The sequence below is a fragment of the Protomyctophum bolini genome, assembly GCF_963924005.1.
Source record: "Protomyctophum bolini genome assembly, chromosome: 13".
In the NCBI taxonomy this organism is placed as follows: domain Eukaryota; kingdom Metazoa; phylum Chordata; class Actinopteri; order Myctophiformes; family Myctophidae; genus Protomyctophum; species Protomyctophum bolini.
This window is the reverse complement of record NC_137874.1, coordinates 4,332,680-4,476,858: the sequence shown is the minus strand read 5'-3', so window position 1 is coordinate 4,476,858 and position 144,179 is coordinate 4,332,680. Positions and strand designations below refer to the sequence as shown.

The window sequence follows — 144,179 nt, the reverse complement described above, 5'->3', positions numbered from 1 at the left end:
GTAAAGACACGTCAGAGCTCTCCAGGACAGACGACCCCGATCTGGCCCTATGCGCTTCAAGGGGCGCCTCGACCAACGGACTGATATGAGATCCAATGGTTTGATTTTTGATGTATAACAGGTCGTATATCTGCTTTCATCCGTGTTCATTTGCTGTTCATATTCATATCACGTGGACCCGTTCATTTTGGGATATGTATTCCCCGGCGCTAATCACTAATTTATATGCCATTCCTTGGACTTTAGATACTTTTGAACTCAATCTACATGCATGTCAGGGATGTCGTCACTCTTACCTGACGTCACTCTTACCTGATGTCATCCCCTCCATATATAAGGCATTCACGCCAGAAACAATCTCTGTCCGACTATTGAATATCAACGTGGTCAGTATTGAGATTCTAAACCTGCAATTTAATCATTCTTAACTTGCTCCCAAAACCGAAGAATATCAAGACCAACTATCGAACTCCAAGATAACAACTTGTTAAGTTGTTAAGGTCAGCACTTTCCGCGCTTGCGACCAAGACCTCCATCCTTACAGAATAGTCGGACCATTATTTGGCCGCAGCGGAAAAGATGTCTGCTGTTCCTCCTAAAGCCACCCAAACCGGGGTCAAAGACGAACCACAAGCTGAAGGGTATGTTCCCCCTCTCTCGGATAAAACTCCTGGAGAAGTCAAGACTGAAACCCAAGCTGAAGATTCCGTTTTCCTTCCCTTGGTGAAGCCTCCTGGAGAAGTCAAGATTGAACCCCAAGCAGCTAATTTCCCCTTCATTGGAAATGCTGATTGTGCCCCCTTTTTCCCTGACTCCTTTGGTGGCGCGCTCAACCACATCAATGACGCCAGTGGTCTGATGGATCTTGCAGAACTCCAACGCAGGGAGCGCGGTTTGCAACTAGAGCTTGAGACTCTCAGATGCCGACTCGCGAATGCTGGACTAGCCACTGGACTTTCTGAACCCCCCTTGGCAACTCCAACCTCCCTTACCAGGCCCCTACCAATCCCTCTCCTACCATACCCTTCCTTCCAACCCAATCCGATCCATGTACCACCCAACCCATCCAACCCAACCCAACCCATCCAATTTAATCCAATCCAATCCTATCCACGTCCTCCTGCCGAGCACCCGGACCCACCTCCAGCAAGGAGATCGTTCGGTCTCCTCACACCGCCCTTCAACATAGTTTTCGACGGGAAGTCGGGGAGTTTCTCCCATTTTCTCACCAAATTCAATCTGTTGTTGGACGTCGAAGGCGTGCCTGACCCAACGAAGCGTGCATACCTCTTCATGAGTCTGTCCGGAAGACCCGAGGAGTTCGCGGTCAAGCTCGTCCAGGTTTATCCGAACATTTCCTACCAGGATTTGTGCTCTCAGCTCTCGAAGCTGTACGGCAAACCCCGAGCTTCGCTGTCGGACTTTTCGCACGAATCTCTCACCGTTTGTCAGGGCAATCGTTCAGTCAGTGAATTCGCTGCTGAGTTTCGGTACCTGAACGCCCTCGCCCCGCACAATGAAGAAACTAAGATTGGCTGTTTCAAACAGGGCCTGAGCCAGGACATGAAGAAGTTCGTCGCCTCTCAGGGCCGAGAGTTCGTGAATCTCGACGATCTGATTCAGGCTGCGACGACGTACGACGACAAACTAAGGGCCCTGAACTCGGATCAGTCCTCCTACCAGGCCCCTGCAACCTTTCAAACTCGAAATCCCCAGGCCGAAAGACCTCAACAGGGCCCCTTCACTCGGACTTTCCGTGAGAGGCTCCCAGAGGACGAGAAAGCACGCCGAAGACAGGAAAATCTCTGTCTTTATTGTGGCGGGAACGACCACCAGCTCGACTCCTGCAAGAGGCGACCCGGTGATCCACCCAGGCGGAACTTCCTTCTGTCGGACACCAGCGGCGATTCCCCTCAACGGCCTCCCCTTGAGGCCACGGTCTCATGGCTTGGCCGGGAGATTACCCTTCCGCTCCTCTTCGATACTGGGGCGCATGGTGATTTTATTCCCCAATCGGCGGTCTCCGACCTAGGCATCGGCACCAGGGCCCTCCCATCCACCCTTAGTTTCCTCTGTGCCAATGGCTCTTTCTTGTTCTGCAGCCGCGTGACCCTTCCGGTCGGACTGGTTCTCTCCGGCAACCACCGCGAACAAATCTGCCTATTGGTACCCGATGGAGACTGCCCGCTTCCCCTGATCTTGGGTCGGCCTTGGCTGGATCTCCACGAGCCCCTCCTCCACCATTCGGGCCGGATCAATTCCTGGAGCCTTGCATGCCATTCCACCTGCCTCGGGGTCGCCACCACTCCTCCACCCCTTGAACCCAACCACTCCCCTCCTGAACTCATCGACCTCTCTGCGGTTCCTGCCCCTTACCATGGCCTGTCGGAAGTTTTCAGCAAGGAACGTGCCCTCTCTTTGCCCCCTTACCGTAATCATAAGGACTGCTCCATCGAACTCATTGAGGGCGCCCCCCTGCCTAGCTCCAGGCTCTACAATCTCTCTTTGCCCGAGAGGGCGTCCATGGAGAAGTACATCAGAGATTCGATCGCTGCAGGGATAATCCGCACCTCTTCCTCCCCGGTCGCTGCCGGCGCCTTCTTTGTTGGCAAAAAGGACGGCTCCTTGCGCCCTTGCATCGATTTCAGGGCCCTAAACGGCATCACTGTCAAAAATAAGTACCCCTTGCCTCTCATCGATTCCGCTTTCACCCCCTTGCATATACCCCCTCCATATATAAGGCATTCACGCCAGAAACAATCTCTGTCCGACTATTGAATATCAACGTGGTCAGTATTGAGATTCTAATTCTAAACCTGCAATTTAATCATTCTTAACTTGCTCCCAAAACCGAAGAATATCAAGACCAACTATCGAACTCCAAGATAACAACTTGTTAAGTTGTTAAGGTCAGCACTTTCCGCGCTTGCGACCAAGACCTCCATCCTTACATCATTAAATCGTTTAACGATCATTAAATCGTTAAATCACACATTACGCTATACAGCAGCAGCGCTCTCACAAATGCCTCCCGGTAATTAGATCAGGAATATTAACTCTCCTCTCTTCCCCTCCTCCTCGCAGACCGGCGCGCGGCCTGATCAAAACACCTTAATGGCGGTGTCAGTGCCACAGGCAGCACACACAGGGGGGAGGACATCTATACCGTACGAGTGTGGAATAGGAAAAGAAAGCAGTCTTTTCAGGCACACTTAAACCTATAAGCTAAACTCCACTGGACTCCATTCTGCTCGCCACGAACGAAGCACAGCAACAGCCAGATATTTTATAGACTATGGTGCTCGGTTTATGTCCATGCTATAAACCTCTTATCCCTGAACTATACTTTGCATTTTTGAATAGTTCAAAATGAATATATAGACAATAAGAAAGTAGACCTTTAAAGCAGTTAAAAGCTCAAGCAAGGTCACAGAGAGAGAGAAAGACTTCAATATAGGAGTCTGGAAAAGTAAAGACACGTCAGAGCTCTCCAGGACAGACGACCCCGATCTGGCCCTATGCGCTTCAAGGGGCGCCTCGACCAACGGACTGATATGAGATCCAATGGTTTGATTTTTGATGTATAACAGGTCGTATATCTGCTTTCATCCGTGTTCATTTGCTGTTCATATTCATATCACGTGGACCCGTTCATTTTGGGATATGTATTCCCCGGCGCTAATCACTAATTTATATGCCATTCCTTGGACTTTAGATACTTTTGAACTCAATCTACATGCAAGCTCACAACGTGTCGATGTTGAACTATTCAAAAATGTAAAAAAAATAGTAAAAGAAAGAGAAACAAAAAAGGCAAAGAAGTTTAGGGATTTAAGGGGTTTAGCATGGACAAACATAGAGCCCGTACGTAGATGTTTATTTCCACAGTATGTAGAATGGCCACATTTCAAACGAAAGCACAAGTCAATACAACAAAAAGTGCTACTTTGAGGACGGAACCATGAAAAGCACTAAGACCGGTTTACACCCGGGTCAGGATATGAATGCACTGTTGAAAACAATCTTTATATTAACCCCCGTTGGTCAATTCATTTTGCCATCTTTTTTTTTTTTTAAATGGGTGAGTCTGGGTTATGATTTCATGACACACAGTTTGCTTGGATACGCGTTGCGTTGCGTGCACACACTACAGTCACGTGTGTGTGTGTAGTTGTGGAAGAAGCTATCATCATTCATCATTTTCCGAGCGCGGTCGAGATCATGGATTTCACAACGCCACGTCAGACTTTCCGGTCCTTCATTGCCATCCCCCAGTTCCATGCTTACTGATGCATGTGTCCCCTATATAGCGATGGCATATCAGGGAACGACAGTTTTCTACCTCTGGTCTGCTCTGAGGCAGGACTCCAGAGAAGAAGGGAAGATACAGTATAACCTCATTGTCAGCTCTGTAGCAGTGGCCGGCAAACTGTGTTCTTCTGGATGGGACCATAGTGAAGAAACACAGGGTTGGGAGAAGCTATAGTTTGACTGACTATACAAGCTATTTCTGCAAGCCACTCAATCCCTTCCTCTGGGAATAGTGTTCTCCTCAAAGGTGAGCTACTGCACCAGTGTTGCGAACTCTTGTGAGAGAAATAAGCCAAATCTTCCCTCGAAAAACAAGCCAAAACGAGCCCAATAATATTGCCATTATCATATAATACTAATGAATACAAATGGCATGCATGTCTAATAGTTATAAATCACACCCGTGTGAAGTGAGTGGTGCAACTCCGTGTGGGGTGTCCCCGGAAGTTCCAGACCCACAGGAACGCGGCCAGGGTGCCGGCCCAGTTACCGTGTGGGGGGTCTCTGTACTGTACTGTACTGTACTGTACTGTACTGTACTGTACTGTACTGTACTGTACTGTACTGTACTGTACTGTACTGTACTGTACTGTACTGCCCCAAATCATCATATATACAGTTAATATGTGTGTGCGTATTAGGCTGCGCAACAGTGACACAGACCCAGTGAACAGACCCAGGGACACACATATAGCTGTCTATAGGAGTGGTTGCACCACTCAAAAAAACAAGAACAACGTTGGCGGGAAACAAGCAGACTTGGCAACCCTGAACCCTGTGAACTATACTAAGCTAGCCTAGGTAGATCGTATAAGCACCTGGTCCCACGTTAGGGCTGTTAGCCAATAATGACACAGACGCACCATGCATGTCACTGTGTAAACCCTTTGCGGTGCATCGCAGGGAACTAAAAGTCAGCTATATGGCAACACTAATGCTTCTGTGGCTGAACTATAATGCCTGGCCAGTGGCCACCCATCCATGCTCCTATATGTCTGGCCAGTGGCCACCCACCCATCGTCCTATATGTCTGGCCAGTGGCCACCCATCCATCCTCCTATATGTCTGGCCAGTGGCCACCCACCCATCGTCCTATATGTCTGGCCAGTGGCCACCCACCCATCGTCCTATATGTCTGGCCAGTGGCCACCCACCCATCGTCCTATATGTCTGGCCAGTGGCCACCCATCCATCCTCCTATATGTCTGGCCAGTGGCCACCCACCCATCGTCCTATATGTCTGGCCAGTGGCCACCCACCCATCCTCCTATATGTCTGGCCAGTGGCCACCCATCCATCCTCCTATATGTCTGGCCAGTGGCCACCCACCCATCGTCCTGTATGTCAGGCCAGTGGCCACCCATCCATCGTCCTATATGTCAGGCCAGTGGCCACCCACCCATCGTCCTATATGTCTGGCCAGTGGCCACCCATCCATCGTCCTATATGTCAGGCCAGTGGCCACCCACCCATCGTCCTATATGTCTGGCCAGTGTCCACCCATCCTTTCTCTTATATGTCTGGCCAGTGGCCACCCATCGTCCTATATGTCTGGCCAGTAGCCACCCATCCATCCTCCTATATGTCTGGTCAGTGGCCACCCACCCATCCTCTTATATGTCTGGCCAGTGGCCACCCACCCATCGTCCGCCTAGGCTACGTATATGGCCCCCCCATCTTGTCTTCATGGCAATCACATTCTGTGGCTCTCGTCACGGCGCTTCAGGGCACACACACATAGCCTCGAGTAACACATAAAGGTTGTGCGCTATCGTGACACAATTTGACATTTAGCTCGACTAATTCAATGCTTTTCTTTTGTAAACAACCCCCTTTTCACACAAGCACGCAGTACGCACGCAGTCACACGCACGCACACACGCGCGCACACGCACACACACACACACACACACACACGCACGCACAGTCGCACACACAATGCACATAATGGACAATTTCATCATTTTCTCATGAGCTCAGCATGAGGCGCAAACAAAGGAGGGAAATGGCAACAGATATGCCAATCACTTGATTGCTGAAAGATGTCTGATGAAAGAGTCCCGACAAGAACAGATAGCTTTTCTTTCCTGTGGTGCGTTCCCATGTCTGCCGCTGATGACAGCACAAGCAACTTGTGTGTATGAACAATATATTATTATAGATCCTTGTGAGAGGGCTATAAGAGCCAGACCTTATGGCCTTGTGGTTAGAGTGTCCGCGCTGAAACTGCAGGTCGGGGTTCGATTCCCCGGCCCGGGTCATATAGCTAAACTAAAATGGGACCCAATGCCTCCCTGCTTGGCACTCAAGTCTTCTCTTACATGGAGGGGGTCCTTGGCATATATTTTAAAACGGGGGGTCCGCAGGCTAATGAGTATCAGTTTGGGGGTCCTTGACATGAAAACGTTTGGGAACCACTGCTGTATAGTGTCTCTCACACACACACACACACACACACACACACACACACACGCATCCCCCACCACCCCGTTTGGAATAACGACTCAGATCCGTAGCTAGTAAAGGAGAGCTCCTGGCTCCTTTGAGTTCCAATAAAAAAACTAACAGCTGACTGTCTTTGACTTCACGCTGCATGCTTGTGCCAACAACGCCTGCAGAAGGAAGTTGCTGCTGCTGCGCTCCACTCACTCACTGTACGTCGCTATCAGCCATGGTGGTGGTGGTGAGGCGGGGGGGGGGGTGGGGGGGGGGGTGGTGGGGAGGAAAGAAAAGCCTGGGATTTGCTTCAAACGGCCTAACTGAATGACATGCCAGAGATTAGACTCTGAAGGTCACATAGCCTTCGCCGCCCTATATCCTTTCAAGCGCTTTTCACGCGCGCGCACACACACACACACACACACACACACACACACACGCACACGCACACGCACACGCACACACGCGCACACACACAACCCTGGGCTCTTTTTTCTTATAACCAGAAGAATGTCATCTGGTTACTTTTCAAGGCACGGAGTGGAGAGATAGCATTCACTCTGCGGCCAACAATGAGCTATAGCGCCAACAAACAGGAGGTTATGAGAAGCCCCCCCCCCCCGTTCTAACTCGCTCTCCCAAGCACACAAAAAACAGCACACCCACACACACACACACACTGAGGCCTTGAGAAGTGGCACACAGGGCAGGCCACAGGGCGGGCACAAACACGCACACACACACACACACACACAGGCCCCTGAGAAGTGGCACACCACAGGGCACACGCATGCACGCACGCACGCACTCACTCACACTCACACACAGGGCAGGCCATGATAAACCCAAGCGGGTCGCTCACCATGTGCACCTCTTTGGCTTCCTCCGTCGCCAATATAGAATGAAGAAAACACCTGCAGCACTCAATGCAGAATACATGTCCTCTTTCACGTGATCTTAAGTTATATTGACCTCCGTTACACCCGTGTCTGCTCGTCAGAGGTAAAACACAAGATCGCGTGGAAAAAGGACATGTATTAAGAGTGAGTGTTTTCTTCATTCTATATTGTGCATCGTCGAGCCTTGCACCTATATAGAAGGATGTTTTTCTATAACCTCTCTTCTCTTCTCTTTCCTCCATCCATCCCTCCCTCCCTGCGCGGTACAGCACAGCACACACCATACCGTGTAGGTATACCCACCCCAGCTTCCTCCATCCCTTCCCGGTAGAGAACACACCGTACCATGGGTATACCCACCCCAGCTTCCTCCATCCCTTCCCGGTAGGGTATAGAGCACACACCGTGACCGTACCCACCCCAGCAGCTTGCATGCCCCCCTGGGACTACTATACACTGCTCAAGCAGGGCCTGTATACTCACTATACTCAGGGACATTAAGCTCAGTGGCAGTCGGATCAGATCCGATGCAGGCCACTTTGTGTGTGTGTGTGTTTTGTGTGTGTTTGTGTGTGTCTGTGTGTGTGTGTGTGTGTGTGTGCGTGTGTGTTTGTGTGTGTCTGTGTGTGTGTGTGTGTGGTTTTTAACCCATTTAGACCTGAGGACGATTCTAGAAATGCCTTCTAAATCCTGACAGTTTCCTGCAAAACCCATGGGGCGGCGGTGGCTCAGGGCGTACCAGATGGAAACCGAAAGGTTCCACAGTTCGATCCCTGTGGGCTCCCCCCCCCCCCCCCAGAGTTATATAGTGTCGAAGTGTCCTTGAGCAAAGATACTGAACCTCCTAATCGCTCTGGATGTTGTGCTGCTGGTTGGTGCCTTGCATGGTTTCCCCCCTCATGCCGTGAATGGGTGAATGTGATGCACAATCTATATACGTAAAGCGCCTTGGATAAAGGCGCTATATGAATGCACCGTTCTATGGGGGGGGGGTCCCATGGAGTCTATGGGCTCGCGCGAGCACATGAACCACGTGACTGTGCGGCGTTTTCTGCCCCCCCTCGATGTCGCAACTCCTTCTATTAGATGGCTCTGAGGTGTTCAACGTATACGGACACACTTAACAACTTCCACTCTATGATTCTGGGGTGAACATTCAGTGAAAATATAGCAGATCTACAAGCTCACAACGTGTCACAATCTGTGTAAAGGGAAAAACTGGGGAGGCTTGCAATGTATGTTGATTTTGTCGACTAATATACTATGACAAAAAGATGTTCGTCGACTACCTTTTTTCACTGACGAAAACTAAATGGAAACCAAGCGATGGTGACTACAACTATTAGTCATCATCAATGTTTTCGTCAACAAATAAAAACTAGACTAAAATGTCAGGAAGGGACTATAGTGGACAAGGGATCCAGTATGTATATGTCATTTTACACTTGGTTACGTGCTGAGAATAGCAGATCTACAAGCTCACAACGCGTCGCAGCGTGACGCATTGTGAGCTTGTGGATCTGCTATTAAGTGTAAAATCTGTACAATACATTGTAGTCGACCTAAATCAACTGTAGATTTAGTCCACTGAAATCTTATGTTATTTAAGTCCTATGACTAAAAAAAAGTGTGCCGCGGGTTCGACTCCCGATCCCGACGGCCTTTACTGCATGTCTCCCCCCCCCCCCCCCCCCCCCCCATCTCTCTCCCCACGTCCTGTCAGCCTACTGTCTGTCCCTCCATTAAAAAGAAAAAAAAAGAAAAAATTGAAACGCAATGTCGATGCCTTTTTTATTTTTATTTTTCAGTCTTTTCTTTTCTTTGTATGTTTGTGGTGTTGTTGTGTACTGTAAGGTTTTTGTCTGTCCTGTCTTGAAAACCAATATTTTTTTATTTTTTTTTTTTTTTTTTTAATAACCCATTTTGGGCAGGAAGCCCTTTTGGTGTTTTAAGCATTATGTTATACTTTAGCTATTGAAAAATAGTAGACCTACAAGCACCGAGTGCCGCGCTACGAGCTTGTAGGTCTGCTATAATTCTGAAAAACCGTGAAAATGTAGTGCAAATCTTTGAATATTATATTCTCTCAGAGCCGGCGTTTTTAACTCAAATATTTGCTTCTGCAGGGGGGGGGACGGGGGGGGGGAGGGGACGGGGGGACAACATCTTTTCAGATGGGGGGTCGGCGGCCAATTACATATAATCTTACGGTGGTCCTTGACATGGAAATGTTTCAGAGCGACTGACATACAGAAACATAAGAGGGTTTTCAGAAAACTGTCCTCGGGTCTATAAATGGGTTTTAACTGCTATTGGCATGGGAACCAAACAGAGAGCCACCAGTGGCCAGTATAGGTATAACGCCGGCAGTTGGCATGGATGTCGGGAAAAAAAACGAGCAGCAGCAATAATAATAATGGGTAGACTTGCTAATAGCGCCTATTAGGATTGCTGGGAACGATATGTGACTCTCGCTTGGCAACCACTACATGGAGCGGAGGGTGGTGAGGGAGGGAGGGAGGGAGGGAGGGAGGGAAGGGGGGTGTTTGAACCAACCGGGGCTATAGCCTTATCGCATGCCATAACCCATTTATACCCGAGTGGCGATTCGTTCTATACAAATGTCTTCGGAAGTCATGACGGTTTTCTGGAGAAAAAACCCCTATGTTTCTGTGCGTGTGTGTGTGTGTCAGTGGTTCCTCAAACTATTTCATGTCCAGGACCCCCCGAAAATGTAATGCAATTTGGCCACCGCATCGGAAAATATGTTGTTGCATGAGGGACTCATCCAGAAGCAAATATTTGAGTTAAAAACGTTCGCTCTGGAAGAATATACAGTACATATTCAAAGATTCGCGCCACATTTTCACGATTTAAAAAAAAAAATAGCAGATCTACAAGCTCGTGTATAGCGCGGCACCGAGTGCCGCGCTATACACGAGCTTGTAGATCTGCTATTTTTCAATAGCTAAAATTAAACAAAACACCAAGCGGGGTTCCCGTCCAGAATGCGATAAACAGATAACAGTATCTCCTCTCCTCTCTCTGCTCTGTTCCTGTGAGATCATTCATGGGGGCGCTGCGTAAACACAGCCTCTCCTCCTCATCCGTCCCCAGTGGCCCCGCATGAGGAGTCCACGACTACCCTGATGAAGATCAGACGCAGCGTCGTATAACCAGACCAAGCCCCAGACCGTCGAACGGAGTCACTATAGGGAAGCTTAACCCATTCTGACCTGAGATCAGATTCTGAAAAAATGTATTCTATGTCAGTCGCTAAAGCATAACGTAATGCTATAAATCCTGACTGTTTTCTTGAAAAAGCTATAGGTTTTTTCTATGTCAGTCGTTCTCAAACACACTCGTGTCACTCTTCACGATTCTTGAAAAATAGCAGATCTACAAGCTCATAGCGCGCCACCGAGTGGCGCGCTATGAGCTTGTAGATCTGCTATTTTTCAATAGCTAAAGCATTTACATAATGCTAACACCAAAAGGGGTTCCTGCCCAGAATGGGTTAAGATTCCTCTATGATTTGCCTCGAGCCGAAGACAAAACAATTGCATAAGGCCCTGTGGTCTTCTTGGCATTTAGAACACTCCCAAGCCTGGAGGACTGTATAGTTTGGCTGATTATGCACCACCCCGCTCCACAGCAGCAGGAGCATGCCTTTTTTTGCCCTAATTGGAGCTGCCAGCAAGTCAGCTACTGTGCAAGAAAGAGAAAAAAAAGAAAGAAATCAGCAGAACATAACAGCAAACCAACAAATACCGAGTTCAAATTAGGCTAATTCTCCTGCACTCCAGGCGCCATGTGAAGAAGCACTAAACTAAATAGCTTAATGGCAAACCCACAGTCACAGACTATATAGCTGTTCTGCAAGCCGTATAAGGTATTCGGAAAGCTGCCCCCTTGTTTCACGCCAAGGACCCCCACATTCACACTAATTAGCCCACGGACCCCCATTTGAAAAGATATGCCGGCGGGGACCCCCATAAGAGAAGATTTTTTTACGGCTCTAGCAGTGATTCTCATATACCATTTTAATTTCAAGGAATGCATTAGTCTACGGACCGCCATTTAATGGCATTTATATCTCTCTGAGACCCTAATTGATATTTTAAAATCAATGTTAATTTAACTCTGAGAGTGAGCAAATGGAACCAAATGGACCCGTCAGGGAGTCCCCCTGGAACTTTGGGAACCACTGCTTTAGCCCCATCCATATTACCCGAGGCCCACCCGACCCCTGCTCCTGAACCTCGACGGTGTGAGTCATCGTGACACATGAAGTCCAGTCGGTCCAGTCACACAACAAGGGCTTATACCGAACAACACCTGAACGCCCCCGTCTCTGAACAACACCTGAACGCCTCGTCTCTGAACAACACCTGACTGCCCAGTCTCTGAACAACACATACCAACGTGTTCAGCTGAGGAGACACAGCGCGGCCTGACAGCTATATAGTCTCTCCCTGAGTGCATACTGGCCTGGCTAGAGCTGCGTGTGTGTGTGTGTGTGTGTGTGTGTGTGTGCGTGTGTGTGTGTGTGTGTGTGTGTGTGTGTGTGTGTGTGTGTGTGTGTGTGTGTACAGCTGCTCTGGTGACTGTGAAGCTGAAAGGTAGGGATGGCAGACAGATCCCTATCCTGTAGTCCAGCCCAGGGCCAGGAAGGGGGGTGGTGGGGGAAGCGAAATTCAGCACATGGGTGAAATTCCAAAAATGCGAGTCATGTTAAAAGAAAAAAAGGAAAAAAGGAAGAGGCAAATAACCTCTTCCCTGCACAACACCTGCAAGAAATGTAAAAAAAGAACTACAAGCACCCTCTCTAGAATCTCATAGAATGCTATACGCATTGCAAAGAGCACGTACCAAATTACCAATTCAAGTGGTAAAAAAAAAAAAAAGCAACATCAAATGCATGCCTTGGCTTTTGAATAAAACACAACATGAGCGACAGCCAAGTGCATGGCTCCTCTTTCCAGTTTCCAGCACTGACAATTATTGCATCAAAAACACGCCATTCGATTCGGGCCAAGTTATATTTCGCAGTAAAAAAAAATAAGAAACAATCACCGAATCGTAATTGTGACTAATCAGTGCATTCTAAATGAGCTCTCAGTGAATCCCTGCAGCGAGAACTGCAACGTATAACAAAAGGAGTAGAAAAAATAAAGAATAAAGCTGCCCCAACAGTTCCCCCTTATATTCATGCTTTGTACCTTCATGTGATCATAGTTATTCATAGCCATGGTGTCTCTGATGTCTCCAAGAAATACTAGTCTGCAGCTTTCCTTTGATGTCTCATCCTCGTTTTATTACTGCCGTTTGAAACAGGCCTAATATTGGGATCCGGTATATGATTCGGACCTTATGTGCAGTCAGAATGCCCTAGGCTTGGAACACAAAACATATGGGCAGCAAATAATGCGATGTGTGGCCTGCAGGGCCGTGGCTCAGCGGTCCAGGCACCGTGGCCTGGGCAATCCAGTCTGGCAGCAGTGTGCCGCGTAGGGCTCGACTCCCGATCTCTCCCCCCATTGAAATGGGGAGAGAAATGTAGTCCCTCCATAAAAAAATGTTAAAATAAAAAGGCGAAAGCCACAACAAAACAAAAAAAATCACACCTGTGTGAATCGAGTGGTGCAACTCCCCTCTCTCCCCCCCTCCTCTCTCTCTCTCTCTCTCTCTCTTTCTGCTCCGTCAGATTAGCTTTATTATGGATATCAATCCGCGTCACTGAGAACTATTTTTTCATTATTATTTTGGCTCGGCCTTTCCTTCTTTAGCGAACCTAGACAGTCAGAAGTTGGATTTGCGTCCAGCAGGTGGCAGCCATGTCACATACTTCCGTCGTTCCAATTTCACGCATGCACAACACTCGTGCTCATTCACGTACACAAACAGGTACACGGACATTGCTGGTTGTAGGAGTGGTTGCTGCACCACTCAAAAAAACATTTACAGCAATGCGATGTGTTCTGGTTCCGACCAGTCATCACCCAGCCAGCCCTATGTGTTATAATTATGCCATATTCTTACAATGAATATTCCATATTGATGCGCAGGGATTAAAACAGGGTGCATTTTCTAAATATGACTCCTAAACGTTACGTCCGTGAAATGTCTCTCGGGGACTCGTCTGAAAGACCATCCCTGCATCCCGGGACTCATCACGACTGAAAACCTATTTGCATCACTTGTGATGGCATCTGACCAGTCATCACCCAGCCAAGCCCGGCCTATGTGTTATGCCATATTTAATACTCTGAATATATCATATTTATGCCGGACTCACTACTTATGGCTTTCATATCTCCACTCAAAACCAGCCTATAAATAATCACGTATAGGCATACAATGTCTTCATATACTGCTGGGCATTTCGTCACTGAAACGTACTTTGGGAAACTGATTTAAAAGGGCATTATGCTGTAAAAAGCCAAATAGACTTCTGCTCATTCACCCTTTTAATGAAAACGATCCTCCCTTTCCCAAATTTCCGAATCAATGCAGTCCAATATATGAGGCACAAGTTGGCTGGAAAACCATTATAAACCAGTGGTTCCCAAAGTGGGGTCCGGACCGGAGACCCCCAGGGGTCCTTGAGGAAGTTCCAGGGGGTCCCCATCAGCTAAATGATAGTTTGTATAACCAAATGGACACTTATGGGTCTGTAACTCTGAGAATGACATTAAATGGTGGGTCCATAGACTAATGCATTGTAATCCCCATAGGGGGGATTTTAGATCGCTTCATATAAGAACTGTGTTTGAAAAATAAACATGTCATCCCGGCCGCTTCACTCATAATGGATATGAAGAATCAACTGACTGAGAGAAAACGCTATGTCACTGCTGCTGAATTAGTTAGATTTTCGCTAGAAGCAGACTGTATCATATATGAGTGACTGACTGTTGCAAACGATACAGAGACACCTCCCTGACAATAACGCCGAGACAGCTTGTTTATTTTTGGACCACAACGCTTATAGTAGACGATATTAAGATCACCCCATGTTATTCTCCATTGAGAAATTACTTCCGCGAACCAGGGGAATCGAAGGGATGAGCGAGTTACGTCAGGACTTCGGTTCTCTATAGGGCTGTATTTTGCGTGTACCAGGTCTTATTCCCTAACTTGAGTAAACTAAAGACCTGGAGGCGTGATCAATGCTCTTTGGCCACTCAGAATAGCCAAATGGCATTGATCACGCCTCCAGGTCTTTAGTTTACTCAAGTTATAGGGAATAAGACCTGGTACTTATAAGACACGCAAAATACAGCCCATAGCATTAAAGTGGTTTAATTGGGTTGAACGTTTCCATTCTCCCTTTATGCTGACATTCCACGAAGAATGAAGACTCCAACTCCAATATTATCTGTGTACCTCGACCACAACATAGCATTCAGCCATTTTTCCTATAGCTCTTTATCAATAACTGCAACAACAACAGAAAGACAAATGATTTAAATTTTCAAAAGGAACAAGTCAAAGCAAAAGGAATTGATTTATGTCCAACATAACTGTCTGTTATTTTATTGGACGTCACATGGATTTGTTGAGCAGTGCACTGTGAGCACTTAACCCATTCTGACCTGAGATCAGATTCATACGAGGTTTCCACTGGACACACACTGGTCTGATTAACCCATTCTGACCTGAGATCAGATTCTAAAAATGTCAGTCGTTCCTTAGATTTTTCAGAAATAGCAGACCTACAAGCTCGTAGCGCGCCACTCGGTGGCGCGCTATGAGCTTGTAGATCTGCTATTTTTCAATAGCTAAAGCATAACATGATGCCGACACCAAAATGGGTTCCCGTTCAGAATGGGTTAACTGAGAGACGGTTTATCGAGTAATGAATGACTCATTAGGGCCTTTGACGACGTAAACAAACTTACACTGATTAAGCGACTGCTAATTTTTTACATCTCATGCTTCTTGGACATCTGACAGATTAATCTTTAAAAGGGCATTTGGACCCTTTTTTTGGCATCAAGAGAGAACAGATTGCTTCATTTGGTTGTGGGAGAAATAATATAGCACCCAGAAGCGAAAAGGGATCCCCGAGTCCTTTATGATAACCGCAGAGTCTCTGGGAACGCAGGTCTGTAATTGAATTATCCACCCTTTGGAAATGTAGGGCATTCACGGCTACACATGCAAAACTGCACTTTTGGGGGACTAATGTTGAGCTCAAGATGAGAATAAAAGCATTCATAAAACACACACAAAACAGCTGGAACCCATCCCAGCTGTTGTGCTCCCGCACAAACGACCTAAATTAAATAAACTCCCATGAGAAGGGAAATATATATATATATATATAAACTGCACAAACTGCAGTTTATATATCTGCACAAAAATATCTGCATAAACTGCACAAAACAGTCTTATAAATAGTCACACTTATATGCATTTTTGTGTACTTTATGTCTTTCATTATTATCCCCCCCCCCCCCCCCCCCCCAATTATCGTACTTCGCGACGTCATCATTAGCCAATAGTCCAGTCTAGTGAAGACATTGACACATAGGATGTGCTTCCAAGACTCTTATCTACAATCGACTACTGTACTATATCACACCGTTCAGCCTGGAATAGACCCACCACCACCATGCAGCCAGACTCACACTATCCTTCAACACAACACAGAACACTTAACCTATTTAGACCTGAGGACGATTCTACAAATGCCTTCTAAATCCTGACAGTTTTCTGGAGAAAAAAAAAACATGTTTCTATGTGTCAGTCGTTCTCAAACATTTCCATGTCAAGGACCCCCAAAGATATATGTAATTGGCCGCCGACCCCCCCCCCCCCCCCCATCTGAAAATGTGTTGTTCCAGGGACCCTCCCAGCATACCGTAGCAAAGATTTGAGTTAAAAACGCTCTGAAAGAAGATATTCAAAGATTTTCACTACATCTTCATGATTTTTCAAAAATAGCTAAAGTAGAACATAATGCTTAAAACACCAACAGGGGCTCCCGCCCCAAAATGGGTTAAACTGTAAACATTAGGTTTGGAGCGAGAGACCGTATACTGTATATCAATAAGAAGAAGACCCCACCATTAGTTATAAGTGCACGGCTGTCCCGGGTTGGGATTCCTGAAATGTGACCGGTCACAATTTCAAAACCTTTTTGCTTTCATAAGACCAAAGAGAGCCCATTAAACGTTATTATTATGCCCAAACCTTTTTATAATGGACAAGAGCTTTTATAGCAAAACCTAATATTCCCATGAGGGAATATTCCCATTTAGCCAGCTAAAACTATAGACTAAACACTAAAACATTCCGGGGGACTAAAATATGACAAAAACAAAATGAAAGCTATTCAAGAGACTACAGTCATCATCACAATCAGTTTGTTCTTTCTGTCCTCAACTGTAAAGGCATGTTATTATATTACCAATACAATAAAAGCTGTGAGTGTTAGGCTACAATGAAAAAGCCCTGTGTGTGAATGACATCAAATGCAACCAAGACTCACCAACTCAACTTTACAACCCAACTTGCTTATTCATATTAATAGTCAACCTATATCTTATGCTTTGTCTGGAGGATGGATGGTGTCATGGTGATCATGTTAGATTGGAAGCTGGGGGAGTGAGAAGGGGGGGGGCACCTGCATTACTAGTACAGAATACAGGCTAACACAAATCATACAAATCAAAGCCGCATGTCACGATTAGGTGACCAAAACGCGTATACTTTTTCCAATTGGAATGAATGAGGGTACCATTTTATCCTATCTATACCACTTGCTTGCTGGTTGGTTGTGATTCACTATAGCGGTCTAAAAACACATTTAGCCAGCTATTAGAGACAGCTTATTAGAAAACACCTATAGCCTATACTCCTAGGAGACACGCGCGCGCGCACGCACGCACACACGCACGCACACACACACACACACACACACACACACACACACCAGGCGTTTATGCTTCTCGCTCTCGCTAGCTTGTAGACCTGTTCTTTTTTGGCAAGCGACACCCACCCACCCGGCTTGAGCGATGGAGTACACATTAAAAGCTTCAGTTCAGACATCACACACACACACACACACACACACACACACACACACACACAGAGAGAGAGAGAGAGAGAGAGAGAGAGAGAGAGAGAGAGAGAGAGAGCTGAGCCATTGTTACCGTCTGAGCAATATTTGTGTGGCATAAATAATGGAATAAAAATGTCGCGGATATAAAATAGCATACAGGACTAGACTAGGATGCTGTTATACGTTTTCAAAGAAACGGCTATACTTACTCTCCGTTCAGCTCCATCGCTCAGTGCGTCGCCATCGCTTAATACAAAAAAATAAATAACTGTACAGATCTCTTTTTTGTAGTAATGTAGTGTAGTGTTGTTGCCCTGCCTGCCCTGCCGCCTGCGCTGCGCTGCCGAATCACTGCTGCGCTGCGCTGCGCTGCCTGCCTGCTGTCTGCGGCGGCTAACCTCCCCGGAGCATGCGCACGGACTGGTGGGTGCGTTCCAGCGCCGTTCACATGAGAGAGTTCAGACCGGTTGTGACAACTGCGTTCGCTTCATGGGGTCAGAAAAATAAATGGATCAGTTTATACTTTATAGCCTATTATATCCAGATTTCTGTTGTGGGCTAGAACATTGGGGAAAATTTTGAACCCAATAGTTTCTGAAACAAACATCACAAAAAAGAAAAATGTAAATGTTTTTTTTCCCCATTCCTGTTGATCACTCGATCAAATTATAAGATCCCGCGACTCAGTGACAAAGTCCTTGCACTCATAGGCAACAGCCCAGCTTTAATAATCTTAAAATCCCTTTATTTTAGATCGTGTTTTAGTAATAGTACAAAACAAACATTACAGAGACTTTATAGTTGTCACTGTGCAATACTTTAAAACAGTTGTCATGTAAGTTGCACACATTGCCTAAAATTGCTGATATTTGCGCCGCCCTCGTTGAAAACAATGCATTTCAAACCCCAGCTTATGTCACTCTCCAGGGCTGCATGAACAGCGCTCGAGCACAGTTTTCTGCCCCCTCAATGACGCCGCTCTCCTTCAGTGGCTCTGGTCCTGCGCACAATACCGCTGCCCCCCTTAAAGGTACAGGTGAAATTCAGCAGGGTTTATAAGGCTTGTCCTGTTGTCCGGATAAGTAATACATCTTTCCATTGTACTTGTCCGGTTGGACACGTGACTCTTCACTCTTGGTTTCACTTTGTCTGTGACAAACGCTATAAGTCTGCCATTATTATTGTCTGGCTGGCTTTGGACTAATAATAACCTTTCCAATATTCTTAATCAGGGCCAGCCGGGGGGGCAGACGGAACAGCCTGCCCCTATAGGGCAACCGGTCACTAGGGGCGCTGTGTAGCCCTCAAAATATCCATCCATCCATCTTCAACCGCTTATCCGTAGTCGGGTCGCGGGGGCAATAGCTCCACCAGACTGCTCCAGAATTCCCTCTCCATGCAGAGCAACATTAGTGACTTCCTCCTGGGGGATCCCGAGACGTTCCAAGGCCAGTGAGTCGATGTGTTTCCTCCAACTGTATACCTTGGTCTGCCTATACAGACGCCCGAGAGGCATCCTAACCAGATGCCCCAACCTGGCTCAAAATACCTCTACTAATCTCGCATTGGGCGCCGAGATCGAGGCATGGAACTGGCCCTGTTCTAAATACCCCTAGAATGTCTGTGATCTTACACAATACACAGCCATGTCCAGTCCGCGCACGGTTAGCAGACTGACCTGACCACGTTGGCATTTAAACGTGTAGCACTGTCTGCGTGTACTAACGCAGTAATTCATTCTAAAGACTTGGAGTCAGATATTGTCCTCTAGTTTCATATCCATTTGAATGTTCTGGCAGAAAACGAGTGTTATAAGTAAAATATCTGCACTTTTCCATGAGGAAAAGCTGGACTGAAAATGCCCGATTGGCAGGGCTGCCCCCCGGCCAAGACCAGCAACAGCCCTGCCAATCGGGCTCAGCCCTATTGGCATGACAGGTTGTGCGTTGGTCTGGCGAGCGGGAGGCCCGGGTTCAATCCCCGCTTTCCGCGCAATGCTATACACAGGGATACCCTGACACGGAACCTCTTCTCTGAGTGAGGTTCCAAACGGAGCTAACACACACGAAGCTGTGAATAGGCGCTCCTGTCTGCAAAAAGGGAAATAAGTAACGGGACGTGTACAGTAGACGGGTGTGTAGGAGCCAAAACTGACAAGCACATTCAGTGATTTATGAGACGTAGCTTGCGGAGTTTGTTAATTCAGACATACTCGAGGGGGTTCATGCCATGCTCAAAGGCGCATACTATACTCAAGGGGGTTAACATGCTGCATTACTATGTGGGCGTATAAGTGTGTGCAAGTCCCACACGTCATTCGCCGACCAATTGGCTGGGCTACGTAAGCTCACTAGACTGCGTGCTCTTCCTGCCTTCCTCTGCACATGGTTCCTGGTTGTATGTGATGTTTTCTCTCACCAGCACCACCGGTGGGGCTCTGCTATTTATGCTCCCCATGGGGTTTTTTATTGTATCTCCCTGCTCTTAATGTTTTATGTTGGTGCTTAATCGTGTTGAGCAGGGAGAAATCCAGCAGAGCCCGAATGCCAAGTCAAATATCATATGCACACTTACTGTGTGTGTATATGATATAAATAAATATTATATTGTAATAAATATTGGTAAATCTATTCGTGAGTTGTCTGACTGAAACAATATTATTGCATTTTTGTTTATTATTATTGTATTATAACAAGGTGATAGTGTTGTTATTATTATCAGTATTTGCATATTGTTGTTGTTGTGGTTTGTTTACTAATATTAGGTGTTTGTTGCAATATTTTATGATACATTTCTAAATATACTGTGTTATTTTGAGTGATATAACAGCTACTGCGCATGTGAAATTGGCCAGCGACGTCAGATAAAAGCGAAAGTGAGTTCAGAGTTGAGCTGATGCAACAGTGGAACGACACAAGTTTTTGACCGTAAACTTTGTAACCGTAAACTAGTAAAGGAATCGTGTTTTCATTATTTTTCTTTGATGTTGTTAAGCCAGCCAATTATTTTCAAGTGGACCCTTTTTGAGAGAAGCTCAGGAGGAATTCTGTTTGTGGATGGAAATAAGGGATTGGACTTTTCAATAAATTCCCATAAAAGTACACGAGTCACGAGGACGATCTCCGCCATTCCTTGGATGTTGTGAGTTGTATAACAAATAAGTTGGAGAATTATTCAATGATACGAGTCAATACTGTTATGATATGAGAATGACTGAACCCAATATGCAAGCCACCAAAACAGGAAGGTTCAAAATCAAAGTATTTATTTATATCCAAGGCAGATGAGGGACACAAACAAACAGGTAGCTGTAAGCTAGCTCAGGAAAAACTCAGGAGAAAACATTTCAAAAGTACAAAGAAAACTAGGAATCCAAAAAGGGCAAAACTCTAGAGTTCAAGGCAGTAAACAAAAAGGCTACATAGTACAAGGCAGTAAAACATAGTATAAAAATCAAACCTTTCGAGAAGACAAAAACCAGGAAGAAAGACAATGTTCTGACAGTGAGTGTTTGTACAGAGTCCAGTTATATAGTGAGCAGGTAAAATGTCAAAGTGTTCGCAGGTGGGCTGACGAGGCAGTTGGAGACAGGTGAGTGAAGGGACTGAGTGAGTGAGTGGAAAGGAAAGTGGGAGTGGCCAGGGCTGACATGGTCTGTGGGGAGACAGACCCTAACGAATACTAAAAGTTCCGCTTGGATATTACTGTGACTAGTGAAATCGCCATTATACTGTGGATGCGTTTTGCATTGTCCTGTTGTAGGCCTACTGTAAATCAAGTTGTTGAGCGAAATGGCTTGCTCTTGATTAATTTAATGTGGAAATATGATCATGAGCTATTTTGTGTGTATACGAAGTTGATATAGTTGGTCTGAGGGAGGACAAGGAGCTGCAGGCCTGAGGATAGATCAAATGGTTATGGTCCATCCTCTGGGAGCATCGATGTTCTCAGCAAGCCTCGAGGTAATCCACCCATTAATCCACCCATCCACCCACCACATGTTGAGATCTTCTGTAGTGAAACATTGAGGAAAGGCCATAGCAATCTGCCTATTTTGTTTATGAGATATACCTGCAACATTGACATTGTGGCCATTTTCAGATGTTGCAAGTGGGACTGGTATCTCGTTTTTTTTTCTTTTTATATCTTGAACACAAGAAGTACAAATAATAATCAACACAATGACAATTCACAACTATTCTTTTGTTCAAGAAGGGCAGAGAGAAGCAATGCTTATATTGACCGGCCCCCTTCTTACCTTTATTGTAAAACAATATATTATAATACAAAAATGAAAAGTTTATATAATGATAATAATAAAAATAATAAATCCCAGGAGGTCGGCCAGCTCCTCTTGGAACAGCAGGACGAACGCCACTCCGGCCGCCTGCGCCACGATGGCCGTCAACGCCGCGACGGAGAACAGGAGGCGGAGACACCCGCTGTCTTTGACAGCGGCACAGCAGCCCAGGAGGCCGACGAGGACCAGGGCCGGCCCCGCGGCCATCAGCAGGTAGCTCAGGAACTGCTCCAGTTGCACATCCGCGATTTGACCTCCCAGGATGGGGACGGAGGATGGAGATACCTTCATCCAGACACCTGCTACAAGGCCGGCAGCGCCTGCCACAAGGAGGATGGAACTGGAGACAATCATGAAGAATCTGGGGAGGAACTTCAAACATTCCATCTTGGCTTTGCTTGCTTTCTCTATACTGAGGAGATGTTTTCAATGTGTATACACAGCTTTTATCCCGTTGCTCTTGTCGTCATGATGTCACGATTAGTCATCCAGCCATGTCCAAATATGGAGTCCATGTATTGTGTCAACAATGGCAACCGTGACAACGTGGACTCCATGTATTGTGTCAACAATGGTAACCATGACAACGTGGACTCACCGACACACTGAGTAACCATGGCAACCCGGATGTCATCAATGTGACGTGATATTACTGACATCATACAGTGACCTATAGACACATTTGGACACATGTTGCCTGACAGAACTGGGCTTTCTCATGCCCATATATGGAGTTGTCTTTAGGCTATATGTCTACCTTGTGTCTCTTGTATGCCCATATATGGGGATCCATGTCAGGCATGGTCAAATGGAGCCAATGGAGTCTATGCCAGTATCAGGATTGTCCCGTACATATATGGGGATAAAATGTCAAAGTGTTCGCAGGTGGGCTGACGAGGCAGTTGGAGACAGGTGAGTGAAGGGACTGAGTGAGTGCAAAGGAAAGTGGGAGTGGCCAGGGCTGACATGGTCTGTGGGGAGACAGACCCTAACAAATACTAAAAGTTCCGCTTGGATATTACTGTGACTAGTGAAATCGCCATTATACTGTGGATGCGTTTTGCATTGTCCTGTTGTAGGCCTACTGTAAATCAAGTTGTTGAGCGAAATGGCTTGCTCTTGATTAATTTAATGTGGAAATCTGATCATGAGCTATTTTGTGTGTATACGAAGTTGATATAGTTGGTCTGAGGGAGGACAAGGAGCAGGCCTGAGGATAGATCAAATGGTTATGGTCCATCCTCTGGGAGCATCGATGTTCTCAGCAAGCCTCGAGGTAATCCACCCATTAATCCACCCATCCACCCACCACATGTTGAGATCTTCTGTAGTGAAACATTGAGGAAAGGCCATAGGATTCCTCCTGCAATCTGCCTATTTTGTTTATGAGATATACCTGCAACATTGACACTGTGGCCATTTTCAGATGTTGCAACAAGTGGGACTTCTGGACTGGTATCTCGTTTTTTTTTCTTTTTATATCTTGAACATAAAAAGTACAAATAACATCAACACAATGACAATTCACAACTATTCTTTTGTTCAAGAAGGGCAGAGAGAAGCAATGCTTATATTGACCGGCCCCCTTCTTACCTTTATTGTAAAACAATATATTATAATACAAAAATGAAAAGTTTATATAATGATAATAATAAAAATAATAAATCCATATTGAAAGTATACTGTTCATAATTTTGCAGGAGTTGGTCGACTGCTTATAGCATATTTTTTGCATATTTTTGCACACTTTAATGTTTATATCAAGATTATTCCAGAGTGTAACACCATATATTGAAATGCAGTTTTTTCCAGTGTTTCAGCTGTTCAGTGTTTGGGACCAAAGTGGTGGATCATGGATGGACGGATGTAGAGCGCTCAATTAGAGCACCCGATACCTATAGAATTACCTAGAAATCATCCCATTACCACCCGTCCTGATCATAGACTGTAAAAAATATGGACAAAGCGTTCCGCGGGTCTAAGGTGAACGTAAAATGAAGCCTGTCAGTCCTTGCAATGGAAGTCGCCATCTTTCTAGATCCGTTTTGGCCCAGCTCAGGCCAGCTGGCCCATTGGCTTGCCCAGACAACGAGGCGGGACTTCCCCCTTCTTCTTCGTTGGTTTTTATTTTGACTCGAGTGGGTGGGGGATCCCGTTCATAGACTGTAACGGTAGCCACGCCCCTCAGAACATGCGCAACTTTATGGTCATTTTTTTTATAAATGGGACCATAATTTTCCAAAAATAATATTATGATCATTAGAAATGAGACTTTAAACTAGTGACTGGAAGCAAAAAGTATTCATGACCATGTTTATTAAGGTAATACAGTCTAGGTGAAGTTGGGCCAAAATACATGGACTTCTATGGGGCTATGGGTTTTTCTGGGTCCAATGACAGCGCCACAACATGCCATTATATGAACTTTCATTTCCTTAGTGGCTTCACAAAATATCCGTCTGACTGCCCCCCTGGTCCTGATACAGAACTATCAGTTCTGAGGGGGGGCGCGTCTGAAGCCTGTCCTGGACGCAAACAAACCACCCAAGTACATTTTTAATACAGGATTTTTACTTGTAATATTTCAACATTGTGGTGTACAAAAACGTGTGTGAAGCGAGGGGCGCTCTTATCATCATACATCACATTCCGTGCTCAGCCAATCAAATCATCACAAATGTCATTCCGGCCAATCACTTTTGGCGCCTTCACTTTTCTCTTAAACTAGAGCCGTGTGCCCGTTGGGCACTGGCCTAGCTTGGAACGATGCAAGTTGGAAATGAATGCCCCCCACCTAGGATATTATGCCTGTGTCCCTTTTATGCCCATATATGGAGTTCTGTGTCAGGCATGCCCAAATATGGAGTCTATGCCGATGTCAGAACAGGCCATCTCCATATATGGAGATATAGGGGTGATCAGGTCCAGGCGAACAGTTCTTGGATTACAGACGTACGTACATTGGTGCATTTATTGCGAACGCTGTGAGCACTTACTATGAGACCTAGCAGATCATGTCTGTCTGTGTGTCTGTCTGTGTGTGTGTGTTCCGCTATACGTCTGTTGCATCAATCACAAACAAAGCTCCATATATGGGCACAAAGGGGGGACACACGGACACACACACAGACAGACAGACAGACATGATCTGCTAGGTCTCCTAGTAAGTGCTCAGTGCATTCGCAATTAATCAATTATTTATACATTTTTAAGATTTCTAATCTAGTCTAAATGGGGATCCCCTGGTAGAAGATATTTTCAGAATCATTGGGTGCTGTGACCCAGATCGTTATTTGTTCTCTCTCTCGTCAACATTGTTGTCTATCCTCTATGTTTCATACATGGGGCCCTGTAGAGGTTGCTGAGGTCTTGTTGTTTTCATACAAGGGGCCCTGTAGAGGTCGCTGAGGTCTTGTTGTTTTCAGACATGGGGCCCTTTAGAGGTTGCTGAGGTCTTGTTGTTTTCATACATGGGGCCCTTTAGAGGTTGCTGAGGTCTTGTTGTTTTCATACAAGGGGCCCTGTAGAGGTTGCTGAGGTCTTGTTGTTTTCATACAAGGGGCCCTTTAGAGGTCGCTGAGGTCTTGTTGTTTTCATACATGGGGCCCTGTAGAGGTCGCTGAGGTCTTGTTGTTTTCATACAAGGGGCCCTTTAGAGGTCGCTGAGGTCTTGTTGTTTTCATACATGGGGCCCTTTAGAGGTCGCTGAGGTCTTGTTGTTTTCATACATGGGGCCCTTTAGAGGTCGCTGAGGTCTTGTTGTTTTCATACAAGGGGCCCTGTAGAGGTCGCTGAGGTCTTGTTGTTTTCATACATGGGGCCCTGTAGAGGTCGCTGAGGTCTTGTTGTTTTCAGACATGGGGCCCTGTAGAGGTCGCTGAGGTCTTGTTGTTTTCATACATGGGGCCCTTTAGAGGTTGCTGAGGTCTTGTTGTTTTCATACATGGGGCCCTGTAGAGGTCACTGAGGTCTTGTTGTTTTCATACATGGGGCCCTGTAGAGGTCGCTGAGGTCTTGTTGTTTTCAGACATGGGGCCCTGTAGAGGTCGCTGAGGTCTTGTTGTTTTCATACATGGGGCCCTTTAGAGGTTGCTCTTGAGAGAGTTCCTCCTCTTTGAGATGCAGCAGAGTGTCACGGCGGAAGCCACGGACAACACCTCCAGAGCCGTGACGCCACCGATCACCGACAGAGTCAAAAACATGTCCTCCTCAATCAGTTCCACCGCTCTGGGTCCCAGGAGGTCGGCCAGCTCCTCTGGGAACAGCAGGACGAACGCCACTCCGGCCGCCTGCGCCACGATGGCCGTCAACGCCGCGACGGAGAACAGGAGGCGCAGACACCTGCTGTCTTTGACAGCGGCACAGCAGCCCAGGAGGCCGACGAGGACCAGGGCCGGCCCCGCGGCCATCAGCAGGTAGCTCAGGAACTGCTCCAGTTGCACATCCGCGATTTGACCTCCCAGGATGGGGACGGAGGATGGAGATACCTTCATCCAGACACCTGCTACAAGGCCGGCAGCGCCTGCCACAAGGAGGATGGAACTGGAGACAATCATGAAGAATCTGGGGAGGAACTTCAAACATTCCATCTTGGCTTTGCTTGCTTTCTCTATACTGAGGAGATGTTTTCAATGTGTATACACAGCTTTTATCCCGTTGCTCTTGTCGTCATGATGTCACGATTAGTCATCCAGCCATGTCCAAATATGGAGTCCATGTATTGTGTCAACAATGGCAACCGTGACAACGTGGACTCCATGTATTGTGTCAACAATGGTAACCATGACAACGTGGACTCACCGACACACTGAGTAACCATGGCAACCCGGATGTCATCAATGTGACGTGATATTACTGACATCATACAGTGACCTATAGACACATTTGGACACATGTTGCCTGACAGAACTGGGCTTTCTCATGCCCATATATGGAGTTGTCTTTAGGCTATATGTCTACCTTGTGTCTCTTGTATATATGCCCATATATGGGGATCCATGTCAGGCATGGTCAAATGGAGCCAATGGAGTCTATGCCTGCAGTATCAGGATTGTCCTGTACATATATGGGGATTTGCAGGTTTATGGTTTAGTATCCTTTCCCTTTCATGCCCATATATAGAGATATCTATATGACTGGCTTCCGAAGTTAGTGGGAGGGGCCTATTTTACAAAAAAATGGCTCAAATCATGAACCAAACCAATCCACCCCAAATTTGAATCACATGTCGTGGGTGATGGCATCAACACAGAGCCACAAGCAATTCCATTTCCATCCATAGGGGGCGCCGCAAATGCAAAAAAAAAAAAACTGTTTGTTGCAAAAACATTATTTTTGGGGGATAAATCCCCTCCAAATTACTTTATACATGATCACAAGGGTGGCTTGACATTGTAATTGGCTAGCCAAATCAGTGGGAGGTACTGTATAACTACAATTATAATGCATACACAGACAATAAAATGAATTCTAGTATAATATATAGTATAATATAACAAGTAAGACGCGCAAACGCGGGAAGCGAACGCAACGTAGTTATACTTGTTCGTGGGCATGTTCCAGCTTGTTCGTGCATTCGAAGCAGGGCCTTGTCCACGTTCCTGCGTTCATCATGGCCCTTGGCTATACGTCCAAATATGGAGTGTGTTGCATCAATCACAAACAAATCACTCAGCTCCATATATGGGCACAAAAGCGTGACACACAGACAGACAGACAGACATGATCTGCTAGGTCTCATAGTTAGTGCTCACTGCGTTCGCAAGATATTTTCAGAATCATTGGATGACCCAGAGCGTTCTTTTTTCCTTCTTTTTCCTCTCTCTCGTCAACATTGTTGTCTATCCTCTATGTTTCATACAAGGGGCCCTTTAGAGGTCGCTGAGGCCTTGTTGTTCTTGTAAATCTCATGTCTACGTGTCTCTTTCATGGCCCATATATGGGGTTCCATGTCAGGCATGGTCAAATGAAGCCAATGGAGTCCATGCCAGTATCAGGATTGTCCTGTCCATATATGGGGTTTTGCAGGTTTATTGTGACATGATCTGCAGGGTCTCGTTCGCTGCGTTCGCTTCCCGCGTTTGCGCGTCTTACTGGTAGATAACTATACGGAGCCCAGGGGGGGGCCAGTGCCCGTGGGAGACTGGGCAGGGGGCCCTATATACCCAGAGCCCGGGCAGGGGCCTTTTGTGGCGGTTCTGGACAACCGTGGGGTCTTACCGACTCGACACCGGGCACTTATATCGTGATGTCAGAAGTGATGTCAGCGGTATATCCCCGTTTATGCCCATAAATAGAGGTCTTTGTCAGGCATGCCCAAATAATATGGAGTTTAATCAGTCTGTGTCAGAATGATGTCAGAAGTCGGTTTGGGGCATGCCCAAATAATATGGAGTCTGGCCCCGGGCAGAGACCTTGTGATGTCATGCTGTGGCCGCGGGCCCGAAGCCTTTTGTGGTGGTTCTGGACTATATACCGTATGGGTCTGACCGAGTCGATACCTGCACCCCCTGCACTCCCTGTGGGGGGTGTGGAACGCGTGTGTCGAATTTGAAGTGGGTGCGGGTGAACGGTTCCTGTTGAGTTACGTGGATTACAGATGTACAGACAGACGTACACACACACACACACACACACACACACACACACACACAGAGAGAGAGACTTGGTCCATTTATAGATATAGATGTATACTTTGCTCAGCCAGGAAAGCTGGGCTTCGGAGGGGCTATAGCGCCTCTCAAAATGCACACACATACTTCTTCCGTCACCGCTCAATTGACGACGTCAATTTCACAGTGGTCAGCGACTAAGAAGAGCTCATTTAGAAAGATTTCACCAGACCTCTGCATTCATTCGTCGCGGTTGAATCTTTGAAGCTTAAATAATAAGCCTTTATACTGAAGAATGTCCCGTAAAACCACGATAAGGAATAAGTATTATGTCTAAGTGTGTTGCTAAAAAGAAAAAAGGCCCCCCACCGCACCTTCTCCGTGCCACATCATGTCCTGCACAGCCTGTGCTTGAGGTAGTAATTGCACCAATTTATTTGCTTTCGTGCCATCGATCCCGAGCCTCTGTCTTAATAGAAGCGAGACGTTATACAGTAGACGGCGCAAGCTGTGAAATCTGCATGAGGGCGGCTGCGATAGATTCAGTCCTGTCTGGCGCCGGTGAAAATGGGAATTCTATAAAGGGCACACAGTGGGGGGGCCAGGCACAACGCTTTCATCAGCACACTCACTCAAGATTATTTATTGTTTTTTTTTGCAAAAGCAGGGAACAATATAGCCTGGAACTCACCTATATGCTTTCTATGACATAGGCAAACTATGCGCAGCTCTGCGCGACATGAGACTAATTACTTAGAGTGACAGAGAGAGAGTGTGTGTGTGTGTGTACATGTGTGCCAATTTAACAAAGGTGCAGACGATCAGAAATCAGCAGAGAGTGAGCGATGTTTGCGCTGCTACTCTATGCCGAATTGAAGTGGACTCGTCTCGGACCCAGACTTTTTTTTTTTTCGCTCCGTGGAAATAAAAACGTCTGGGTTTCCGACCGAGGCTATAGGAACAATAGTAATAGCAAATAAAGATGGCTTTTCTTCTGACAATACGGGTGACGGAAGCACACTAAGAGATTTCGAAAGCCTGAACACCCCTAAAGTCCATTGACGTGTTATCCTGGCATTTCAACAGCAGCGCCCCCAGATATCTCTCTATAATTATTATATATAGGGAACACGTACTTGTTGTCAGTGTGTCAGCAGCACTGCAGTAATACTGTAACAATAATAACAGTATATACAGTCATTTCCTCACCACCAATTTGGCAGTATTATTAAAGTAGGTCGGTCTCATCTGGGACATAACGAAGAATGGCAGCCAGGACAGTCACAGACTAGACGTAGCACATCCTATCATTTGTGTTCCGCGGAGAGCTGAACACAATAATTATAATAATAATCAAAATGAAATAGAAAAAAATCACACCCGTGTGTCAAGTGAGGGGCGCTCGAACTTCGCCATCATCGTACATCATCATACATCATCTCATTCCGGCACAATCACAATTTGCGTCCTCACCTTCGTCATCATCAAATGTTTGCGTTTACACAATGTGCATGCGTTTTGTATACAAACGCTCAAAGATGGCCATTCATCGTCATTCATTGTCATTCAATGTTTGTGTTGTATGTACTGTATAGCGCCACCTCAAACATCTGGTTGAAATGTGTCCCCGTGAAACTGTCAAGGATGCAGACAGAGAGTTGAACCCAGATGCAAAGTCACAACAAACAAGTAGTAGATAAGTAGAATAGAAAGTATTTAATAAAGAAAGGCAGAATCTTACACTGAAATATGCAGGTAAGGAACCAGGCAATCAAGAATGACATAACAGTCAAAACAGGAACAGGTAGCAGGACATCAATGACACCAGGTTATGAACTGACAATGAGTGTTTGTACCGAGTCCAGTTTATATAGTAGTGAGCAGGTTGATTGGAGAAGTGTTCACTGCTGGGCTGATGAGGTAGTTGAAGACAGGTGTGTAAATGGAACTGGGTGAACTGGGTGTGCTGGAATGGGATATGGGAGTGGCCAGTGTGGAGTCACAGACTGAGGGAGAGACAGAATGTGACAGAAACGGTGCACGTTCTCTGCGGTCTCGTTTAGACCAGTTGTTTCTCAAGCTTTTTCATGTCAAGGACCCCCAAATGGGACACTCATTTATTAGCCCGCGGACCCCCATTAGAAACGATATGCCAAGGACCCCCATAAGAGAAGCTTTTTATGGCTCTATAGCAGTGACTCTCAACCATTTTTCATTTCAAGGACCCCCATGCAGGTTTGACCTGAATTAGGCTATACGGTCCCCCGTTTAATGGTATTATTTCTATATCTCTGGGACCCCCAATTGTAAAATCAATGTTAATTTAACTCTGCGAGAGTTACAGACCCATATAAGGGTCCATTTGGTTCCTATAACTATCACTTAGCTGGGGACCCCGTGGAACTCCCTCAGGGACCCCTGGGGGGGCGGGGTCCCCGGACCCCACTTTGGGAGCCACTGCTTCAGACCGGACTGGAGGACAAAGGGCTCATCTCTGTGGTTTGTTGTTGTGTCTGTTGTTGTGTCTGTCGGCCATGATGTCTTTGCCGAGTGTAGCGGCTGGCTTCCCTGAAGACTCCTCTCCAGCTCCTCCCTGTGGACAAACGGGGAATTGCAGAGCATGAACCGGTCACATCCATAATAACTCTATGGTCACATCACGCCTACCCAAAACTAAAGTTCACTCCACGAGCTATTTCAGCTCAATTGAGTCTCTCCACTCTCGATGGAACTCCCATTGAGTGGATGGCAACGATACAAATACCTTGGCTTTTGGTTGGATAAACACCTTAATTTCAAATTTCATATTGATTCTTTGTGCAAAAAAAGCTTAAATTCACTCTGGGTTAGCTTCTACAGATTGAAGGCTTGTTTTGCTTGCTCAGCTCGTAAAAAAACTTGTCATTGGTCTCTTTCTGTCCCAATTGGATTATGGTGATACCATTTATAGGTTTGCCTGCTCCTCATCCTTGACCAAATTGGATCCCCTATTATACCATGCTGCATTGAGATTCATAACAAATGCACCTTTCAGAACACATCACTGCACGGTGTATGCTGCAGTCGGTTGGTTCTCATTGGCAGCTCGCAGGCTTCGGCATTGGCATATTTTCATTTATAAAGCCATTCTGGGTGACCTGCCGTCTTACATTTCATCCAAATTCGATCTGGTCCAAAACGGCCTAAACCTCAGGTCAAATGCTTGGCGTGTAGTACCAGCATTCAAATCTGAGGGGGGTAAAAAATGTCTGGCCTTCTTTGGCCCTTGGTCGTGGAATGATCTACAGTCCAGACTAAAATTGGCTTTGAAAGTTCCCTTGAGAGCTTTCAAAAGGATCATCTTTGATGTACAATCCAACACTTGCACATGTTTGGATATGTACTATAGCCTATGTTCATGCCTATAAATCTATTATATCGGCTCAGATCGTGGAGATTGTGTATTATGGTGTATTTTGCCCTGCTACTAAAAAAAAAACAGGTGACTTGTTGTATTTATGCATATAGGTACTTTAAGGTGTATTATGGATGTTGTATTTGCTGGTTCAAAATGTAACATTGATGATGGCCAAGAGGCAGAAATAAAATTACACTTCAATACCAATTGAAGTGTAATTTTATTTCTGCCTCTTGGCCAGTTCCCACTTGTAAAAGAGACACAGTCTCAATGTGATTTTACTGGTTAAATAAAGGTTAAGATTTAGTCGAAAAATGGGTGTCGACTACATTTCTTCCACTCAGGAAAACTCAATTAAAGCTACAATGACTATAACTACAAGACTGAATATACTGACAATTTTGTCAACGAATACAAACCAGACTAAAAGGGTCAGGACTATAGTGGAGAAGAGATCCAGTATACATAAGTCATTTTATGTTTGGCTGCGCTCTGAAAATAGCAGATCCACACGCTCACAACGCGTCGCAGCGTGACCCGTTGTGGGCTTGTAGATCTGTTATTTTCAGCACGTAAACCAAGTGTAAAATCAGCCATTATGACGACATCAAGGCCCGCCGAAGTACATTTTAGCCGACTGAATCGACTGCAGATTTAGTCGACTAAAATCCGATGCTATTCAGTCGACTAAAACTAGACTATAACTAACGGCTAAAATGTGACTAAAACTAAATTAAGTTTTATTCAAAAGACTATATGACTAAACTAAAATCTAAAGACTGACTAAAGTCAAAATCTAAATTTGCTGTCAAAATCAACACTATAGTGTACATACAGTACGTTATGGCAGTGGTCCCCAAACTTTTTCATGTCAAGGACCCCCAGATTGACACTAATTAGCCCCGCGGACCCCCGTTTGAAAATATATGCCAGGGGCCCCCTTATTAAGAGAACATTTTTACGGCTCTAGCAGTGATGCTCAACCCGTTTAATTTCAAGGACCCCCCCCCCCCCCAGTTTGACATGCATTAGTCTACGGACCCCCCATTTAATGGCATTTCTATCTCTGGGACCCCCAATTTATATTGTAAAATCAATGTTAATTTAACTCTGAGAGTGTATACATTTGTACACTCTCAGAGTTACCGACCCATTAAAAGAGTCCATTTGGTTCCATTTGTACACACTCTCAGAGTTACCGACCCATTAAAAGAGTCCATTTGGTTCCATTTGTACACACTCTCAGAGTTACCGACCCATTAAAAGAGTCCATTTGGTTCCATTTGTACACACTCTCAGAGTTACCGACCCATTAAAAGAGTCCATTTGGTTCCATTTGTACACACTCTCAGAGTTACCACCCATTAAAAGAGTCCATTTGGTTCCATTTGTACACACTCTCAGAGTTACCGACCCATTAAAAGAGTCCATTTGGTTCCATTTGTACACACTCTCAGAGTTACCGACCCATTAAAAGAGTCCATTTGGTTCCATTTGTACACACTCTCAGAGTTACCGACCCATTAAAAGAGTCCATTTGGTTCCATTTGTACACACTCTCAGAGTTACCGACCCATTAAAAGAGTCCATTTGGTTCCATTTGTACACACTCTCAGAGTTACCGACCCATTAAAAGAGTCCATTTGGTTCCATTTGTACACACTCTCAGAGCTACCGACCCATTAAAAGAGTCCATTTGGTTCCATTTGTACACACTCTCAGAGTTACCGACCCATTAAAAGAGTCCATTTGGTTCCATTTGTACACACTCTCAGAGTTACCGACCCATTAAAAGAGTCCATTTGGTTCCATTTGTACACACTCTCAGAGTTACCGACCCATTAAAAGAGTCCATTTGGTTCCATTTGTACACACTCTCAGAGTTACAGACCCATTAACCCATTTTGAACGGGAACCCATTTCGGTGTTATAGCATCATGTTATGCTTTAGCTATTGAAAAATAGCAGACCTACAAGCTCATAGCGCGCCACCGAGTGGCGCGCTACGAGCTTGTATAGGTCTGCTATTTTTTGAAAAATCGAAGAACGACTGACATTTTTTTAGAATCTGATCTCAGGTCAGAATGGGTTCATCAGACCAGTGTGTGTCCTAGTGGAAACCTCGTATGAATCTGATCTCAGGTCATCCATACCTCTGATGCCGTCGGCCGGGCTGTGCGCTGTGGGAGACGGGACGGCCCGCTCGCGGTCCCCCGGCTCCTCGTTGATTATGCCCAGGTTTATGTTCCATCTGTTCCAGTTGACTTCCTCCACCCTGGAGGAGAGACACGGGAGGAAAACACACGTGCACCAATTATAGCGCGCCGTGCGACACGTCAGTCAGCTGTCATGGAGACACGGAGACGGCTCACCACCGAGGAGGAGGAGGAGGAGTGCGCGGAGCTCGTCCACTTCAATACCCTCGCAGGAGCAGCGTCTGATATGGTTCACGTTGAGTAAGTTAATAATAATAATAATAATAATAATAATAATAAAACTTTATTTGTATAGCACCTTTCATGACATGAAATGCAGCTCCAAAGTGCTTTACAGAAAAATGGAGGATAAAAGAAAAGCAAGGCAACAACATTAAAAACAAGCAGTAGTGCAATACAGTGAGGACATGAATAACAAAAATAAAAGATCAATTAAAAGCAATGTTGTAGAAGTGGGTCTTGAGCTGTGCTTTAAAAATGTCTACAGAGGCATGCCTGACGAAGATACAGTGGGAGCTTGTTCCATGCCGACGGCCCGTAGAAGCAAAAAGCTGCTTCCCCGTATTTTTTTGTTGCCATTTTTTTTGGCAAAGCGAGCAGGCCAGCAGTGGAAGACCTTAGGGGGGCGGTTTGGGACATATTTAGGCAGGCAGTCATGTAGGTAGGAAGGTGCGAGACCATTGAGAGCTTTATAGACAAGTAAAATAATTTTAAAATCAATCCTAAAAACAACCGGAAGCCAGTGCAGTGATGCCAAAAAAACTGGAGTAATATGTTCTCTCATCTTAGTTCTAGTTAAAACTCTGGGCTGCTGCATTTTGGACAAGTTGTAATCTGTCAGTTGTTTTCTTAGGCAGTCCTGAAAAAAGTGCATTGCAGTAGTCAAGCCGAGAAAAAACAAAGGCGTGGATTAGCGTTTTTGCATCGTCCAAGGACAAATAGGCTCTGATTCGTGCGTTTTCGAGAGAAAAAACACCTTCGTCTCTGGTTCGTTGTTATTAGAGTCTAAACCCCGCCCCCTTTGTTGCACTACTATAGGTTGTTATTATGAAATGGATGGAAAGCGATCAATGTTAAAATTACAAATATTTTTCAAAGTTGATTTCTTGCACACAATGTATCCTATACCCTATATCCTAAGGCCAAGATACTGACCATGATACTGACATAATACTCACCTGGATTTTTTAAAGATATATATGTGTATGTAAAAATGGTAAATGCATTTATACAGTATATATAGCGCCTTTATCCAAGGCGCTTTACATAGACTCAATTCACGCACGCACATTCACACACACATTCACACACCGATGGCAGTGGAAACCATGCAAGGCAACCAACCAGCACATCAGGAGCAATTTAGGGGTTTTTTCAAAAGAAAAAAAAAGAATTCAGGTTTTCAATTCAACAAGCTCAAAATCTACAAGCTCAAAACACGCCGCACTGCGACGCGTTTTTGAACTTGTAGATCTGCCATTTTTTCTACGACAGTATACGCAACAACGTGGCCCCTCTGGAGCGAGTGTGGAACTACACGTTGGCCCTCTCCGTCTTCAATGTTTGCCCACCCACCCCTAAACTTAACCCATTCTGAACGGGAACCCATTTTGGTGTTAGCATCATGTTATGCTTTAGCTATTGAAAAATAGCGCCTACGAGCTTGTAGGTCGGCTATTCTTGAAAAATCGAAGAACGACTGTGACATTTTGTAGAATCTGATCTCAGGTCAGAATGGGTTAATCAGACCAGTAGTGTGTGTCCAGTGGAAACCTCGTATATGAATCTGATCTCAGGTCAGAATGTGTTATAAGACAAACCTGAAGCACCGTCGGCGGTCACGGTCCCCTCCAGCCGTGGTGCTGAGATCCTTCTCCACCCCAGAGCGGAACTTGTCCCTCAGACAGCGAGGCAGGCCCTTCTCCAGGTCCAGGATGGTGATGGCCCTCTGAAGCACATAGAAAAATAGATGCGCCATTATTGGCCGCTGCAGTTCGTTGTGTTGAAGATGGGGCGGAAGAATTTACACTGGGGGAAGAAAGTATACGCAGCGGGAAGTGTGGAAGGCTACGTTACGTCACGCTGCCACTCAAGTGACAGCTGGCCAATCACAACGCATCCTTTCCGGGACTTATAAGTCCCGGGAACATGCGCTCTGTGACGCGCGCTCATGCTTCCGCGGCGCTTCGCAAGGAATCGCGAGGAAAACGTTTCCCTCCCCTGAGCACATATATACGCTCACATGTTTTTTACTATAGTATATTACGTTGCTGTCGGGAGGAAACCTCCTAACTCCATTTGTGAGGTTTTAGATTTTTTTTTTTTTTGTGGCATAAATCAGTGCTATTGAACACCCTTTACGTCTGTGTGTTGTTTCGAAAATATTGAACCAATGAAAAGTATAGTACAAAAAAAACCCGCTTGGGACAAAACCTCTTAACTCCATTGGACCCTCAAACTCATGTCTGCTAAAATAACTAACTCCACCACCTCTCCCCCTCTCATGCAAGTAATTGACAATAATATAAAGTCACAACACCAACTTTGATGAGAACGTATTGCTTTGTTTTAAAAAATATGAGGTTTTCTTAATTTCCTGAAAATTTGCATTTTCTTTTGCATAATCTGCATCTACTGTACCTGCCGGTGCTCTAGGTATAGGGCACGGGTTCTCAACGTTTTTGGCTTGGGACCCCCGGAAATTTGTGAGACATGGCCAAAGCATTTCCGGGGGTCCCCAGCCAAAGACGTTGAGAACCCCTATAGGGGCTGATCTTCCAGATGCCCATGTTCTCTAGAGGGTAACCTGCTCACCTGTAGCTTCGAGTTACCCATGCTCTCTAGAGGGTAACCTGCTCACCTGTAGCTTCGAGTTACCCATGCTCTCTAGAGGGTAACCTGCTCACCTGTAGCTTCGAGTTACCCATGCTCTAGTCTAGAGGGTAACCTGCTCACCTGTAGCTTCGAGTTACCCATGCTCTAGTCTAGAGGGTAACCTGCTCACCTGTAGCTTCGAGTTACCCATGCTCTCTAGAGGGTAACCTGCTCACCTGGAGTTACCCATGCTCTAGTCTAGAGGGTAACCTGCTCACCTGTAGCTTCGAGTTACCCATGCTCTCTAGAGGGTAACCTGCTCACCTGGAGTTACCCATGCTCTAGTCTAGAGGGTAACCTGCTCACCTGTAGCTTCGAGTTACCCATGCTCTCTAGAGGGTAACCTGCTCACCTGTAGCTTCGAGTTACCCATGCTCTCTAGAGGGTAACCTGCTCACCTGTAGCTTCCAGATGCTCATGCTCTCGGCGGTGATCTGCTCCACGGTGCGGCTCATGAGGGCGATGAGCATGTTGAGCAGCAGGATGTAGGTGAGGATGATGTAGGAGATGAGCAGCACGTAGAACACCTCCTTGTACTCGTACCTGTATATATAGGGATGGAAGCTCGTTATATATAGTCTTTGTGGATCATCAGGCTTATCGAGCCGGGTTCTTAATATAATATAATATTTTTTTGTGGAAAGACGGGAGACGCCGATGCTGCATCCTGAACAGAACCAGTATCTTTTACCAACTACTTTTCTAACGGACAGGAAGGCAATTGACCTTTTTTTTGCTTTTGGAAAATAAGAAACTGTTTAGCTGGTTGCGCGTACCGTCATGTTCAAAGCATCAATTTTGTTTTACCCGGGCAGCGCTGGTTGGCAGGTATATATACACTTTTAGACGGACATGTTTGTGCCAGCGTGATTACATTTTATTAAGCCCAAAGCTTATTGATACCGGGTATACTCAATAAGCTTGTTATCAGGTTTTCTTTTAGGGGGAATCGGGTTGGTAAATGGTGCATTTATATATATATATATATATAGCGCCATTATCCAAGGCGCTTTACATATATTGTGCATTACATTCAACCCACACATTCACACAGCGATGCCGGAGGAAACCATGCAAGGCACATCGGGAGCAATAAGGGGTTCAGAGTCTTTTGCTCAAGGACACTTCCACACCGACTCTGGGGGGGGAGCCCACAGGGGTTCAAACTGGAAAACCTTGCCGGTTCCCATCCGGTCACTCTACTACCCCCTGAGCCACCGCCGCCCCCCCAAATCCGCCCCGAAAAAGGGTTTCAAGCTCCATCCATCTGGAGCTCCGTAACAGTGTTGTTTTTGGCAGCACATTTTTGATTTTAGTTTTTAGTCGTAGTCTCTTGAATGTAGTTTTCATTTAGTTGCAGTCACATTTTAGTCACCTGGAATGTTTTATAGTGTTAGTCTAGTTTTAGTCGACTAAATGTCATAATATTTCAGTCGACTAAATCAACTGTAGATTTATAGTTGAACAAAACGTATGTTGGCGAGCCTTGATGCCGTCGTATAATGACAGTTTTTTTCACTTGCTGAAAATAGCAGATCTACAAGCTGACCATGCGTCGTTGTCAGCTTGTAGAGTTGCTATTTCCCAGCATGCAACCAAGTGTAAAAAATACTTATACTGGATCTGTTGTCCACTATAGTCCCTTCCTAACATTTTAGTCTAGTTTTTATAGCTGTTGACGAAATTGTCAATACATTTAGCCTTATAGTTTTAGTCATCGTAGCTCAGTTTTCATTTCATTTCCATTTAGTTTTCGTCAGTGAAAAAAGGTATAGTCGACGAACATTTTTCGTCTTAGTCTTAGTCGACAAAAACAACACTGCTCCGTAGTCCGTATGTACCTCTCGGTGAACTCCAGGTCGCCCATGCCGATGGTGAACTTGAAGAGCTCCAGGGTGGTGTAGGAGATGTTTCGGTAGCTGGGTTTCAGACAGCCCCCGTTCTCCTCGGGGGGTGGCGGCGCGGCACCCCCAAAAAGACTTCTGCCGCCGCTGCTGCCGTTGGTCGCCGCGGCATCGGGAGGAGTGGCGGTGGTGCTGCCGTTGGTGGTGGTCCCGGCAGGGTCTATGAGCAGGGTCACCACCGCTGGGACAACAGCAAAATGAGACGACAGGTGTGAGTAGTGTTAAGGCTGGCTCACGGGCCTTAACCCATTCTGACCTGAGATCAGATTCATACGAGGTTTCCACTGGGCACACACTGGTCTGATTAACCCATTCTGACCTGAGATCAGATTCATACGAGGTTTTCACTGGACACACACTGGTCTGATTGTCCCATTCTGACCTGAGATCAGATTCTAAAAATGTCTGATCTCAGGTCAGAATGGGTTAAGTGCCTTATTCTCTGGGTGATTAGGTGGGGTGGGAGCGGCCATCTTGGGAGAGCTTTCTGTGTTGTTTTGTAATGTATGCATGGATGTACTTGTTGTAACGTTTCTGTCTAACGTATCGCTCTGTACTTGCTGTATGTTGCTGGACCCCCTCGAAAACGAGATGACGCATCTCAAGGGGATATCCTTTCTCAATAAAGGTTCATATATTATTGGCATAACCATACTTATTAGGATACCATATGAAGGCGTATCCGTCTCTGTGAAGGGCAGAATGAAATAGACCAGTTCCACCTGAAGTGGGAAGGATTTCTTCTCTATGCTAATGTTACAGTAATGACAGACTATACTGGCTGGACCCCCTACCGTGTATCCTTGCTTGCTCAACGTGTGGTTCTATTTTTATACCGTCCCTTTTTATTTATTTTCTGTTGTTTTTGCTTTGTTCTTTGCCAGAATATAACATTTTAAATGATTGTTTTTTTTGCTATTTTGACTCAAGCCATTTTGTTCAAGCCATTTTTGTACTGTGTACATCTTTTCATCTATGTTTTTTTATTATCTCTTCAGTTAGTTCAATCAGTGCCATTGCAGGCGATCTGTTGGCAGCCTCTCCCCCCCAAATAATTTCTCCAATATTTTTGAGAACTGTGAGAGCAAGGAAATTGGTCTCATTATAGTTTGTAAAGTGTTGTTTGTTTCCTGTTTTGAAGACTGGGATAAACTTTGCGTTTTTCATTTGATTTGGGAAGACACCATTTCTGAATGAGAGGTTGCATATAAATGTAAATGGTTTCATTATGGTGTACATGATTTTTTTTTAACTAATGACATGTCTCAGGTCATTGTAGTCGGTGGATGTCTTGTTTTTGCATTTACTGACCGCTTCAATAACTAATAAAAAACATAGATAGAAAGATGTACACAGTACAAAAATGGCTTGAACAAAATGGCTTCAGTCAAAATAGCAAAAACCAATCATTTATAATGTTATATTCTGGCAAAGAACAAAGCAACAGCTCTCAAGAATAAGGAATTTGGGTTACAGAAACCCCACTCATCGGCTGGCACATTTACCTCTGTCTCTGATAAGGTATATGAGGTAGTTTAGAGACCTTGCTATTTTGGAAACAGAATTGACGCATGATTAGGGGGGAAGACGCTGTGAATTGCAGCTTCTAAAAGTGGTATATTACCATTTTGTGGACAAAAATCCTTCAAATACCGTATATAGTAAGCTCAATTATACATAATTTCATAGTGACTCATGCCTGCAACCAATTTGTGAGACATTTCGGATGGTGGGATATCTCATTTTGAAGTGACTTAACCCATTCTGAACGGGATACCCATTTTGGTGTTGGCATCATGTTATGCTTTAGCTATTGAAAAATAGCAGAGCTACAAGCTCATAGCGCGCCACCGAGTGGCGCGCTACGAGCTTGTAGGTCTGCTATTTTTTGAAAAATCGAAGAATGAACGACTGACATTTTTAGAATCTGATCTCAGGTCAGAATGGGTTATAATCAGACCAGTGTGTGTCCAGTGGAAACCTCGTATGAATCTGATCTCAGGTCAGAATGGGTTAATGGTTTGAGAGGACATGCAAGGATATACCTGCCGAGAATCCAAACAGGAAGACGAGGTAGACGAAGAGAAAACGCAGTATGTCACTAAGGATCATCTGCAAAAGAGAAACAAAGGAAAGCCCAATTTATATTGATTATTTCAAAGTGCTATTTAGCAACATATACATCCCAGCTGCAGTGAGGGGTGTGTGCAGTGGAGGAAAATAATTACTCAATTTGGTTTTTTTTACCCTGTAAGACCACTAGACCAGCGTTGCTTTTCGGTAACATTTTAATTTTAATTAATTATTATTCTTTTCTGTTATTTTTTCACCTAAACGTCATCATTGATGTTCATTGCAATGCCATTGATCATGATATTTGCATATTATAAATACCCCCCACAGAGGCTGAAATTCACACAAATTAAAAATGTCTGGAATTTTGAACAATTTTTAACCTATGACCTTTGACCTTTAACCCTAATAAAAGTAAGTCAAATAATTGCAATATATGTTTGTTTTTTTTGTGATTGTGAAAGATATTTTTTACATATTTTTTAACATAAGTCCTAGTAGTACAGAGTAGTAGTAAGGTTGAAATCTCTTTTTTTTTCAAGTAGAAATATATCCAGGTCTTACAGGGTTAAAGGGACACTTCACCCTTTTTGCAAAAAAATATATGTTAATGACGTTTAGAAGCTTTAGATCACTTTCCTGGGGGTATTTAACATGTGTGTAATATGTGGTTTTAGATATTTTAGATTGTAGCAGTGAGCCTGTTGTCTCTGATGTCATGGACACTGGTCTACCTTCCTGGACTACAATTCCCATAATTCTTTGGTGCACTGCTCCTCCTTGTGGATAGGGGGGAGAGCTGTCTTACTGAGACAACATGTAGTCCAGGAAGGAAGTGAGCCCAGTGTCCATGACATCAGAGACAACAGGCTCACTGCTACAATCTAAAATATCTAAAACCACATATTACACACATAAAGACCCTCAGGAAAGTGTTCTAAAGCTCCTAAACGTCATTAACATATATTTTTTTGCAAAAAGGGTGAAGTGTCCCTTTAAGTAAAAGTATTACCACTGCACTTACTCACCACAATAAAACAACGGGTTGGGGGCATCGTGCCCCCTGTCTCTGGAATGCTCTCCCACAAACAGTTAGAGATGCCAACTCACTATAGACTATTTTCTTTTTTAATCTAGACTTACAGTAAAACCCATCTTTTTCCCACCTAGTTTCACTGAAATCACTATATTCACCTCGCTCTGCCCTGTGCTTTTAAAGGTATATTCAGTGATTTCACTCAAAAAACCTTAGGTTTTGTTTTTGGCTGTGGGACCTAAGCCTTCGTCCAATCAGGATAGAGAGTCAAAAACGAAACCTAAGGTTTTTTGACCCCCAGGTGGTTAACTGGTGACAGGGAGGAACTCCTTATATGGTCAGCACACTCTATAGTAGAGAGGATTATCACAACAAAACAAAAAAATAAGTGATATTTGAATTAAGTGAAATCACTGAATATACCTTTAAAACCCTATGTTATATTAATGGATCCTCTGAACGCATTTCTATACACCTATCTGTGATGATGTATAGCATAGTGTCCTATATTATATCGCATGGTATACTTATGTCAGCCATGTGTGTTGATAGACACGCTGTATTATGCTTCACTGTGTGTTTCTTCGCTATTGTGTTACTGTGCTATTGTGTTAGCGCGCTTTTGTGTTCTTTTTATTGCTGTTTTTTTTGCTGTGCATTGTTGTGAAGTGCACAGATAGACCCCTTGGGGTGACGCGTTGCACTATAAATACAAATAAACTGAACTGAAACTGAAAAAGGTACTTCAAAGTACCAAAAGTAGAAAGTATACGCACTATGCCGAATGTGACCCCATTTCAAGTTTTCAAGTGAATGAAAATCTTTTGAAAATAGCCGATCTACGAGCTCACAATGCATTGGAAATACTCTTGTACTTAAGTACAGCACTTAAGTAAATGTGCTTGGTTACTTTCCACCACTTTCTGTGTGTGTGTGTGTGTGTGTGTGTGTGTGTGTGTGTGTGCGTGCGCGTGTGCATGTGTGCGTGCGCCCGCGATATGAAGCCATCGCTAGTACCTTCTGTATCATAACACTATAGATGCCCATGTGTCTGTTTCCTCTGGAGAAGTACAGCAGGTTGATCCAGCTCAGAGCGAGACACAGCACCAGGAAGCCCAGGTACTCCTGCCTCCCACAGCAGTACAGCACGGCACAGGCCAGGAACAAGAGGCTCTGCACAAAACTATGGAGCAGAATACTATAACAGTGTACACAGACCAGGAACAAGAGGCTCTGCACAAAACTATATGAAGCAGAATACATAACAGTGTACGGACCAGGAACAAGAGGCTCTGCACAAAACTATGGAGCAGAATACATAACAGTGTAGACGGACCAGGAACAAGAGGCGCTCTGCACAAAACTATAAAGCAGAATATACATATAATAACAACGATTCCCCCCCCCCCCAGAGAGATGCAAAAACATTGTACAGTATATGCAAAACACAAAGCCGCTTCTAAACGCACACATAGCTCTCGCACACTGCCAGGAACACAGTGCCTATAATGAGCAGGCCATGACACGCACGCACGCTTCTCTGATGTGATGATCAAAGACTGGGCCTTTTTTTTAATGCATATAGTTTGTGTGCATGCAGGCAGAACAATATCACACGCGTCGTCGTGTATACTCTTTCATCATCTGATGTGATATATCTTCTATTTCTTCCAGTGATATACTTTCATAATATAGGCCTATATGCTTTAACCCATTCTGACCGGGCACCCATTTTGGTGTTAGCATCATGTTATGCTTTAGCTATTGAAAAAATAGCAGATCTACAAGCTCATAGCGCGCCACCGAGTGGCGCGCTACGAGCTTGTAGGTCTGCTATTTTAGAAAAATCGAAGAGCGACTGACATTTTTAGAATCTGATCTCAGGTCAGAATGGGTTAAAGCAGAGAGCGAGCACGGGTGGGTGAACAATCGCCGTGGTAACTTACAACAGGATCTCACTGTAGCCGTCAATCAGCAGCGTCTGCAGCTTTGGACGTTTCCTCCTCATGTCTACTATCTGGGGATTTCATGGACAAAAAGTATAATAATAGACAACTCTGTTCACTTCATGGGGCCACTAGGCTCTTCTACATAGACTTCTGTTGAATGGGGACAAAGTTTATACGAAATGCATTGGAGTCTATGGGCTCGTGTGAGTACATGAACCATGTGACCGGGCTGTTTTCTGCCCCCTCAATGTCGTAACTCTGTCTTACTCTGTGGCTCTCTGTGGTGGATAAAGTACTCAATTGTCTTACTTAAGTAAAAGTATCAATACTGCAATGCAAAACTATACTCTATTACAAGGAATTCAAAATGTACTTGACCTAGGTTACTTAAAGTACCAAAAGTAGAAAGTGCTCACTATGCAAAATGTCCCATTTCAAGTTAAATGTACTGTATACACATCTTTTGAAAGTAGCAGATCTACAAGCTCACAATGTGACGCATTGTGAGCTTGTAGATCGGCTATTGTCAAAGGGCTGAAATGTATATACAGGTATAGAGCGCCGCAGTCCCGCCCCCTTTCAGAAAAGCGAGTGGCCCAGGAAGTGGAAGCCCCATGCATTCTCCCATCGGCACTTTTAATATAATTTATTTAAAGACGGTTACGCCGCGGACAAAGCCAATTCGGATCGTGACGAATCATGACAATGAACACAATATTTTGGGACGATCAAATCATTAGAAAGAAGAAAAGAAAGTCAGGAGACAACACTATTTGTTTTGTTTTTTGTCTTATAAATTATTTGATCGGCCCAAAATATTGTGTTCATTGTCATGATTCGTCACGATCCGAATTGGCTTTGTCCGCGGCGTAACCGTCTTTAAATAAATTATATTAAAAGTGCCGATGGGAGAATGCATGGGGCTTCCACTTCCTGGGCCACTCGCTTTTCTGAAAGGGGGCGGGGACTGCGGTGCTCTATAGGGCTGAAGTGCTCCATCCAAATCTAAAAAGTAACTAAAGCTTTCAAATAAATGTAATAGGAGTAAAAGTACAGTATTTGGTAGAAGTGAAAGTATACTGGAAATCGGCAATACTCAAGTGAAGTACTGTACATATACCTCCAAATTGTACTTAAGTTACGTACAGTACTTAGTTACTTTCCACCACTGCAAAAAGACTACTCGAGTAAATAAAAATACATCTTTGTGCCGTTTCTGAGAGTTTGTGACATACCGATAACCAAACATACCCCTCTGACGGAGAAGTAGCAGGAGGCCATATAGTGGACACATTACCCCTCTGATGAACTAGTAGCAGGAGGCCAGCTAGTGGACACATTACCCCTCTGATGAAGAAGTAGCAGGAGGCCAGTGCGGAAACATTACCCCTCTGATGAAGAAGTAGCAGGATGCCATAGTGGACACATTACCCCTCTGATGAAGAAGTAGCAGGATGCCAGTGTCATCAGCAGTTGACCTGAGAGGTAGAGGTAGCCGTCTGTGGTGTGCTGGATGGAGAACGGCGGCTGCGGAGGAACCGGACAGCAAGGATCAGTGTGAGCCTATAGTCTATATACACTATAGAAGAGCTTCTCAAGGCATATATAGGCCAGGTATAGGCCCATATACCGTCGCCCATATAATCAATAATCTCGCCATCGTTTTTTTCTCACGCCGACCGCTCGGTGAGGCGGTTCTTTGTATTCTATGTTTTGTTTGACTGCGAATAAGGTTGGAAATAACTTTAGGGTGCAGGCATATAGTGTTACTGGGGTTAAGTTTAGGAATAGGGTTAGGTTTAGCCATAGTTTTACCGAGGTTAAGGTATAATTGACTTACTTTACTTTAGGAATACCAGGCTGAGCAGTTCCGCCAGGCTGTACGCCCGGACCAAGTTGGTAAATGGGCGACGTTTAGTTTGACTTGGTTCCACAGATGAGCCGCTGCAGTGAGCTTGTAGATCGGCTATTTTCACAATCATTTCCTCTTTCTTATACTATTCGACAATTTGGCCAATGTTTTATAGTATACAACACGGAGCATCACGTTTTGAGCTTGTAGATCTGCTATTCTTTTTTATTAGTTTGGGTCCGGGGGAATGTCTATAATTTCTCTTTTGGGTCACGCGGCCCGCTAGGCTAAAACGTTTGGGAACCAGTGCTTCAGTGAGCTGGCAGTGATAATCCCTCCCAGATCCTGCTGCTGCCTCGGTGTCTGGCTCACCTTGTCCTTCTTGTTGTAGGCGACCATGGTGAACACCACCAGGTACAAGACGTAGACCAGGAAGTTGAGGAAAAAGATGCGACCTGCGAACCTGCTCCACTTCTCCTCCAGCAGTCTGCTCAGAGGCTCGAGCTGGAGCATCTGGTGACGATTCTGAAAGGAGACGGTTTGTTGTGTGTTCAGAACAAAATAAGAACACAGAGAGACACGGCAGTGGGTCCACAATTATGGGGCACAATTTTGCCATGTGTCCGAAACGGTTGAGAAATGACAGAGTTACAACAATGCTGTTTTCGTGCCAGCCAGGCAGCAAAGCCAGGCAGGGACTGAGGAACCCACACACATAAGTGGTTTGCACCACTTACAAATGAGGATAAAATGAGGACAGACTCTCTGGCCAGAAAGCTGTGCAACAACAGCTGCTTTGACCCTTACGGTCCTCCATTGATGGAGTGAGTGGATCGGCCAATATTGCTGAATTGTGGCGACAACACTATATCATGATCTGTTCAACTGTCTTAAGAGTGAAGCATTTTGAAGTTGATATGGTTGACTCCACTGAGAACCTGGCAGTTTAGATCTGAGGACGTATAATATTGAGTCTAGAAAAAAATAAATCATGCGGCCCGGATCACATCATCTCAGCTGAACATTTAAAATATGCCAGTCTTAAACTTTATTGCTTCATGTCTTACTGGGTTCCTGTAGCATGGTGCTTTACCAGATTCCATGTCGTCTGTGCTGCTCGTACCTGTCAAAAATTAATAATATGGATAACTACAGACCTATATTGCTTTAGCTATAGCATACTGTCCAAAGTGCTGGAGAATATCCTGTTGAACAGACTATAGAAAAGTATATAACCACAGCTGACAACCAGTTTGGTTTTTAAAAGAATATACGGAACAGATATGTGTATCTTTGCGTTAAAGGACATTATAGCAAAATATAGTTGTTTATGTTTTATTGATGCGTCCAGGGCATTTGATAGACTAAACCATTTTAAGTTATTTGATAAAATGTGCCAAAGAGGGGTATATACCCAAGTACATTATCAGGATTTTAGCCTTTTGGTATGCACATCAGCTGATGCAGGTGAAGTGGGGCGATACTGCACGATTCGGGAACCATTTCATGTTGGGAATGGGGTCAGACAGGGGCGGGATTTTATCTCCTTTTTTATTTAATCTGTACATGGATGATCTATACCTGAACCTCTGTAAAACTGGCTGTGTTATCGGTAATACTGTTGTGAACCAGATCTGTACGATTTGGTTATCATTTCCCCGTACAGTGCAGGCTTACAGCAGCTTTTATGTGTTCCCAGTATGGTATTGACTTTGATATCATCATCATCATCATACTATAATTCAGCGAATGTCTGAATTTCTGAATGTCACTGACAGAGCGTTATCTCATCATTGACTGCACGAATCACTCCCACTTTTCACACATTTTCGATTTGACACATTAATGATTAATAATGAATTTATTAGTGAATAAAAACAGCCGTTTACAGCCGTGGTCTTTGTACGTGGTCTATCTCCGACCGAGCCACACTATTAGCACACATCTCTCCATGCCAAAAAGATTGTGCACGCTCCCAGAAGTGACCTAGGCTACTTTTTACAGACGCAACTGTCATATTTACTGTACAAATATTGTTTTTACATCACCACACGATCCCATGGGCAATGCGCCTGGGTGCAGTACCCCCCACGGCCACAAGATGGGGCAAATATCTCACAACGGGTAAGGGCTAGTTAAGTATAATGCCAAGAAGAGTAGCATCCTGATTGTGCAAAGTAAAGAGGATAAAAGGGCAGTTTTTCCTAACTTTATTCTCAGTGATAACATTCTCCTTGTCTGCAGTGAGATTAAGTACCTCGGTACCACTATATCTCTGATGACCTCACAGATGATAAAGACATTCATAGACAAATGTGCAAACTGTATGCCCATGAGGCAAACATTTATTTTTATTTTGTTATATATATATTTCTTTATCCCACGATTTTGTAACCCATTTTTCACCCCTGTGTCAATCATCTAATGTGATCCTGGGCTCTACACACCCTCCACCAACCTAGTCCCCAAGGGACAAGGGGAGAGCAACGGACTTGAACTCATGCTTCCTTCATGCCTGAGTGCCAAGTTGCTCCTTTACACCTGACAGGGGGGAGTTTCCCTGGTTGGACGTAACGCGTGGAAGGAACACGTTATTCCAACCAGTTCCTTTCCCCTCCATCAGGCGCCCCGGCTGGCCAGGGGGAGGCAGTTTAGTGACCAGGATTACTGCATGTTTTTTGTGAGGGTACCTACCCTAGGCTAGGGGACACGGGGAGAACATGCAAACTCCACACAGAAAGGCCTTTTCACCAACCACGCCTTCGGGTATGGGCACTGTGATGACGCGGAGGAGGAAACACGCCGCCAGCACCCACAGCGTCCCGAGCGGGAATCGAACCCAGGACCTTCTAGCTGTGAGGCGACAGCACTACCAACTGTGCCACCGTGCACATTTTAATGAGGACATTTCATAATTGCTCTTCAGATGTCATGGTATCGCTGTTTAAAGCTTTCTGTACACCGTTGTATACTGCTCACCTGTGGAGTAACTACAAGGTGAGTAGCATGCATAAACTTAAGGTTGCATATACAGTAATGATGCATTACGATTACTAGTGAGGGTACCAAGATGGCACAGTGCCAGTCAGCTGTTTGTGAACTTGGGGGTGCCTACCTCTACCTGTCAAGCCCTTCTAAGAAACGTAATGTACAAATTCATGTGTCGTCTAGAGGAGTCTGACAACTGTGTCATCAGGTTGTTAACCAACCCTGTGGAGAGCTCTAATAGGTTCTCTTCCATGATTTGGAGACATTGGCGAAACTGCCTCTACAGGCTGTGAGCATATGCACTGTGTGTGTATGTATGTATATGTAAATTTTAATATTTCAATTTTTAATATTGATTATTTATTGTCTTTTGTTCCTCTGTATGTGATCTGGACCGTGAGTCTGTAATAAAGATTGAATTGAATCATGATACAATGGCATGATTTTTTTTCTACTCAGTCTGTGTCTCATATAGGAGAGCTGTGGTCAGTTTAGAAACCGTCCTCCTCATCATCAAATCGCGACATCATCATTAGGCAGATTTATTTTTTAAACAAGATTTTCATTATCGTGAGAACGATGGCTTCAAATTTCGCATTGCAACTTTTCAGGACTAGAAAGTCTGCAGTTGCTATTAGCTTGTACTCCCCATCGATGATGTCACTGGAAGACGGTTTCTGAACGGCCCACAGCCCTGCTATGAGACACAGACCGAGTAGGGAAAAAAATGCGCCATTCTTTCATTCATCATTAGTGAGGACCTATATTATATGAAGATAGGTTGAAAAGTGGTGAAGTGGTCCTTTAAGTTGTTCCCTTTTGGCTTGAGAGGTTCGAGGCCTCCCGTAAAATCAATAGTCTGCCTTGAAATATAATACAATGTTATCTCCTCCAAAGTCTGGTAGAAAGTCATGTTAGCCAATCGATGAATAATCAGAACTACATTTGCAAGCGCATTGTACGTATCGAGAGTATCTTCTGGTTTATTTTGTATTTTATTAGTGTATTTTGAAACATTGGGCGCTCCATCTTGCGCCACACCTTATCCCTTATCCCTAAACGTATTTTGCCATTTTTTACTATTGTGAAAAACATTTTAAAATAGCTCAACTAGCCGATCTACATCCACACCTTGTGAGCTTGTAGATCGGGCTATTTGAACTATTTAAAAAAATGGCAAATTAGTTTAGAGATAAGGGTTAATAGCGCAAGATATAAGCCCCTATAGGGTGTATTGTTTGAAATTCGTAACAAGATCTGCCCTTCTCTGCAAGTCATAAATTACAATATATACCAGTAAGACGCGGGAAGCGAACGCAGCTCGTACATATTTGGGTTTTGGACGTATAGCTGCTTTGGGGACTCCTTATATGGTTATGGTGAGGAGTCATGGTGACACAAATCACTCAGCTCCATATATGGGCACAAAAGCGGGACAGACAGACAGACAGACAGACACACAGACAGACAGACATGATCTGCTAGGTCTCATAGTAAGTGCTCACTGCGTTCGCAATCACTCCGTTCGCAATCACTGCGTTCGCAATGATACTGTATACAGTAGGTGACTGAATGTAACTGAATGTGACTTACAGGAATGTCACTGCCATAGACCAATATCTCCAAGACAGAGTTGCTGTCCTTGTAAGAGTCCAGAGAGGCCAGGTCGTACAGGGAAGAGTGGACCGGCCCGTAAGCCCACTCGGTGAACTTACGGGACAAGTGTTTGGTGTCGGTGTCCTTGAACTCCCGACGCAGGATATGCCCGAAAATCTGTTAATAATAATAATAATAATAATAATAAAACTTTATTTGTATAGCACCTTTCATGACATGAAATGCAGCTCAAAGTGCTTTACAGAAAAATGGAGAATAAAAGAAAAGCAAGGCATCAACATTAAGAACAAGCAGTAATGCAATACAGTGAGGACATGAATAACAAAAATTAAAAATAAAAGATCAATTAAAAGCAATGTTGTAGAAGTGGGTCATAAGCTGAGCTTTAAAAATGTCTACAGAGGCTGCCTGACGAAGGTACAGTGGGAGCTTGTTCCATGCCGACGGCCCGTAGAAGCAAAGAGCTGCTTCCCCGTATTTTTTAGTTGCCATTTTTTTTTGGCATAGCGAGCAGGCCAGCAGAGGAAGACCTTAGGGGGCGGTTTGGGACATAAATGTTGTGGGGGGGGGGGGGGACGACGACAAATGGAGATTAGAGAATAAGCGCATTTCAGCGCCACCTGGTGGTCACCAGTTTAGGCTCTGAGTGCCAATTCTCCCATTAGAAAGAAAGAAAGAATTTGTAATTCTATTATGCATGTAATGTGCATGTCAGCACCTGTACACCAGATTAGAGGAATTTTCAAAATATGGATGAAAAAATATATATCTTTTTTTTAATTCCCAAGGGAGAGACGTCTTGACGCCTGTGGCATCCATTACGAAGACGTCAATTACTAAACAGTTTTAAAGGACAACTTTCAACCAAGGTTCATGTTTTAGGTTGTTATTAGAGAAAGAGAATGAGTGTTTTAGGGATTGTAGCTCTTTTTTTGACGGGGGGCATTCGAGCATGGGGCTAAATATGTATGTACAACATTTTATGGTGATTTATGGTGATTTTTTTTTTTTATTATTTACTATAGTCTACTATTAAACCCCAGGAAATTTCATCTGGCCACGGAAGATCACAGGATCTACTGAATGTAAAGGAGGCCTACTGGGGGAAGGCTTATACTGTGTGTGTGTGTAGGCTCAATATGTCAGTTTGTCACATTCAATAGATCTTGTGATCTTTTGTGGCCAGATGTAATTTATTGGGGTCTAGTAGGACTATAGTAAATAAAATAAAAATAAATCGCCATAACATTTTGTGAAAAAATACACATTTAGCCCCATGCTCGAATGCCCCCGCCCCCTTGTCAAAAAGAGCTAAGATCCCTAAAACGAAAGAAAGCAGCAAATGAAAGACATTTAACACTCACCTTTTAGTTTCTCTAATAACAAGCTAAAACATGAACCTTGGTTGAAAAAAAAACTAAAGTTGTCCTTTAAAGTGAATGGCACATCGAGTGGCAAAGCAACATGTAAAGTGAGTTTAACATTGTTTAACGTTGTTTGTGATTGGATTTCTGATTGGATGTCAGGCCAGAAAGTAGTTTTTTGCCACTCAGTGGGCGTTCCTGCATAACTTCCGGGTTTGATGATGATGTCACGCGCATACCCTCTATAGTCTATAGAGCGGCGCAGTCCCTCCCCCTTTCAGAACAACGAACGGCCCAGGAAATGAAAACGCAACGCGTTCAAATCATGACAACACACAACATTTTTCGGGCCAAACAAAGAATTAGAAAGTAGGAAAAAAACGGCAGGTTATACAACACTTTCTTTGTTGTTTTCCTTCTTTGTAATTATTTGTTTGGTCCAAAATATTGTGTGTGTATGTCATGATTTGTCACGACAAGAGTTGGCTTCGTATACGACGCTTAAAAGGTCTTTAAATGAATTAAAAAAAAACTGCCTATGGGGAAATGCATTGCGTTTTAATTTCCTGGGCCGTTCGTTGTTCTGAAAGGGGGAGGGACTGCGCCGCTCTATAGGAACGACAATAAACTTTGAAAACACTCAAATGAAGGCGACACCACTTTGAAATAAGAGAATGTTGCTGTGTTAATAACAGGGCCCTGCAGGTGAAGCCACAATAGTTGCTGTCGGGAGGAAACCACCTAACTCCATTTTTGAGGTTTTTGATTATCATATTTTTTTGCATAAAATCAGTGCTATTGTCTTCAACACCCTTTACGTCTGCGTGTTGTTTCGACAATATTAGACCAATGAAGAAAAAAATGTAGTAAAAAAGTGCTTGGGACAAAACCTCTTAACTCCATTGGACCCTCAAACTGTCTGCTAAAACAGCTAACTCCACCACCTCTCCCCCTCTCATGGAAGTAATTGACGATATATAAAGTCACAACACCAACTTTGATGAGGCAGTATTGCTTTGTTTTCAAAATATATAATGTTTTCTTCATTTCATGAACAAGGATCATTTTGGAGTTATGAGGTTTTCCTCCCGACAGCGGAGATATCAGGTTTGTGAGCTCTGCTAAATCAGGCTTTCGACCCATTCAGAACGGGGAATAACCCCTTTTGGTGTTTTAAGCATTATGTTATATGTTGTATGAGCTTGTAGATCTGCTATTTTTGAAACATCGTGAAAATGTGGCGCAAATCTTTGAACATATATTCTTTCAGAGCGAACGACTTTAAAGGTATATTCAGTGATTTCACTTAATTCAAATATCACTTATTATTTTGTTTTGTTGTGATAATCCTCTCTACTATAGAGTGTGCTGACCATATGAGGAGTTCCTCCCTGTCCCCAGTTAACCACCTGGGGGTCAAAAAAACCGTAGGTTTCGTTTTTGGCTCTCTATCCTGATTGGATGAAAGGCTTAGGTCCCACAGCCAAAAACGAAACCTACGGTTTTTTGAGTGAAATCACTGAATATACCTTTAACTAAAATCTTTGCTTCTGCATATGGGGGGGGGGGGGGGGGGGTCCCTGGAACAACACATTTGCAGATGGGGGTCGGCGGCCAACCCCATCACTTTTGGGGTCCTTGACATGAAACAGTTTGAGAACCTTACTGACATTTTGTATAAAATCTGGTCTCCCGTCGAAATGGGGCTAATAATTATAACCCGCATGGACTCGTGGACATGAGGTACTCATGTCACTCATACTCACCCCGATCTTGCCCGTCTTGGCGGCCAGCTTGAGAGGCGTCAGCCCCTGCGCGTTCTCCATGTCCTCCAGCCTCCACTCGGGGTGGAGCCGGGCGGCGGCGGAGGTGAGGACGTGGTCGTACATGGCCGTGACGAAGGCCGTGTTCTCGTCGCTGTTGTCGGCCACCGCCACCAGGGCGTGCAGCACGGTGTTGCCCCGGGAGTCCGTCTCGCGGACGTCGGCCCTCCGGCCGTGCTCGTTCTCCAGCAGGAAGTCCACGGCCGACTGCTGGTTGGTGCAGGCCGCCAGCGACAGAGGCAGCTCCCCTGGAGGTGGGAATCAGGTACTGTAAAAACACGTTGGGGCTCTTTATATCGGAGTTTTGAATAACTTTTTTTTTTTTTTTTTTTATCCCACGATTTTGTAACCCATTTTTTACCCGTGTCAATCATCTAATGTGATCCTGGGCTCTACACACCCTCCACCAACCTAGTCCCCATATATGGGGGACAAGGGGAGAGCAACGGACTTGAACTCATGCTTCCTTCATGCCTGAGTGTCCAAGTTGCTCCTTTACACCTGACAGGGGGGAGTGTCCCTGGTTGGACGTAGCGCGTGGAAGGAACACGTTATTCCAACCAGTTCCTTTCCCGTCCATCAGGCGCCCCGGCTGGCCAGGGGGAGGCAGTTTAGAGACCAGGATTATACTATTAATTATTTATTTCAAAAAAGTGTACAGAAAGTTCTAAAAATGTTAAATGTTTTTATGTGGCCACGCCCACCGGTTCATTAGGTATGCCTGGTTTTCACCCACCTGAACTTAAGCCTCACCCACACTTGTTGTTGTATATGATAATGTGGGAGGGGTTAGGGTTATGATGTCACTAAATTGGTTGTGGGGGGAGGGGTTAGGGTTATGATGTCACTAAAATGGTGTTATTTCGATTTGGGCCTTTTGATTGAAAGGCTTTCAGCTTGGAAGAAACCAAAAATACAAAGGGAAGACATATTTTGAATATTATAACCCACACAGGTTTATTAGAGTAATGTTATAACTCCATAGACTCATGCACGATAGAAAAAGTACAAAAGTCACGGCACTCCATCTATAACCCATTCTGACCTGAGATCAGATTCATACGAGGTTTCCACTGGACACACACTGGTCTGATCAACCCATTCTGACCTGAGATCAGATTCTAAAAATGTCAGTCGTTCTTCGATTTTTGAGCTTGTAGATCTGCTATTTTTCAATAGCTAAAGCGTAACATGATGCTAACACCAAAATGGGTTCCCGGTCAGAATGTGTTAAAAACATATACAGTAAATCAGCCTCATGGTGGCGCTATAACAGGCCAATTCATGTTTTGACCTATAACTGTACACCGATCTGTGTACAACTTTGTATGCGCACTGCACTACTAAACATCACTTAGTGTGACACTATACACTACATGATGACATAACACTGTTACGTGTTATTTTTGTGTTATTATTCATTATTATATCACATTAGATAATTGACACAGGGGTGAAAAATGGGTTACAAAATCGTGGGATAAAAATTATTAAAATATTTATATATATAATATTACTGAATCAAGCAACTTATAAAGAACTGCCAGGGGTGTTCACATAAGCCTGAGTAGATGATGCAATGAACAAAAGTTTTTTTTTAAGTGAAATATCCCTTTAACCCTGTGCTTCACCCATTGTGATGAGTGATGACACACAAGAAAGGTTATAAGTGAGCAGGTGAGACGAATAACCATCGAAGTCCATAATGTATTCTGTCTGACCCCTCCCCGAAAAGGACCATCATCTATACACCATGGATAATTACTATGGACGTTATTCGTCTCAACTGCTCATGGTCTAGGCCAGGGGTGGGCGAGGGTCAAAATATTTACACACTCACACCACAGGGCCACAGTGCATATACTGTCAAAGAATCAGGTTTTCAATTCAAATATAGCAAAAATAGCCGATCTACAAGCTCAAAACACGTCGCGTTTTCAGCTTGTAGATCAGCTATATTTTTGCTATATTTGAATTGAAAACCTGATTCTTTTTTTTTTGCTATTCTTGAATTGGAATCCTGAAAAGTAACCTTTTTTAATTTAATTTCAAATCCATTTAGTTATAGTTATGTTAACTTTATGAACTGTTAACCTAACTACATTAGACACAAAAAGACAATAACATTTTAATACTAGTCATTAAGTACTATAGTCATTTAATACTAGTCATGAAGTAATTAAATCGGATTTGGAATTGTAACAGCTGAAATCAATACTATCAGTATTCTGATATCAACATGCGGGCCGCATTAAGTTTCCCACCCCTGGTCTAGACATCATTGTAGCACATACAGTGTTCATGTCCATCCTGAGAAGATAAAGTGATGCTTTTTGGTTCATTTCTTGTTCTCTTGCAGATCTCGTCACACCAAGTGATAATAGACGAGCAACGGCCTGTGGCAAGGCCATCGGATCTGCTACACATCGCTCTGAGTGTCCGTTCAGAAGGGTACGTGTGTGAAATAGTGTAGATCTGTTTATACATCAAAAGGTTGCTTGTGTAGGGCGCCCGCTGGCCTAGTGGTCCAGGCGCATACCACACATATAGGCTCTGGCCTGACATCTATAACCCATTCTGACCTGAGATCAGATTCATACGAGGTTTCCACTGGACACACACTGGTCTGATCAACCCATTCTGACCTGAGATCAGATTCTAAAAATGTCAGTCGTTCTTCGATTTTTGAGCTTGTAGATCTGCTATTTTTCAATAGCTAAAGCGTAACATGATGCTAACACCAAAATGGGTTCCCGGTCAGAATGTGTTAAAAACATATACAGTAAATCAGCCTCATGGTGGCGCTATAACAGGCCAATTCATGTTTTGACCTATAACTGTACACCGATCTGTGTACAACTTTGTATGCGCACTGCACTACTAAACATCACTTAGTGTGACACTATACACTACATGATGACATAACACTGTTACGTGTTATTTTTGTGTTATTATTCATTATTATATCACATTAGATAATTGACACAGGGGTGAAAAATGGGTTACAAAATCGTGGGATAAAAATTATTAAAATATTTATATATATAATATTACTGAATCAAGCAACTTATAAAGAACTGCCAGGGGTGTTCACATAAGCCTGAGTAGATGATGCAATGAACAAAAGTTTTTTTTTAAGTGAAATATCCCTTTAACCCTGTGCTTCACCCATTGTGATGAGTGATGACACACAAGAAAGGTTATAAGTGAGCAGGTGAGACGAATAACCATCGAAGTCCATAATGTATTCTGTCTGACCCCTCCCCGAAAAGGACCATCATCTATACACCATGGATAATTACTATGGACGTTATTCGTCTCAACTGCTCATGGTCTAGGCCAGGGGTGGGCGAGGGTCAAAATATTTACACACTCACACCACAGGGCCACAGTGCATATACTGTCAAAGAATCAGGTTTTCAATTCAAATATAGCAAAAATAGCCGATCTACAAGCTCAAAACACGTCGCGTTTTCAGCTTGTAGATCAGCTATATTTTTGCTATATTTGAATTGAAAACCTGATTCTTTTTTTTTTGCTATTCTTGAATTGGAATCCTGAAAAGTAACCTTTTTTAATTTAATTTCAAATCCATTTAGTTATAGTTATGTTAACTTTATGAACTGTTAACCTAACTACATTAGACACAAAAAGACAATAACATTTTAATACTAGTCATTAAGTACTATAGTCATTTAATACTAGTCATGAAGTAATTAAATCGGATTTGGAATTGTAACAGCTGAAATCAATACTATCAGTATTCTGATATCAACATGCGGGCCGCATTAAGTTTCCCACCCCTGGTCTAGACATCATTGTAGCACATACAGTGTTCATGTCCATCCTGAGAAGATAAATTGATGCTTTTTGGTTCATTTCTTGTTCTCTTGCAGATCTCGTCACACCAAGTGATAATAGACGAGCAACGGCCTGTGGCAAGGCCAGCGGATCTGCTACACATCGCTCTGAGTGTCCGTTCAGAAGGGTACGTGTGTGAAATAGTGTAGATCTGTTTATACATCAAAAGGTTGCTTGTGTAGGGCGCCCGCTGGCCTAGTGGTCCAGGCGCATACCACACATATAGGCTCTGGCCTGACAGCGCGTCACACGCTCGAGTCGACCTTTGCTGCATGTCTCTCCCTCCGTCAGTCCTGTCCGTATCACTGCAACTATCAATAAAGGCACAAAAGCCAAAAAAAAGGGATGGGGTTGCTAGCTGTGTCTGTATGAGAATTGTGCTATTGTTGTGTCAGTCATGAATGAACTAATCAAATGAACTAGTTTTTTTTTTTTTAGCAATTTGTGTAAAACACACAATCTATAGACCATTATCTGAAATCCCAGTTGAAGAGAAGTTTGTATGACAATTTGTAAAATAAATGAGCTCTCACTGTCTGTCTGTCTGTCTGCCTGCCTGACATAATCCATACTAATATTGATGACATCAGGGATCTCCATATATTAATATATATAGCTTAATTGCGACAGCAGGTCACATTAAAATATGATCCCTGATTTACTATCATCCCTGATGTCACATGATGTCACAAGACCTGGGCACCATACATGGGGGCTTTCCCCTTGTATGGGGATTTTGAGTGATACACTGAATGACTGACTGACTGACTGTCTGACTGGCTGACTGATTGACTGATTGATTGACTGACTGTCTGTCTGTCTGTCTGTCTGTCTGTCTGACTGACTGACTGACTGACTGACTGGCTGGCTGACTGACTGACTGACTGGCTGACTGACTGACTGACTGACTGACTGACTGACTGACTGATTGACTGACTGACTGTCTGTCTGTCTGACTGACTGACTGACTGACTGACTGACTGGCTGACTGACTGACTGACTGACTGACTGATTGACTGACTGACTGTCTGTCTGTCTGTCTGACTGACTGACTGACTGACTGACTGACTGACTGACTGATTGACTGACTGACTGACTGACTGACTGACTGACGGGAAATGCACGATTCCATAGTTATTTATACATCATCATTATTAGTGTGGTTGCCCAAAGGGCAACAAGACTATAGTTATTGTCACACTTTTGCAAGGTCACTTCGTCGTCAGGCTCGACTCCACGGACATAGACCAAACGCCGTCCGCCCACGGCTCCGCCAGCTTCCTGCGTCCCGCGGCAGACCACACCCACCAGGGCGTCTACCGGTGTCTGTATACGTACAGCCACGGCTCCTCCTCCTTGAGCGAGCCCCTCCCCCTCGCCGTCAGGGCTGCATCCGTGGATTCTTTTAACGATTTCTACGACGAATGGGATGATTCGGATGATCCGAGACGTCCGGATGGTCCGATCTGGATGGTGCTCATGTTCCTACTTATATTAAATGTCTTGCCATGGGCTCTGTTTAGTAGAATCGTCCTTGTCGTCCACAGTTTACGCAGCAGACCTCATAGCATATGCATCAATGCATCAATATTGTTTTTAGCAGCACATTTCTATTTTACTTATAAGTCATAGTTTTTTTTAATGAAACATTTCGTTTTAGTCAAATATTTGTCACCTGGAATGTTTTTTTTGTATTTTTTTAAGATATTTCTTTTGCGGCTTACGCCTTTTATTGGTTTTTTGAAGGGACAGACAGTATAGGCTGACAGGAAACGGGAGAGAGATGGGGGAAGACATGCAGTAAAGGCCGTGTCGGGCTCGGGAGTCGAACCCGCGGCACACTGCGACCGGATTACCAGTCGGGTGCCCAGACTGTTACGCCACCGCCTGGGCCCACCTGGAATGTTTTATTGTTAGTCTAGTTTTATAGTTGACAAAAATATAAGATTTTAGTCGACTAAAATGTAATTTGGCGGGCCTTAATGCCGTCTTAACGGACAGTTTTTACACTTCTACAAGCAAAATGCTTGCTTGCAGATCTGCTATTTTCAGCATGCAACCAAGTGTAAATGACTTGTGTCTTTTACTTATACTGGATCTCTTGTCCACTGGGCCATGCATCCAGCAAGCCCAACCCAGTAGTCACTTTGAGTGGCACCACACAAAGCCACGGGTGACCATGTACTGTATGTCGGACTCGGACATTAATATTACTAACCCCAACCCCAAACCTAACCGCAAGCACGACGCAACGCATGTCGGAAAACCAAAGCAAACTTTTACTTTATCACAAAAAGGATGGCGTGAGCCGGATTCAAACCCAGGAGGTATGGATTGAAAGTCTATTGCCTAACGAGCCATATATGCTACGAGCTGGCTGCTGGAGAATGCATTTCCAGAGTCTACTACATTATAACACGCCCAGCTCATGTAAAAGAAAAGGAAAAACCCCTCCCATATTTCTCAGAGATATAGCTCAGGAGTCAGGTGTGATTTCACCCTACACCGTCATGCATTGGCCAGAGAATGTATAAGAGCACTCACCAAAGTAGAAGCTGGGGCCATCTTGTGGCTGGAAGAACTTCCCACAGGCTTTGGCGTGTACATCGGCTCCTTTCTTGACCAACAGCTCCACATAATACTGACTCCTCCTCTCAATGGCAATATGGAGAGCTGTTTGACCTGGTGGATTCACACATCAATATGGATATATCAGTCTACAACACATGTGCACCTAAATATTCAAATGGTCTCCAGGGGTATAGGGCCCTACAAGCCTATGGCTTCTCCTTAGCTCCTTTTCGGATATTTGGACAGGATACAAGCAACCGACACTCAAAATAAGGAAGAAAAAAAACAAAGAAAATAAATTAAAATCATTTTGTTATGTATACTGTATGTCCAACATTCTGAAAATAAAACTGAACTGAACTGAGAGCCGTTTGACTCATCAATGCATGAGTCATTCCAAGGACTTACTGTTCCTCCCTGAAATGTCAAATAATAAAATACTAAATCATACACTTCGTGCGTCGTGTATAAATTATACTACGTTCTGAGACAAAATGTGAAAGACAAATTTCCATTCTATGTAAATGTAATGCACAATATAGTTTCTTTATCTTTATCTATAGTTGTAGAAAACATCTTCCAAGATATTTGTAAAAATAATAAAAAACAATCTTCTCTTGTACTACCGTCTGGACGACCAATATTTAAAAAAGAAAATGTTGTATTAATTTGTTGATGTCTTTTGTAATCATTAATAGAATTATTAGATTTGTTTTAATCATCGACATATTTTAGATAACAGTAAATATGCATTGAAATTGTGTTCCACAACATTTTTTTTCCAACGCTATTTAGCTCACCAGAGGAAGAAAAAGAACCATGAGTCACATATAACACAGAGGAAATGACATCCAGTCATGAGCACAGCCCCAAATGTCCTATACAGAGAAACTGAAGGAATGGCCTAAACATTGACTTATAAACATGCCACAAGAACGAACCCGAAGTGAGTGTTCAGGTTCCTTCAGGTTGTTCAGCCAGTATTCGTAATAACAGGGTTATGCCAAGCGTATATATCTATTCTACGTCCGAGCATAGACATGGTAACGCCCCGCCTGCCTCTGATTGGCCTACCGACACTGCCCGTCTAGCACCCAGGGTCTCACCAGACTGTCCTCCGAGACGCGAGCTGGTTACTCCGTGGTGGGAAATAATAAGTACAAGAGAATGACAGCTTGGCACTCGCGACAGTAACTTGAAACTTTTTGTAGAAGAGGCAAACTAATATTGTTTGTGCCGTTTGCTTTGATTGAATGATTGAACGCGTACGTTGTATGCTTTCATTTGGGTGTGTTCTAATTAAAGTGTTAGTGTCGATTATCGTGTAATAATCTAATTATAGTAAACTAATACTATTATACTAAAAAGGGAAGAGACCTTTTTACAGTACAATAATGTTTCAAGTTTACACATGTATATATACAAATAAACGGGCCTACAGTGTGATTTGGCTTATTAGCCAGGCTAACAGACAGCCCCCCCCCCCCATTAGCGCAGGGCCCCTCACTTGGCACAAGCCATAATCTGTGCCCGGTCAGGGGACAGACTGAAAGAAAGACTAGCTGAAAGACAAAAACGAGAGACACGAGCGACAAATCTTGAAAGCCTGTGGTGTGCACACATTCAACACGAGTTTACTAGTTTACTTTGTAGTTAGCGGTCTGTGAATGGAGTAGTTTACCTTTGTAGTAGCTGTCTGTGAATGCAGTTTACCTTTGTAGTAGCTGTCTGTGAATGCCGCATTCACAAAGTCTTTGATGTCTCCCATTCTCTCGGAAATCTCCAGGAGAAATTCCACCACTTTGTTTTCGCCGTCTCTCAGGTTCAGAAGAGCCTTCTGCAGGGCATTCTTACCATAGGACTGATCTGAGGACATAATAAGCAAAAAGGACTTGTCACCTTAGCTTTTAACGGCTTTTAACCATTATTTTATACTTTAGCTGTTGAAAAATAGCAGATCTACAAGCTCGTATAGCGCGGCACCGGTTCAGGGTGCCGCACTACGAGCTTGTAGATACATGCAAATCTTTTGAATATAATTCTTTCACAGTGAGCGTTTTTAACTCAAACATTTGGGGGTGTTCCTGGAACGACATATTTTTCAGATGGGGGTCGGCGGCCAAATAAAGATAATCATGTGGGTCCTTGACATGAAAAAGTCTGCGAACCACTGAGTATAGAAATCTTCTTTCAGAAAACTGCCATGATTTAGAAGACATTTAGTAGAAATCTGGTCTCAGGTCTCAACCGAGAGAGAACAGCTGTTGAACTATGACAATTCTCTTCATTCAGACCGCAGCCATCTTGCCAGCAAGGTGATACCTATAGGTGACACTTCCCATATTAGACAGCCCATTCATCCAAACAGAAAAGTCCTCTCTTATTATATTAAACAACATCAAAATCACCAACATTGCAGCTGTATGGAAAGCATGAATTATCCTCTTTCAATCTGTAACGTGTTTGTTTCATAAAAATCCACCGTAGACATTTTATGAGCTACTTCGTCAAGAAATTCCTTGCAGATGATTTTTTTCAGTTTGGAAGTTTGGAAGTGCTCGTTGACTATCACTCAACGGCCCATGCGTACCACCTGTTTTGAATGTGCACATAATGCAGGAGGCAGCAGGAGGTTGCTTTACTGATAACGAGCGACACTCTGATACTTAGAAAAGAATCATCTGCAAGGAATTTATTGACAGGAAGTAGCTCATAAAATGTTTACAGATTGAAAGAGGGTAATTCAAGCTTTCCCTATAGCTGCAATGTTGGTGATTTTGACGGTGTTTAATATAATTAGAGAGGACTTTTCTGTGTGGATGAATGGGCTCTCTATATGGGAAGTGTCACCTATCACCTTGCTGGCAAGATGGCAGCCGTGTGAATATTATCATCAATAGACAGGGTTTCTCACACTCTGAGTTGGTGAGTTTCTTCATGTTCTTCTTCAGGTACTGATGAAGGCCGTCCAGCTTCATGACATCCCCGCTGCCCGCTGCTTCAAACAACGTTTCGATGTCAAATCTCGACACACTGCGATCTCCTCTACAAAAAAACAAACAAACAAAAAAAGTCATGTTTGCAGCTTTTGGGTCAACAGGGATGTGTTTCCCTACGGGGCAACAATGTGGTTATGACTTTTTGGCAGCATATATCATTGCGCTAATACAAGCAAGTGCTTACTGTAGGTATACAGTTGTGCCCTCAGTATACTGTTGCTGAGAGTTGCCAGGTAAACTCTGTCTGTTGTCTCATATAATAAGAGAATGAAATGCCCTTAATTAAAAGAGTGAATTACTTATCATAGAGCTACTACCTTTAAACACATCTTAAATCTGAGGGTTTTTTTGTATGCCATTTAAATAGTCTTGAGGAAAAGAAATCTGCCATTTGACTGCAAAATAATTGCTGCTATTTGGGTTTTTTTTTTTTTAAAGCTCGACATAGCTCCGTTTACAAAATGCTGCACGCCCTCCAACTGTATATATACTTTCCCCATTTTTTTTAAATTATATTTTGACACTTGCTTTGGCAATGCAAAAACGTGTGTTTTCTCATGCCCCAAAGAAGCTCCTTTTGAATTGAAATCGAAGTGTCTCTCTGCACTCACTTGTCAAAGAAGTTGAGATTAAACTTAATGGCGGGCTTGGCTCTCTCTATGTCCTCCTGGTACTGTCCTCCCGTGTCCATGGGGGCTCTGGGCGGGTCGGAGCCGCCCATCCCCAGGGCCGACGCCACGCGGTCCTTGGCGGTACCGTCTCTCGCCCGGGCTCTCTCCTCGTCCGTGCGGTCGTCCGTCTCCAGGGAGAACACGGGAGCCCCGGGGCTCTGTGGCCTGCTCATGTTGTTGACCTATACACAGTATTGTATACGGCACGGGGCAGCTCTCTAGAGGACGCAGGAATTAAGGCACGGGTTCAGGGATGCACCGAAAGGGGAAATCCTTGGCCCGAAACCGAATATCGAATATATATTAGGAAACAGTTGGCCGAAAACCGAATATCCGAATATTATCTTTTTGTTCCTATACCATTGCTGTTACCTTAAAGCTACCTGATTTATGGCAAAAGAAATGGTTATGGCAAAACTTGACTTAAATATTAATCACTATATTATGGGTCCATAAAACATTTATTCAGCTCTTTTGAATGCATTCATTGCATACACTATTCGGTGATGTATTTTCTGGCCTATTCGGTTTAGGGCCGAATAGGCCAAAAAATGCATTTTTAGCCATTTTCTAATATTCGGTGCATCACTAAATAAAACAGTATAAAGCAAGTGGTTTTCAACCGGTGGTCCTTATGGGGGTTCCAGGTGTGTCCCCAGCTAAATGATGGAGAGTTACGCTCAAATGCCAAAGAAATAATGGACCATGATATGAAAAGGGTTGAAAACCACTGGAATAAAGCATATAAAACAAGCTTTGTACTTCCACTACACACGCACGTGACATGACTCATGCAAAGGCAAAGCACGGCTAACTTCAATTCCTCATTTATTAGTTTCTGTTTGACCATGAATAGATAGACTTCGCCTTTAGGTGTACCGTCTGGCACATGCAGACATGTGATGCCCCATCCAAGATGACTAAACAAAGGGGTTTATTTAGCAGAAGTAAACACCACATTTGCTATGGAAACTATTTTTTTTCCCCCTTCAGAATAAACAAAGAATTGTCAGTATGGCATGCCTCCAGAATGAACATGTTTATGAGAAAGGTTTATCGGAGACAAATGTGTCCTCCAATAAGTCGTATTGAAAACAAATCTCTATCTATCCATCTATCTATCTAAAAATGTCTTGTTCTCCTTTTCCAACTAAGAAAATGGGGAAAGGCGCTGACTCAATGGAACCTCTGAGGAATGCAGAAGAGGAATATGATGGCACAGCAAAACATAACGCTATACCATTATACTATACTATGTAAAAAAAACTGACAGTATCCGTTTGGAAAACATGGAGTTGGTTTGAAGAAACGTATAAAGTGTGTGCAACGCAACACACGAAAAACAAAGACAGGCCTCTTTGTTGAAAAGGAGTGTGTGCAACTGTGCATTGATGATGATGTCATTCTGTCACGATGCATTTCTCACGCGTATTATTGGCATTCCAATCAGACAAGACATTGAATTTGATTTGTCCCCACAAATGATGTCATCACACCACAGCCGACTATGCATCAAGACCATATATATGCTTACTGTCATTGTCATTAGGCAGTGGTTTTCAAACCAGTGGTCCAGGGACCACCAGTGGTCCTTGAGGGGGTCCCCAGCTAAACGGTGGAGAGTTGGTAACAAGATGGACCCTTATTAAGATCTTTAAGTCTTGAGACTCTCAAGAGTTAAATTATTGTTACATATAAAGTGCCTGCATTAGGCTACTTAATTTACAAGAAGTCTACACAATCAGAGCATGTCCAATATTGTCATTTTATATCAATTTTGATCAACGTTTGCTTACACCACCAAGATACCCATGTACCTGTCTAAATACTTCCTTAATGTAAACGAAGTCCACACCCACAACACCAGAGGGAGTGCAACAAACCATGTACAACCCAGATTCGGCACAAACAAGGGACTAAATTATTTTCGCTCCTATGCGACCAAAATGTGGAACGCCCTACCAACAGTCATTAAGACATGTGAATCCCTTGGCTCCTTCAAAACTGCTCTCAAAGGGCACCTACGGATGGCTGCAATTCGAAACTGGCCTCTGTAAAAGCTGAATTTTTATCTGGATTGTACTATGTTTTTGTATGGACGTGGTGTTGGGTGCAGGAATTCATCATATAGGAAGCGAAAATCGACTCTGTCTTTCGTTCTCTTTTATCCCCCTGTTCCCCTCACTGTATATATATTTTATATTCGATTTTCGCTTCCTATATGATGAATTCCTGTTCTGTTCTTTAACTACATACATTTGTATTGAGTTTGTGCTTGAAATGTACTGTAATTCTGCAAACTGTTAATAAAGATTTCAATCAATCAATCAATGTCATCTCTCCTATGGTACCACATCAATGGAAGTGTGGGGAAAATGGTACAACGACAACAACATATTTCTTTTCATTTTGGGTCTGCGAGGCAAACTCTCATCAAACGGTGGTCCGTGGCTTAAATGCCGAACAAACAAACAATGGGCCTTGAGGTTGAAAAGGGTTGAAAACCACGGTCATATAAGGTTACTATACTACTGCCAGTTTTTTTTATCCTTTTTTTTTACCTCCGGTAACATCCCTATAACAAACTCATATACGATGCTAAAGTATTTATTTCTTAACTTACATGGTATAATAAAATCCTACTGCGCCGAGCCAACGCCTGCACTCCTAAATCAATGGTCCCAAATCCACACTGTGACGGAAGAGAGTCTATGAGGACTGCAGGGCCAGATGCTGTGTGGATGGATCCAAGGGCAGTGTAATTGTGTTTCGTGGGGATGCTCATGGCTTGTAACGGTGATGAGATTACGGGCGGGGGGGGAGGCAAGAGAGCCTAGATAGAGTGACCGCATGTCTCCTCTCCTGAGAGCACCCAGAGCACATTACCGGACGTCTCAGAGCTTTTAAAAGGCTGCCGTGACCGCATTGATGTATTGGGCTCTTTGGTCGGGGCGTATAGACAGCAACACTGACCGTTATATACGGCTATAGCGCAATAAGGCGTAAAAAAACCAAAAGATGATAAGCATACATGTCATGTACATATAAATACTTCCGGTCTCTACATTTTAATTATGATGCCATGAGTCCATACCGAATGTGCATGACACGTCCTATAGCTTTGTCCCTCGTTTCCAAATGCACAGAATAAAAATGTGTATTTTACTGCAGGAAGCATCCTCTTCAGTAAAATACTTGGGGGGTGTGGTGTAGCAAAGAAACCCTCAGCCCCTGACTGTACACATGCATAGATTGTGTCTTGGCTCCTTGCGAATATACACCAACAGACTATTACATGCAACAGAGAGATAGCACTGAAAGATACTTGGTATACCCTGACTATTCAGTTCCTCTATTCTCCGGTTACGGTGCCCCTTGCAAAGACTCGAAAACCTTACAATAAAGTCTGCAATGGTTCAATCATACATCAATCATATATACATTCCAGTCATATTTCTCTACAGCACAGTCAAGTGCATTGTATTTATAATAGTGTGAGATCATTACAAAAAAAAGACCATTCTTTAAGTAAATCAAAAGTAACTACTTACTGTTTTGAACACAATGCAGTCAAAGGTTTTCCTGTCTCTCCTTTTTGTATCAGAATTATCGTGCAGAGCTTCCTGTGTGCTTTGCCCCTCTCTCTCTCTCTCTCTCTCTCTCTCTCTATCTTCGTGGCTTTCTGCGTATTGAGTTCTGAGTGGTGTGTATGCTGCGTCTGCGTCTGTGTTCCTGTGACTGAGCGTGTGGTCTCATAGTGTCTGCCTGTACGGGTTCATAATATCAGCTGCAGAGAATCAATGGGGTCGAGAATGCACAATGAAATAAATATGTCATTCTAGTACTCAACTTGATAATGAATTCCTTACAAAACCTACAAGATTGAGATAATGAATGAACAAAATAATGCAATTACAGTAAATGTAACAATATATAATTCATGTTTATATATATATGAGCTACGTACACGTATACTGTGATAGACATGTTGACATGAGGTAATTTTATTGTTTTTACCGTATTTCAATTGGCAGATTTTGCTCGAGGGCAAAGAGAAGGGAGACATGAAGAGAGTCCGATTCAAACTCATGTTCCATTTTTACACTCTCAGCATTAAATGTGCACTCGTGATTTGACTGTGTGCATTACGGGACATAAATCAAATGAATAAAAAGGCACTATAGCCAGATTAGCTTTGGGGAGGCGTTTCAGTGATGGCCCAGCCATTATTCCACAACACATACCAGTAAGACGTGCAAACGCGGGAAGCGAACGCAGCTCGTACATATTTGGGTTTTGGACGTATAGCTGCTTTGGGGACTCCTTATATGGTTATGGCTGGGTCATGGTGACATAATCACTCAGCTCCATATATGGGCACAAAAGCGGGACAGACACACACACACAGACAGACAGACAGACATGATCTGCTAGGTCTCATAGTAAGTGCTCACCGCGTTCGCAACAAAGGTCAGCTCATGCTTTATCACACTGCCCTAATTAATACATTAAAAATGTAAATATAACATTCATTTATCCAAGTCAAATTATGACTGAACATTACAGGAAAATGTAATTGGAATGTTGAAGTTATTGGCATTTGCAAAATGCAGTACTTTGTTTGTTTTCTTTCTTTCTTTCTCCAAAACGTATATATTCAGCTCGTTCATATCGTTGCCGTCTGACAGAAACCGTGTATCATCTCCAATATTTCAAAATGTTACGTTTTTTCTTATTTTTAAATGAATGTCATAATTTAATTGCCATATACTGTACACTACAGTGTCACACAAAATTATAGCTAAAGCTCAGAACACGTCACGTCGCGCCTCGCAAGCTCTTAACCCATTCTGACCTGAGATCAGATTCATACGAGGTTTCCACTGGACACACACTGGTCTGATGAACCCATTCTGACCTGAGATCAGATTCAAAAAAATGTCAGTCGTTCTTCGATTTTTCAAAAAATAGCAGACCTACAAGCTCATAGCGCGCCACTCGGTGGCGCGCTATGAGCTTGTAGATCTGCTATTTTTCAATAGCTAAAGCATAACATGATGCTAACACCAAAACGGGTTCCCGGTCAGAATGGGTTAAAGCTGGATCGCTGGTCGTGATCGTGATCTCGTGAATGGCCAAGATGGTATATAATATAACAGCTTTTCTCGAGATATCTTCGAGTAAAATGGCGTTGGATTGTGTCGACTCACAGACCCGTTACGTTCATTCAGGGGCTATACCTCATCTCTTTCGTGCTTTTCTGCTAATATTATTGTCCGCTCGTTTTGCATGTCCGTGGGCAGGAAAAAAAGAGCATTTCGACAAAAAATTCCGCCACAACAAGCCAGCATGGTTTTAAAAAAAAGCCAGCATGATTTTTTTTTGAAAGAAAAAAAAAAACCCCTTTTTTTTAGGGGGGGCTAGTGTGTGATAAGAAATGTCAGCTGTAATCATATTCACATGATTTTGGAGAGAAATGAGACAGTAGAGGCCTGGAGAGGGGAGCTGTATACAGTATGTGTCTGTGACTGTGCCCAGGTGATGGTCGTTATTGATGCTCATTAATACATCAAGGAAGGCAATTATCTTTGCAATGTAGTTAAATAAAAATTGTGAAAAAAGCTTTGGGGGGAAAGATAAATCATAAAAAAAATAAAAAAAATGTCATTTGTCTGGACAATCATTGTGTTGAAAATATCGTGAAAAGTCGTGTCGTGAACCTCATATCGTGATACGTATCGTATCCTGAGTTGAGTGTATCGTTACATGCCTAGCAACGACAGACACAACGTCGGTCAAACTCTGTCACAGAACACCATGGCCGCGCCCGCCGCGGCCGAGTCCGCGTGCAGCTCGCTGTACTCCACCACCGCGTGCCGATCGGGGGAGGAGAACGCCCTCTCCGCCTCCTGCCGCAGCGCCTCGTTGCGACAGAGGGCGCTGCCCGTCCCGACCACCCTCCTCACGCCGGCCTCCCGCAGCGAGCCCGCGGGCACCATGGCGGCGAGGTTGTCCAGGATGCCGCGGCACAGCGCCCGCGTCACGTGGCCCAGGGACAGGTTGGCGGCGGAGACGTCCAGCACGGCGGCTAGCCCGCCGCGCGGCTCGTGGCGCTCTCCGAGGAGGGTGGGCCTCACCCTCAGGTCGGTGTCTTCTTGGCTCAGAGCGCGGCGGATCAGCTTCTCGTACAGCTCAGAGGAATCGCCGATCTCCACTCCTTTTTGGGGGGGGGAGGGGGGGGAAATAGCAGAACGGTGTATATTATTAGCACATTTATAGGCCTGAGTTAAAAACATTCACTTTGAAAGATTTCAAAGATTCAAAGATTTGTGCCACATTTTTACGATCTTTTCAAGAATAGCAGACCTATACAAGCTCGTAGCGCGCCACTCGGTGGCGCGCTATGAGCTTGTAGATCTGCTATTTTTCAATAGCTAAATGATAACATAATGTTTAACTCATTTTGAAAAATAGCAGAACAGTGTATATTATTAGCACATTTAGGCCCGAGTTAAAAACATTCACTTTTAATGAATATATATTCAAAGATTTGTGCCACATTTTTATGATTTTTTTCAAAAATAGCAGACCTACAAGCTCGTAGCGCGCCACTCGGTGGCGCGCTATGAGCTTGTAGATCTGCTATTTTTCAATAGCTAAATTATAACATAATGTTTAACCCATTTTGAAAAATAGCAGAACAGTGTATATTATTAGCACATTTAGGCCCGAGTTAAAAACATTCACTTTTAATGAATATATATTCAAAGATTTGTGCCACATTTTTACGATTTTTTCTACGAGCTTGTAGATCTGCTATTTTTCAATAGCTAAATTATAACATAATGTTTAACCCATTTTGACCTGGAGATCTGATTCTAAAAGTGTCTTCTATACATCCTGACAGTTTTCTGAAAAAGCCATGTTTCTATGTCAGTCGTTCGGTGAGCTTGGTACCAAAACAATGAATCGATGAATCGTTAATATTTAATTATACAAATCGATTTTGGACACATTTACACATCCCTAATATAATCAGATTCATCGGGATGATGTCATAATTCCTGATATCGCGCCGATAAGTATCAGGGCAGATCATTATGTTGTACAAACATGTGAAATGGGTATATAAAGACAATATATAGATAGATATCGGTGTTCTTTAACCCATTCTGACCTGAGATCAGATTCATACGAGGTTTCCACTGGACACACACTGGTCTGATGAACCCATTCTGACCTGAGATCAGATTCTAAAAATGTCAGTCGTTCTTCGAATTTTTCAAAAATAGCAGACCTACAAGCTCGTATCGCGCCACTCGGTGGCGCGATATGAGCTTGTAGATCTGCTATTTTTCAATAGGTAAAGCATAACATGATGCTAAACACCAAAATGGGTGCCCGGTCAGAATGGGTTAAAGCTGCATTCAGACTTGGATGGTTAGAGCAGCACGGTTACATACAAAGTCGCGACCTGGCGCGGCACAAACAGGGGCAAACCGAGGCGAATAAATATATATATTCAGGTCTGAACGCAGCTTAACATTTTCAGAACATAAGAACATTAATATATATATATATATATATAGGTGAAAATGTCCTACCGAGCTCGTTCATCCACGCGCCGAGCATTCCCACAAAAGTGGCCATGGCGTTTCCTCCATTGAGCGACGCTGCCACGGCCAAGTAGGAGCCGTCAAAGTAGGGCACGTGAGAGATGGACGACAGGGGCTGAGGAACGTCCGGGGGGCTGAAACCAGCCGGCATTGCGTAGGTCAGCTGTGCTGAGGTGCTTATGTTGAGAACTATAGGAAATTACAAGAGGGATATGAAAATGTATATATTGATAGGAATTGCTGGGGAAGATCTTATGACGACAGTGTGTTCAAACACCCACATCAAAAAACAACATGTAGCACATATAACACCAAGACAATACAAAAGCATGAGGTCCCCCCAGACTCCCCACTGTATACTGAACCATAGGGGCAGTTTGTTTAATGCCGCGATGGCTGAGGGCACAAAACTCAGACTAAAACGGACCTTTTTCCATGGCAAGGTTCTGTATCTTTGTCCAGATGGCAAAAGAAAAAAAGTGTAAGGAGCATTAAACTCAAGCGATAACCCACCTATCTCCTACAATGGGGAGGGATTCTAGGAGTTAGGCGCTTGAATGAATGTTACACAATTATGTTCAGGATGTAATTTGAAGATACATTTTTTAAAGACAAAAAAAAACATCTCCGTCTCACACTTATTATGCCAGTGACGATGACCCTCCCCCTGTGCCAATAAAAAAATCCGCCAATATACCCCCCAGCTTTACACCACTGGACTATAGCTAAGCTCTCGGGAGTGTAATATTGTCAAAAGGCTCACGGAGAGGCTCATCAATCCAATCAGGCCTGATTGAATGGCAGGTTGTTCCCTTGGCAGCCACGCACAGGTGTGGGAAGGCTATATATAAGTGGCCTAGCTGCACTCATTTGACAAATATTATGTTCACCCGCGTCCGTCGGGGCGGTCATGCAGGAGTACACGGAGCACTGGAGGTCTCCCAGGGCCGCGCCCACCGGCGTGTGCGCGGGGATGCCATGCCAGTCCCTGCACGTCCCTCCAGCCAGGCCGCCGGACGCCACACACCGAGGGAGCAGGTGCACCGGGAAGCCGGCGCCCTTCAAACTATTATGGCACATGCGCACGCAACGCACATGCGCACGCAACGCACATGCGCACGCGCACACACAAACACAAACACATACACACACACGCACACACAGATGCTTTTAGTTGACGTGCAGCATGCTAATATGGTTTCCTAACTTTCCTCTCCGGGTTCGGGTTCTTGGAAACGCCGACCCCCAGCCACTGTGTTAGTTTTACTGAGGTTAGGTTTAGGTATAGTTTACTGAGGTTAAGGTTAGGGTTAGGTTTAGGTATAGTTTTACTGAGGTTAAGGTTAGGGTTAGGTTTAGGTATAGTTTTACTGAGGTTAAGGTTAGGGTTAGGTTTAGGTATAGTTTTACTGAGGTTAAGGTTAGGGTTAGGGTTAGGTTTAGGTATAGTTTTTACTGAGGTTAAGGTTAGGGTTAGGTTTAGGTATAGTTTTACTGAGGTTAAGGTTAGGGTTAGAGTTAGGTTTAGGTATAGTTTTACTGAGGTTAAGGTTAGGGTTAGGTTTAGGTATAGTTTTACTGAGGTTAAGGTTAGGGTTAGAGTTAGGTTTAGGTATAGTTTTACTGAGGTTAAGGTTAGGGTTAGGTTTAGGTATAGTTTTACTGAGGTTAAGGTTACGGTTAGGGTTAGGTTTAGGTATAGTTGTACTGAGGTTACGGTTAGGGTTAGGTTTAGGTCCAGGCTGTCAATCACAGCGACTGGCCAGTCACAGCGCGCCATTTACTCAAACCCGGAGAGGAAACCATAATTAGCGTGCAGCATACAGACACAGAAAGTATACAAGTAAGTGTGAATTATAGGATGTAGTTCAGTAAGTAGTATACACACACAAAAGTACTTTATATAGCACAGCCAGGACATGCACAAAAGCAATTCCGATATCGCTATAGTTTTCTATTTTATTAATACTTTATTAGTCACCCTAATCCACACTTTTCCTGGGCTGTGTGTGCTGCTCCAGTTTCCAGTTGATTTCATTGGATATCATTGGTCATCTGACCAGTTTCATTGGCTTTCATTGGATCAAATCGACAGGAACTGGAGCACACACACACACACACAGCCCAGGAAAAGTGTGGATAACATGATCATCGACCACCGATTGCTTACATGTCCACGTTCCACTGGCTAGTGGCGGTGTTGAAGAATCCCCAGCTGGCTGCGTTCTGGGCGGTCATCACACAGGTCTCCAGGCCACAGAGCATGGACACCACGTAGTCCTGGATGGTCCCGGCTACCGTGAAGTCCGCCAGGAACTCTGCTCTGCATGCGGTCAGGTCAGAGAACACTTTTTTTTAAAGATTTTCCCAAGAATGGATTGGTTACAGATTATGTCTATACGGGTGAATTCCCTGGAAAAAAATAAAGAACGTATATAACGTGTGCGCATGCACGAACCCATTTTGGGGGCGGGAACCCCTTTTGGTGTTATGCTTTAGCAGCTATTGAAAAATAGCAGATCTACAAGCTCATAGCGCGAGTGGCGCGCTACGAGCTTGTAGGTCTGTAATTTTTTTGGAAAGTCGAAGAACGACTGACATCGAAACATAGCTTTTTCAGAAAACTGTATGTAATAAACTGTATGTAATAAATAATAATAATAAAACTTTATTTGTATAGCACCTTTCATGACATGAAATGCAGCTCAAAGTGCTTTACAGAACAATGGAGAATAAAAGAAAAGCAAGGCAACGACATTAAAGAACAAGCAATATGCAATACAGTGAGGACATGAATAACAAAACAAAAAAAAAGATCAATTAAAAGCAATGTTGTAGAAGTGGGTCTTGAGCTGAGCTTTAAAAATGTCTACAGAGGCTGCCTGACGAAGGTACAGTGGGAGTTTGTTCCACGCCGTCGGCCCGTAGAAGCAAAAAGCTGCTTCCCCGTACTTTTTAGTTGACATTATTTTTGGCAAAGCGAGCAGGCCAGCAGTGGAAGACCTTAGGGGGCGGTTTGGGACATATTTAGGCAGGCATATGTCATGACCATTGAGAGCTTTATAGACAAATAAAATAATTTTAAAATCATTCCTAAAAACAACCGGAAGCCAGTGCAGTGATGCCAACACTGGAGTAATATGTTCTTGTAATTAGTTCTAGTTAAAAAATGTAGAAGACATTTTTTAGAATCTGATCTCAGGTCAGAATGGGTTAGAAAAAAAAAAGAAGGGAGATCTGGGCTCTCGATGTTAAAAGAGGGAACAGCCTTTATTTAATACAGAACCAACGTGTTTGCACCTGATGTGGTCTTCATCAGGCGTAAAGGGTGATTTATTTATTTATTTTACTAATTTACTCATTCTTATATCCCACGATTTTGTAACCCATTATTTTCACCCAGTGTCAATCAGCTAATGTGATCCCATGGGCTCTCTACACTCCCTCCGCCAACCTGGTGAGGGAGTGCATGATATATGGAGCCGGCCAGCAACTCTTGTTGGTCTGACCTCATCAAGCCCTGTACACTCAAGACACGCTCCATATATGGCCTGTACAGAATTCGTTCCCGGGCCAGCAACCCTACATCTGACCTACAAAAACCCTTAGATATGTGGAGCTGACCTGTTCTGACATTCCATACAGTATGACGTTGACCCTTCCCCACCCGTCCTTCCTGTTATGACATTCCATATGCTGTTCTGACCTCATCATACCCTGTACACTCAAGACACGCTCCATAAGTCCATATACGGCCAGTACAGAATTATTTCCATATGTTGATCTGACCCTCTGCCAGTGCTCGCCCAGCAGTCTGCCGTCTGCCGTCACCCAGGCTGATGTGTGCACATGAACTCCTCAGGGCGTCTTACTGGTATTAAAACGACCACCAAGTAATCAAATTGAAACTGAAATGGGGTGAAAATGAGTGACCTGTGTTTTCATGTACCAGAAGATAGTGGCACAGCCAAACACTGTGGCCACACTGAGGTGTGATTAGTAGACTGACCTGTGTTTTCATGTACCAGAAGATAGTGGCACAGCCAAACCCTGTGGCCACGCTGAGGTGTGATTAGTAGACTGACCTGTGTTTTCATGTACCAGAAGATAGTGGCACAGCCAAACTCTGTGGCAACACCGCGGTGTGATTAGTAGACTGACCTGTGTTTTCATGTACCAGAAGTTAGTGGCACAGCCAAACCCTGTGGCCACGCTGAGGTGTGATTAGTAGACTGACCTGTGTTTCATGTACCAGAAGATAGTGGCACAGCCAAACCCCGTGGCCACGCTGAGGTGTGATTAGACTGACCTGTGTTTCATGTACCAGAAGATAGTGGCACAGCCAAACTCTGTGGCAACACCGCGGTGTGATTAGTAGACTGACCTGTGTTTTCATGTACCAGAAGATAGTGGCACAGCCAAACCCTGTGGCCACGCTGAGGTGTGATTAGTAGACTGACCTGTGTTTCATGTACCAGAAGATAGTGGCACAGCCAAACTCTGTGGCAACGCCGCGGTGTGATTAGTAGACTGACCTGTGTTTTCATGTACCAGAAGATAGTGGCACAGCCAAACCCCGTGGCCACGCTGTGGTGTGATTAGTAGACTGACCTGTGTTTTCATGTACCAGAAGATAGTGGCACAGCCAAACCCCGTGGCCACGCTGAGGTGTGATTAGACTGACCTGTGTTTCATGTACCAGAAGATAGTGGCACAGCCAAACCCCGTGGCCACGCTGAGGTGTGATTAGACTGACCTGTGTTTCATGTACCAGAAGATAGTGGCACAGCCAAACCCCGTGGCCATGCTGAGGTGTGATTAGACTGACCTGTGTTTCATGTACCAGAAGATAGTGGCACAGCCAAACCCCGTGGCCACGCTGAGGTGCGAGCGTGGCGTGGGAAGAGAGGACAGGAAGTCAGCGCCGCAGCGCCCGTCCTGCCAGGTGACCAGCTGACTGGAGTCTTTGGCCGTGAAGACGTCTCCAGTGGACCAGTCACAGGCTAGGAGGAAACAAAGAACAATGGCGATCGCCGCAAGTGGTGGAAAAGGGACAAGTATATTGGGAATTGGAATCACTCAAGTAAAGAACACATACCTCAACATTGTACAGTAAAGTTAAAGTAAAGAATGTGCTTGTTAGTAGTGTAATTATTACACTGTAGTACTGGGGTAGGCAACCTTAGGCACGGGTGCCAACATTGGCACAGCCTGGGAAGGGTGATCACGTCTGGCACACTGGCATAAGTGTGAGACACTTATGCCGTAGTCACTTATTGCAGACTTAGATGGCATATTATACAGACTTATAGCATGCAATGTAGACAGCACTAGAATTGCATTGTATCATAGTCATGTCATAGCACTTTATAGTATATAAGTATAGTATATATGTATAGTTTATATGTGTAGTTTCATTATATAGAGATTACACTGTCACGTTCCTAGCTTACGCATGTCTCTTGAATATTACTCTTTATGTATGTGATGTATTGCCATGCTTTTTTGTTCTTTTGTTTTTTCGCTCTGGATTAAGAGCTAAATGCTTAAATTGTAAATTGTATATTGAGACAGAGACAGTTCAATATTAACAGTTAAATTTAAGTACACTCACATCTACAAACCTCATCCTGCACATAGTTCTACATTCATTCAAACTCCTAACTCATGACTGGGGTAGGGATTCTCGGAGATGGGTAGCCTGGCTAATAAGCCTCAGGAATGAAATCAGTCCCCTGGACTGAGAATGTAAAGCCCTGTGCTTTATTGTCAGTCTCTCTGGATTACGGGCGTCTGCTAAACGCCTAAATTGTAAATTGAGTCTGACTTTAGCCAGGCTAGGAGATATAGGTGGGTTATTATTGCGCTCAGTTTAATGACATTTACATCCTGATCATGTGAAAGAAAACCTTTCTAAGGTTATGTGTATCCTCTATGCCTCTATGGACAATCAAAATAAATCAGCTGGGAATATTTAAGTTTGAAATGGTGTCATAATTATATTATGGCACACACTGACTATCACAAAAATGAAAACATTCTTTTCACATGAACTTTCTTCATGTGAAAAAGGTTGCAGACCCCTGATGTAGTAAAACTCCTGAGTGCAACTCTTGAGAGCGTCCAGCAGGGGGAACTAACACACCACACACTTACAGTCAGAAAAGGCACAGATCCGGCTAGCATCAGGAGAGCCAGCCAGCCAGTCAGTGAGAGAAGAGAAGAACATAAATAAACAAAGCAGTGACATTTATTATGGCATTCATTCTTCTCTTCTTTGTATTTCTTACCGCTCTTTGCCTTCCAAAACAAAACGCCGTGCATTTGTCCAGACACTCCGATCCCGACGACATTCCGCCGCTTGTCCCTCGGCAGGAAAGCGATGCATTCGTTCAGGGTTCTTATGATCTGGCCAGTGTCCTGCTCTTTAGCCTGGATAGTATCATGACAGACAACACAACACAACACAACACATGCATTGGTACCATAGACTGTAGAAAAGATTGGTACGGTGGTGGTCACTACAATAAAGTACGAGCATGTCGTCACATTGTGGTGGTGTAGCCTAAGATTTAGACTCTCGTAGATGTATTTATCTATTCTGACAAATGTGGGGTGGTGGGTGGTGCATGCATGGTGCATATAGATATACATGGTTTAACTTTACACTTGACTTAAAGCTTACCCGCAGTTCTTTACAATCGGCGATATCGGAGGTTGTTTCCACGGAGTGCTGCGCGACCACACACTTAGATCCGTGTTCTATCAGAACAGCCTTTATGGAGGTGGTTCCTACATCTATGCCCAGCACATACTTTGACATGGTTATAGTTATACGGACTCAGTTACTACTGTATGTATTATGTCTTCCTGTTTTGTGGTACATTGGACCCACTTGTCTTAAATTCCCACAACCCTATGGACAGCAACGGCCAAAGTTTTACGTTTGACGAAATGTCCAATATTATATTTTTTAAAGCTATTTTATAAAAACTACACTAGTGGCATTATTTGGTCGTCATTCATCATAGCAGAACAGAAAAGGATACACTTTTAACGTCTTCGGGCGGTCTCCCACTCTCCCTGTATCATGATGACGTCACGTAAGCAAGATGACGTTGTCCGCCCATTAATGTTATTTTCTTTCTACCCACAATGCCTTTGGAAAACAACATGGCCGACTTCGAACCGAACCGCATCTGATGTGGAGCATCTCAGGATGACCGTTGTTTTATTGTGATATTATTTATTATTACTACATTCCTAAAGAAGACAGCCACAAACATATCGGCGTCGCCTGCTAGTTGGTTGTTGAACGTCGACAGTTGTGCTCGTGAGGAGGAGTGAAGCTGAACGCGCACACCACACACACAGTCACTGACAGCACATCATTGTGGGCGCTGCAGGTGAGAAGATGTTAGCTATAGCTAGCAATAAAGCTAACGACACACACAGCTGCCTATATGTAGAGAATAGACGTACTATCAAATATGTTGATTGATTGATTGATTGAAGTATTTAACAGTTTGCAGAATTACAGTACATTTCAAGCACAACTCAATACAAAAACAGTGAGTGGACGACCCAATAAAGCATTACACTTACCATTACACAGGGGCAGGCCCACCATTTTCAATTAATCATAAAACAAGTGTAATGCTTTATGGTGTCCATTCGCAGTTAACAGTTTTTGTATTGAGTAGTAGCCTACTTGAAATGTACTGTAATTCTGCAAACTGTTAATCAATCAATCAATAACATTTAGAGGCGTACAAATATATGTACTATACGTGTTACTATTTACTAACGTGGCTAATTAGCTGTACTGTACATACAGTGTGTTGTCGGTCACTCACTCACAGTGCTTTTGTCTGCAAAGCCTGATGCTCTAACGTTGCTGTAGAAATATTAGTATAGTATAGTATATATATTCTTCCAGGTTAATGCTTGCTATTACTCTTTTAACTTGTACACATATTATTTGTAAATGTTCGTCATGTGCTTTATAGTGTGTCCATCTGGATAGAGGCAGAGCAGAAATAGTCACTGGCCAGACAGACAGTGGCCTTGTGGTTAGTGTGTCCGCCCTGTAACTGGGAGGTCGGTGGTTCGATCGGGTCATACCAAAGACTGTAAAAATGGGACCCAAAACCCTAAATCGAAGAACGACTGACATAGAAACATAGCTTTTTCAAGAAAACTGTCAGGATGTAGAAGACATTTTTAGAATCTGATCTCAGGTCAGATTAGAATTATTAACCAGGCTAGATTAGAATGGGTTAAGGCAGGGGTGCCTGCTCTTTTTTGACATGAGAGCTACTTTCAAAATGAACAGCTCAACAAAGATCTACTCACTGAAAACATTATAATACCATTGCTGAAAATGGCTTTGGAATAGCGCGGCGCTGGCATTATATTTAAGACAAAAGCACTTGGAAAGGGGAGAAATGGAATAGGTGGAGTTATTTTTTTGCACTTCATTTGTAATATAGGCCTACCGACATTTGTGCGCAGCAACACTCTTGAAAACAAAGTATTGCATTATGGGTTTGAGCTGACAGGCACTTTTTTATGTCAGTCAATCAATCAAGTCAACTTAATTCAAGTGGCAGATGCCAAAAGTTGTTTTTATATTTAAATGTAATATTCTTTAGGGGCATATGTCATGTGATCTACCTGCACAGCCTTTGTGATCTACTGGTAGATCGCGATCTACCTTTTGGGCACCCCTGGGTTAAGGTCGTGGACGTGTATTCCCAGTCTGGCATGATGTCAACCACCTTTTTTGACATTGAACCGATGTGGGGATTTTGCTTTTTTTTTTCTTGTTCCAGCAGCGACAGCAGCTTCCCTTCCGGAAATCGACGAGAGAGAGAGAGACGGGACTTTCGCCGACCGACGACGTCGTCAAAAACATGGCGTCCATCGTAGCCAAGCGCGAGGGGCCCCAGTTCATCAGTGAGATCGCGGTGCGGGGCAACGCGGCCGTGCTGGACTACTGCCGCACCTCGGTGTCCGCCCTGTCGGGGGCCACGGCGGGCATCCTGGGCCTGACCGGACTCTATGGCTTCGTCTTTTACCTCGTGGCCTCCGTCCTCCTCTCCCTGCTGCTCATCCTGAAGGCGGGCCGCCGCTGGAACAAGTGCTTCAAGTCCCGCCGGCTGCTGTTCACCGGCGGCCTCGTCGGCGGCCTCTTCACCTACGTCCTGTTCTGGACTTTCCTCTACGGAATGGTGCACGTATACTAAAAAAAAGGCCTATTCGTAGTCTGGTTTTTCGGTGGTGAAGGTGACCACCGCTTCCGGTTGGTGAGCTGACCACCGGAGCTGAAATAACGTTCAGCGGTGGTGAGTAAAAACAGAGAGAAGGGTTGGAGCGGGTGGCGGTGGTTTGCTCTCCACCGAGGCTCGTGACGTCATGTTGTAGTTCGGTGGTCACCCCCGAAAATCCAGACTATGTATGAACCTTAATGATGATGATGATGTGCCACGGTGTCCTTTACAGAGTGTAGAGTAGGACAGTATAGCGACACGCTTTGATCTCGCCGCTAAAAGCCGGGGTGGTTGCCTGTGGGCTATAGTTCCAAACATTGCTCCGAAATGGCTGGAACTATCTCCCATTGAGATAGAATGAGCACGTTCCGCATTCCGTCGTTACAATGTGGCGCTACTAGTGTCGCCACTCTCTTAACTAGATTTACTCCGTGTCCTTAATACTATTTGTATACTGTAGATAGGCGATTAATGACATTTTTGAAATCTATTATATGAAGTCTATATATAGTGGACAAAATGTAAAAGATTTACTGTACACAAAAAAGAAAATGTTTCCGACATCCCTCCTGCACTAAACGTTGCGGCGAGTGTTAATTTATTTAGAGTTTAACTGTTGGTCTTTGTCAACGACGCCCCATAGCTGGTTACAAGCCGCAGCGATGTAGGTAACTTAGGTTGTAGCCAAACGGATCAAATCGACTGCATAATTGATTTTGTGTTCAAATCTTTTTTTTTTTAAGTACTATGGTGGTTAAGAAATCTCATTGGATCTTTTGAAATAAATACTGCCATAAGACCTTTTGACATACTAGTCATGTTTTTCTATAGCCAGTTGTCGATAGGATAAAACGTACATGACTGTTATTATACACTAACAAAAAGACCATTCAATAAATACCAACGGGAACAACAAAGAGTAAGGGTATTTCGAATTATTTCGCTCCCTGCGTCATTTTATAAGAACATGAATCTTATGTATAAACATCTACAAAGTAGGATTGGTTGGCTCTTAACCCATTCTGGACCCTTTTGGTGTTTAAAGCATTGTGTTATACTCTTAGCTATTGAAAAATAGCAGATCTACAAGCTCATAGCGCACAATATATATTGTCAGAGCGTAACGTTTTTAACTTAACAATATTTGCTTCTGGGCGGTCCCTGGAACAACATATTTTCAGATAGGGGTCGGTGGCCAATTACATATATTTTTGGGAGTCCTTGACATGAAAATGTTTTGAGAACGATTGACAGAAAGATGCGTTTTTTCAGGATTTAGAAGGCATTACATTCATTCAATGCTGTGTGTTGTGAATAATAGCCACAACACAGTAGGGGGGTGGGACGATTCACTTACCTCCCGATTCCATACGATATCGATACCTAGGGTGCAGATTCCATTTATATTGCGATTCTTAATTATAGTCGATAGTGATTTATTGATTTTTCTTTGCTTTATGCTAGAACATTTTAAAATAATTCTTAACGGTACTATCGACCATGAAAAGTTCAAGCATACACTTCAATGGTGCCAGATAACGTCAGTCAGTCTTTCTGGCATGAAGAAATAAATACAAATACGAGAGAGAAAAAAAAGGATTCTAAACTTGACGATTTGATATTTGTGGCATTAAAAATCACTATATATCACTGAATCCATGTTTATGCCCACCCCTGCAACACAGCTGCAGCAGGTAATACAACACAGTGATACTCGTCATCACTTTCACAACAGCATTGCCTCTACTTATAACCAGTCTCGTTTGTGCTCACCTTTTATTATTCTATATTAGGTATTCCGGAGATGCCAATTTGAATGTCCTTGTAATCAGTTTAACTCCAAAGTACACAAATGTATATCTGTTAAATTACCACCAAGGATTTTATTGTGAAATGACATCAGTTTCTATATTCTGATAGTAATCATTGCTAGTAGTGTATTTGTTCAGTAAACGGAGGTCTCCCCATATCTCCCACTCCCACCCAAAATACATTTTCATGTGGGTTGCCAACTTCAACCAATTAGGTGAGAGGGAAAACTGGCCACTATATTTTTGAGAAATGTGGGCACCAGGAAACCTGGGCACTAGTAGGGAAATGTGGGCACCCAGAAGAGTGGGCATTCTTTTTGAGGGGGAAGAGTGGGCAAATCTTCTAAAACATTGAACAGGCCTATATTATTTAACAGTGAACGTTACCAGACTATTGAACCAGGTGAAAACACCTTGATAGAATCATGCCCACACCCAAAAACACCCCTTTATTGAACAATATTGACTTCACGGAACTACACACAGAATTCCAGTGGCTATTTGGGGTTAATAGTGGCCAGGACTAGGACAATAAAATAAACATTTTAAAATATTCTACCGTCTGTAAATTATAGCTCTAAATGTAAAGAATTCCTGTACACACAAAGAAATGTCAGATGATGTCCCTCGATCCTGGACTATGGTTAAGAAATCTTATTGGACTTTTGAAATAAATATTGCCGTAACAGCTGTTCAATGATACATATAAGACCATGTGGTCAATAGGATAAAACACACGACATGGCAACAAAAAGGCCGTTCAATAAATATGAACAGGAGCAACAAAGCGGAAGGGTATTCCTCACGTTTCAAATTATTGCACTCATCAATATATCGGAACACAAATCTATAATTTAAACGTACACAGCATGCTATGTAGGCCCTTATTAATAAGTTATAATAAATAATAATTCACTCATTCAATGCTGTGTGTTCTTAATAGCCACAACACAGCTTCAGCAAAACAACACTAAATAAAAACTAATACTAAATATAAACTATCCCAGCCGATACAACATAGTGCATGAAGCATGCTTTTTTTTTTTTTAAACAGATATAAAGTACTTATCCCTTTTCACAACGGCTCAGTCGAGATGTATAAGACCTTTCACACAGTGTTCAGGTTTTCACCATGTCGCTCTTTGGACCCACATAAATGTCTCCCAAATCATCACTTTGAAAAACAATGTTTCCATTTCATCATAGATCATATAAGCCTATACATTTAAGGTACTTGGAAAAGGTTTTGACACCTTATAACACATTATGGCACGTTAGATTAGAAAGTGGAAACCAATTAATTGCAATTGCCTGAACAAAAGAAACCAAACAAAAACAAAAAAAAACGTCCATCCTACAGTAGTATGTATATCTGGCTGCACTGGGTTCCTGGTGAAGGTTTGAAGGAGCCTACAGCAGGATATTACAGTAACCTACCTGTCCCTCTGGCTAAGATACCTTAAATCATAACATGCTTTACTCCATTTATAATAAATGCAATATGGAGCAGATGTGCTGATCGAAGAGAGGTGGTGGGAAAAAAATCACAGTTTCTTGTTCATTCCACGCACCAGTGGTGGAAAAAGTACTCACATTTTGTACAAGTATCAATACTGCAATGTAAAACTACTCCGTTACAAGTAAAAGTCCGGAAATTCAAAATGTACTCGAGTAAAAGTACGAAAGTGTTGCTATCAAAATGTACTTAAAAGTACCAAAAAGTAGAAAGTATTCATTATGCAGAATGTCTCATTTCAGGTTTTCAAATGTGTATAAGAAATATTTTGAAATGGCCAAAAAATGTTTATAGGGCTGAAGTGGGCAATGTATATGCCTTGTAAATAATAATCCAAATCTACGAAATAACTGAAGCTGTCAAATATTAATGTAGGGGAGTAAAAGTAACAATATCCGCCTCTGAGATGTGTAGCGGAGTAGAAGTAAAAGTATATTGGAAATCGAAAAATGCTCAAGTAAAAGTACAAATACCTCAAAGATTGTACTTAAGTACAGTACTTGGTCACTTTCCACCACTGCCTATACATTAACACTGTACACAAACACACACAGTATAGAGACCACCACCGCGGTTCGGTTGTTGTCCCATCAGCTGCTAAGTGTTTGGCGCAAAAGTGAGATGCTGCTGCTGTTTGGCCTCTCCTCCTCCTCCTCCTCCTCCTCCGCCAGGCTGCGCGATAATGGCGGAGTAGCGCTGTCCGGTGTTGCGAGGGATAGTGGGCACTCTCTCCGGCTCGGTGTCCGAGGAGGGGGACGCGTCGTGGGCCGCCCCGTCCTTCAGCGAGTTGGGGTCCTCGGCCGCCTGTTTCCTGGACTTTTTGTTTCGGGCATGGCTCGCCTTGTTGTGCTTGGAGTTAGCCCGGTCCATCTCTTTCCTGTCAAAGTACATCCTTTCAGGTTTTACAGAAAAGCAACGCAGCGTGTCAATTCGACTCTTGAGCGTGTACAAAATGCAAATGGGTCCATTTTGGGGTATACATTCTCTTTCTTTTCTTTTTTTAATTGATAAAGATGGAGCGCCGCGATTTTTTTTGTCTATGGAGTTAACATTACTCTTAATAGACCCCCCACGTGTGGTTAGGATATTGAAATATGTCTTCCCTGTGTGTATTTTTTGGTTTCTTCCTGAAAGACAAAAGGCCCCAATCGAAATGACGGCGATATAGTGACATCACAATATCATCTCCTCCCCTAACCCCCCTCTCTCCCTTTATCATACAACAGCTGTGGGTGCGGCTTCAGTTCAGGTGGAACACTTTCTGTACACTTATCTTTTTTTTTTTTTTTTACAATTTACAATTACAATTTAGGCATTTAGCAGACGCTCTTAATCCAGAGCGACTTACATTAAGCAAGAACAAAAAAGCATGGCAATTACATCACATACATAAAACGTAGTTTTCATGAAACATGCGTAAGCTAAGAACGTAACAGTGGAATCTCTATATAATGAAACTATACATATATACTATACAATACTATACATATATACTTTAAAGTGCTATGACTACATACAAATGCAATCCTAGTGCTGTCTACATCGCATGCTATAAGTCTATTAAATGCTATCCAAGTCTACAAAAAGTGCTATCTAAGGGGCTATAGGGTAAGTGCTACGGGCAATGATGGAGTCTGAAAAGGTGGGTTTTCAGACTTTTGGCTGGTTGAAGACCAAGCCAAAAACAACATTTCTTCCTAGTATAATCGTAGTACCTGATGATCATGTTTTAGGGAGGGGGGGTGGGGGGGGGGGGGATCACGGCATTCCATCTCTAATGAACACTGAGGATTTTTACTGTACGGCTTCATCTTGTTCGCATGTCTTTTCAAACACCACTGGCACTGAGTCATACTTGAAATCGATGACTTCGAATTTCCTCTCTCTGTAGAAGGCGCTTGTGTTCATCATGTAGAGCAGTATCATTTCACACGCAAAGGCTCCCTGGAGACATGAAGAGTGTTGACATTTAAAAGCGTACTGTAGTATTTGCGAGCCCAATTGATAATTAACTTTAATTGCAACACAAAAGTTACAAAGTGCTTTGCATAAAACTGAAAAGAGAATGTTAAATCGATTCAGCAGCAGAATAAAAACACGACTTAACCCATTAAAGGCGGACAGTCCCGGCAGTTTTCTGAAATACCTCATGTTTCTATGTCAGTGATAGTCAAAAATAGGCTATAGCAGACCTACAAGCTCGTAGCGCGGCACTCTGTACCGCGCTATGAGCTTGTAGATCTGCTATTTTCCGATAGCTAAAGTATATACCGTAACATAATGCTTTAAAACACCAAAAGGGGTTACCGCCCAAAATGTTTTTTTCAATATAAAGTAAAATATAAAAATAGAATCAAATTAAGTCCTTTTAATAAAAATATATGTTAAGAAGGGATTTAAAAGAAAACCCAAAGAAGATAGATCAGAAACCATATTTACAGACCACAGAACAACTCATGTAAAGCATTCCATTGACTTCTTGTCTTGTTTTTGTTTCATTTGCGGTCTATTTGTGTGATGTCTTTTCCTTTAATGTTTCTGTGTAAAATTTGAAAAAGTAATAAAAACAAAATACCCCATCTTGTGATATCTTAAATCTTTGGGAGTTATTGGACAAACATTATACAGTACATTGAATATTTCAATACTCACTGCTCCCATCAAAGCAAGGCCAGCACCAAGGGCAATCATTGTAGGAACGATACTGAATTTCCCAGCCTGAAAAAAAAAAAAAAGCACAAGATTGAAACGTCCAAACACCAAAACGTTCTCTATACTGATTGTAAAGAGAGAAAGTTAAAATCACTATCCTATACTGTACCTTTCCATTGATCATTATATCGAAGCGAATCCCAAACACTTTATACAAAGTCCGGTAGCTTTCACCGTTTTCGTCTTTATAGTATTTGGCATATCTGGGGGGAAATAAATAATTAATGGAAAAAAAAAGTTCATCAAATACTGTACCCTGATCCGTGTACTTAAAATACACACATACGGCAGCATAGGAAAATATTATCTATACCTGAAATTGTATCCCGACGTGACAGAGTTGTTCAGGTTCATGTCCAAACGTGTAAAACTATACTGCGGATTACACTGTGAGTAATCCTTGTCCAGATCACAGTTCCACTCGATAAGAATTCCGACGGAACCACCCTGGGGGGGGAGAGAGAGAGAGAGAGAGAGAGAGAGAGAGTGAGAGAGAGAGGTGTAGTGTCCAGCCACTTGTATTGCATATAGAGCGCCGCAGTCCCGCCCCCTTTCAGAAAAGCGAGTGGCCCAGGAAGTGGAAGCCCCATGCATTCTCCCATCGGCACTTTTAATATAATTTATTTAAAGACGGTTACGCCGCGGACAAAGCCAATTCGGATCGTGACGAATCATGACAATGAACACAATATTTTGGGCCGATCAAATAATTTATAAGACGAAAAGTAAAACAAATAGTGTTGTCTCCTGACTTTCTTTTCTTCTTTCTAATGATTTGATCGTCCCAAAATATTGTGTTCATTGTCATGATTCGTCACGATCCGAATTGGCTTTGTCCGCGGCGTAACCGTCTTTAAATAAATTATATTAAAAGTGCCGATGGGAGAATGTATGGGGCTTCCACTTCCTGGGCCACTCGCTTTTCTGAAAGGGGGCGGGATTGCGGCGCTCTAGAGTACCAGGATGTTAGAGACAGGTGGGTCATTATGTGATTAAGTGGTGGTGATTACAGGCAATGTGACTGTGATTTGGTTCAGTGTACCGGACAAGTAAAGACTACGAGCCAAGGCAGCCCTGTGTCCGGTGTGTTTCAATCAGGGGGGCAGTCAGACAGATATTTTGTGAAGCCACTAAGGAAATGAAAGTTCATATAATGGCCTGTTGTGGCGCTGTCATTGGACCCAGAAAAACCCATAGCCCCATAGAAGTCCATGTATTTGGGCCCAACTTCACCTAGGCTGTATCCTGCTACCCTAATAGAAAGGGGTGCATGAGCACCTGGCCGTTCATTCGTGCTCTATCTCCGACCAAGCCACACTTCCACCACACATCTCTCTATGCAAAATAAAACCTGCACACTCCCACAAAAGACATAGACTACATTGCATTCGCCAAAAATGTCTTATTTACTGTTTAAATATTACTTTTCTGAAACACGCTATTCTTGCTCAACCTCAACAGCCTACGTCAGAATCGTCATGTTGGCGTCTACTACGCCAACTACGTTCACTTAATGGGGCCAGTCCTTCACAGTGACACACGCGTTAGATGAACCACGCGACCGGCATGGTTTATACCCCTCAATGTCGTGCCTACTCTACACTGCCATCCCAAGTCCCCTCCCCCTTTCACTGCTCCTGTGTGTGACCTGTGAACTACTCTCTGACTGCACTGTGGCTTGATTTATATGTGCGAGGTTGAAATGTAATGCACATAAATTAATTATAGGTCCAGCAAGCAAATCATGATTGGCTGTTTGTGCTCAATAGGTCACCATCACATTCCGATTTTAGCTGTTGTATTTTGTATGACATTTATTTGGGCCAGTAGTTTCATATCTATCCTTTTTCCGACCAACACAGAACATGCTAACGGTGTTAGCGCGTTAGCATCCATCTTGCTTTTGATTTATATGTGCGAGGTGGAAATGTAATGCACATAAATTAATTATAGGTCCAGCAAGCAAATCATGATTGTCTGTTTGTGCTCAATAGGTCACCATCACATTCCGATTTTAGGTGTTGTGTTTTGGATGACATTTTGACCAGTAGTTTCATATCTATCCTTTTTCCTTTGACCAACACAGACCATGCTAACGGTGTTAGCGCGTTAGCATCACACAGCTTACAGCGTCAGTGTTGCATGAATACTTTCAACCATGACAATGCCGACTACTTTTGCTACACACACTTCCAAAGGATTATGGAGATGTCTTTATATTTTTTTTAAGGTTGAGAAATGAAATAATTATGGTCGTTTCTAATCTCAGCATTTCACAAGAGAAAGACGTGGATGCCTTTCGCTGCGCTGTTGGCGTTGCCATGTCTCATAGAAACAAGTAAATAGGTCTATAAAAATAATCCCAAAACAAGCGCATATAACAGGGGTCTGTAACCTATTTTCAATGAAGTGCCATGTTTTTAATTTCTAGATAGTGAGTCAGCCACAAGCTCACATCACAACAATAATCCATGTAATAATCACAATAACAATACTAATAATAATAATCATAATAATAATAATAACAATAAACTTCTTTGTAAACTCACTCATTTACAAACAAGCTCACATCAGAACAATAATGCATGTAATAATAATAACAATAATAATAATAATCATTATAAGAAAAACAACACTAACAACAGTACAGTACAGTACAGTACAGTACAGTACAGTAAAGACGTACAGTAAAGTACAGTACAGAGGACAACATTACAGTACAGTGCAATACTAAGGAGTGCAGTACAGTATCCTGCTACCCTAATAGACAGGGGTACATAAGCACATGGCCGTTTATCCAACAGCTTTCTCCCACCGAACCACACTTTCACCACACATCTCTATATGCAAAATAAAACCTGCACACTCCCAGAAAACATATAGACTACATTGCATTCGCCAAAAATGTCTTATTTACTGTTTAAATATTACTTTTGTCAAACACGCTATTATTGCTCAACCTCTACAGCCTACGTCAGAATCGTCATGTTGGCGTCTACTACGCCAACTACGTTCACTTAATGGGGCCAGTCCTTCACAGTGACACACGCGTTAGATCAACCACGCGACCGGGATGGTTTCTACCCCTCAATGTCGTGCCTACTCTACACTGCCATCCGAAGCCCCCTCCCCCTTTCACTGCTCCTTTGTCGCCAACTACGTTCACTTAATGGGGCCAGTCCTTCACAGTGACACACGCGTTAGATGAACCACGCGACCGGGATGGTTTCTACCCCTCAATGTCGTGCCTACTCTACACTGCCATCCCAAGTCCCCTCCCCCTTTCAGCGACTCGAACAGCAGCTCCGTCCGAAAGCCCACAGCACTACTGCACAGCCCCACACATGTCACACACCCAAATGAATCGAATGAATGAATAAGGCGCTTATATCGCTTTTGCTCAGTGGATGGGACATTTACATTAAAAGCAATCGGATGGACGCGTGGATAACGGCATGGTTGTGTGCAATCGGAGGGAAAGCTTCCATAATCCATATAGCTTCCATGCTAGCTGCTTCAGACACAGGGGAGGGAGATGGCCCGGTCTCGAGTGCGAAATAGCGCTTATGCAACAATTACCCTAAAAACACAAACACATCAACTCGATGTCATTGTGAATAAGAATTTCGAGCGACAAAATCATTTTTGGAAGGACACTTTCACCCAGTATGAAGCTATATGTGGTAGCCGTCTGTGTCACACCAAAACTGGTGTCCTATACAATCCTGTAACGATCCTCTCTTGCATCTGGGCTGAGGCACTGCCTGCGAGTTGGCTCCGTCTAATAAGCAAATTTAGAAATTCCTGTTTGAGAGCTAGCTAATTTAAGACATCCGGTTGCCTTCAGAATAAAATAAGGTCATTTAATTCGTTAATTACATAATTATTACATTACATTATTAGTATTATTGTTACATTACAGTTATTGTAAAGACACACATTATGTTCCTGTGTAAAAATAAGTAATTCAATATATCTAAATGGATAAATGCTATTCACTACAGTGCATGGACTTTAAAAAGTGGAAATTATACTTCTGGATTTGCAGGCCTGGCGCCACGGGGGGGGGGGGGAGGGGTGTTTGCCCCCCTAAATCAACCTCTCTGCCCCCTTACATCAAAAGTGGAAAAAACTCTACAGTTACAGACAAAACAATTACAGGTACATTTCCAGGCATTCAATTAAATTCCCTTGCTTGAAAGGAAGGAAGTAAGGATGCATCTTAATACAGGATCCAGCAGCATCTTAATGATCTCCCATCTACAACTGGAAAAACAACATTCCTCACCTATAGGCCATCCTTGGGGTGGGGAGGGGTGCTAATGTAATTGTTGCAGTGGTCAGGGTGCTTAAGTGGCCAGCTACTGTAACTAGCCAGGGGTGCTAATGTCATTGTGCTGGGTGTGGTCAGGGTGCTTAAGTGGCCAGCTTAGCTAACAATAAGCTTCTTTGTAAACTCACTCATTTACAAACAAGCTCACATCAGAACAATAATGCATGTAATAATAATAACAATAATAATAATAATCATTATAAGAAAAACAACAATAACAACACTAACAACAGTACAGTACAGTACAGTACAGTACAGTACAGTACAGTACAGTACAGTACAGTACAGTACAGTACAGTACAGTACAGTACAGTACAGTACAGTACAGTACAGTAACGACGTACAGTAAAGTACAGTACAGAGGACAACATTACAGTACAGTGCAATACTAAGGAGTGCAGTACAGTACTATAATAATTTATAACCCATCCGTTACTACATGTGCAGGGCACACTACTGAGTTTAAAAACACAGCTGAAACATGAAGTGGAGTCTGTCAACTCCTTCTTCCCATATTGCGCTGCAACGACACTGGGATGAGGCCCCCGAAGGGGGCCGAAATTCTAGTTACCTTAATAAACATGGTCATGAATACTTTCTTCTTCCAGTCACTAGTTTATAAAGTCTCATTTCTAATGTCATAATATTCTTTTTGGAAAATTATGGTCCCATTCATTTAAAAAATGACCATAAAGTTGCGTATGTTCTGAGGGGCGTGGCTACCGTTACAGTCTATGATCGGGATTCCCCTCCCACTCGAGTCAAAATAAAAACCAACGGAGAAGAAGGGGGGAAGTCCCGCCTCGTTGTCTGGGCCAGCCAATGGCCAGCTGGACCAAAATGGATCTAGAACGATGGCGACTTCCATTGTAAGGACTGACAGGCTTCATTTTACGTTCATGTTAGACCCGGGGAACGCTTTGTCCATATTTTTTTTACAGTATATGGTTTCAATACGTAAATATGAATCAACAACACTACAAGAGGCACATCCCGCAGGATTTCAAACTAGCGAGAGACTGAGAGTCATGACCCCTCCGTATGAAAATCACACCTGTGCCGTCCAAATCTCTCAGAGACGCAGACCCCCCTCTATTGCTCCATTCATTGTCCACATACAGTAACAAACCTATCCATCAGCCAGAGGCACATCCCGCAAAATGTCAAACTAGTGAGAGAGTCACCCCGTCTGTATAAAAACCACACCCGTATCAACATAGAACGAAAATACATCACTTGGATGCACCTGGGACGTATCCTCAGTGACGTATCCCAAGGTAATCACCTGGGACGTATCCACAGTGATGTATCCCAAGGTAATCACCTGGGACGTATCCTCAGTGATGTATCCCAAGGTAATCACCTGGGACGTATCCTCAGTGACGTATCCCAAGGTAATCACATGGGACGTATCCTCAGTGATGTATCCCAAGGTAATCACCTGGGACGTATCATCAGTGATGTATCCCAAGGTAATCACCTGGGACGTATCCTCAGTGATGTATCCCAAGGTAATCACCTGGGACGTATCCACAGTGATGTATCCCAAGGTCATCACCTGGGACGTATCCACAGTGATGTATCCCAAGGTAATCACCTGGGACGTATCCTCAGTGATGTATCCCAAGGTCATCACCTGGGACGTATCATCAGTGACGTATCCCAAGGTCATCACCTGGGACGTATCCTCAGTGATGTATCCCAAGGTAATCACCTGGGACGTATCATCAGTGATGTATCCCAAGGTAATCACCTGGGACGTATCCTCAGTGATGTATCCCAAGGTAATCACCTGGGACGTATCCACAGTGATGTATCCCAAGGTCATCACCTGGGACGTATCATCAGTGACGTATCCCAAGGTCATCACCTGGGACGTATCCTCAGTGATGTATCCCAAGGTAATCACCTGGGACGTATCATCAGTGACGTATCCCAAGGTCATCACCTGGGACGTATCCTCAGTGATGTATCCCAAGGTAATCACCTGGGACGTATCATCAGTGATGTATCCCAAGGTAATCACCTGGGACGTATCCTCAGTGATGTATCCCAAGGTAATCACCTGGGACGTATCCACAGTGATGTATCCCAAGGTCATCACCTGGGACGTATCCACAGTGATGTATCCCAAGGTAATCACCTGGGACGTATCCTCAGTGATGTATCCCAAGGTCATCACCTGGGACGTATCCTCAGTGATGTATCCCAAGTTAATCACCTGGGACGTATCCTCAGTGATGTATCCCAAGGTAATCACCTGGGACGTATCCTCAGTGACGTATCCCAAGGTAATCACATGGGACGTATCATCAGTGATGTATCCCAACCCCAAGGTCATTTTTCAGTGGGTCTCGCGAACATCATACCCCTCACTCGGGTGACCCAGCCGGGGTGATCAAGTCCCGACTTGCGTCCCAGTAGCTACCCTCGATCAGACCCACTTGGGAAAGACCAGGGCCGCACAATCCGTTGGAACCACTCCGGAACTACTCTGCCAGGACTGGGAGGTACAATTCTGGCAATTCTCCATTCATTGTCATTTGTGTAGGACAGGAATAGCCAATGTGCTCGTCCACATATGACGTAAATGCTCCATTCATTGTCAAAAAGGAATCAAATTAGACCCCAGTAACTACCGCCCTGTTTCTAGGTCATAGAGAGGGTAGTATATGAACAGGTTGAAAAGTATCTAAATAGAAGGAAAACGAAAAACTACAAATTCAAATCTGGCTTCAGAATATCTCACTCCACGGACACCTGCCTACTCTATTTGACCGACTTCACTACAGCCAACCTAACCCCTAGTCATTATGCTAGGGTGGGATGGCTCAGGGTAGAGGACAGAGTAAAGCAACTTGCAATGGGACTGTAGATACAAATTCATGATATGATTTAGTCCTTTTTCCCCTTTTACACAGCGGTAAAGAATGATGATGTCCTAGTCCTACCTGCCTGGGTGACAGCAGACTGCTGGGCGAGTGCTGGCGCTTTGGCATGGGGCGGTCTGATCAACATATGGCATTAATTCTGTACTGGCCATATATGGAGCGTTTCTTGAGTGTACAGGGTTTGATGAGGTGACCAGGTAGGCCATAATTTTCAGGACTGTTCAGAACTGACGGTGACGGATGGACAGATGGACGCGACTGACTGACGGAAAATGCACGTTTTCATAGTAAATGCGACCTGTGGGTCGCAATAAATATGTGTTCAATCTATTGGTGAGTTATCTGACTGAACTGAGAGTTTTTTTTTAATAACTTTTATCCCACGATTTTGTAACTCATTTTTCACCCCTGTGTCAATCATCTAATGTGATCCTGGGCTCTATACACACCCTCCGCCAACCTAGTCCCCATATACGGACTTGAACTCATGCTTCCTTCATGCCTGAGTGTCCAAGTTGCTCCTGACAGGGGGGAGTTTCCCTGGTTGGACGTAGCGCGTGGGAGGAACACGTTATTCCAACCAGTTCCTTTCCCCTCCATCAGGCGCCCCGGCTGGCCAGGGGGAGGCAGTTTAGAGACCAGTATTACTGCATGTTTTTTGTGAGGGCACGGGGAGAACATGCAAACTGCACACAGAAAGGCCCGAGTGGGAATCGAACTCGAGAGTACTAATACAATACAATACCTTAACAGCCATGTTCTGGAAGTCGTGTCCCGTCCTGCTGACCAGGTCTCCCAGGCGGAAGATGGGGCAGTAAGGATGGCTCTCTCCGTCATAGGAACATCTCTTCAAGTATGTGTCGTCGGACGTGTCAAGGACATTAGACCTATATAAGACGAAATAGTTAACCCATTCTGAACGGGAACCCATTTTGGTGCTATAGCATCACGTTATGCTTTAGCTATTTAAAAATAGCAGATCTACAAGCTCATAGCGCGCCACCGAGTGGCGCGCTACGAGCTTGTAGGTCTGCTTTTTTTTGAAAAATCGACAGACATTTTTTTAAATCTGATCTCAGGTCAGAACGGGTTCATCAGACCAGTGTGTGTCCCAGTGGAAACCTCGTGTGAATCTGATCTCAGGTCAGAATGGGTTAAATACGCCGCGGAATTAGGCCGCTTCCAATTTAGGCTTTCGACACGCAACGCACGTATAACGGCGTGCTTCGTATAATGCCCACATTCCAAGCGTGGCGGCGGCGAGCATTTCAAGTAACAGGTTAATGTCATATGCATACTTCTCTGTCACAGCTATGACATTCTCAGACCGCATACGTCACGGTTTAAACATAGCAACGAGCAGAGTCTCCATACAAACAATCCATTTGGCACTAGTATACACTATACGCTGGCTGTGCATATGGCAATGAATCATCGGGCTCATGGCTGGCGTAATAACTCTCGAGATCATGACATAATGAATTATTCATTATTGTTGAATTTGGAAAAAACAACACTGCCGTTTTCTAGTGTGGGAGCTGCCCAGCCCAGCTATAGCAGGATAGCCCCCCTCTGATCTGACACCTGTCCCGGGGGCAATGGCCTGCTGTCAAGGACATCTCAGATGACTGCTCTCTCGCCAGTGCCATATACTACGGTATATAAATAGTACGTCCCCCTGCACTAGTCTCAAAGCTATTCTAACCAGGCATCAGGATATCTACACCCCCCTTCGGTCAGCATGTCTCTAACGCCCCTGCTCTTAAAAGTGTGGAACCGTATAGCTATAGCAGTCAAAAGCGCCGGCACTTAATAAGCACTCACTTGGAGAATTCAAATTTAGGAAAGCGGACAAAGTTCTTGATGTAGATGGTGAAGTTTTCCGCCTCGGACAATAAGGGCTCTCTGGAAATGAAAGAGAGGAATGACTGTGTTAAAACCACGCAGCATAGCAGCAATAAATAGACTTATGTAATGTAACTACTGTATGTCAGTCAATGCAAACGATTGTGGCGAGAATGCGGTGGGACATATCTCGGCAGTTTAAATGGCTATAAAGCCTTGGCCTGTAGGCCAGTTCTAATAGTAAGGAGTGAATTCGCAGAGGTCTATAGATATATATTGATTGATAGATAAGTTGAAACTCGGGGCGGTTAATTCTCACATTGGTCTTCTGTTGTATTCAACAGGACACCAGCCATGAATCTCACATGTCCCCGTGCTGTTTACACACAATCCAGTCTTTAATCCTGACAAAGAGAAAAGAAAGATTCTTGGGTATGGATCTTAACAGAAAGGTTCTGCTAAAATATGAAAGGAAGAAAAAATAATAAAAAAGACAGAAAGAAGGGAAAATATTTGTTCATTGAGCTGGGAAAATGTAACCAAAACTATGAAACAAATTACCTCTATCTTTAGTTTAGTTTAGTTTATTTGATCATCCTTCAGTTTCAAATACAATATTTACAGACAATGAATGGAAGCTGTGAAGATGATCAACGAGAATAAGGCAGAAGCTAAAAGCTTATAAATGCCTATCCTACTTACAGAACAGAACATGATTCGTAATACTCATTACATTAACATTAACAGATTCCCAAAACAAAAGATGCCTTTGAACATAACATAATTACAAATGTGAATAACATGTAATTCTGGACGGGAACCCCTTTTGGTGTTTTAACTAAGCATTATGTTATGCTTTAGCTATATTGAAAAATAGCAGATCTACAAGCTCATAGCGCGCCACCGAGTGGCGCGCCATGAACTTGTAGGTCTGCTATTTTTGAAAAATCGTAAAAATGCGGCACAAATCTTTGAATATATATATATATATATTCTTTCAGAAGACTTTTTTTTAATATTTTTGATGTCAGGCCTAAATGTATTAATAGGGTTCTCCTCCCAGATACATATGGCTGTAGTTTGGTAGATCTTCTCACCGTTGCCCGCTATTACAGTTTCACCCTCCGCGCAGTCATCGTCTTCTAAACATTGTCCATCTGGCACCTTGGGGCTCTGCGAGGGACAATGAGTATATTATGACACCATTTACTCAGTTTGAAAATTGCTAATCTGTAGTCAAAAATAATCTATTAAAGAGGTTTTTTTCCTTTTTTTGGTTTTTTTTACAGATGTCAAACGAAACACACAGAAAATGAAAGGTGAGAAACTATAGGTCCAAGACATCATCTCAAACGTTTGAGCATGAGCATTTTTGCCGTGGCTAAATACGTCTAAATGGACGTCTAAGAATGGGTCTAAAAAAAGTTTTCTTTTAGTGGTGTAGGCTAGTAGGTTTAGGTTAGACGTTATGAACAACGTTGTTTCAACAGCTATTGCTTTTATGTGATGTATTCCCATGCTTTTGTTCTTGCTTAATGTAAGTCGCTCTGGATTAAGAGCGTCTGCTAAATGCCTAAATTGTAAATTGTAACAGCTACATATAGACCTATAGATATAGACATATAGACATTTAAAAAAGAGGAGACGTTTAAAAAAAACGAAATAAAAGCTAATCGACGTCTAAGCTAAGCCTATATAGGCCGCTAAAACACTTTCACTTTTATACCAGTTATAGCCCGGTTTTAGATGGACGTCTCATAGCCAACTAGTGCTCAGTGGCTTATATTGACATACCGGTACATACTAACATACAGTCATACATACGTAACCCTATTTTGGAAATATTTTTAAATATATGAAGGTATTGTGGGCTGGGCCTTTTTACAAAAAGGCCCCCCTTTTGAATACATACACACATACATACATTTCAGAACTTTTGCCTATTTTTAAACCCTACCCATTTTAACCAAATACATACATACATACATTTGTTTGTTACTGTAAGAATTTGGTGTATGGCTTCAGTCCTAACTCCTATAAGGGCTGCTGACTATTCTAAACTATACACTTCAGTGGTGTAGTTTATATATGCTCCATATATGGTCACGCCTCATGACATCACACCTCCATATATGGTCATGCCCCGTGACATCATGCCTCCATATGTGGTCACACATCGTGACATCACGCCTCCATATATGGTCACGTCTTGTGACATGGCGCCTTGTGACACATCACGCCACCATATATGGCCATCTCCAGATATGGAGATCACGACACAGACCTCATCTAACCCTGGATAACCATACATGGAGAAGACTGCATACTGTACTGTACTGTACTACATCTGACCTCAAACCCTTAGATCTCCATATATGGAGCTGACCTGTTCTGACATTCCATATGTTGATCCTTCCTGCATTCACAACGGCAGATGCAAAGCTACAGTCTGCCATTCATTGTCAATGGAAGCCAATGACATGAAGATGCAAAGATGCATCCGAAGTTTGTAGTTGCTGTGAATACAGCTACACAGTGTAGCTACACAGTGTAGCTTTGCATCTTTGTATCTTTTGCATCTGCATCTGCATGAGTTACGAATCTATATCACTAAAGCTAGCAGTATATGGTTCAATTGTAGAACAATGTAGTTTGGAAATGTTGTGTTTATTGATTTATTTTTTACTTTACTGTCAGTAATGTAGGCTCTAATTACATGGTGTCCGGATGTGTTGAGATTACAAATTAGCTTGCATGTTGAAATTAATCATATTTATCTATATATTTTTATTTCAGGAAGGCAGTGCCGAATTAATCATCTTCATTGTCACATTACAGTAAAAAGGTGGGTGAAATAAATGTGTATGCATAGTCCAAATGGGTTAATAGTAAGAATTGTTGAATGTATGTGTTTATTTAAAGTATGTCCTATTGTATTTTCTTTTATGTGGAGCACCTGGTGGTGGAATATAGACAGTGTCTAACTTGGTAGAAACTCATGGTGAATAATAATGAATAAACATTTAATAAAACCTAAATATGCCTATATAACTATAAAGGAGACTGTGGTGTTGCTTGTTGTTGGCGCAACGTTATCATATATACTCACCTCAGCACAGAACCCAAGTCTTTGATTTGGTGTCTCGATGTAATTTGTGACAATAAAGAACACCTGTTCCCCCTACAAAGAAAAATAAAGACATTCATGTTTTATGACTTGTTGTATATCTCTGCTATCGGCAAGAAACCACCTAACTATATCTCTGCTGTCGGGAGGAAACCTCATAACTCCAAAATGCTAATTTTTTCAGGAAATGAAATTAAGAAAACCGTATATTTTGAAAACAAAGCAATACTGTCTCATCAAAGTTGGTGTTGTGACTTTGTATATATTGTCAATTACTTCCATGAGAGGGGGAGAGGTGGTGGAGTTAGTTGCTTTAGCAGACGGTTTGAGGGTCCAATGGAGTTAAAAGGTTTTGTTCAAAGCGTTTTTTTTTACTACTTTCCATTGGTTCAATATTTACGAAACAACACACAGACGTAAAGTGTGTTCATAGCACTGATTTATGAAAAAACGATAAAAGTTTATTTTCAACCCTTTTTGTATCAAGGTCCATTATTTAAACAGCATTTGAGCCACAGACCACCATTTGATGACATTTAGCCTCTCAGACACAAAACCTTGAATATTGTTGTTATTGTTGGATACAATTTTGTCCACAATTCCATGCTGTATTGATGTTGCTACCATTAGGAGAGATAAGAGGCAGACGTTGATCAAAAAAACTATTATTCTACATTCTCTAATTGTGTAGACTTACTGTGTAGAAGTAATGCAGATGTTTAACAATAAGGTAACTCTTGAGAGCATACATTTTACACTCTCAAGAGTTAAAGATCTCTAGACCATTTGGTTACCAACTCTCCATCATTTAGCTGCATGCAGGGGACCACCTGGAACCCCCTCAAGGACCACTGGTGGTCCCCGGACCACTGGTTGAGAAGCACTAGTGTAGACCAACAGCTGTGTTGCATTCCTACACATGATGCTAAGTCTGTGACTCTGTGTTCCTAATGAAGTCCAGTCTGGGAGATCAGACTGCACAGAAAACCAAAAGGGCGAATTAATTGTACTGGTTTAGAGGTTCGATACATTTTTATCTATTTAAGAAAAGGAGTGATGTAAATTCTGTCTGATATTTGATATGATTAAGTAAGTATAAGCCTTGCCGAGCCATGAGGCCCACAGGGCAGGAGCCTATCTCCTGTTGCTGTAGCGTGAGGCAGCTTGATGTACAAGTACACCGCCTGGACATGAAGCTAATCACAGGGACATACCCCCAATCCAAAGATTTGTAAAGTCTTTTATGGTATGACCCGGCCGGGAATCGAACCCCAACCTCCCAGTCCCAGGGCGGACACTCTAACCACAACGCCACTGAGCTGGTTTTTGATATGATTAATGTGTCGATAATTGCTCTAAATTATATTGTGCTTTAGATATTGCCTGAATTTGTCATGAATGATTGCAGGGAATTTTATTTTACTTGACCAAAGAATTTAGGCCCGGGGAAAAAAAAGTTTATGAAAATCCAGAAATCTTAAATTGAGATATGTAATTTGTGTGATTCTTTTGCCTAATCTTTTTGCTGTCATTTATTGTAAAATGGTAAATGGTGCATTTATATAGTATAGCGCCTTTTATCCAAGGCGCTTTACATACAATTCACCCATTCACGCACACATTCATACACCGATGGCGGTGGAAACCATGCAAAGCACCAACCAGCACATCAGGAGCAATTTACTTGTCTATAAAGCTCTCAATGGTCTCGCACCTTCCTACCTGCATGACTGCCTGCCTAAATATGTTCCAAACCGCCCCCTAAGGTCTTCCACTGCTGGCCTGCTCGCTTTGCCAAAAAAAAAAGGCAACTAAAAAATACGGGGAAGCAGCTTTTTGCTTCTACGGGCCGACGGCGTGGAACAAACTCCCACTGTACCTTCGTCAGGCAGCCTCTGTAGACATTTTTAAAGCTCACCTCAAGACCCACTTCTACAACATTGCTTTTAATTGATCTTTTATTTTTGTTATTCATGTCCTCACTGTATTGCATTACTGCTTGTTCTTAATGTTGTTGCCTTGCTTTTCTTTTATTCTCCATTTTTCTGTAAAGCACTTTGAGCTGCATTTCATGTCATGAAAGGTGCTATACAAATAAAGTTTTATTATTATTATTATTATTATTATTATTATTATTAATTAGGGGTTCAGAGTCTCGCTCAAGGACACTTCGACACTAACTCTGGGGGGAGCCCACAGGGTTCAAACTGACAAGCTTGCGGTTAATTACCATCCATCCAACCACTCTACCCCTGAGCCGCTGGCCCACCGCCGCCGCCGCCTTATCACAACACAACACAACAGACATTATGATCTCTCTCACTCACATTCGGGGGTATGACGTAGTCCTCGGCAGCCCAGAGGTGGAGCCCAGAGTGGGAGCTGTTGGTCAGCGTGACGCCCTTGAGTTTGGTAATGACGGAGCTCTGAATAGCTTCCTCTTTCTCCTGGTAGCCCTTCTTCACAACAAAGACCCACCTGTGGAATACAGTGAAACCTTCAGCTTAGAGTTTCATTGGGGGTTTTTTCAAAAACATTTATGCATGAAATCTGAATCTTTTCAAAATCAGGGGGGGGGGGGGGGGAAGAAACGATGAAAGAATGTTCCAATTTAACCTGGGAAGAAAGCAAATAGAGCGGGTATGCGCATGCATGAAGTGAATGGGAAATCGAGTGGCAAATCGACTTGTAAAAGTGAGTTTAATGTCGTCTAACGTCGTTTAATGCAATCAGATATAGGACGTTTCTGTTTGGATGTACACTACAGTATCGGATATCAAGGCCAGAAAAGTTCCCACTCAGTAGGCTCTTTCCCGCATAACTTCCAGGTATGATGATGATGTCACAGTCACACGCATATACCCTCCATTCATAGCCTCCACTGACCCTAAGTGAAGGAACTAATTGACCATTTGCAGACCGCGGGCGGCCATCTTGCCGTCAGATTTTGGAAGCGCTCGCTTTTCAACAAAGCAACGTCCCGCTGCCTCCTGTCCTGCATTATGTGCAAATTCAAAACAGGTGCGGCACGCGCAGGGCGTGAGTGATATCAAACGAGCACTTCCAAACTCCTACACAAAAGAATCACCTGCAAGGACAGAAAGTATATCTACACAGTGGATTTTTTATGAAACCAACAGGATATTTCAATATTTCCGTACAGCTGCAATGTTGTTGAGTTTGACGTCGTTTAATACATTCAGATAGGACTTTTCTGTTTGGATAGATGTCGATGGTAAATTGCACCTATAGTTACCACCCTGCCGTTTAACTTAACCACCCTGCCTTGGTTAACTTGATACCTCTCAAGACAGATTCAGAGCGCTGCGACTCAATTTCAAAGGAACTCGTTTTTTTTTGCCGATGGGATCCCAGATTGGTTGGTACCATATACCATACAAGGTGCATGGCCAACGTGCACTGGTGTCATTTGAAAGGTTTTCCCAAAAGTGCATCGTAAGATGTATTTCTATCCTAGCAATTAAGAGCTTTCTAATCCCCAGTGACTTCCAGACATGTCCATGACTGGAAATATGGTATGGGTAACATGGTACCATATATTTGCCCCAGATACCAGTTTGATGGAGGTAGCTGGTGTGGCTCAATGTGTTCCTTCTTGGCCGAGTTCAGTAATCGAAACAATGCTGGACAAGCTATGTAATGGCACTAGGTGTTCTGAGCGCAATTGCACCCAAAGAAAACCTGAACCTTAGTTCAGTAGATTTTCTGTGGTCTGGGGTTTTCTGGCTCAAACAAGTGCTCTGGTTTCCCTGTGGAGTGTGACGTAACATGTAAGAGCCAGCAAATCCCATATATGGCAATGGGATTCGCCAGCAGATATCACTGTTCACTGCAGCTCAAAAGGCTTCACAGACACAGAGAAAATCCCAGGAAATCCCATTAATTAAACAACGTTAAACAATGTTAAACTCACTTTGCCACTCACTTTATGCATGCAGTATACCCTCTATAAGCCAATATGGACTGATTGATAAGGTATAAAGTAAAAGTAAGTATACCAGAATACATCAAATGTATCACACCATGGGCCACGTTGTAGGCTACAACCCAGCTTACTGTGTCAGCTGCCACACCCAGCAGCCAGGGGCACCTGAGGGCCACACATTGCCAATAAGGTGTACCATATTGCTCCAATCCTCTACAAACTTAATTGCCACAAACACTGTTCAGAGGTCTGACATGACAATAGCCACACCACAGAACCTTACAATGCACACATAATTATGGGGCGCCACAGAGGTGTTAATGCTGTGTTTAACACTGCAAATGGCAAATGGACAAACATATTTCTATTAGCTTAGAATTAAATCAATCAACATCAATTATATCATTTCTAGGAATGTTTCTCAATGCTCCGACCATAGGATACCAATCAGACGCAAGATGTTTGCTATTTCATCATGAGCATTAGTGAGGACCAATTATTTGAAGATGTAAAGTTGAAAATGGTTCAAAGTGCTCCTTTTTATCATGGATATGGTTCTTTTTATGGATATGGTTTGATTTATAAATTGAAAATTGTATTAACAGTAGGCTAAGTATGCAGAATAGGTACAGTTCAAACAAAAGCACAAGTCAATACAAAAGCTGTTACTGTGGACGACACCGTGATAAAGCCTTACACTTGTTTACAGCAGGGTCCACCATGTTCAATTCATCAGATAATAATTCATCAATTACATCTTTCTTCCACCAGCACACCGTGACCGTATCGCCAACAAATCGAGCACAATATGGTCCGCTTCTGGTGGAATATAGATCATATAATATAATATGTGGAGCATCTGTATTCCCAAACCAGAGAATCACAGCTTGAAAGCTATATAGGCTTAATTGTCTATCCTTAATCGTCTTATCCCCATCCGTTGAGCCTCTACTCCGAAACAATCAAAACGGATTTAGACGTGGTGGATCCACTTTGAGTCAAATCCTATGCTTACGTAAGATTATTGAGGAATCACAGCTATATGCAACATCAATCTCGCGCTAGTCTTTGTTGATTTCTCAAAGGCTTTTGATACGGTGGACAGAGCCAAAATGTTTGAAATTCTTAAAGTATATGGTATGGTATCCCTGACAAAATGATCAATGCCTTAAAAGTTCTATATAAGAACGAAAATACATCGCTTGGATGCACCTGGGACGTATCCTCAGTGATGTATTCCAAGGTCATCGGGGTTTCGGGTCTCGCGAACATCATACCCCTCACTCGGATGACCCAGCCGGGGTGATCAAGTCCCGACTTACGTCCCAGTAGCTACCAGAAAGACCAGGCCACACAATCCGTTGGATCCACTCCGGAACTATACTCTGCCGGAACTGGGAGGTACAATTCTGGCATGTGGAGGGACTAGGCTCTGTCCGGGCCCCTCCTACGTCTCACCAGGTCCACTCCTGCTCTCACCAGGAGTACCGCCAGGACCCTGTGCGTTGTACCAGACTCCCAGCACCAGACACTTCATTCAGGAGTGGTGGTTTCTTGAGCCGCAATTGCTCTGCAGGCTCCACCGCTGGGCAACGGTGGTAGTGCAGGCTCCGCTTGCGGCTTGAATGGCCCTCCTAAAAGGTCTCACGGAAGGTTTTTGGGCTTCCTCCTAGGCTTGTGAAACTTAAATTGCATCGTTTCCCGACTTGTGGAAAGGAGAGAACGGGAGGGAATGAGGGAGCAGGGGAGGGAGTGCAGGGAGAGGGGGAGAGAGAGAGAGAGAGAGAGAGAGAGAGAGAGAGAGAGAGAGAGAGAGAGAGAGAGAGAGAGAGAGAGAGAGAGCCTAGTAGTATTTCAGCCATGCGATAACCTGGCCAACCTGGCTGGATAGTGGATACTGGAACCTGAACAATAACCCTAGCTGGCAAGAGCACGCAAGATGATTTTCCGCTTACACTATACGGGTGTCCTCTATGATAGTGTCTGTGGTGGTGGTGGTGGTGGGTGCCCATAATGTCTGTGATAGTGTCTGCGGTGGTGGTGGGTGCCCATAGTGTGTTGTGTGGTATACATACCCAGCTATGTTCACATGTGGACTGGAAATGCCCAACGCCAGCAGCACAAACTGGCATTAATAGCAGTGTCAGTGTAAACTGTAAACAGAGCCATTGAAGCCATCAGAAAGAGTTGCGTCAACGAGAAATGTACAGGTCACGGCAAGCATTATTGCTGTTGCAAATTGCAATTATTGCCGTTATTATTTGTGTTGCTATTGTGTGTGGGGCAAACATTGGGCAAAGAAAATATCCAATCTACAAGCCACACATGCAGGCCACAACGTGTGTGTTGAATTGATGCATTGTGAACATGCAGGCGTAAACTAGAGCAGAGCTATATGGAGCTTGACCGTGCGGGTCAGCTGAGGTCAACTAAGGGTTTAAGGGGTTAAACAACTTCCAAAATCAGCTGAGAGTTGATTTTGGCAATAAATCATTGAATATTGAATATCACATGAATATTCTTTGATTACATGACCTGCCGTTGCTGTAAAATAACTGCGGCCCGATGGAGTGAAAGAAGATGACGCAACATTCTGTCATCTCAATGGCTCAATTAAGACATGCGAATCCCTTGACTCCTTCAAAACCACTTTCAAAGGGCACCTTACGGACGGCTGCAATTCGAAACTGGTCCCCATAAAATCTGAATCCCCCACCCACCCCTTTTCCCCCCCCTCACTGTATATATGTTTTTCTTCCCTTTCTACCTCCTCTATGATGATGTCCTGTTTATGGCTATATAGAAGTATATATTTGTACAGTACGTCTCTAAATGTTATGATGAATTGAACATGGTGGACCCTATTGCAAACAAGTGTAATGCTTCATGGTGCCGTCCACAGGTTTAACAGTTTTGTATTTAGCTGTGCGTGAAATGTACTGTAACTCTCCAATCTGTTAATAAATATACTTCAATCAATCAAAAAAAGCAAAAGGCTCTTGTTTGGCAACGGTTTCTTCCGTGTGGCGTCGGTCAAGATCTCGATGAGCGAGAGAGAAGAGAGGCAGAGAGAGGGAGGGAGAGAGAGAGAGAATGAGCACGTGATGGAGGAAGAGGGAGAGCTCGGTCAGCGAGAAAGAGGAAGACAACACAATAGATTTCAAAACAGTATTCTGTATTTGAAATAGCCTGATACATATTTCAGAAATTGTCAATCCCGGGCTGTCGACCAATGACAGAAATGACCAAATCAGAACAGATGATTGATCATGACAAAGGATTATATGACAAGGGTTTGAGCAACAATGGTAACAGTATTAAGGCTATGAATACTTACTAAATAATAGAAATGAAGTACAATGTGTTTTTATACAGATAAATATACAGGTGACTGCATGGTGTTGGTATAAACTATACTTTATTAGGAGGAATTAGAAGAATATTTAAAGTTTCAATAGTGTATAGAATTATTGATAATGTGCAGTGTGTGATATTAACAGTTCATTTCACCCTATATGAAATTGAAAGTTTTTTTCTTTTTTTTTTTAACTTTATGACAGGCTATAGTTTCTCCAGTGATGTGACACACTGACACAGTAATGGATAGTAGCCTAAGTAAGTAAGTAAGTAAGTAAGTAAGTAAGTAAGTAAGTAAGTATAAGTAAGTAAGTAGACTAAATATGAAATTAGGTTTTTGATATATATATATTTTTACATTAGCTGGCTATGGAGTTGCAGCGCATGTGGCACTGTATGCCTACTGCAATGTAATGACTGGGACTTCATTCATGTGAATGGGTCTGTTCTTCCTCAAAAGCCTGCCTATAGGCCTACTGTAGTTAAAAAATTAGAAATCTTCAAATACCTCCTGCAAAGTATAGGCCTATAGCTATATCCTTAATAGGTTAATCTCAATTAATATGAAAGCATGATGTAGCCTATGGTTTATTTTTTGTAGAGTTGTATAGGCTGCAGTGACATCACTGATTAGGGGCGGGATATAGTCATGGCTATACACTTTCTTTCAACGTTCCCGACCCAAACACAAAACATGGCATGTTAATAAGGTTGATTCCAGTTTACTGGCTTAATAGTCAACTTTATATGTAGCTATATAAACAGCTTACTTAAACTGCGGTTGTAAACGTACATTGTCTGTAAATCAATAATCATTCTAATCTAGGCTACTCATACAAGAGTAATGTCAATGTGTGTATTGTGTAAAGGGCAGCTCACCCGATTAGATATGCCAACACAGCTACTTGGAAGAGTCTAAACAGTATTCCAATTTTTCTGTTTTCGGCGATGACCAATTTCTCTGTTTTAAAATAAAAGAAATTGTGGAAATAGCCTCTCCAACAACTTCTGCTCCAATAATCCATTCCTCCTGCACGGTGCGACAGACAGTCGGGTCAGTAGCCTACTCGGGGATGATCGCCTGCACTGCAGAGGCTGCTAGAGAGGATCTCACACATCTATATTGGTTGACATTTCAACGCAACAGGCAAACCCACATGGCATGAAGTCACTGAGTCAGGCAGGGGTGAGGCGCCGGCCGGGGTCCATAAACCTCCAATGTGGAATGTTTTAAAACAGGCCTGAAAACCTTCCCGTTTCGGAAGGCTTTTTCGTGTTGAACTGTTTTGTCGCTTTGCACCTTTTTTTGTTGATAACCCTGTTTTTAACCTAACTCTATGATTGATTATTACGTTTTAACCTTTAAATGTAGCACTTTGGGATTCCCTGTGAATTAAAAGTGCAATACAAATAAAATGCATTATTATGAATGTGCTCTCTGACTCGAATTCCTTCGAGTAGTAGGATAGCCAAGTGGAAATACATAGAGGCCTAGGTACATTTTATTTAATAGTGTCGGAGCGTCTCTCTCACACAGCAGTACTCTATGATCCTAACCATTAAAGTAAACCTTGACTCTGGCGCCACCCTCAGGCCCTCAAGTGTCAACGTCCCACACAAGAAGATAGCTCACAGTTTACACCAGGACAATAACAAAAACTCTAGGTAAGTTAAAGAGTAATATCTTGCATTTAAATGTGTATCTCTGTTGAGTTGTTTTATAACTTTATTGTATTTTATTTTGTAGTTTATTTTAAACAATTGAACACTATTTTTCACTGTATTTAATGGTCAGATACTTGCATTTCAAGTTTCACAGTAACATTACAAAGACGGCTCCGCGAGGCAACTATCTGGACATACCCACGCGTCCGGGGAGATGTCCTCTACCACCCCACAGTCTCCGCTAAGCGGGAGAGGTGTAAAATTCACAGCAGCAGAGCTTCTACTGGGGTCAATGCAAAGAAATGTACCGTTTCTGGACCCAGAATGGACACTGGACAAAAGACGGCTCCGCGAGGCAACTATCTGGACATACCCACGCGTCCGGGGAGATGTCCTCTACCACCCCACAGTCTCCGCTAAGCGGGAGAGGTGTAAAATTCACAGCAGCAGAGCTTCTACTGTGGTCAATGCACAAAAAAGGTACCTTTTCCGGACCCAGAATGGACACTGGACAAAAGACGGCTCCGCGAGGCAACTATCTGGACATACCCACGTGTTCAGGGAGATGTCCTGTACCACACCCCAGTCTCCGCTAAGCGGGAGAGGTGTAAAATTCACAGCTGGAGCCCTTCTACTGGGGTCAATGCAAAAAAATGTACCGTTTCCGGACCCAGAATGGACACTGGACAAAAGACGGCTCCGCGAGGCAACTATCTGGACATACCCACGCGTCCGGGGAGATGTCCTCTACCACCCCACAGTCTCCGCTAAGCGGGAGAGGTGTAAAATTCACAGCAGCAGAGCTTCTACTGTGGTCAATGCAAAAAAATGTACCGTTTCCGGACCCAGAATGGACACTGGACAAAAGACGGCTCCGCGAGGCAACTATCTGGACATACCCACGCGTCCGGGGAGATGTCCTCTACCACCCCACAGTCTCCGCTAAGCGGGAGAGGTGTAAAATTCACAGCTGGAGATAGTTGCCTCGCGGAGCCGTCTTTTGTCCAGTGTCCATTCTGGGTCCGGAAACGGTACATTTTTTTGCATTGACCCCAGTAGAAGGGCTCCAGCTGTGAATTTTACACCTCTCCCGCTTAGCGGAGACTGGGGTGTGGTACAGGACATCTCCCTGAACGCGTGGGTATGTCCAGATAGTTGCCTCGCGGAGCCGTCTTTTGTCCAGTGTCCATTCTGGGTCCGGAAACTGTATTTTCTTTGCATTGACCCCAGAAGAAGGGCTCCAGCTGTGAATTTTACACCTCTCCCGCTTAGCGGAGACTGGGGTGTGGTACAGGACATCTCCCTGAACACGTGGGTATGTCCAGATAGTTGCCTCGCGGAGCCGTCTTTTGTCCAGTGTCCATTCTGGGTCCGGAAACGGTAATTTTTTTTGCATTGACCACAGTAGAAGCTCTGCTGCTGTGAATTTTACACCTCTCCCGCTTAGCGGAGACTGTGGGGTGGTAGAGGACATCTCCCCGGACGCGTGGGTATGTCCAGATAGTTGCCTCGCGGAGCCGTCTTTTGTCCAGTGTCCATTCTGGGTCCGGAAACGGTAATTTTTTTGCATTGACCCCAGTAGAAGGGCTCCAGCTGTGAATTTTACACCTCTCCCGCTTAGCGGAGACTGTGGGGTGGTAGAGGACATCTCCCCGGACGCGTGGGTATGTCCAGATAGTTGCCTCGCGGAGCCGTCTTTTGTCCAGTGTCCATTCTGGGTCCGGAAACGGTAATTTTCTTGCATTGACCCTAGTAGAAGGGCTCCAGCTGTGAATTTTACACCTCTCCCGCTTAGCGGAGACTGGGGTGTGGTACAGGACATCTCCCTGAACACGTGGGTATGTCCAGATAGTTGCCTCGCGGAGCCGTCTTTTGTCCAGTGTCCATTCTGGGTCCGGAAACGGTAATTTTTTTGCATTGACCCCAGTAGAAGGGCTCCAGCTATGAATTTTACACCTCTCCCGCTTAGCGGAGACTGTGGGGTGGTAGAGGACATCTCCCGGGACGCGTGGGTATGTCCAGATAGTTGCCTCGCGGAGCCGTCTTTTGTCCAGTGTCCATTCTGGGTCCGGAAACGGTACATTTTTTTGCATTGACCCCAGTAGAAGCTCTGCTGCTGTGAATTTTACACCTCTCCCGCTTAGCGGAGAGTGGGGTGTGGTAGAGGACATCTCCCCGGACGCGTGGGTATGTCCAGATAGTTGCCTCGCGGAGCCGTCTTTTGTCCAGTGTCCACTTTATGAAGTCCATGCACTCCAGTGAATAGCATTTATCCATTTAGATAACTTTATTATTATTATTATTATTATTATTTAATTACTTGTTTTTACACAGAAACATAATGTGTGTCTTATAGCATCATTTAAATGCTTAATTTGTAGTTTTAATGTGCAAATTAAACTTTTTTTCAATACTCTAGAGGTACTCTTATTTTGAAGAGATCGTCCACCGGAAGCCTTAAATTAGCTCACTAGATTAGCTCACTAGACAGTGCCTGCCACGAAGTCACTGAGTCAGGCAGGGGTGAGGCGCCGGGGTCCATAATAAGAAACCTCCAATGTGGAATGTTTTAAAAAAGGCCTGAAAACCTTCCCGTTTCGGAAGGCTTTTTCGTGTTGAACTGTTTTGTCGCTTTGCACCTTTTTTTGTTGATAACCCTGTTTTTAACCTAATTCTATGATTGATTATTACGTTTTAACCTTTAAGTGTAGCACTTTGGGATTCCCTGTGAATGAAAAGTGCAATACAAATAAAATGCATTATTATGAATGTGCTCTCTGACTCGAATTCCTTCGAGTAGCAGGATAGCCAAGTGGAAATACGTAGAGGCCTATGTACATTTTATTTAATAGTGTCGGAGCGTCTCTCTCTCACACTCTCACACACACACACACACACACACACACACACACACACACACACACACACACACACACACAGCCAGGGTAGAGAACAGGAAGGATATTGATGATATCGCTGTAAGTACCGTATTTAATTACGGTCTCTAATGGACATAATAGCAGTAGACCTAACCTCAGCGATCCGCTAGAGGGCGGTGTTGTCCATGTTCTGCAAGGAGGACAAAAACTGCCATATAAAAAAAGAAAGGAACAGATTAAATAATAAAGAAATACAAATAAATAAATGTATTATGTATGGGTACGGTCGTCCCTTTTCCATCTCGCCCCACTACTCTACCTAGTTGTAAATACAAATGAATGTTGGTGATTATATAAAAGGTATTATATTAATTTGTTAAGTTCACTATATTTCCATGGGCATAATAGCATGATGATGATGCCATTACAAAACATGGGCTATATACGGAAGAAATGTGTTTAATAAAACAAAATGAACTGCTAGAAGGTCCTAAATTAACTTAATTAAGCAGTCCGACCGTCTCTGTCTCATGTTATTCTTCCTTGATTTTATATAGAGATCGACTACTATACAATCAAATAAATCTGTAGGCCTATACAAGATCATTTCAGATTTCAGAGAGGGAGGGAAATACGAATTAATTAACTGTTAACTACATTAACACTTTTCGCGAGGGCGAGTTGGCAAAGGGGCGAGTCGTCATGGTATTCTGTGTACAGTGTGTGTGTGTGTGTGTGTGTGTGTGTGTGTGTGTGTGTGTGTGTGTGTGTGTGTGTGTGTGTGCGTGCGTGCGTGCGTGCGTGTGTGTGTGCGTGTGTGTGTGTGTGTGTGTGTGTGTGTGTGTGTGTGTGTGTGTGTGTGTGTGCACTTGAACTGGGACCTGAATGGCGTCCGGTCCGTGCCAAGCCCTCATTAACCTTGTTTCCAGACTTTTTCTTCTCATCTGAAGATGAGACCAGGAGGAAACCCTGGTAAAGAACTACAGCTGAAATTCATGTCTACAGGGCGGGACTTCCATTGTATGTATTTCCCCGGGAAGTTGTCTTTTTCCGACCAATCATGTCTATGGAATATAAACGGATCTGCACAGCCTCAAAGTACGTTTTGTGGACGGTCTGCTCAGAGTCAGACACTTTGAGCAGTAGTTCTTGTCCAACGTAAGACTCTCTCACAGTTCCAAACCGCATGCCCAAGAATCACAAAGGCTTGGATGTGTTAATAATAATAATAAGAATTATGAATTGCATTTTTATAGCGCTTTTCCAAGTGCTCAAAGCACTTTACAATGGTTCATTCATTCATACGTTGGGAGGTGAAGCGCAGAGCCAGGGATCATTGGACGACCTGCTCTACCTCCTGAGCCACAGCCGCCCACAGAGCAAGCCAAGAGAAGACTGCAGCAGGCCATAAGATAATAATAATAATAATAATAATACATTTTATTTATAAGGCGCCTTTCAGGGCACTCAAGGTCGCCGTACTGGTTAAAAACAGTACAAGAACACAGTTAAAAGCAGAACAAAACTAGGGCACAGCTTGCAGCAGAAGACACAGAGGTCACACAGAGTCATAAGCCTGCCTAAACAGGTGGGTTTTGAGGTGAGATTGAAATATGGTGATAGAGTCATGTGTCTGATGTCAGGGGGGAAAGTCCTCCCCGCTCCCCATCACAATGACCTTCACACTGGGACCCCGACGCTCCAAGGCCACCGGGGTGTCTCCAGCTAAGCCCGCAGGGGTGCCCAGAAGGTAGATCGCGATCTAAGATCACAAAGGCTTTGCAGGTAGACCACATGACATGCCCCAAAATATGTATCATTAAAAAAAAACTACTTGTGACTGATTGATTAAAGGGGCCTTTCAGCTCAAACACACAATACAAATGCAATACAAATACAAAGTCATATACAAATAACTACGAATTCCATTTTCCTCTCTCTATTTCCCATTCCAAGTGTGTTTGTCTTATAGTATGTAACGCCAGTGCTGCTGTTTTCAGCAATGGGATAATACTTTTTTGGGTAAGTATGACAATTAAGAATTAATTAAAGTTTGTTTGGTTCCTTCCTGTTCAGCTCCCCTCACAGAAATTGTAGAAGTAACCACAACACTCTACTGCTCAACTTCAAGTTTCATGAAATTGTTTACACCAGGACAATAACAAAAACTCTAGGTAAGTTAAAGAGTAATATCTTGCATTTAAATGTGTATCTCTGTTGAGTTGTTTTATAACGTTATTGTATTTCATTGTATTTTATTTTGTAGTTTATTTTAAACAATTGAACACTATCTTTCACTGTATTTAATGGTCAGATACTTGCATTTAAAGTTTCACAGTAACATTTTACCGAGCTCAAGTGAAGTTGCAAGGTTTTTGACCAGCGAATGCCGATATAGGCCTAGTGTTGACCAGGGGTCCTTGAGGCAGTTCCAGGGGGTCCCCAGCTACATGATAGCCCAAATGATAGACCAAATGGACCCTTGGTCAAAAAATCTTCTCTTACGGGGGTCCCTGGCATATGTTTTCTAATGGGGCTCCGCAGGCTAATTAGTGTTAATTTGGGGGTCCTTGACATGAAAAAGTTTGGGAACCACTGGTGTAGGACAGGCTGTGGTTCAACAAACTTTATGTGCCTCAGGTCACCCCTGTAAAATAACCTTTTCATCCACTGCACCACCTGAATTACACTTTATAGCACCTTTTGTCATATTAACAGTATGTAAATATGTATATTGTATATGTTCCTCAGTATGTAAGGAGGAAAGCTGGAGAGAATATTTTGTTTCCATTAGGACAGACTGAAAATAACTTTTATACTTAAAAGCATTTAACCAGTCCAACCCCAGCATTCCTATGCCGTGTGGAACATTCCGAGTTGCCAAGCGCACAACGTGTGTGAGCTTGTAGATCTGCCATTTTTGATGAGACTTGGTGTACTTTAGGCCAGGGGTTCTCAATGCTTTTGACTGGGGACCCCAGGAAATGCTATCCTATCCTATATAAATGTGTCAAACATTGGCCAAATTGTCAAATATTACATAAGAAATTGAAGGCAACAATTGTGAAAAAATAACAGATATTATCGGCTGTAACGGAGGCAAAAAAACTAAACGTATGCCTCAATTCCTACATACCAAAATAATTGTTTGTCAATGAATCCTAACCATTAAAGTAAACCTTGACTCTGGCGCCACCCTCAGGCCCTCAAGTGTCAACGTCCCACACAAGAAGATAGCTCACAGTTCATACATCAATGTAGTCACACAATGTTCTGAGTAAAGCGGATGAACAGCGTTTGTGCCACGTTTGGCCCCTTGGGGCCCCTTGACTGAGCCCCTGGGGCCCCCCTGGGGTTACTATTCTCATAATCTTTCTATACAACAGTGGTTTTCAACCCTTTTCATATCAAGGCACATTATTGATTCTGCATTTGAGCCACGGACCACCATTTGAAGAGATTTAGCCTTGCAGACCCAAAACTAAAGAATAATGTCCACATTTCCATGCTGATGTTGGTAACATTAGAGAGATGACAGGCAAACGTTGATCAAAGTAACAATTCTTCTACATTCGTTAGTTCTTGTAAATGTCTTGTAAAAGTAAAAGTCTGCTGCAGGCCTTTGTGTGTATTTTAAACTTGCTTTATTGTATTGTGTTTCTTTTCTGTTTTGTTAGGCGACCTTGAGTGACCTGAAAGGCGCCATATAAATAAAATGTATTATTATTAATATTATTATTATTAAATTAAAGTAATGCAGCGACGCACGGGCCGCAATTAGAGTCTGGAAAATGTGTATAGGAACCCTTCGTCTCTTTGTCTCTATATCATACTGTCCCTGTCTCTGTCCTTCCTTCCCATGATCTTCACCCAGGCCAGGAGAAGGAGAAGCTGGTGTTGGGTGTGCTCCACGTCACTGGCCTGCAGGAGCCCGTCATGGAGGACGTCCTCCAGCCCTCTGGGAGTCACGTGAAGTGGACGGTGTCCTCCCGTCTGTCGCCCCGTGGGCGCCGGTGGCCCGGGACGCCCAGCAGGCGGCGCACCACGGAGCCGCGATGCTCTATACTACGAGGATCTGGTCGGCGGCGGTTTGGACGCCCACGTTCTCCACCTCTATCTGACCAGCTGCAACTCGTCGCACGTCAAAGTGAGGCGACCATGTCTTTTTTTGTATATTAACGATCATAAGGGGGAGGCCCTTGGTCTTTTTTAATACTGTGGGTTATTTGTCAAGGTGCAGGATTGAAACGGTATACGAATTGTGTAATAAAAACTGTAGCCATACACAAACAGAAACTCAAGGTGGTCACACACTGGACGCGTTTTTCGGAAAAGCGATGGAGAAACGCCGCTAAAAACGTGTTCGGTGTGTGTGTGGGTACCTTAAGGGTTTGTATTTAGTTGGTTTTGTACAATACAGTTTCAGTTAGTTATCGTTTTTTATTTTTTTATTTTTTATTATTGTGGTTTTTATTTACTTCAGTCAAGACATAAACACTTTGGTATCATGTCAGTATCATGGTCAGTATCATGTCAGTATCATGGTCAGTATCATGTCAGTATCATGGTCAGTATCATGTCAGTATCATGGTCAGTATCATGTCAGTATCATGGTCAGTATCATGGTCAGTATTATGGTCAGTATCATGGTCAGTATCATGGTCAGTATCATGTCAGTATCATGGTCAGTATCATGGTCAGTATTATGGTCAGTATCATGGTCAGTATCATGGTCAGTATCATGGTCAGTATCATGTCAGTATCATGGTCAGTATCATGGTCAGTATTATGGTCAGTATCATGGTCAGTATCATGGTCAGTATCATGTCAGTATCATGGTCAGTATCATGGTCAGTATTATGGTCAGTATCATGGTCAGTATCATGGTCAGTATCATGTCAGTATAATGGTCAGTATCATGTCAGTATTATGGTCAGTATCATGGTCAGTATCATGGTCAGTATCATGTCAGTATCATGGTCAGTATCATGGTCAGTATTATGGTCAGTATCATGGTCAGTATCATGGTCAGTATCATGTCAGTATCATGGTCAGTATCATGGTCAGTATTATGGTCAGTATCATGGTCAGTATCATGGTCAGTATCATGTCAGTATAATGGTCAGAATCATGTCAGTATTATGGTCAGTATCATGGTCAGTATCATGGTCAGTATCATGTCAGTATCATGTCAGTATCATGTCAGTATGTATCATGGTAAGTATATTCATGTCAGTATCGTGGTCAGTATCATGGTCAGTATCATGGTCAGTATCATGGTCAGTATCATGTCAGTATCATGTCAGTATGTATTATGGTAAGTATATTCATGTCAGTATCGTGGTCAGTATATTCATGTCAGTATCATGGTCAGTCTTTCAGAATAAAATAAAACAGTGCTTTTTGAAGTCGAAACGTTGTATGTCCTGCCTGCTGTGATTGTGAATAAAAGCCCTTGCTTTTCTTCAGCATCATGGTCAGTATATCCATGTCAGTATCATGTCAGCATGATGTCAGTATTTACTATTATGGTCAACCTATTTTATGACAAATATTGTAATCGTGCTTGAGTGTGATTAATCACATGTTTGGGTCCCGGGGAGACACCAAATGTCTATTTTAACCCATTCTGAACGGGAACCCGTTTTGGTGTTGGCATCATGTTATGCTTTAGCTATTGAAAAATAGCAGATCTACAAGCTCATAGCGCGCCACCGAGTGGCGCGCTACGAGCTTGTAGGTCTGCTATTTTTGAAAAATCGAAGAACGACTGACATTTTTAGAATCTGATCTCAGGTCAGAATGGATTAATCAGACCAGTGTGTGTCCAGTGGAAACCTCGTATGAATCTGATCTCAGGTCAGAATGGGTTAAGCTGCAAAAAGCTTGGGAACCCCACACATACTGTATCTGCATGATGTGTGCACACTGCAGAGTGCATGCATGGGTGCTGCTGCTGTAAATTGATTAGCCTAGATATCCGTAGTGGGTTGTGGCTTCTTCTTCAATGCAGCCTTCAGATCGTAACAATTTGTCTCAGATAGGCTAGTTCAATGGAAGGGACATGCCGTATAAGGCGTTTGCTGGGGTTTGTCACTCATGGCAAAAGTTTGCTACTGGTACAACGAGGCTCTGAAGTTTTTTCCATAGTCTCAACTTGACCGCGAGGAGAAGAAAGTCGCCGGCACTTGTGAAAAGTGCACAGCGGAGCACCAGCAGAGTGTTCGCATGGGTGTGCCGGCTTCCACCGTCATGCAACAGGAGCATTTGTTCAAGGTCCTGGTCATCGGCGACCTGGGAGTGGGGAAGACGTCCATCATCAAGCGCTACGTCCACCAGATCTACTCCCAGCACTACCGCGCCACCATCGGAGTGGACTTCGCCCTGAAGGTGCTGCACTGGGACAATGACGCTGTGGTCCGCCTGCAGCTCTGGGACATCGCTGGTTCGTTCAAAAATATATTTTTACAACAAAGAAAGAACGCTTAGAACGGTGGGGCGAAGGGCTTACTATAACAACTATGTGACAAATGTGTGTTGTATATTTTATTTATTACTTAGCCTATAGGCCTACAAACTTTTTTTTTTTTTTTACATGCTGAATCATTGAAAACAAAGTTATTGCTGAGCATACTGTTTCATTCAAAGTTTCATTTCAGTAAATGGACAGTACACATAGCCTATCTTAATAAAGGACCGGTCTTGTTTGACACTCATGTACTACATGGTGTTGTGAGTCTTGTGACATGTCTGCACTCATTCCATTTCTGCAGTGGGTTCACAACTCGGGGTCCGATGTGGATTCCTAAGAGGGGTCTCTAGGGGGGGGGTTGGGGGGGTGCTAAATTAAAAGTAGTGATAAATGTATTGCACATACAATCAGAGCAGGATAACATGATGACCTTGTTGACCAGATCATATCTAACATTGTACAAAAGACAAAAACACATGACCAAGACTCATCGGGTCCTTGATGCTCGTTAGATCAGTCACATGAAGACGCCTGCTGTCCTCGCTACTAATAATCACTGGTGGAAAGTAACTAAGTACATTTACTCAACTACTTTTTTTTTTTTTTTTTTTTTTAAGATATATTTTTGGGCTTTTAAGGCAGAAAGCCTTTATTGCATATATAGTGGTGTACAGCAGTGGTTCCCAAAGTGGGGTTTCGGGGACCCCCAGGGCTCCTTGAGGGAGTTCCAGGGGGTCCCCCAGCAGCTAAATGAGAGTCTGGAACCAAATGGGTCCATTTGGTTCCATTTGTACACTCTCGGAGTTACATTGACATTGATTTTAAAATGTAAATTGGTGTCTCAGAGATAGAAATGCCATTAAATGGGGGGTCCGTAGACTAATGCCATTTGAAAATAGCCGATCTACAAGCTCACAATGCGCCATTGAGATACACATTGTGAGCTTGTAGATCAGCTATTTAAAAAGAATATTTGTATACATTTGAAAACTTACAATGGGACATTCTGGCACTTGTGAAAAGTGTGTACTTTTGTAGTGAGTACTTTCTACTTTTGGCACTTTAAGTGCTCTAAGTACTTTTACTCAAGTACATTTTGAATTCCAGACTTTTTAACTTGTGACGGAGTAGTTAACTACATTGTACTTTTCCCACCATTGCTAATAACGCTGTGCTTTGTGTGTGAGCTGCTCAATGACACGGACTTGAACATCCATGTGAGAAGATGACACACCCGAGTTGGTCCGTGTAGTCACGCAGCGATGTGTGCGTCGGGCGTCGGCCTGTGTCTGTGACAGATGGACGATTTGTCTCCCATAGGGCCCTGTTTTCGTCAATGCTAAACCCCTTATCCCTAAACTCCTTTCCCTTTTTTCTCCTTTTTTTTTTTTTTTACTATTTTGAAAAAACATGTTGTGAGCTTCAAAAATGTGAACAAAGGCAAAGAAGCTGTCTGTCTGTCCGTCCGTCCACCCGCCTGCCTGTCTGTCTGTCTGTCTATGATCCACTTGTACTATCTGTCTGTGTGTCTGTCTGTCTCTCTCAGGGCAGGAGCGCTATGGGAACATGTACTAGCTGTCTGTGTGTGTCTGTCTGCCTCTCTCAGGGCAGGAGTGCTATATGGGAACATGTACTATCTGTCTGTGTGTGTCTGTCTGCCTCTCTCAGGGCAGGAGTGCTATGGGAACATGTACTATAGCTGTCTGTGTGTGTCTGTCTGCCTCTCTCAGGGCAGGAGCGCTATGGGAACATGACCCGCGTGTACTATCGGGAGGCGGTCGGGGCGCTGGTGGTGTTCGACGTGACCCGGGCCTCCACGTTCGAGGCCGTGCTCAAGTGGAAGGACGACCTGGACACCAAGGTCAGTCACGTGACGTCAGTCAGGGCCCCCGATAGGGCATAGCAGTGGGCGTGGTTTCGTGGTTCCACTATCGACAAATCGGCCGTTCATTTTTTTTCCCCATGAGATTTACAAAAAAATATTTATATCAATTATGTTAAGCCTATAGAATCAAGCCATCCTGGTGGTGATTCATGACCATAAAAACCTTTGATTCGGTGAGAGAGAAAAAATAAGGAATGTTTAATGATTATGATATTTCTTTAATTACTTTCTTTTAGCGGTTTTCATCCAATCCATCCAATACATTTCCACAGAATCAAAGGTTTTATGGCCATGATTCCCCAGGATCCTTGATGGCTTGATTCTAAACAGGCTTAACTTAATTGATGTAAACATTTGTTTCGTATAAATCTCTATATGGGGGAAAAGATGAATGGCCGATTTTTCAGCGGAACCACTGCTACGCCCCTATAGGTTGATGATGATGATGATCACAATGGCCGTCTTTGTCCGCGCGGCCATGTCGGTCGGAGACTTCACACGCTGCTCAATGTGGGTCACGGCCCCGAGGGGTCATCCAGGGGGTCAGGGGTCATCGCCATTTGGGCTTGCGGCGGTGGACTTTTTTTGGGTCAACATTCCACTTTTTGCCACGGACATGCAAAATGACCGGACATTAATATTATACCGGAAACGCATGAATAGATTTTAGCCCTGAATAACGGAGTATAGTTCTACATTGCAGTACGTTTTCCCACCACTGCACCCAGAGCATGCTGTGTATGTGTGTGTGTGTGTGTGTGTGTGTGTGTGTGTGTGTGTGTGTGTGTGTGTGTGTGTGTGTGTGTGTGTGCGTGCGTGCGTGCGTGCGTGCACAACGCCTCACTGCTCTGTCCTATAAAGGTGACACTGCCCCACGGCGTGCCCGTCCCGGCCGTGCTGCTGGCTAACAAGTCTGACCAGATGGTCGCCCAGATGCCCAAGATGGACTCCTTCTGCAAGGACAATGGCTTCGTCGGCTGCTTCGAGACCTCGGCCAAGGTACGGTATAAAATCGGCCTTGCACGTGGGATTGCTTTTTAAGCACTTCAACCCCTAACCTCGGCCTCTAGCTGTTCGGGGAGGACCGTTCGCCAGATTGACAAGCTCGATGAAAAGTTATATATATATACGCAGCGAAGGTACTGTTTTTGTTGGCATAATTTAACACCGATGGTGTGTAGTACAGTGATATTCAACCTGCGGCTCCGCTTTCCTGTGGCCCCCAGCTGGAACACATTCCATATTCCATATTATGTACAAAATTATCATTAGATGGTTGGTTGATAATACAGAATGTCCATTTTGAACGTTTCTCATATAACCGTTAACCGAAGCTCGTTAAAGGGCCACTTCACCACTTTTCAACCTATCTTCATTTAACCCATTCTGGGCGGGAACCCCTATTGGTATCTTACCCCCTCAGGCCGGGCACCCATATTTGGGTTCTGTACAGTATGTACAGTATTCAAAAATGTAATTTTTTTGATGCTGCTATATAAATATTTGAAGTTTTTCAGAAACCTTAGGTCAGGATTTAGAGGCGTTTTTAGAATCGGCCTTAGGCCTAAATGGGATAATAGGTCCTCACTAATAATCATGATAAAATGGCACGATTTTTTCCTACTCAGTCTGTGTCTCATAGGAGGGCTGTGTGGGCAGTTTAGAAACCGTCTTCCAGTGACATCATCATTAGGCAGATTATTTTTTAAACACGATTTCTTTACAAAAATGTTTAGATTTTCATTATCGTGAGAACGATGGCTTCCATTTTCGCATTGCAACTTTTCAGGACTAGAAAGCCTGCAGTTTTTATTAGCTTGTATTCCCCATCGATGATGTCAGCTAGAGCTGTAAAAATCTTTCTCTTATGGGAATTCCCTGCAGGAATACTGTATCTCTTCAAACGGGGGTCCGCTGGGATAATTCGTATGTCAATATGGGTGGTCCTTATTGCTGTGACAAAGTTTTGGGAACCACAGAGCTATATAGAGAATCACTGGGTTAGGATACATGGATTGCTATGTGCTCTCCTCTGGACACCAGCCAGCAGAATGTCTGCAGTCTGGTGTGACATAGTCCCAACGTGTAGCTGCCTTGACTCAACCTCACCGACTATCTAATGAGTTACAACACCGAGGCGCGAGCTGCTTAAGGACTAAATAGGACCGTGGACCCGGTCAGCAAACAGGACAAAGACTAAAGACAAAGTCTTTCACAAAAGCTATATACTGACGTCATCGTGAATTGTCTTCATTAACTTTGTAGCAGTGCTAAACTGCAGAGATTTAATTAAAACCCATTTTGGGACGAGAACCCCTTTTGGTGTTATAGCATTATGTTATGCTTTAGCTATTGAAAAATAGCAGATCTATACAAGCTCATAGCGCGCCACTCGGTGGCGCGCTATGAGCTTGTAGGTCTGCTATTTTTGAAAAATCGAAGAAGGACTGACACAGAAACATAGCTTTTTCAGAAAACTGTCAGGATGTGTAGAAGACATTTTTAGAATCTGATCTCAGGTCAGAATGGGTTAAAAAAAAGATGAAAGATACTGTATGATCTGAGGAACAGCTCCAACATTATAAACGGTGCAGTATAGACGTGCCTTATCGTAGCTCCTGTATTATTTCACATAGAACAGTATATTGGACAGAGTTCAGTTAACAATGGAAAAAACAATGGAAACAATGGAAACATAGAGGTGTGTGTACAATACATATATAGTTGAACCGGGTGGCTCATCGCCTAAGACATTGCTTGAGAAATCGGCCAGTCAATCTAAGCTAAAAAGGGGGCGTGACCCAAAATAAATTGCACTAGTTCAAGTTTTTTTGTGATCCTTAGGGTCATCCAAATAACGTGTTAAAAATGGATTTCTGTATCAATTTTGGTATCAAAGTAATTTCAGGGGTTGAACGTTGGGGAATCGAATTGATGAAAACCTAAATATAAGGCAAATATTTCACATTTGAATTATGCTTTAATTATAGCATGTGACATGTCAAACTAGATTCTGAACCCATTCCAAGCATTCGTTTTGCACGAAAAACACTCCTTGGGCTAAAAAAAAGGCGTGTGACATCATCACATTTTGTTGAAGACGGCTATGGCCGTTTTTAGCTCAAGGAGTGTCTTTAACCCATTCTGGGCGGGAACCCCTTTTGGTGTTTTAAACATTGTTATAATTTAGCTTTTGAAAAATAGCAGATCTACAAGCTCGTAGCAAAAATCTTGAAAATGTGGCTCAAATCCTTGAATGTATATTCTTTCTTTGCTTCTGAGATGTTCCTGGAACAACATATTCTCAGATGGGGGTCGGTTTGGCCACTGGCCAATTATTACATATCATGTTTGGAGTCCTTGACATGAAATATTGAGCACCACCATTTTTTAAAAGCACAAATAACATGCATTTAAAAACTGCTTTTAATATTTAATATCATATTGTCTATGTCCATCAAAGTTATTTCTATTGGTTTGAGCCTCAATCACCACTCTGATATAACCAGGCCTTGTCATTTCTTTCTGGACTTTGAAAGCAGTTTTAGCTGCAGTACCACAATGTCCTGAGATGGTGGGGGTGCTGATATGCAGATTATTTAATATTTGAGTCATTATAATACTGACGCTAGATAAAACCAGGCTTGTTTCCATTCCATGCCAGCTTGGAAAATCAACAATTGTGGACATTGTGTGGAAATGCAAATTTGTAACTGAAGACTAAAGAAGGAGGAATTATACAAAGTAGGGTGACATTGATGACATCACGATGAGACCAAAATCAGTCGAGCTGTTCCTGAGAGCAATTTCCATTAAAGCACCAATTATGATTATGAAAGCCTGATTGTTAAAAATGGGGATAGAAAACATTATGGGAGCCCCAAAAACACAAAGGAAATTGAAAAAGTTGAATTTTATGTTATAGCTCCTTTACATTTCGACGTCAGGCCTAAATGGGTTAAAGTACAAAAACCCCGAATAATAACCGTCCACTTCTTCCACGTCTCTCTCCTCCTCCTCCTCCCATGCAGGAGAACACGAACATCGAGGAGGCCGTGCGGTGCCTGGTGGGACACATCCTGGCCAACGAGGTGCACGCCGTGACGGCGCAGGCCGAGGCCGCCGGGTCGCTGGTCCTCTCGTCTCACAGCGCCGCCGGCAAGAAGCAGCAGCAGCGGCCGGGCGGCTGCACGGCCTGCGCCAAATCCTGACCTGAGATCAGATTCTATAAAAAAATGTCTTCTATATATACATCCTGACAGTTTTCCATTCTGACCTGAGATCAGATTCTATAAAAAATGCCTTCTATAATATACATCCTGACAGTTTTCCATTCTGACCTGAGATCAGATTCTATAAAAAATGTCTTCTATAATATACATCCTGACAGTTTTCCATTCTGACCTGAGATCAGATTCTATAAAAAATGTCTTCTCTATATACATCCTGACAGTTTTCCATTCTGACCTGAGATCAGATTCTATAAAAAATGTCTTCTATATATACATCCTGACAGTTTTCCATTCTGACCTGAGATCAGATTCTATAAAAAATGTCTTCTATATATACATCCTGACAGTTTTTCATTCTGACCTGAGATCAGATTCTAATATAATAATAAAGTACTCAATTGTTTTACTTTATTATAGTAAAAGTGTCCATACTGCAATGTATAGGACGAGTCCGTTACAAGTGAAAGCCCGGGATTCAAAATCTAGTTGAGTAAAAAAGTACCAACGTTTTGGTATCAACGTTTACTTCAAGGGACCAAAAGTAGAAAGAAGTACTCACTATATGCAGAATGTGCCATTTCAAGTTTTGAAATGCATATATCTTTTAATGTAAACAAAGGCCTTGTTTTTTGCTGTTAACGCCCTATAACCACACCAAAGGGTCACCATGCAAGTCCTTGGGTCAAAACGGTTGCAAGGAGTTAACGCTAAAGTCCGAATCAGAATAGTTTTTTTATTACCGGGTATGTTTGCACATACGAGTGTATAACAGTTGTAGAATCTTAACACATCTGAAATGTTTTGAGTGTATCCTTTACTTAGAAATAATGACGCTGATATACTGGCACTTCTCTGTCTAGGAAATAAACAGGTCAATACGTTTATCTTTTATTTTTTTTGCACTTTTGTCCTGTAACCTACGTTGTTGTGTGACGAATAGAGAAAATACTCAATGTACAGCTAACAACGTGTGGCATTGTGCAGTAATTTATTTTTCTTTCTTTCTGAGAAATGACATTTTCACATTTTTCTACATCTATAAATAGAATCATGAGGACTAAATGTAAATATTAGATTAGAATACAAATGTAATATGATAGAGTTGTTTGTTAAAAACTACATCATTTTCGGAGCCATTGTCCATATGCACGATGATGACTCACCTGGTTCACACCTGGTTTGTTGCGAAGACATTGGTTTAGCTTTGAAGGTCACGATGCAACCTTGCAACTATACTCTTTATAGCGGGGGAGTCCATGTGGAGGCTGTCCTCGTCTCCCTCTCTCTGTCGCCTTACAGGACAAAGAGAATAAAAAGGAAAAGAAAACTATAGTTAAAAAAGTTAAAAAGGCTAAAAACTAAGAGAAAGGTAAACAGTTATGCATAGGGAGGTGTTTTTTGTGTGTGTGGTTTTGAATGTGGTGAGGGTATATAGCTCTGATGTGAGCTGGGGGTGAGGGAATTCCTGTGGTTTTGAATGTGGTGAGGGTATATAGCTCTGATGTGAGCTGGGGGTGAGGGAATTCCTGTGGTTTTGAATGTGGTGAGGGTATATAGCTCTGATGTGAGCTGGGGGTGAGGGAATTCCTGTGGTTTTGAATGTGGTGAGGGTATATAGCTCTGATGTGAGCTGGGGGTGAGGGAATTCCTGTGGTTTTGAACGTGGTGGTTGAGGGCTTCGTATACAGTGTATGTAACGGTGAGTATTTTGAAGTCAATTCTGTACTACAGTTCCCGGAGGACTGGTGTGATGTGGTCCCCGGTCCGGGTTCTGGTGAGCAGGCAGAGTTTTGAACATAGGCCTGCTGTGGTTTTTTGAGAACCTTGGCCTTCTTACAGGAGGCTATTGCAGTAGTCGAGTCTGGATGTGATAAAGGCATGGATGAGTGTCTCGGCGGCAACGTGTGATAGGCTGGCTGGGACGAAGGCGGGCAATGTTATAGGGAGGCGAAGTAATTCACCATTTGTCAGCCATCCGATTGGTCCCTGACTGACTAACCAGCAGCAAGCTCTTTCTGCCTATAGTGACGCTCCGTGTTTATGTTGAATTTGCTAAAACATCATTTTTGGGAAAAACTAAAAACAAACATAATATGCCCAGTCACCATGCTGCACCGCAAGTTTAAAATAAGAATTGAATGCACAGAATATCAATACGAAGCAACTGAAAAACACGTTATTTCAATGGTATAGTGGATGGAGAGAATGGATTTTTGTCCAACCACGAAACGGCAACCAATGGGTGCGAAGAGGGGCACAGCCACAGGCGGGACTTGACAAAGGGTGAATTCAGTTTTTGTGATTTGGTTGACGTGGGACTGGAAGGAGAGGGTGGGGTCCATAATCATTATGCCTCTGGATTCCTGCCTCTGATTTTGCCATCCCCGGCCATTCATATTTATGACCGGTGCAGGGGGCTATGTCTTATTTTTTAATACTGTTTTTATGTAATTGACAGATAATGAGTAATTAAGTAGGCTAATATATTAAAAAAAATTATAGTGACAGGTAGTGTAAATGTTCCAACTACAATACATATTTTAATAAATAAAATAAAAAAGGTATATAAATGTGATAAACGAGAAAAAACTAAAAACTGTTTTGACAGTGGCAAATGTTAACAGACAAGCAAAACAAAGACAACAGGACAGACACTCTTGCTCTCAAACTTTCCCAACAAGTTGTTGTAAATCAACTGAATTACAGATTTTTTTTTTAATGAAACAAATAAAAGAAAAATCACAAAAATAATTTCGATTGTTATCTATTGTGTAGGAAGGGTTAGCGTGCACCTGTTGAAATAGTCAATGAAGGGGGCTATGTTTTTTAACCACAATTCTGGTCAGACTCAGTTTAATACATTCATTTTCTTTTGAGAACTATCCGATATGTTTGATATTTATGTTTTACTGCATGTTTGATAATATAATATACATCACAATGTAACATATGATTTAAAAATGCATGTTAACCACATTAAACCAATTAAACATTTGTGAAGACGTGTCAAAATGTGTCTTATTTTTGCAAACATATAGCAGATCTACAGGATCACAACGTGTCATATTGCGACATCTTGTGAGCTTATGTAGTTCTGCTATTTTTGCTTGGCATGTCGTTTTTTGTTTTGTTTTGTAAAAAAAAAATCACACAGAAAACAGAAACTACTATCTACCCAAATATATTGGTGAATCATTTTTACACCCTTAATTATTGAGTAAACTTGACTGCTATGAAATCAAGTAAAATCTACCTTAAAAATTAAGTAAGTGCAAGTAATATATTACAGCAGGTTGAAATGACAATTATTGAGTAGATAAAATTAATATGCATTAGCACCTTGAAATGCCAATAATTGAGTAGATAAACTTAATATGCATTAGAAAACCTAGGTTAAAATTACATATAAATTTGAGTATATGGGATTGAAATTGATAGGTTGATTTAATAAAATATATGCGTTACATTTACTCAATATTGTAACTCTATTCAACTCATAGTATTTTAATCAAAAAGGAATTCTGTATTTACCTTTGTCAAAGAGAATACACAATGCAATTATACAGATAAGTACTTTTTAATTGACCAAAGTGAACATTCAAGTATTAAACACTCCCATATGGGAGGAAACAGTCTGGCCACACGAAACAATGTGCAAATTACAATGTCAGCAAATACATTTTAAGGCCCTCATTTATCAATCGAGTGTAAAATCTGCCACAGATTCGAGTGCAGGTTTCGTAGTACACCCACGTCGCCACGGCATTTATAAAGTGATCGCAAACAGCTGATCCTTCCTTAATTTCGTTCTCACGTTAATAAATGTGACGGCTGAAATCTATCTGGCACGCCCTATGAAATCAAGCCTCGCCCTCGTTTTTGCGACTGAACACATGTTTACGACCTGTGGGAACCATGGAAACCATGGAAAAAAGGTTTCTCCCGTGCCTTGCCCGCCTCACGCACCTCTCTCACACACACACACACACACACGCAGAAGCACACGCAACTTGCAAGCCCACTGGTGTCTTGTTAAATAAAGAACGAACACCTGCATGAATTAAATAAAGTTGTAGGCCTACCCTGTCTGTTTTCCTCTCACCTCGCTTGCTTTGCTGTCATGTCCACGCATGCACGCATATACATGACACATCGACATCGCATCGCCATGAATGGAATTAGTTTGTAGGCTGGCCGCTGGCCTATATTAATTTTACCCATTCGTGCGCAGTGCACGAAGGCGTGATACTGCGCACTGCTGTGATATTAAAGTCCTGTGGGTGACATGCCTGCATGAGAGATAGGCTATCATGTCGTCAAGGCAGCTCACAATCAACGTTTATGTAGTGATTTGATCATTGATGAACGAATCATAAACATATGGATGAAGGCTTGCCGCTTGCGCTGGTATGTGTTGGCGACGCACGCCGCGGTCCCGTCCTCCCGACCCCCGAAAATGATCTCGCTTTTATCTGAACTGTCAAAACTGTCTAAGCACTTATAAATGGTGAATGATTAAGCCCCTTACGCCTATAGCCTGCTAGTACTTACTACAAATAGGCAAGCTGTATTGTATGCTTGTCATTGTCACTTGGAAATAAAGGCGTGCAGTCCATTCATGCCTTTAAAAAAATAATAATATCATAATCGCATATGCCGCATCACCGTGTCCGCATGCGCTCCAAAATCATCTCACAAGTGCGCTCGCATAACAAGTGTTTGATTAAGCACAAACTAATACATTGTAAACATGTTATATTGTTTTTAATTGCGCGATTTTAATTACTTGTAAAGTTGGAAATCTCTCTTTTGTTTTTTACATACACATACCGTTTTATATTAACATTTTAGGAGTGAAAACATATGTTTTGATGCCTGTGACAGTGTCAGCAGTTCAGACAAGGCTGCTCCGCTTGTGTAAGACAGAAAAAAAATGCGTACGCCAGCTGAGGAGCAACCGTGGATTTTCAACGTTGTCACGTTCAATTTCAAGCGTTGGCGGAAATGGTAAATGTCAAAAATGTCGGTAATTTCGGCGTGCACCCATATTTTGGCGTACGCACGGTTGATAAATGAGGGCCTAAGAACATTAAACATTTCCTGAGACTATGGGCTATATCCTTATCCGTAAACTTATTTGCCATTCTTTACGACTAGTTGAACCATTTTAAAGTGTGTTTCAAAATAGTAAAAAATGGCAAATAAGTTCAGTGATAAGGAGTGGCGAAAGATAGGGCCATATAAGTACAAACAATGTGTGCATTCTCTGAAACAGAACATTTTCCTTAGACAATGTGCAAATTGTTGTCTGCAACAACATTAAAGAACATTTTCCTTGCCCATGGCAGGTAAATAAAACAAAACAAAAGTCTGGACACAATTTGATTGTCTACCACACACACGCACACTATAGTTGAGAGGACATAAACATTATAGGATGGTCATTTGACTTTTTTTTGGGTTGGGTTTAATTAATTGCCTGCCGGTGTCTAGCACCGAAACTATATCGAAGTATACACACACACATACACAGACACAATTTGATTGTCTCCCCCCCCCCCCCCCCCCCACACACACACACACACACACATCTTACATGCTTCTGTATGCTTTATACAATAGGCTTTCCTTTTGAACAGTGCAGTGTGCTGATTCAAAACTGCAGTGTGCTGATACACATTTCAGCCTCCCTACTAAAAACATACAGTATGTGCATCCAGTTATCGCATCACAAAAATAAAACACCTGGATACTTTTGTCATATGTGATGTGGTTTCTTACTAATCTGTTTTCACTGAAAACATTCAAACTGAAGTTGTCAGTCAGGACACTAGCCAAACAGACAGTTTTTCAGTGTCTGCACTTTGGGTGTAAGCTGTTGAGGGTCTAGTCCAAGCAGTACCTTTTGAAAAACCTCCAAGATGTATTTGAACTTCTTGGGGTACTTCAAGTCAAACACGTACAGTAGGTCAGTCGCAGGAGATAGCAGCAGGCTCTGCTAATATCATAGAGGTTGTTTAGGACAGGGATGCCCTCAATAACAATACCTACATCAGCAGCTGGTGATTCTTGGGTTTGCAGCCTGTAGTCATCAGTTCCCCCGACAACTCCTCTTCTACATCGATACCAGCATCCTGCACACATTGTAAAAATAAAATCTCATGAATGAAAACGTAATGATGATGTTCACGGTATTATCATTCTAAACAGTTACTACTGTTGCACAATTCCCTGCTCTGGGTGGGGATAGCAGGCATTAAACTTTGTTTTTAAGACATTTGAGACAATTCATGTTCATGGAAGAAGCTTCTAAACATGTATTCTATTGCCAATTTGTGACCTTGTAGATCTGCTATTTTTGCTGTACAACATATGCTTCCATAATTAAGACATGCTGCTGTCTATGTTGCTATGGAACTTGTATCCATGTGCAGTGCAGACCTGAACTTATCTTGACCTTACCAGGAGGACAGTATGTAGGAACGCATGTCTGAACTGCAGTAGCAAGACATCTCACAACCTGATTCTCTGGACACTTTCTCACAAAACGAGCTCCTCACTCTGCCGTTCTTGGCACGTTTGAGATATTGTCTCACAATTAGCCATGATGATGACATTAGTTAAAACTACAAATTGTTAAATACTTTATTTTACTAACTTCAATGTCCTTGATCAGGGCCCCAGGCTCTTCTCCCAGATGGTCGATGAGATCACGATTCCTCTGGTTAGCTGTATGGGGTTTCTACTCTGCAGACAAAGTTTTATCCTTAATACAATGCATTACTTTGCACATTCAAGCTGGGCTTTTGTCTACCGTTTCAATTGTCTGCACACAGTTTTAGCATTTAGGGCCCCATTTCCACCAGTGCTAAACACATTATCCCGAAACTTTTGCCTTTTTTACTCTTTTGAAAAACAAAATTGGTCATGTGAAGTTACAAGGAAATTACAACACAAACTTCTACCAGTGTTCTAGCTTTTTAAAGTGAATGAATACCGAAAATAGAAGATCTGCAAGTTCACAGACTTCAGTGAGATGCAATGTGAGCTTGCATATCTGCTATTTTCTAAATGGTTTATTACCTGAAGCAGAGCACTCATTTTTGCCTGATGTCGCTCTCCTACAGCACCTCTCTTAGATTGGAACATGGACAGCAGTTTAGGTGTGTAGAGGTCCAACATCTCCATGAATTTCGGCTCAAGCTTCATTGTAGTGATCAACTTGAACTCTGCGCTGACCTGAAAAACAGACAAGGGGAAGGGAGTAAAACAAAAAAACACATTGTGATCTTGTACATCCATTTTAAACCACTGTTGCTCCAGGAATGGGTACAATTGGTTAAATACATGTAAATGTGTGTCACATGCAGGATGTCATTTATGTTGAACACTGCTACAAGAATCCAATTTACTCACTTGTGAAGCATCAAACAAGGCCGGCCAACTCTCCTTTACATCCTTGATGCTCATCTGCTGGCGGATGATGTTGTGTCGTCTATGTGCAACGGTTCTGCACATCAAGTCCCTGATGGCTGTGCTGTTTTTCTTCTTTGACTTGTCGATCAGTTGGTGTCTTGTAGTTCCTTACTGTCTCTCACAGGATAGTCTCACAGGATAGTCTGGGAGGTAAAGAATGAAATGAGTCACAAATGTTACATCTGAAAGCTTGCACATGCACAACTTCACACTCTTCAGTTCTGTGCAATCTACGCAAGTGTGAGTGCAGGCCACCCCATGTCTTAAATTTGCAAGGAATAGCCATGTCCAAATGTACCGTGATTCCCTCTGTAATGTTTCAGCAGTGTCCCTTTTGTTGAAGCCACGAAAGAGCAGTGTTTACATCGCCATTCCATAATCTGTAAAACAAAGAAGAGATACACTAGGTGTTAACAGGGAACCAACAGACTGATGTAATGTTTCTTTCAAAAATGAGTTTGACTAATATTTGTCATAACAACTAATCTATAAAAATCACACCTGTGTGAACTGAGGGATGCACCTATATGCATCGTACTGTACTACTCATACTCTACAGTATAACTCGTACTGTACACTGTACTCTGGCTTCTGTGTGTGTGACCTGAATCAGCCCAATCAACCCCAATTCGTACTCATCAGGACATACATACGGACATAGCAGTTAGTTGGAGCTGTCAGGCACCACTCAAATCCATATCACTGATAAACTACATCTACTCCCAACTGTAAAATCTCAATGATTCAACATTTTAATTATCCTCCTCAAGGATCAAACACAGGGAAGAATTATTGAAGCAGCTGTGTTCATATAAGCAAGCAGACAACGCAGGGGTAAATTAATAATATCTGCAACACAATGTTTCAGGAATATAGTTGAATAACTGTATAGAAAGGTTCTAAAACAATTATTAAACAGTGTCATACCAGTAAGGTATCCAGTCACTGGTTTGTCCAGACTGTTGAATTGCAGAGTTGAGGTGGAGCTGGAAGACATGGACAGTAGAAAATAAGACTAAATACACAATAATGAAACCCTGTTAATTTCCCATAAGGCACTGTTCAATCCTTAGCTCTTGTCAATACTTTTCATTGATTCAATATTTATAAATGCCACAGAAAGACTAATAGTTTAAAACCCCCAAAAAGCTGAAATGGCAGATTTACAAGCATGCACACAACGCATCACAATGAGACAAGCTTGTAGATCGGCTATTTATTGCTACTTTTGTGCAGACACTGTAGTATTGGTGACAAAACATCAAACGTTGAAATATGGAGATATGAGGTTTCTGCCCAACAGCAACGATGTATATATGAAATTATGAATACATTGTGTGTGTTTTTTACGGTTGTTACCTCCTGGAACCCAGGTCAAGCAGTGACAAGGCTTTGTTGGCAGCAGCAGGGAAGGAGAATCAAACAAGAGAAGGAGCCAGACATTGATGCCTACAGACAAATATGCAGACATGCACATGATCAGACAAAGCAACATACATTTTTATACAGGACTTTAGTCCATAAATAGTTAAATACCTAATGTTGCGATCACAGTCACACGGACAGATGCAAAGATAGTCTAGTCTACTATTCATTTTTTAATGGAAGTGAGCGACATGAAGATACAGCCAATGTTTGTAGCAGGCGCAAAAGATACAACAGCTACAAAAAGTTGAGCTGGTTTCAACTTTAGCTACAAAGGTGCAAATATATGGTCTAGCTTTGTATCTTTTGCATCTGCCAGTGTGATTGCATCATAAGATGTTGACATAAAATGCCTTAATGATACTGGACTTACAGGCTATAGTTGACAATGTCCACTCTTTGATGTTGGCTCTTGGCTGCATGCAGTGATTTATTCGACAGTCTACAAAACAAACACCAACATTAAACTGTATACTTTACACTGTATACTTTAAAAACATAAATGTGGAAATAGCTCATCTACAATCTCACAAGCAGGCTTGAGCTTTTAGAATGATTACTTTTGCAAACAGACATTTAGCACTAATCTAAATCCATTTCGTTCCATGCAGTTTATAATTCCAATGATTGTGCTGGATGACAATGTCCACATGTAATTGCGCTGTCTGACGCTGCCTGCAGATTTATTCACCATTCTACACCAACAGGGGCGGTTTTTGCCGCTATACGCAAACTATGCAGCTGCGTAGAGCCCCGACGGCTAGAGGCCCGAGAGTTCTCCCTGAAAAATGTTTAATATCGCAGCCCCGCCAGCCCGTTCCGTTGCAGACTCTGAGTTGATTTTTCGCCTATTGCGGTCGGTTAAGGCGGCCCCCCAAGGGGGGGCTCCGACGGCCCTTGCGGCGTCGCTTCTTCATGATCCTCCCCCGTTAAGCGACGCCCGGTGTTCTAGTTTGTCATCAGACCATGTCAACTTCAGTCCGCGTCAACCGTCGCCGTAGAGACGGACCCAAACGACAGATGTTTTTCACAGTGAAAAAAATGCGTAGCTGTCCGCGTCAATGCCTGTGTGTCCCCTTTATTTTAATCACAATTCCAAACAACATAGCCTATAAGCCTACCGATGTGATTCTTGTCTTAAGCGTCGGGCAGGCGTTGTGTGGAGTCTGTGGACCTTCGCCAGGTTTTGTTGTTGTTGACTGTCACGGGAAGAAGGCGTTGTCCGACTCTTGTTTCTTAAATTATACATTAGCTTTTAATACATTCTATTCTATTCGCCATTGAAGTATGAGTACGTGTCACGTACATTAACCATGTAGCCCAGCATGTGCGTGAAAATAAACGCATTGATGAATGAAGGAATAAAAAATAAAATAAACCCTTTCTGACGGGATTCGAACTTGTCCTGTTCTCAGCATAAGTTCACCTGTCTGGAGCACAGTCCAGTGTGCCATTCTATCGACGACGTTTGTTAACCACAATCACATCATGGAGTATGGAACCAGCCATTAACGCACAAAACCTTCATGGTCACTAGGTTAAGTTCAGACCTCAGTCACCACAATGGTTTGCAGCATAGCTCTTCCTGACCAATTTGTTTCTAAAAACATCTCTCACCATCATCACCTAAATTCACCTTAGAGTCATTATGTTTTACAGGCTACTTAGAAATTGTAAATAATTGAAGCATTATAGGGTAGACAGTGTGTTTATAACATGACCTCATAGACAACAAAGATCACTAAAGAGGCCAAGTAAATCAGCCAACCACATGATTTAAAAGTCAAGTTATTTTATTTGGCACATCCCATACATAGTAGTACACAAGAGTAACATTCTTGCCTTGCCCACTGTTCTAGTGTGGAACAAAAATGACCACAAAAGGGCACACATGTGTCTAATGTCAGATTATTGCTCCTGATCACATCAGGACAGTGGTTGCAGCTCCTCTGTATCAGTTTGTAACCTTTCCATGTTGACGGAGCAGGTGACATTGGTTGGCAGTGTAGAAATTCACCATAATAGATGTTAGGGTTGAACTTATCATTTAGGCATTTAGCAGCTTTAACTTATCCAGAGTGACTAACAAGTTTCAATAAGCAAGGTAAACATGCATCAAATGCAGAGAGACAAATGTTGCCTCAGTAAACCAGGATTAAAAATAATTTACACATTGAAACTATAGGATAGTATATACATAATGAACCTAGTATCTAAATAGCATTCCATCTCAATTGAATTGGTCATCCAGACTAGGCCAAAAGCAACAAGACAGGTCATATTTTCTTTTCTCCCACGATTTTGTAACACATTTTACACCCAGTGCCAATTTCTTAAAATGTAATCCTGGGAGCTACTCACCCTCTGCCAACCTGGAGAGAGCCCCAAACTGAACTCATCCTTCAATGCACGAGGAGTGAGCAGTGTTTTTATTACTTTTTAAACAAAAAACATAAGGCCCAAACTGAGCTAATCCTTCAATCCATGAGGAGTGAGCAGTGTTGGAAAATTAAATAAAAATAAGGCCCAAAAGGCCCAAGCTGAGCTCATCCTTCAATCCATGAGGAGTGAGCAGTGCTTTTATTACTTTTGAAACAAAAAACATAAGGCCCAAGCTGAGCTAATCCTTCAATCCATGAGGAGTGAGCGGTGTTGGAAAATTAAATAAAAATAAGGCCCAAAAGGCCCAAGCTGAGCTCATCCTTCAATCCATGAGGAGTGAGCAGTGCTTTTATTACTTTTTAAACAAAAAACATAAGGCTCAAGCTGAGCTCATCCTTCAATGCATGAGGAGTGAGCAGTGTTTTTATTACTTTTTTAAACAAAAAACATAAGGCCCAAGCTGAGCTCATCCTTCAATGCATGAGGAGTGAGCAGTGTTTTTAAACAAACAAAAAAAAAGGCCTAAGCTTAGCTCATCCTTCAATGCATGTGTGTTCTTTTTTTTATATATATTTTTTATCCCACGATTTTGTAACCCATTTTTCACCCCTGTGTGAATCATCTAATGTGATCCTGGGCTCTACACACCCTCCGCCAACCTAGTCCCAATATATGGGGGACAAGGGGAGACCAACCTAGTCCCCATATATGGGGGACAAGGGGAGAGCAACGGACTTGGACTCATGCTTCCTTCATGCCTGAGTGTCCAAGTTGCTCCTTTACACCTGACAGGGGGGAGTTTCCCTGGTTGGACGTAGCGCGTGGAAGGAACACGTTATTTGTGTTCCAAAAAAAAAGAAAAGAAAAAAAAAGATGGATGGATGGATGGATGGCCAACGAGGGCAGTGTTTAGGGATTGCAGGCTGGACACAAATACTCCTCATCCTCATTTGTAATGCCTACGCATATTTGGTGGTACCACAAGCTACAAGAGGAGCATTGAATCTGAAAGAACATGAATACATTGTTATTCATGTATTTAGTTAAAGTTCACTCACAGTTAGGTTTTTGTATTGAGTTGTGCTTGAAATGTACTGTAATTCTGCAAACTGTTAACGAATACCTCAATCAATCAAATTAAAGAAAGAATGTGCTCTCCATGTAAAGAACTTTAAATGTTTCCTACCCAGTCATCCACAGCAGCTGACTTTCCTGCCTTCACTGTGGTTATCTCCCCACAAAAGCGGCAGAGTTTTGCCAGGTCATCTATGAAAATATATTATTCAGTTAAGTGAAGTCAAATGTTTTGCTTTTGGTGAGGCTAATAATCAAATATGTATATGAAGCCTACCAGAGTCCTCCATTAGCTTAATGCCAATGTTGGCCCTTGTGGTATTTATGTCGGACTCGATATACCCATGACCCATGACCAGCTGCTCTGCAATCTTAAAATACAGGTTAGTGTTAGTTGTGTTCTTTTAGAATGTATGAAATTAATTGTTACTATAGGATATAAATTATAGTCTATATAATTACTTTACTTACTTTGCATACAAGCACCCCACATGAAGTGGCATCCCTTTGGCGAGGATGAGAGACGGTCTCACACTGCCACCGTGAAATGGTGCCACCGCCTCTCATCCTTCGCATATAAGCTCTGAAGAATAAACAAAACTGTTTGTTACGTGCACGTCAGAAACCATTGAACATATTTACAATGAAGCACAATAAATGTTGGATTTACTTGCCTTGTTGCATTTTCACAACTCTTCACCTTCTGTGGTGTAGCCATCATTGGATCCACAAAAATTGCTCGGTTATCCCTGGGATACATGACCTTCAGTAGATAGGATACATTAATACTTCAAAATATTAGTTGTAAATATAGCTGCATAACTTGCATTCATTAAAGTTCACTTACTACAAGTGTGTAGTGGCCGTCTTGGCACACTGCCCCCATTATCATATCCCATGCCAGGGGATCAATCTGCAATTGATAATTTAATTTGTGAACATGGTGTGATTGTAACACTGTAACACTTTTAAAAGCAAACGTTATCCTTACTTTTTTAACGCCCCTGGATTTTAATTCCCATATAAGGGTCATCTCAGACACAGGGATGATTTTTATGGCCCTTTTGGGCCACCAATGCCAGGTATGCATTTATTATCTACACACACACACACACACACACACACACACACACACAATAAGTTACAATTAAAAAACACTTGCATATCAACACTTGCTCACAAAACAAGACACTTACTTCGCAGTGGACCATTGTTCCTGGGGCAAGGCTCTGAATGTCCATTGTCAATACCTTGAATTGGTTGACCTTGGACCATATAATTTGGCCTTTTTGCCCTCTCCATACAGCATGGAGAACTGCAAAATCAGAACATTTCAGTCATTCAAAATTGTAAATGGTATTATTATTCTGGATGTCACATTATTGAAGGTATTTACCATCTTTATGATCCTCTCCTGATCTGGCAGGTGGCGAGTTTGAGATGCCTGCAGATGGTGGGTTGTGGAGGGCAGGTGGAGGCCCAGAGGGGCTGAATGAAGGCTGTGCGGGGCCCAGGTCAGGAAGAGGGCTGGAACAGGGACTGGGTGACTGCAGTTGGGGAGGGGGAGGACCAGGAGGGTGAGATAAAGGACAAAGCGGTGGTGAAGGGGGGTGAGCCAGAGGAAAGGTTCCAGCTGGCTTTAGAAGCTTTGCTGGAATCCTCTCCTCTGGCTCTACGTAGCGCGAAAGCTGGTCCAAATTAGCAATAAGCTTCTCATGTTTGTTCCCAACCAAGTACACCGTTTTGTCCTTTATGTCGGTGATGGTGTATGGCCCCAGCATTGCTGGGGCCATTTTACCTCCCTTCCTCTGCTCCTCCCTGATGTTTTTTCTCAGGACCAGATCCCCAACTGCAAAGTCGTCATCCCAGCCCTGCTCCAGCTTCCTCTTCCTGACCTTGTCCTGTTGTTTTTTGACATTGCCCCGCACAGCCTCATATATAGCGGGTTGCTTTTTCAGCCCCTCAAAGACCTCCTCCTGCATCACCAACTCCTCCATTCTTTCTGGTGTCACCTAAAGTACAGAAAAATAAAAAAATAGCAAATGTATAACAGGGTTTGAACGTGACTTGGTGCTAACAAAAGGAGCCACTTACATCATAGTCCACCAGAACCTCCGAGGGGTACCTCGCCTCTCTCCCAAACATCATGTAGTATGGCGAGTGCAAGGTGGTGAAGTGCTTTTTCGTGCGCACAGCAAACATTGTGGCCTGGAGATGTTTATCCCACGTTTTGGGTGTTTCAGCACAGAGTGCTCTGAGAGACCTGAAAATGTTCACAATACATAACATAATAGCAGACATTCAGATGCATTCAATGTAGTCTACAGCAGTCTACAGTCTACAACATGAGTTGTGTAGGTGTGTCTGGACTCTGGACAGAGATGCAATTAACTTACCTCTGGATGGTACTATTCATTTTCTCCACCTGGCCATTAGTTTGTGGGTGGTATGGCGCGGAGAAGCTGCGCTGGATGTGAAGCTTTTCACAGAGCCTCTTATTCACCTTAAATTACATTTTGCATTCATAATAAATTAGATTTCTAATGGAATTTGACACAAATAGCAAAGTGCTACATTGCATCAAAGTCTCAAAGAAGTATCATAATTCTGCTCAATGGAATGATTGAGTCCCAGCCCCGACTATACACAGCTACTACTAATAAAATAAAATAAAAAAGTATAATTTGTAATGTATTGTATATACTGTATGTACTAGGGATGCACCGAAAATTCGGCCACTGAAAATATTCGGCCGAAAATGGCAAAAAATGTATTTTCGGCCTATTCGGTTTCGGCTCAAATAGGCCGAAAATATATCACCGAATAGTCAAAACACTGGGTCGCTATAAACACAACACGCGATTGTCTTGAACGTAACCAGAGCGCTCCGCATCTACCCCTCTCTCTCTCCCCAACTTCAGTCTCCCACACACACACACACACACACACACACACACACACGGAGCGTCTCTGTGGCTGCGATGCGCTCCGCGAAAACTGCGAGCTCATCAACAGGTTGCAAAATGCCCAAAACAGGTCCCAAAACATGGTATTTGTGAGCACCGCCACTGTCTATTCTTTTGTCGTATGACCAAAAATGCTCCCCAATGTCTGAATCTGTGAGCTTGCAGGCAGGGCAGGCTACGACGGACGAACACTAGCAGTGTAGCACTAGCTCGTTAGCTCCTCAAATTTGTTCCACCTGACCTGTGTACTGTAATCTCAGCAGCGCATTGAAGTGGACATAGGGCTAAAGCAGAAGCAGAACGTCCGTGAACGTTTTGCTTAACAATGAACAGTTGTTCAGTGCTGTTTAACTTTGGCAATATGTGATACTAGAGCCTAGAGAACATGCTAATATGGCTGCTAAATAAGAACGTTTTCCCCCCCATCAGCTAGCGTGCCATTGTGTGTGTGTGTGTGTGTGTGTGTGTGTGTGTGTGTGCGCGCGTGTGCGTGCCCACACAGACTGTGTGTAGGACAGTGGTTCTCATAGTGGGAGTTCCAGCTAGAGCTAGATAGTTAGAAAGTAAACCAAGTGGACCCTAAGGTTCTGTAACAGAGTGCAAAAATGGAACCAAATAGACTCTCAAAATTTACATTGATTTTACAATAGAAATAAAAAATAAATTGGGGTCCCAGAGATAGAAATGGAAAGAAAGACAGTCAGCTATACACGGTCAACATTACAGACAACAGTATCATTACAAGTACAAGGAATGGCAAATCAAATTGTATAAAAAACTGGGTAAAATATTAATTTTGAAGGAGTATTCATTTGTATTGTCTTTATTGTTAGTTACAACATGCCTACAATAACGTGAAGCATTTTTTTAAAGGTAATTGCAAAAAGGTGCCATAATCTGATTCATCGTTTAAATAATCGCCCGATGAATCGATTATAAAAATCCATAATCATGTCTTTTGCCATAATCAGGTAGCTTTACAACAAAGATGTATTCGGCTATTCGGTATTCGGTTTTCGGCCAACTGTTTCCTATATTCGGTATTCGGTTTCGGCCAAGAATTTCCCTTTCGGTGCATCCCTAGTATGTACTGTACCTGGTTCCTAAATTCTGAGCCCTGGTCAGTCAAAAGGCGAATTGGTGCCCCCCACTTGTAGACATAGTCCAAGATGCACGCCGTGACTGTTTCAGCATCTTTTGATTTAAGAGCATATGCCTCCGACCACTTGGTGAAATAATCAACCATTACACAAATATACTTATTTCCGTCCTCCGTCTCTGTCAGGGACATCAGGTCCATTCCCACCAATTCAAATGGCTCCTTGACCTGAAAATAAGTTTGTTTAAAAAGAGCAATTATACAGAGATCTGTATATAATTGCTGGTGGTAGCCCATCTTAGCACATTAAGATGCATGGGATATTCAGTTGCACAAGACTCACAGAGATGGGGTTGTACTGCACTTTGCCTTTTAGGTTGCTCCTCTTAAGTTGGCAACGTGGACACTCTGCAACCTTAAGTCAAATGATATGCACATTAACACACTAACACACTAACACACACTCTCTCTCTCTCTCTCTCTCTTACCCATTTTCTGATGTCCTTTTCCATTCCAGGCCAGAAATATCGCTGAATAATTGCATTGTGCGTTTTTTCTGCCCCACAGTGACCTCCAATCTCACTATTATGGAATTCATCAAAATAGCCTGATGCCTCCGCAGCCGATAACACAACCTACATAGTTAGATAGCATAGAGATGAGATAGACAGATACTTAGATTCCTCTTTTGTTACCCATGGGGAATTAAAGTATTTGAGCACCAAAAGTAACAAATATATTTACCTTAGCCAAATGTGGCTCTGCGTTCTTTCTTCGTTTGCACCAATATTTCAGCACTCCTAGTACAAATAAAATTCAACCTTAAATGTGATGGCAAAAATATACAATTTCTGATCTTATAAAACAACTTATGTAGATTGACAGTGTAACAATACATACCCTCAAGCACATAATTTTCGTCTCTCTTCTTCGCATTCCACCTGTCTTGCTTGGTTACAATTTTGCCTTCTTCAGGCTCTGGATAGCGTTGGTGTAATTTATAGTCCATGATCTTGGTGTACAGTTTGGGGTCCATATTTCCTCAGGATATTCACTTATTCAACTATCTTAAATGCTTAATTCTGCTTCCTTGTCTCCTACTCCCACAGAGGTGTGTGTTTTGCACAACCTTATATTGTGTTTGTTAATTGAGCAAGCCAATTAGCATCACACCTAAGTCACCCCCCCTCTACATTTTTTCCCTCCATGTTAAAGGGATAGTTCACTTTCAAACATGTTTGGGTTGATTTTAAAATCTAAGCTGGCTTTTGTGAGCACCCCAGACAGTTTTAAAAGTTTCTTGATTCAGTCTGATATTTGATATTAATTTTATCAAACATTGCCAACTTCCTATACAAACCCATTGAATTTAAAACTCCATGAAATATGCCTGGATGCTACTACTCACATTAGTCAGGGGACATGAATAAAATCTGGGAATACATTTCTTACCAAGAAACTGTCAAACTAGGGGGTTTTCATCATGATTCTGAATCCATTCCAAACATTAGTTTTGCACAAAAACACTCATTGGCCTTAAAAAGGCCATAGTCGTCGTTACAAATGTGATGAGGTCAGCACATTTGGGCACATTTGGGTAAGTGTTTATGGCTGTTTTTAGCCCAAGGAGTGTTTTTCGTGCAAAACTAATGCTTGGAATGGATTCAGAATGATGAAAACCCCATAGTTTGACAGTTTATGGTAAGAAATTTATTCCCAGATTATACTGATAATATTCCCTGACTATATATGTATGATATGGATTAGCATTTTACAATGGGTTGAATCTAGAGTTGCAACAACAATCAATCAATAAATCAATAAATCAATCAATCTTTATTTATATAGCACGTATAAAACAACCGGAGTTGACCAAAGTGCTTCACAAGCTATGTTAGTTGCAAACCATTGTGGTGTCTGATGAGGTCTGAACTTAACCTAGTGACCATGGTTTTGTGCGTTAATGGCTGGTTCCATACTCCATGATGTGATTGTGGTTAATAAACGTCGTCGATAGAATGGCACACTGGACTGTGCTCCAGACAGGTGAACTTATGCTGAGAACAGGACAAGTTCGAATCCCGTCAGAAAGGGTTTATTTTATTTTTTATTCCTTCATTCATCAATGCGTTTATTTTCACGCACATGCTGGGCTACATGGTTAATGTACGTGACACGTACTCATACTTCAATGGCGAATAGAATAGAATGTATTAAAAGCTAATGTATAATTTAAGAAACAAGAGTCGGACAACGCCTTCTTCCCGTGACAGTCAACAACAACAAAACCTGGCGAAGGTCCACAGACTCCACACAACGCCTGCCCGACGCTTAAGACAAGAATCACATCGGTAGGCTTATAGGCTATGTTGTTTGGAATTGTGATTAAAATAAAGGGGACACACAGGCATTGACGCGGACAGCTACGCATTTTTTTCACTGTGAAAAACATCTGTCGTTTGGGTCCGTCTCTACGGCGACGGTTGACGCGGACTGAAGTTGACATGGTCTGATGCAGTGTTGCCAACTTAGCGGATTTGTCGTCATATTTAGCTTCTTTCCAGACCCCCCTAGCGACTGAATTAGTGAAAAGCTTCTGGCGAGAAATCTAGCTTTTTTCCCCTGGTGAATTGGGGACAAATCATGTTGACAGGCGCCAGATATGCGCCAGAGATAAAATCATTATTATTTTTTTCTCAGCCTCAAATCCGCTAAATTGGCAAAACTAAAAGTGGTCGGCGCGTCTGGTCTGGCTCACAGGTCACAGCAGGCTCAGTGGCTTCCTCGGCTCGGTTATGTGCACACTGCACAGACTGTCTACCAGTGCTTCCTCCTTTCTTGCTCTGCCTACGCGAGTGCGCTCCGGTGCGGTATTTCCGAACGCGCCCCTCGAGCTCGACAGAGCAAGAAAGGAGGAAGCACTGGCAGCTCAGTTTAGTCTGCTAGTAAAAATAAAATACACACTCGGATGCATAAAGTATTAACCTTCTAATTCCTGTATGGATCGGAACAAAATAGCGTTCTAAACATTAGTTGAATTGAGGTATGTTTTTTTTATATTACAATGAGTTTAAACGATGTGTTATCAAATGAAGAGATGATACAAACTAAGTGCACATAAATGACAAATGTTTTTCTGGGCTGGCTACATATTTTCGTTGCTAGGGGCGCCTAAAAGTCGCTAGGGACGCAAAAAAGTCGCTAGGGGCGGCGCGCGGCGCGCATATCCCACCCCTGGCGACTTTTAGCTACTTTTCGAGGAGCCACTAGCTACTTCCGTCACTGGAGAGTTGGCAACACTGGTCTGATGACAAACTAGAACACCGGTCGGGGCCGTTCGTCCCGTCGTGAGCTCCCCTGTTGGTCTTTGTCCCCCTTAGCAAAAGTAATCTTTCTAAAAGTTCAAGCCTATAGCCTATACTGCTGGCCTACGTTAAACATGAACCGCACGCAGGCACCGCAAAACAACAAGCTTATCATCTAACGTTTACTGTATAAATGAAGCATTTTTAGTTTAGCATTAAAGCATAGAATTCAACAAAATAAATAATAAATACAAGCTAGCCCGCGCTTATAGCGGCCATTTTGATAGTTCTTTCAGTGAGCCATACATACAATTGTAAGTCAAATGAACTACAATTACCATGCAGCCCTGAGCCCTTCCCGTTCGGCGCGAACTTTCCCTCGCAAATAATGTGTATAGGGCTATAGGCTATTCTATGCATTTTAACATGATATTGTGTATATGTACACGGCTGAAACATGTGTAGTTTATGTGTATAGTGTCGAAGACCACAGGCGTTACGTTATGGTGGGGCTTAATGAAAATTAGCATGCACTCTGAGTCTCTGACAGTCCATTAGTTTTGCTAGTCATGTGAACCATGTCCGTTCCAAAAAAATTAAAGTATGAAGACACGGTCAACATTTAATTAACATTTGATAGCTGGCTACTTACCATGAAGGAAAACTTCTCTTGTAACTTGCGTGGCACGGCTACTGCTGCTGCTGCTCAGACTAAAACGTTTTTATTTTTTAATGGCTGCCAGCCTGCCACTCGGGATCCACTCGTATTAGTCCGGCTATCATCGCTGTTATGAACTCTGGCCAATAAGAGGCAGGTAGGCGTGTCTAACGGGCATCTACTAATAATATTGGGTTAGAATGATAAATAATTACATTTCTTCAAACTGATCTGTATGATTACTCCATTCTCAAATATTATGATGGAAACTTACTGAGACTTATATATATATTTGACCAATATTACCAGTTTGGCATATACTCATTTATTTTCATGAAATGAACTAAAACAATAGATGTACATTTAACTCACAAATAACAGTTGGATTTTTACTCATTAATTATTGTA

The 144,179-nt window shown here is 43.0% G+C and overlaps 6 protein-coding genes across 7 annotated transcripts in view; 2 read left to right on the top strand and 4 right to left on the bottom strand.

Moving 5' to 3' along the window:
• The window catches only part of fam222ba (family with sequence similarity 222 member Ba), a gene marked incomplete at its 3' end in the record, with an annotated part of 73,814 nt that extends 55,854 nt beyond the window's left edge, over positions 1–17,960 (bottom strand). The window contains 1 exon segment of the mRNA XM_080781003.1: positions 17,931–17,960.
• A 12,442-nt stretch (positions 17,961–30,402) lies between these two features.
• On the bottom strand, positions 30,403–67,558 carry trpv1 (transient receptor potential cation channel, subfamily V, member 1). The gene is made up of 17 exons (XM_080779599.1): positions 67,379–67,558; positions 63,768–64,045; positions 63,072–63,202; positions 61,871–62,023; positions 60,131–60,268; positions 53,669–53,973; positions 50,515–50,694; positions 46,306–46,458; positions 45,513–45,608; positions 44,079–44,149; positions 43,150–43,315; positions 41,069–41,135; positions 38,961–39,204; positions 37,518–37,662; positions 36,066–36,193; positions 34,183–34,304; positions 30,403–31,225 (listed from the first exon to the last, which is right to left on the bottom strand). The coding sequence occupies exons 2-17, from the start codon at positions 63,998–64,000 to the stop codon at positions 31,095–31,097; spliced, it is 2,463 nt and encodes an 820-aa protein (XP_080635725.1). The 5' UTR covers positions 64,001–64,045; positions 67,379–67,558; the 3' UTR covers positions 30,403–31,094.
• A 1,893-nt stretch (positions 67,559–69,451) lies between these two features.
• Positions 69,452–78,503, bottom strand: shpk (sedoheptulokinase). The gene is made up of 7 exons (XM_080780755.1): positions 78,129–78,503; positions 77,734–77,875; positions 76,272–76,446; positions 73,614–73,766; positions 72,334–72,509; positions 71,432–71,632; positions 69,452–70,044 (listed from the first exon to the last, which is right to left on the bottom strand). Exons 1-7 carry the CDS (start codon positions 78,264–78,266, stop codon positions 69,623–69,625), a joined length of 1,407 nt encoding a protein of 468 aa, XP_080636881.1. The 5' UTR covers positions 78,267–78,503; the 3' UTR covers positions 69,452–69,622.
• A 112-nt stretch (positions 78,504–78,615) lies between these two features.
• On the top strand, positions 78,616–81,522 carry emc6 (ER membrane protein complex subunit 6). 2 transcript variants are annotated; one of them, XM_080779833.1, is made up of 2 exons: positions 78,616–78,849; positions 80,281–81,522. In XM_080779833.1, the coding sequence occupies exon 2, from the start codon at positions 80,359–80,361 to the stop codon at positions 80,689–80,691; it is 333 nt and encodes a 110-aa protein (XP_080635959.1). In that variant the 5' UTR covers positions 78,616–78,849; positions 80,281–80,358; the 3' UTR covers positions 80,692–81,522. The 2 variants fall into 2 exon arrangements, with proteins under 2 accessions (XP_080635959.1, XP_080635958.1); XM_080779832.1 differs by having other exon boundaries at positions 80,278–81,522.
• Positions 81,523–83,144: 1,622 nt separating this feature from the next.
• Positions 83,145–107,366, bottom strand: p2rx5 (purinergic receptor P2X, ligand-gated ion channel, 5). The gene is made up of 12 exons (XM_080779985.1): positions 107,133–107,366; positions 101,278–101,428; positions 98,933–99,004; positions 96,921–96,996; positions 96,143–96,227; positions 95,803–95,883; positions 94,724–94,865; positions 87,068–87,201; positions 86,864–86,957; positions 86,695–86,760; positions 85,898–85,986; positions 83,145–84,919 (listed from the first exon to the last, which is right to left on the bottom strand). The coding sequence occupies exons 1-12, from the start codon at positions 107,276–107,278 to the stop codon at positions 84,640–84,642; spliced, it is 1,416 nt and encodes a 471-aa protein (XP_080636111.1). The 5' UTR covers positions 107,279–107,366; the 3' UTR covers positions 83,145–84,639.
• Positions 107,367–117,049: 9,683 nt separating this feature from the next.
• On the top strand, positions 117,050–123,365 carry LOC308327481 (ras-related protein Rab-38-like; the record flags this gene model as incomplete). The annotated part of the gene is made up of 4 exons (XM_080781002.1): positions 117,050–117,242; positions 119,000–119,130; positions 120,016–120,153; positions 123,186–123,365. 4 exons carry the CDS (start codon positions 117,050–117,052, stop codon positions 123,363–123,365), a joined length of 642 nt encoding a protein of 213 aa, XP_080637128.1.
• Between the last annotated feature and the right edge of the window lie 20,814 nt (positions 123,366–144,179).

Bases quoted from the DNA above. Each gene is read 5' to 3' on its own strand.
- trpv1 (XM_080779599.1), bottom strand. From the start codon at position 64,000: ATGAGCAGGCCACAGAGCCCCGGGGCTCCCGTGTTCTCCCTGGAGACG. The intron at 53,974-60,130 runs GTGAGTGCTCTT...TCCCACCTCCAG, and splicing joins TGGCCCCAGCTTCTACTTTG to GGGAGCTGCCTCTGTCGCTG. The intron at 43,316-44,078 runs GTAAGTTACCAC...TCTGCTCCATAG, and splicing joins GGCTACAGTGAGATCCTGTT to TTTTGTGCAGAGCCTCTTGT.
- shpk (XM_080780755.1), bottom strand. From the start codon at position 78,266: ATGTCAAAGTATGTGCTGGGCATAGATGTAGGAACCACCTCCATAAAG. The intron at 76,447-77,733 runs GTAAGAAATACA...GTTTCCTCCTAG, and splicing joins GTTTTGGAAGGCAAAGAGCG to CCTGTGACTGGTCCACTGGA. The intron at 73,767-76,271 runs GTCAGTCTAATC...GACCGCATGCAG, and splicing joins TTCTGGTACATGAAACACAG to AGCAGAGTTCCTGGCGGACT.
- emc6 (XM_080779833.1), top strand. From the start codon at position 80,359: ATGGCGTCCATCGTAGCCAAGCGCGAGGGGCCCCAGTTCATCAGTGAG.
- p2rx5 (XM_080779985.1), bottom strand. From the start codon at position 107,278: ATGGATTATTGGAGCAGAAGTTGTTGGAGAGGCTATTTCCACAATTTC. The intron at 94,866-95,802 runs GTGAGTGCTTAT...CGTCTTATATAG, and splicing joins CCTAAATTTGAATTCTCCAA to GTCTAATGTCCTTGACACGT. The intron at 87,202-94,723 runs GTATTGTATTGT...CTCCCCCCCCAG, and splicing joins TCCAGAACATGGCTGTTAAG to GGTGGTTCCGTCGGAATTCT.